This window comes from Seriola aureovittata, chromosome 16 (genome assembly GCF_021018895.1).
Source record: "Seriola aureovittata isolate HTS-2021-v1 ecotype China chromosome 16, ASM2101889v1, whole genome shotgun sequence".
NCBI lineage: Eukaryota > Metazoa > Chordata > Actinopteri > Carangiformes > Carangidae > Seriola > Seriola aureovittata.
Genome location: NC_079379.1, coordinates 14,674,276 through 14,789,736, shown reverse-complemented (window position 1 = coordinate 14,789,736; position 115,461 = coordinate 14,674,276). Strand labels below are relative to the sequence as shown.

At 42.2% G+C, this 115,461-nt stretch overlaps 1 protein-coding gene and 1 long non-coding RNA gene across 5 annotated transcripts in view; both read right to left on the bottom strand.

Annotated features, from left to right (window-relative positions):
* Positions 1-2,441: 2,441 nt before the first annotated feature.
* Positions 2,442-61,455, bottom strand: runx1t1 (RUNX1 partner transcriptional co-repressor 1). 4 transcript variants are annotated; one of them, XM_056399139.1, is made up of 12 exons: positions 61,326-61,455; positions 60,848-61,127; positions 26,041-26,178; positions 24,080-24,321; positions 21,303-21,392; positions 17,389-17,570; positions 13,355-13,617; positions 12,416-12,513; positions 11,398-11,593; positions 10,536-10,604; positions 7,798-8,030; positions 2,442-6,859 (listed from the first exon to the last, which is right to left on the bottom strand). In XM_056399139.1, exons 2-12 carry the CDS (start codon positions 60,873-60,875, stop codon positions 6,539-6,541), a joined length of 1,860 nt encoding a protein of 619 aa, XP_056255114.1. In that variant the 5' UTR covers positions 60,876-61,127; positions 61,326-61,455; the 3' UTR covers positions 2,442-6,538. The 4 variants fall into 4 exon arrangements, with proteins under 4 accessions (XP_056255114.1, XP_056255117.1, XP_056255115.1 ...); XM_056399142.1 differs by having other exon boundaries at positions 7,798-7,988; positions 60,848-61,330; XM_056399140.1 differs by having other exon boundaries at positions 12,425-12,513; positions 60,848-61,330.
* A 38,352-nt stretch (positions 61,456-99,807) lies between these two features.
* Positions 99,808-115,461, bottom strand: part of LOC130184042 (uncharacterized) — a 25,290-nt gene continuing 9,636 nt past the window's right edge. Inside the window, exon 3 of the long non-coding RNA XR_008829916.1 lies at positions 99,808-100,374. This is a non-coding gene — a long non-coding RNA (uncharacterized LOC130184042). The remainder of the gene's footprint in view (positions 100,375-115,461) is intronic.

The window sequence follows — 115,461 nt, the reverse complement described above, 5'->3', positions numbered from 1 at the left end:
AAAACATCATAGTATATTAAGGCATAAAACGTCATAAATAAGTCATAGTATGGTAAGGAATAAAACAATATAGTATAGTAAGACAAAAAAATACCAAAAAACGTCAAAATATATCACGGCATAAAAATATCAACAAACTTCATAGTATAGTATGGCATAAAACATCAAAAAAACATCATTGTATATTAAGGCGTAAAATATGATAAAAACGTCACCTTATGGTAAGGAATAAAGCGATATAGTATAGTAAGGCATAAAATTGCCAAAAAAAGTCATAGTATAATATGGCATAAAAATCTCAAAAAACATCATAGTATATTAAGGCATAAAACGTCATTAATATGTCATAGTATGGTAAGGAATAACTCAATATAGTATAGTATGAGATAAAGATACCAAAAAAGTCAAAATATATCATGGCACAAAAATTTCAAAAAAAGATCATAGTATAGTATGGCCTAAAACATCAAAAAAACATCATTGTATATTAAGGCGTAAAAGATGATAAAAACGTCACCATATGGTAAGGAATAAAATGATAGAGTATAGTAAGGCATGAAATTGCCAAAAAACGTCATAGTATAATTTGGCATAAAAATCTCAAAAAACGTCAAAGTATAGTATGGCATAAAATGTCAAAAAAACATCATAGTATATTAAGGCATAAAACGTCATAAATATGTCATACTTTGGTATGGAATAAATTGACATAGTATAGTAAGGCTTAAAAATGTCAAAAATGTCCTAATATAGCATGGCACAAAAATGTCAAAAAAACGTCATAGTAAAGTAAGGTATAGAACGTCATAAATATGTCATAGTATGGTAAGGAATAAAACGATATAGCATAGGATGACATAAAAATACCAAAAAACATCAAAATATATCATGGCATAAAAATGTCAACAAAAGTCATAGTATAGTATGGCATAAAACATAAAAAAAACATCATTGTACATTAAGGTATAAAAAAGATGATAAAAACGTCACCACATGATAAGGAATAAAATGATATAGTATAGTAAGGCTTAAAAATGTATTGTAGGCATAAAAGTTCATAAAAACGTCATAGTATGGTGAGGAAAAAACAATATAGTAAAGCAAGGCATAAAATTGCCATAAAACGTCAAACTATATCATGGCGTAAAACGTCAAAAAAACAACACAGTATTTTAAGGCATAAAACATCATAAATATGTCCTACTTTGGTAAGGAATAACTCGACATAGTATAGTAAGGCTTAAAAATGTCAAAAATGTCCTAATATAGTATGGCACAAAAATGTCAAAAAAACATCATAATGTATTAAGGTATAAAAGGTCATAAAAACGTCATAGTACGGTGAGGAATAAAACGACATGGTAAAGTAAGACATAAAAATGCCAAAAAATGTCAAAATATATTATGAAATAAAAATGTCAAAAAAACGTCATAGTATAGTATGGCACAAATGTGTCAAAAAAACATCATAGTATATTAAGGTATAAAAGGTGATAAAAACGTCATAGTGTATTAAGGCATAAACGTTCATAAAAACGTCATAGTATGGTAAGGAATAAAACGATATAGTATAGTAAGACATAAAATTGCCAAAAAACGTTGCAGTATAGTATGGCATAAAAATGTCAAAAAGCATCAGCGTATAGTAAGGCACAAAATTTGTGACAAGTGACTTGCTTTAAGCAGGCATCAGTCCAATACAGGACTGCCCTGTAATGTCACACTTTTGGATCTGTTTTTTGTCTGAAATTTATACTCGTATAATATATAGTAAGCAAGACATTTGGCTTGTGTGTGTGTAAAGCAATTCTATATTTGGGTGAACTGAATTTGGGACGTTCTGAACAACAGACAGTATTGGCAGATATTTTCTTCCTATTTCACATTTCCATCACGGTCACACAGCTGGTATTCAACACACATTGGAAAACGTAGGTAACTGTGTGTGATCTATAATTGTAATGTTTTTTATTTGTAATCTGTGCTGCTTTGTTTTTGTCTGGAGGAACAACTTCATCATCTTTATAATCCTGCCCTTTACCACTTCAAATTAGCTTTTTGGTCCGACTTTGAAGGTGCTGGCTTTAAAAATCAAGTAGCCTATGGCAAAGCAGCAGATGCCAAGATATCCTGACAAGATATCCTTAATTTCTGGTTTGGGCTCCTACATTGCCCATAATGCAACTCAACAGCATTGCCCAGCTCACCCAAATATCTATTTCTTTGTCTAACCCCACAGCTCCAGTTTGTAATGCAGGATTTCTGCCAAAAATGTAAGACAACCTGGATGACATCAACAGGATGAACAGTAGCTCTAGTGACATGTGAACTGTCACTAGAATTCCCCTTTAATTTTGGATATGGTTATGTTTATCTGGATAATGTTGCTAATCTTGGATACTGCTGCTGTAACGAAAGAACAGGAGTCTCAAGTCTCTGAGGCAGGTATTAACATATTTATTACACCGTAAAGAGAACAACAATACCAGAATTATACTGCAAAGTTTCACAGACTGACAGACCATAGTTTACAGCCCAAAAAAGAATTAAAAAAAAGAAACTAAAAGAAATAAAATCAACAAGAAACCACAGTTCTGACATAGTAGACTGGAAAGCTCTCTAGAGGACACTGACCCTAAGCGATGGAGAGACCGCTCAGTGTCAGCCTACCACTAACCTGTGGTTTTCATGTCTCAATTAAGTATTGCACAACAACTTCAAATCATTTGAGCTCTTTTTTTCACAATAAATTTTCTCAAGAGAACGCAAAATAAACACCCTCCCACCCCTGAAGTTCAACTCACTCCCCAAGATTAATGCTACGGCCTTTGCTGTTCAGTGTTGGCCCCACACATTTCCCCCCATGTTTTTTGTTAAGTAAGAAATTTAAATATTTCCCCCTACTGTGAAAAACAGGCATGCCTAAATTCATAGCCTTAGTCTTTTTATTTATGTATTTATTTTTTTTACAAGCTTTTTCTTTTGTATATCCCCCCTTTTGAATTTACCCAGCTGAACAAGTCGACAAGCACTTTAGCATGTCTTCACAACGGAGAAGAGAAAAGGAGAAAAAGGTGGAGGGGAAACAGGGGAGAAAAAAGAGCGAGCGAGAAACAACATTTCTTATCTGTGACCTTAGCCTGTGTCATCGAAATAGGAATCGACAACACTTTTCATTAAAATTAGCACAATTTTTTTCTAAAATCTGTTCAAACAATTCAAACTCTTGATGTACTCTAGAAACGCCACAGGCATAAAGGAACATAACAAAAGTTTTTTTTTCACTTTTTTTTCTCATTTCTATTCATTTATGTTTCATTTATTTATGAGGTCTGCATTGTTACCAAGTAGTGATATGGTTTTGCAGCTGTATGAGCTTCGACTTTGGGTTTTTTATTTTCCTGTTCTCTTGTGCCCATTTGGTTTCGACTAGACCAGTATCAGCGCCGCGACTGATGCTCTTATCGTGCTGTAAGAGGTAGAGTGAGACTTGTTTGCCACCGAGGAATTTGTAGCAAAACACACATAGAGGAGGGAAGAAAGAAAAAAATAGAGCTTCTCAAAGAATCATTGAGCGATAATGTTTGTCTTCCTTTTTTTTCCCTTTTTTTTTAACCCAGGTTTTGCCCTGATTATGATGAACACACACATTGTTTGTTGTATACTTTCAAATACACTAGTGTTAAAACAGCTAGGCTATTTCTTCACAGCTTCTGAGGAGTCGTGAGTGGGGTGTCAGACACCTTTTTGGATTGTTTAACCCTTTAGAGTCAAGAATGCAGGTGTGTATTTTATTTAGACAAGAAGGGAGAGATGAGGAAGTACAGAGGGAGAAAACAGCCCAGAACCTTTGAGGGCCTCCACTTGATCCTTGAGGTCAGAATTTGTAACGCGCTTCTGTGTAGCACCAAGGTGTTTGGGGTGAAGAGCCTTTGTGTGCGTCAGGGTAAGTGCTCTCTTACTGCGAATGAGAGGTTTGTTTGATTTACATTGAAGGTTTACAACAAAGCTGTGACTGATTATCTATCCCCAAAAAATGACATACTCTGATATAAATAAATATAAAACCGCTGTAAATGGCGTTGGTGTGAAAGCCCAGTCTCACATTCACCTCTTTAAGAATAAAGAACGTAACTGCTTAAAGCTGAAATGGGCACTTAATCTGACATTTGTGTAATGAGAAAATGCACAAACAAGATCAAAAAATATCCCAAGAATTTCTTCAAAAATGGTCAAAGAAGCTATTACTGTTCATGTCACATTAGTTATTATTGCTCCAGTTACAATGTAACACTGCTGTGAAATGTTCATTATGTTTAATTCACACCTTCTCATTTCACAATGCAAGATGAGTGCTATCGGTTTCCAGAGGAAATTAAAATAAATAATTTTATGACACTGTAGTTGATTTTGTTCCATGAATATGTGAACAAAACCTGCAGAAATAAATAACCAAACGTTTGTGTGAACAAACCTCTTTTGAAAAGTTGTTTAAATCAGGATTTTGGTCCTTGGTGTCAGTCTTTGGCTGTTTTTGGTGTTTTTTTTTTTTTGTTTATCTCTTGTGTTAATACTGTGTGTTACCTGGCGCTTTGCAGTGTTAAAGCTGTCAATCGGACTCTACACCTCTGCATTTGGAAAGTTAGTTTGTTAGAATATTTTTTGTATTTTTTTTTTACTTTTTTTTGGTTGTTTTTCAGTTTTTCTAAAAAATAACAAATATTTAACAAACGTTCAGTAATGTGCATGCACTGTCTGTAACTATTCAAAAAAAAACAAAAAACATTATGGCTGCTTTTGATAGCATGTTAAGAAGAAAAAAAGAGTGGGTTTGGTGATTTTACATTTTTCCAACCCCCCTCCCCCCATCCCCAGAAATGTAAAAACAGATTATGCTATCACTACATACAAAATGGTTGATGAATTATGGCTCTATACCGACAACACAAGTATGCTGAAAAGAAGCATGCCGAAATAACCTCTGTGACAGTGCAAATACATGTATGTATGTCCCTTGTACAAAACATTTAGGTTAGCATTCCACGCAACATGCTAGTTCTCAGAAAAGATCTGGGTCGGACTCAAGTAGCAGCTCTGAGATATAGCTTGTGTCTTTTCTTGAGGACAAAGGGAAGTAAAACTTATAGTAACTACGAGGGATCTACCACTTACACACAGAATAGAAAAGCAGCCTGGAAAAAAGATAACACTTCTTTTTTTTATCTCTTTTTGCACCAGCTGGAGAGAGAGAGAGAGAGAGAGAGAGAGAGAGAGAGAGAGAGAGAGAGAGAGAGAGAGCGCGCGCGTTATGAAGGACTTAGAGTTGTGACTGGTTGAAGTACTATGCATTGTCACAAATGTCCAACACATATACAATAAATAACCATTGATGACACCACAGGACAGAAGTCTTAAACACCATGACATCTATAGAAAAAGAACATGAAGAAAGATGAAAATGTTTTTCAGAGTTGAGACAGGAGGGGAGCGTCTGGGGTGAGTTTCCACACTGTAGGTTTTCAGCTCTGCATGGCCCAGCGGCTGCTGTCCAGGTGATTTGACAGTCTCACCAGTGGGATGACAACTTCACTTCCTGTTTGAGAGCTTCTGTGACCCCCCCCCCCCCCCCCAAGCATGCACGTGTGAATTGTAGTCAGTACATCCTCCACATGTGCAGTGGGCAAAGTTTTGTATCTTGTCCAAGAATTCTTCCCTTTACATCCTTCAGGGAGACGGATTTGTATTTCCCAGCCCACTGACCTGGATATTATTACAAGTGAGAGGGAAATAACATTGGTTGAACAGCTGGCTCTGCTTGCAATCTGCTGCACATCTGCCCATTTCATAGCAGTCTGTGGACCAGAGATTCAGTCCATCCCTCTCCCCTCTCCAGGCAGCAAATTTGTTTATGTATCCATCCGTCAGTTTGTCTTTCAGAGTATTTAAATCTAATTTCTTTCCTTACAGAGAATGCTTCTGACATTCTGCTAAATAGTTATGTTCCCTTGGTATGCTGTTTGTTAAAATGTCTTCTTGAGGTTGATTAGTCTCATGTCCCAGGTACAGGAAGGAAATAAGCGTTAATTCAAGGATGGAAAATAAAGACATAAAAAAAGGGGGAGGTCAGATATACATGTCTTGAGTTCATGGCAATCTCTGCTCAGTCTCAGTCTTGTATTTACAGGAGAAAATAAGATAAGCTACAATGACAGCAACATTAACAACAACAGGCACAACGACAAACGGACAACAAGAATAGCAAGTGTAACGATAAAAGGATGTCAATATTTAAATTCATTCATTCAAAACAAAGAATATCTTTGTGTTTCTTTAAAGTCATGGCAAGTCAATATGACCTGATTATGGACCTCCTCCTCCTTCTATGACTACGCTGCAAGATAGACAGAAGCATTGCCATCTCTTTCTGTTAGCCATGTTGGCTTAGCATCTTTGCAAGGCAATGTAGACAGTCATGCTGTTTGTGGGGTTGAGGGCTGGCTGTTAGGCCCGGGAGGCCTTTTGCCTCCATCCGAGTCTCTTAGCGTTGTGTGCCGTCTAGGGCAGAGGAGGATGGGGTGCTGGGGGTGGATGAGCGAGGGGTAGCAGCAGGCGGGGTAGCAGCCGGACTCCCAGTCCCACTGCTTGGGGTGCAGGCCGATGAGCTGATGGGAGCAGGGGTCTCTGACCCAGGGACGGCTCCCTGCTGTTGGCTGGCCTGCTGCTGCTGGGCCTGGAGGGTCTGACCGCAGACGTGGTGGTGCTTCTCCCAGTCTTTATGCTGGCAGAAGGAGCCGCAGTAGCGCGCCGTGTTGCAGCCACTGCATGTCTCACTAGCCTTGCGGCCACAGTTCCAGCAGCTCTGACAGACAGATAGAGACAAAGTTAACTAAGACAAAAAAATTATTCAGCAGCAGGATTCACAGTCACACAGACTGTTGGCTCATTCAGCTGATAAACTTCTCTGATAACTGATAAAACTGTAATCAGGAACTGTTGTTTGTTTTATTTTGTGCCTCTATTCACGCAAAAAGATAATCAGGGTTGGTGAATGACGGCAGACAGCCACATCAAACAGAGAAGTAGCGAACATGACACCAAGATTAGCACCAGATATCAGTGCACCAGTCTGCACATTAACAGAGCAAACCTCTGCTTTTACAACAAGCTTAAAACAAACCACAGACAGATGAAAAACCCATCTCTTATTGCACTTAGGGCCTCTTATATATCTTAGAAACCGCAGAGAGAGCATGTCTGGGCCGCTACATATACACAGGAAACAGGAGAACAAGGTTACAAACAGCTTCTGAAAGTTCTCCTCTGGGGCACCTCTCACACAAACATCACTCCTGCAATTAACATCAGATGTGAGACATATATCCCTCTCACTTAACTGATTAAACGTCAAGGTCTCCAATGGTGATTAGCAAATGAAAGCTCCTTCTCTCCTTTCCTCTCAGCTGAATTGGTAGCACCTTTCTAAACATGTTAGCTACTCTGTCGGAAAAAATTAAGAGGAAGCAGGAAAGCGAGGGTAATCGATGCTTGATTAACCTTGTTTTGAATCATTTTGCTCCATCTCTTGAATATAAAATAACATCTATTTGCAGGAATGTTTTTATAGCCGCAAATACTCAGAAACATTTTTAATATTTGAAAGATATCGTACAATGATTTGTTATGAGCTGATATCAAAAGTATACTCAAAATTACACCTTTTGAAGTTTTAAAGTGCGTATGTGTGTGTGTGTGTGTGTGTGTGTGTGTGTGTGTGTGTGTGTGTGTGTATGTCCCAACCTCGCTTGAGTCTTCCTGCTGGTTGATTATGGAGAGCGCATCCTCGGCCGCCTGCCGCTTGGCCTCGGCTACCGTGCGCTCCATCTTGGCCCGCTCGCTGCTAATCATCTCGTGAGCCTTGCGCTCGGCCTCTGACACGGCCTTCTGCAGCTCTGACATGGCCTGCCGCTTTACCTCATTCACTGCCTCTTCTGGAAAGAGTGTGGAGACAGAGGAAGTCAAGCCTCCCGAACCTGCAATGTAGTTCGCATTATATCACCCTGTCGTTGGGACTTCATTTTCAATTAGTAGACTGCAAAATGTAAATAGTCACTCATGTACACTTTACATGGGAATAAGCATGTTAGAGAAAGTTAGATCTTTCTGAAAAGCATTCAAAATTAATGTGTCACTTTAAAAATGTGTGTCCACTATTTTAAACACAGTAACACTTTTCTGAAAGTTTAATTGGAAAGCAGTGGTATCTAAGATTGTGCCTTCAAGGGCTGGTTCATCTGCTAAATATGTAACACATCTGGAGGACAGAAATTGTAGCCATAAAACTGATGCTTTCACTCATTTTTATCTGAGGACAAAATCTGCGCAAAAACATATTTTGTAGATCTGGAGATGATGAAAATTATTTCACATGGCAAACAAAACTACTGTGGCTGTTGTCGTTTGTAGCTTTCAGCTTTCAGCGTAGAGCAGCTTCTGACTGAACATCGAATCTGAATGTTGCACATATATAATACAGAGCACATTATCACAAGACCCATGAGTTTCTTTACTTTCATTAAATTACTTCAGGAAATCATATTTGTCAACCACCATCTAATTAGTAAATTCTTATGTGACTGTGGCATATTTAATCAGTAGCTCGTCAAATGGGTCAATGTGTGATGTTTTAATTCTTAATAAAAGTTGGAATGATCTCATTTGAAGATGAGCAAACTAAATGTATACATTTTTTCTTTTAATTTGAAAAATATCCTCGGGACAACAGTGTGAGCCAATTAATCCCAGGTAATCACTCAGAAAATGTGCTTATGAGCTGGAGCAATATGTTATTTTATACTTGTTTTGTGGAATGAATAACCTTGCTGTGCGGGTGTTAAGCGGTGGAATTCCAACTGAACGTCAACGCAAAAGGAGGGCTTTTTGTTTGCTCCCATCAAGCCTGTAACTTGACTAATTGTGTATGCAAATCAGGCAATTTATATTTAAATTATGCATTTCCATTGTGATCCCAGAGGCCCATGCGGTTAGGGGAAGTGGGAAACCAGTAGGACACCGTGCAAGGTGCTTGAATATTTATCACCAACTGTAAACATTTTGCCCATTTCAAACAGATGTATTCACCGCCACACTCCATTGTGTTAAAAATCCTATTTTGCAATCCTCCCTGGGTTACATTTAAATCAGCCAGAATATGTGCGACTGAAGTGAAAGGGATAGCAGAAATACGAAGAATGCAGAGAGAATGAAAAATAGCAGTCACCATTTATCTTACAAACAAAAGATAAATACAGCTTTATGTCTGACAAATATGCTTCACTTTACTTCATTTCCTTTGTACAAATTACACATGTATTACAAATGTAAAATCTGTTTCAATAACACACAAGAATGTGTGCTTTTCTAAAGACAGAGACATTTTCTCTTCATTGTGACTGAGCTAAATTTTTAAACCAGGGTGGTTTTGTATTTAACCTACTGTGCTGCCTGAAGTCATGGAAATTGCCCTGGTGCCGTGTGATATATGCCTTGTGCATGGAATTGTGATTACACACCAAATGCCTTAGATGGAAGATCGATCAAAGCTGGTGAGGGGAGGCGAGTACTGGAGAGCAGGCAGAGTCCCGATGGTGATACTCAATTCAATTTAAATGCATATTACTTGTTCTGAGTATCTCACACATCATGCTTGGTCAAGCAAGGGGACAATTTCTTTTCTCCAAGGGGTTTAAAAAGCAGATATACTGTATCACTGATGGTGGAAACAAAGTGGATTCCTCAAGCATTGAACCCTCAGCGGAAAATTCTTTCAGTTTTTCAGGACAGCGATAATGATGATTGCAGCTGCACTCACGAGTTTAAAGAATGCTGTTTGTGTACACTACAAATTTAATGGCAGCTAATGAAAGCTGTTAAAGCAACAAATTAGTTTCGATACTTGATCTTAACTGGCTCAACAAATTTGCCTCCACAATTTTACATCACTTTCTTAAATAGAATAGCTGCAATGTCTATCGCTGAGGGGATTATAGAATGCCAAAAGCAAAAGGATACCTAATCTTGCTACTGTACTTTTAACAGCAGAACCACTGGACCAGCTGTAATAGCTACTTATGTCCCTTATTTGACTGGTGCAATAAAAACATTTTACTACCTGACATCATATTTGGAGTGTGCCGAGTGTGGTGGTGAAACTCTTATTTTTTTACTTCCTACTGTATCAAATATAAATGGTTTTCTAAGAGCAGCCTGACACTTAAATTCAGCTCTGTGAGGGGAGGAGGTTGCGGACAGCAGACTATACTGGGATGAGACGAGAGAATGGGGTTTAAAGGAGCGTCTCTTAACCACTTCCAGCCCTCAGTCATCCGGGTGAAAAAGATGGCCTTGATTTCAACAAGGCAAAATGTCAAAAAAAACTGCAGAGTGAAACAGAGAGAAAAGTGTGTGTGTGTGTGTGTGTGTGTGTGTGTGTGTGTGTGTGTGTGTGTGGGGGGGGGTGGCATAAAAGTTCAGCTTACCAGCTTTCTTCCAGATCTCTTCAGGGACGTAGCCAGACACAGGCCGATGAAGCAGCTCCCTGTGAATTTCTGGGAAGACACAAACACATGCGTGACATAATGCAAAAGACTGTAAAACAAATCAGCTTGTTATAAAACCTCTTGGTTACTCTGATATTCCTGTCAAAGGATTTCAGGAATAAAGCTAAATGTCCATTTTTTGTTACTGATGCAATAAACTAGTGAGCTGTAAAATTGCTCAGGACTCATGTAAAAATATATGTGATACGTAAAACTGACTGACATTGGGATAATCAGACTTAATGGTAGAGGACCTAGAATTGAACCCTGGGGGACTCCACGTTCAGTATCAGCTTCTTTAGACATAAAACTGCTGGAGAAAGTTTTTCATGTAGAATGCAAGCCAGCTAAGTGAGAATGGAAAATTTTTGATCAGTTTGTATTAAATAATTATGGGGCTGTTAAGTATGTGGTTTGACAGCTGTATATTTAAGAAACTAGGAAAAATTAGATTTCAAGGAAGTGTTTACAGTACTTGTACATTCAAAAGAGTGGAGGGAATGAATAGAGGTGGAACGAATATTTCAAACAATTAAATGCTACTGATGGTTTATTTAAAATATAAACTCATAGAGAAAAAGTAAGTGGAGATACCAGAGAAGAGCATATGTTGAATTGTCTCAAAAATATGAAAACAGGAATAATTCACTACATTTGACAAACTGGTTATTTGGTATTTGTTGGAATCACTTTAAGTTTGCCAGTGAAACTTAATGGAGCAGTCTTGTAAACTTACGTATACTTTTTAAAAATTTTTTTATGATCTTTAATAACTCTAATACATGTATGTGTGATCCCCTACCTGATGTTGCATTTTCCTGTGCTGTGGGGCTCTGCTGCCTTGACTGCCCACTAGTGGTGCCCTTCTTAAGCTCTTCAGCGTCGCTGTATCGTCGGATCCAGTAGTTGAGCTCTTCACGGTCGGCCTCCTGGCACCGCCGCAATACTGTTAGCGAACGCCTTGTTTTCTCCACCATGTCCATGATACAGTTCAGCAGCTGGGGGGTGACAGGGAGCAGACATGGCGCTGAGTTTACACATAGATATGAGTGGATTCATTGAAACTCAGTTAGGATGTGGTGGGGTCGTAAATTAAAGCTGTATCTGTCATGTGTTATGATATTTTAGTTAGTGGTGACGTTTGTCTATTCATATTCATTGTCTATTCATTTCAACAGTGAGTGTATAAATACACTCACTGTTGAAATCTTGATCAGGTTTTTCAGATCACACTTTATTCTGACTTCACCATGTCAATCACTAATATATTCATGTTCATATTATGTGATTGGTTGATTCAATTTTCACTGCAGTAAGGTGAAACAGCATCACACATGTGACGCTAGGTGTTCTGTCATATTTCATGTATGTCTGTTTGCACATGCAGAAAGTTACAGATTGAATCTTAAAAGGGACTGGAATTAAAAAATTAAACGCAGACAACAATTTATCAGTATTTTCATTGTAGGCAAACATATTTACATGCAGGCATGCACACATATCTCTACTTTATATACATAAAAAATTGTGACTATTCTTGATGTTCATATAATGTCAAACCTTTCTTTTGGCTAATCTATTTGAACAGTTTTTTAAAACAGTCCACAAAACATGTAAAGGTCTTTTTTATTTTGTATATAGCAGTTAACGCACATTTTCACACAAAACAAATTTTCACAAAGTGTAACAGAGACTTATAGTAGAATGTCATACAGTGTGTTACAATTTAATAATTTCAAAATAACAGAAACGAGGGCTTATTAATCTCTGCTACTTACAGAGAGACAACTGTAAGGTATAGTAATAAAAAATGTTATTACTTTTCTTACATGGTCAAGGTGCTTCCACTCCTCAGCCCACTCTCTGTCTGTCAGCCTGTGGTCGATCACTTCCTCCTGCCTGGTCCCTGCATGCATTCCTGTAAGAAAGAAAAAAAAAGACAGATAGACAGACAGACAGATAGAAGGATAAATAAAGGGCAAGTCAGCATGACACAGAGGATCAATTTAACATTACTCTAGCACTTGCTTGCGCACCCTTTCATCCATCCTTCATTTGGTCGCTGGTTGGCACATTCTCTCCATCCATTTCTTTCTCTTCCTCCCTCCCCATTTTCTTTGCTGTGTCTCCATAGCTCTCTCCCACCCTGAGGGCAGGACTCAAATAACGGAGCTTCTAGCCCAATAAACATTCATCACAAGGCAAGACATGGTAAATGTCCCCTATTTTTGGCACAGAGCCAAAGTCGTCATTATAGCTTCATCAAGGCTTGGTCTACTCTACACAGAAAAATGTCTCTAATACAACGACACTGCCTAAATAAAACTACGCCTCTGTCGTGTGATCATACACGTCGCAGTGCATCACTTCAGTTTGCCATCAGGTTTCAGTGGCCTAAGTTTTGGTGTATTGCTCTTTGAAGCCTCAGACTGTCCACATGCTACACCAACAAACATCCACCAGACTGTATTGGACATTGACTGATTATCATTATTTTTTAAAATTACTGATCTTGGTATATAAAGAAGTAAAGAAGAAGCCTGAGAAATGATGTAAAAGTGATGTAACTGCTGTAACTGCGTACTTTTGTATATGAAATCCTCTTTATGTTTCTCTTTGACGCTTTTCCATGTACTGGGATTAGTTTTTGTCTCACAATCCAAATGTACTTACACACACACACACACACACACACACACACACACACACACACACACACACACACACACACACACTTATACCCTCCCACATGTTCTCACCAATGGACCTGGCTCTCTCCCGGATCTCCCGATGATTGGAGGCAGGGTGTCTGTAGGTGTCTCGATAGTGATGGGCAATGGCCATGTCGTCCAGCCTGTAGTGCTGCGGAGGGAGTGGGCCTGGGTGGGGCAGGCCATTGGGTTGGTAGGAGAGCCCGTTGGATGGGCTGAAGCGCTGGGCAGGACTTATGGTGCACGGCCTTTTGCTGGGATGAACATCTGGGTGAAGGGCACCATCTCGCTCAAAGCCGTTCTCTTTGGTTCTGGGAGGAGACAGAGAAAGATGATTTTTGAGGTGCATCTAACGCTGTATAGTGACCGACTTTTTCTCCCAGTGAGGTGCCATAATTCTATTTGATTCTAGTAGAAATTATCTTTTTTTTTGCAAGAACCCTGAAACAACAGACAGGCGATTAAGAATAAGTAGAATTATTACATCCTACCAGCAAAATGTTTCACTTGTTGCATGTAAAATAAGATTTGAATATGAGACCAAATATGGCTGGATTGTTTGCTGTTGTTACTAGATTTGAACACATTCTTGTTACAGTGACAGCCTGGCAAATAACAAAAGACCTCTTGTGGCGCAATGGATCAGGAGAAAAGAAAAAGGAAATAAAAGGAGGGGAGTAGAGAGGACACAGGCACAGTGTGATTTTTATATCACACCTATTTTGTAAAAATGACTGATTCAAAATTTGTTTGTCAGTTATTACATAGAAGAGCCCAACATGAAACATATCATCACAACAACTGTTCCGGCCCTTTGTGCTGCAGTGAAGCTTTGAATCCAACCTCTTACCAGACAAAGGAACTTCCATAAAAAAAATGTTTTTCCTGGAATCATCCTGGAATTCTTTCATTGAAAACATGATCACACACACATACACACACACACACACACACACGTACACACATACCAAACACACACACACACACACACACACACACACACAAGTAGTTTCCAGGGGATCAGGTGGATTTTTGTCAGCCTGCTTCCGAAGATTAATGTGGCCAGGTGTGTGCGTGTGTGTGTGTGCTTGCACATGTGTGTCTAGATGTCTGTGTGTGTGTGTTCTTAGCTTTGTCAGTTCACAGTTAAATCTTGCCAACATCCCCCGACTATCTGCAGTCCCCCCCCCTTCTCTTCCTTCCCATCTCTCTCTCCGATGAACAGATTGAACTTCTTAATGAGCTGTTTTTATGGGCTCCTAATGCTCATCCACAGCTCTCCATATGCTCTTTCCTTCCATCCGTCCGTCTCTCCCTGCCTCCCTTGACTCATCCATCCATTCTTCTCCCCCCACCAACCACACTCTTATCTCCCCAGCCTTCCTGCTGCAACAATGTTTATATCTACAGGCACTGGAGTACACACATGCACGCACGTTCACAGTCACCTATACAGTGCAATCATGTGTGCACATATAATTCAGCTACTGTAGATAAATACATGTCCAATTTACATGCACATGCCATTTTAATACTGTTTTATATTTATTTATGAAAGACACAAACTTGTTGACCCCTGCTCTATCATGACTAATGCACTCTCACACACACACATGCATGCACGCTGCATGCACGCACACACACACACACACACACACACACACACACACACACACACACACACACACACACACACACACGCACGCACGCACGCATGCACACACACACACACACACAAAAGTACGTGTCAAGATTTCAAAAACTGAGTTCACATTGTCTCTATGGTGATGTGATTATACAGCTTCCCATAATAAGCAACATATATTATTAGTATTTTTTTTCTCAGCTGAAGAAAGACTCATGCTTAATTTGAGACTGGCTGTTACAAGAGACAGGGCTTTTATTTTTTATATCCCTTGTTTAATTAGTAGATTTTTATCATATTTTTGTAAAATCTTTTTTTTTGATCTGCTCCCCTTTTATTGTTATACAAATTCAACATTTCTCCTATTTCACATTTCAAACCTTTCAGTTTTTCAGGGGGCATGATGCCTTCACTTGCCTGGAAGACTTTTACTGTGAAACAGCTGCAATACGTGTTGCTTGCATTAACAAAAGCAAGCGAAACGGATCAGAATTAATCAATTAGTGAGTGAGAAGAGTATTTCTGCTAAAAAGAGACACTCAGAGCAGTGGAGTGTTGAGTATTGGGTAATTATATTGTATGCCATTGAAGAAATTAATGCTGTGAAAATATGCTGAATTATACTGAATTCACCATGCGAGCCATTACAGTACATGTACCAGTAATTATGCACTCCCAGCTATTTAAATATCGCCTTTTGTTCGAGGATTTACAGACCTAGCTATATCTATATTTTTTTTTCTTATATGCATATTGTACTGTGATATTCCTGGTCTGTTTTTTCTGCAAAGAACAGTATTAATCAGGGTGAATTGCTAGCGCATTGTTGTCTGTAATTACGGATTCCCATTCAAATTCCAATATTCCAACACAGGGCTCCAATAAGCAGAAATGCAGAGCAGAGGTAAGCAGAAAGCAGAGGTGCTTAGCCAGCCATATTGGTGCTGGAGCCTCATCTGTATGTGTTATCAGCCCATCTCCCTAGGTACACACAGACACACATACACACACACACAGACACACACAAACACATACGGAGGTGCACATACATGAACCATCCTTATACTTTCACACTGGAAAGAGAATCATGTACACACACATTCACACAAACACACCACATTTCCCCTCTCTCCATATATTCTCTCTCTCTCTCTCACATTTACACGCACATCTTTTCCCCTAAGCTCACTCCCCTATGCACCAGACGGCTTGCAAATATGCAGGTATTACAGAAAAAGTCTGCCTATCCGACTGTTGGGGGAAAAGAGAGGTGAGAATTATTAATATCGCGTTTGGCATTTTTGTCCCTCAGCAGATATAAAAAGTACATTTTCCTCTCCCCCTGCCTGCATTAAAAATTTGACACCCCCGGGAATTACTCTTTTATTTCCAAAGACCATGTACACATTGTGCTCGTAGCACAATGTCACAACAAAGCACAAACACATAAATGCTCACAAATTTCTTTCCAAGAAGTTAAAAATGCTTAATAATGTTTCAAGAAAGAGTGTTTATATGGGTCTGTGCTTATCTAGTAGCGTTTATTAATGGTTTCTCAGTGTCAGTTATTTTTATTCTGTAAAATGCCTCTGTAAAGCAATTCATACAAATATGGATATAGATTGGATAAAGTTATTTTTTAGTCGTACTGCCCATTTCTGCCACATAATTATTTACTTTATTGGGCTGCGAATGAGCCACAGTCTTAAACATGCACAAATGTTCAACACTGCTCATCTGTGTGTTCCTGGATGGCACGTCTCACTGCTCGTCCATTAGAGCAGGGAACATTGAGTCATCGCCGAAAGTCCATGACAACAAATGATTGTAATGATGTGGCTGGGAGAGACACACAGGCACACACGCTGTACTAACTCAACCTATCAAGCATGGAAGTAAATGATATTCACACACATCCACACTTGAGGGTCTTTCTTCCGTCCTTAGGATGTGTGTGTGTCTGTGTGTGTGTGTGTGTGTGTGTGTGTGTGTGTGTGTGAGAGAAAGAGAGAGAGAGCATGTGTGTGTGTCCAGGTCTACTTTTCCTATCTCCTCCACTCCTCAGTTCTGGCCCATTAAGAGTCGGAGCTGGGAGCCGAGATGTCCAACGGAGCACGTCATGAGGCCCGGTAGCGCACTGACAGACACTTCCCATACATACATTAACACATCACACGATTGCGTTGTATTGGCTCAGCTTGTGTCTGTGGCGCAATGTATGGGCTCATGGGGATGAAGGCAGACTCAAAGGGATTAATGCATGAGATCAAATAATAGAAGAGTAAGAAGCCTCAGCTGCTTTTATGTTCAGAGCTGGTAAATTTATAAACTCTACACTCTGATCCCTGTCATTGTGTAACCACTCAAACCCAAATTAGGATGCATTCAATACTAAAATCCTATTTCCAAAGTGGTTCTGACTTTCTGCTTCACCCACCTGTCTGGTGTCCTTCTCTTGCCGTTTTCGTTGACGTCCAGCAGGAGTTCAGAGGAGTCGACTGGGGAGGTGGTGCTGGTGTCCAGGAGCAGCTGCTCATGCTGGGCCAGGTACTGAGCTGGGTTCTGCTTGGCCAGCCTGGCACAGTGCAGCAGCTCCCTCTGAAGAAGCGGCAGGTTGGCCTACGGAGACAAACAGCACTGAATTATTGGAGGAAGCTGCTTTTTGTACACTGGGAAGAAGAAGAAGCAAGAATATAATCATCACATCAGCCCTTTTTGCCTTTCAACAAATATAACAAAGTACACACTCTTAGGTTCTCTGTTTCCTTTTTCAGCTGTGAGCTGTGTATACTTAAATATCTTTTTAACAGCCCCATCTTGTAGTGAAAACATAATGACAAAACTTTGGAACAGCAAAAAAATCATATAATGAAAATGTATTGTGTCTGTGTTGCTACAGCGGTAATTAAAGTCGACTTAGGCTTTTAAAAGAGGAAATATGCACTTGAAATATTCAAGTTGTACTTATGCTCTTGGGTAAAATATGACAGGTTATTGATGTTTTATGTCCTAAGAGAGATAAATTCAATAAAACTGATGCATGTCAAAATGTAAATCTCTACAAAACTGAATCAACGCTGAGCTTGTTTTCAGAAAATACATCAGATAAAGCATAAAACCTCACAAAACACAGCAAACTCACATAAAAATATGCTGTCATAATAAGATGAAAAGTTTCTCTACGGTCTTTCCATTCCAAAAACACCAATTTGAGGTCACAAGAGCTCCATTTCTTCCATGTCATCTAACCCCTGTTTGCTCATTACCACTGAACCACGACCACTTCCTGTGATCCAAAGGTGCATTAACACTCTCTCTATGGTGCACACACTTTCTCTTTTTAAAGAAAAAGCAGCTATTTTCAATCTCTTTGACATAACAAGGAGGTCTGCTTTCTTGTGCGGAGTTACAGGGTCATGCAGGTATGTGAGCATCGACTTCAAAGACATCTGATGGGGTGCATTTTGAAGCAAGAAGATGAAAGTGTTGCGTCAGGCAGGTTCAGAATGAGAGTGGGGGCTATTTTGGCGAGGTACATCACAAGAGCCTTTGGAGGGGCCATCGTTGTAAGTTTTAGGTCTGTTAATCTTTGTTTTGTCCTCAATAAAATAATCTCTCTCTCAGGCTCTCGCTTGGTTTGTTCTTTTCTTTATTTTTCTTCCAGTTTTATAATCTTCTCCTTGCTTTAGTCTTTTATTCACTCCATCCTTTTTATTTTCCTTTTGTCCTACATTAGCTGATGAATTTGCTTCCATGTCTTTGACCATTCGAGCTTGTGTTTGCCAACTGCATACAAAAATAATACTAACACAACCGTGATTTTTTTACTGGTATTTATGTTTCATAATCATACAAAAATCCCTCGCCAGTAATTGGTTGTAAAAGAAATGCCAAGCACTGGCCTTCACTTTACCTGCCTGAGTTAATGGTCCGTTAATAGTTTATGATCGTAATTACCCTCTGAAAAAAAGAGCATAAAATAGATTGCTTTGACCCTGGTGAACTCATCTTTCATTAATTAGAGGTCATCCTAATTGCCAGAGATGTGGGATGCATTAACAAAAAGTCTGAGTCAAGAAATGCAGACCACTGAGGAGACCGGATCATTTTGTCATATGATAAACTATATACGGAGATTTGCTTCTGTGTAGTTACGGTAACCAACATCTGTACATAAAAAGGAAAATTTCAAGTAGTGTTCGTTCAGCGGCCGCAGCTAAACCCTGCTCAGGATGATTTATTGTGAAAATGTCGGATCTGTCACTTTTGTCAAATGGTGCCAAAAAACAATTCAGAATATGCCACGTTCAGGATATGCTGCACTTCATCTGCTTTCTGTTTCTGTGTAATTTGCTGCTGGATGAGAATCGAGGTGACTTTGTTTTTGTCCTATTTCAATTATTTCCTATCACCACTCTCTTTCTCCTTAGCTAAATGTGTTTATTCCTTTGTGTCGCGGCACTCCTCTCACTTCTGCATGACACAAGAAAAACAAAACACTTGACAGCTAGGATGAAGGCAAACTTAAAATAAGCACAACTTTAACTTGAAAACAGAAACACTGTTACTTTGTAAGCCTGTTGTCTCGTGTGGCAGGCGTCCTGCCAACACATCGCGTCACTGGAGCTGTGTGGTTTCTGATTGCCTCCTTCCAGTAAAGAGTCCCAACCAATTTGTGGTTTAGTATTAAGAGAAGGGGAAAGGAGTTGAGTGGGTTTGGGTGGGAGGGGATGGGGATGGGGATGGGGGCAGACCGGAGGGGTCGGCTTGGTCTAACATTAGCGTAATGAAAAACTCTGAGCCCTGATGCGCATTGTTGCAGCTGTGCTTCAACGCACCTATAAAAGCTCCCCCACACCTCCAACCACTCTCTGCTACCATATGGTAGCTGGCATTAAAGGCCTCGCAGTGGGAAGACACTAAAATTAGACTGGGGAGAGAGAGAGGCAGAGAAGGAGCGAAGGAGGGAAAAAAAACAAGTTGCATCTTTGATTCTGCAGCTATCCCAGTGATACACTAACCATCTGGCGAGGCGAGGAGAAGGGAAGGAGGGACTGGAGGATGGATGGATGGATAGAAAACAGTAGATAAACAGAGACAGGGAAGGGATAAAGATATGGAGAAAGAACAAATGAGAAGGTGAATGAAAAGGGAAAGAGACGAGGAAATCTTAAGGACAAGGGAAGGATGTAAGGAAGGACACACAGTCCCTGTTTGTGTTGTTAACAGCCAGTAATGGCGGCCCTAGTGGGACCAGTTTCTGCAGCCCACGTCCACACAGGACCTCAGTGGATAATATAAACTTGTGAATGTCAGGTCACACGTGCACACATCTGCAGATTCATTCATGCACGCGCACACAAGCAGCAGAAGATGAGACAATATTACAGTCAGGGGGAACTAACTGCCGTGTTTTCATAAATAACATTTGCCTCATGCCTGTCACTCAGACACAAACAGATAGAGCAGGGAAGGGAGGGATAGACGAGGGACAGAGAAGAAGAGGATTGAGGGGAAACCTACTTGGCACAATATGCACATAAATGGCAACTAATTCACCTGTAGGTACAAACAGAAAAAAAACGCCATCCTTCTATATTTTTATCTCACAAGGTGACCGGTGACAAATGGGCTGAAGCAAGGGCACGGCTGGATGCTGGAGAGAGTGCTCCTTCCTCTGCTAATATACCATGCTAATGGCTGAAAATGGGAAATACTTGCTGAAAATGTGGCTTTAGTGGGATGAAGAATCGATGACAAAACAAACCTGATAGAAAAAGGAGAAGGAGGCCGGAGAGGAGCGCATGAAATAGGATGATATCCTCGTGCCAAAACCACATTCATTGTGCTCTGTTCCAGCACAAGTTTCTTTAAAATATATATAAAAAAAACCCAACTTCTTTCCAGTTCAAATAGTGTGCAGAAAATTATAGTCCGAACAAAGTTGCAAACTCTAGGTTAAAAAGAGAGAACCAAACAGAGGCAGCGCTGAAACGACTTGTGCACCATTTAACTTGGAGGAGGGAGAAACAGACAGACTGAGCAAGAGAGAGAAAAAAGCAGATGACATGAGAGAGAGAGAGAGCAACAGTAGCTCGTGAGGTTGCAGAGAAACTGAGTGACAAGCAAAGAGAAACCAGGTTAGGGATAGATATAAGAGAGAGATAAGTATTCAAAGAGAAGAGAGACTCCAAAAATAGGGAGAAAATAGGGATAAATATCATGAACATAAGTATGCATCTGGATCTGGTCTGGCTAAATGTTTTCCAGATTTGCTCCATCAGGCAGGCGGGCGGGGAGGGAGGCAGGCGGGCAAACCCTTGTGTTGTAATTGTATATTTGAATATCTACCTTCAGAAAGGGTATGACAAAAGGTCGCAGAGGGAAGTTGGTGGCTTCTTGGAGCTTGGAGTGAAATTCTTCGATGGTTAGCGTGGAATTCTGGAGGGGAGAGAGAGACAGAGAGAAAACACATGAATCCATGTGGAAGGCATTAAGCGATAATATTACTTATTGGAACCTAAGCTATATCCTGGCCTGGAGTGAATGTTTCAGGTTTTTGTAATAGGAAGCATATGGGCAGGCCACAGTGAAAAGAGGCACTGAAAACAAAGACACACATCTCCTTCGATTAACAAAACAAATACACATGCCGGAGTCACAGAAGGCAAATATGTTGCATGTTAAAAAAACAGAAACGTAATGTTTTTTTAGTTTTTTTTTTTTTTTTTTACAAAGTGAACATGGGCTTGAATGTGAACGTTGGTGGGATTTATCATTCATTTACATACTTTGCTAAAAATATCATTGCATTTGAATGGCTCTGGTCTATTTTCACATGTCTGCTTATTTGTGACGTGAATGAAGATGGGCTCATTTTTTGCTGTGAAATTCTGTCCAATAAAATAATGCATCTCTAAGCTCACACAGAAGCTTCCTGTTGTATATGTGTGCACGCATGGCATCCTTGTCCTTATCAACACAGTATATGAGCCTTCATGCTCGGTGCCTGTGTTACCTCTCTCCATCAGTGCCAACCGAATAACTGTCTGCCTCTTTTCACAGACCAGATAAGACCAAGGTGACCAAAATACATTCCAGCTGCATGTGCATGGGGTGGACCAGGCAAATGTGCAGGAAACAGGGGAGGGGGGAGGGTATATTTAGTGGTTATTTTAGTGTCTTTTTTGAGTGTGTATGCGTGTGTGTTTTCAAAAGTGGGTTATGTATTTCAGTTTCACACCTAAACAAAGTCTAGTCTCAACATCTTTTCTTCTGTGGTTGCCTGTAACTCACATTAATGGCTGACAAGACAGCAGTGACACTATTTTTAATTTTCCCAAGATGCAGGGAAAGAGTGAAAAGGAGGGAGAGAGAGGTGAGCATGCACATGGGAGAGGAATCTGCTATATAACAAGCAAAAATACAAACAAAGAAAAGAAAAAAAAAGTCAAGCGAGTCGGAGAACATAAAAAGAAAAAAGAAAAAGAAGAAAAAAAAAAGCTGCAGATATTATTTTTCCTCCCCACACTCTCAGCCTTATTTCCCAGACCTGAATTTTGTTACATTCAGCCTTACATCTGTTCGCCCAGATTGCGTAGGGGCTGTTCTTGACAGCTAGTGAAACCTCCTGAGTCTCCCTCTCTCCCTCTCTCCAGCACACAACTAGCTAATTAACAGTGTCACTCTTTTCAATAAGGCAGGGGGAGGGACACAGAGCGAGAGAGAGAGAGAGAGCGAGCGAGACAGTGAGCAACAGAGGGAGAGTTGGAGAGAGAGAGATATTGTGAGGGGGGGTGGGGGGGGGTGTATGCAAGCCAAAAGGACACAGGAGAGTCATGCGCATATGCAGACGGTGAGAAAAATAAACATAGTGAAGCCAAAAGGAGGCTATGCTCTGTGTGGCTAATTAAAAAATTCCTCCCTCCATCTCCTCCGCCTCCTCCTTCTCCTCCTTTCTGCACAACATTCAATCACTATTTCTGTATTCCCCTGTTCGTTATGCTCAAATTTTCTCTCAGATCACACGGGCGCGTGGTAAATCTTGTAGATTTGTATTTTATACCACATGCTCTTGGTGATATAGCCTTGATAACACCACGTCAGCTGAAATCTCTGCACATGCTCTAACTGAACATTTTCATAGGGCCAGTTGTTATTGTTGTTTTTGCATTGCATTATTGGTGAAGTCAGACAAATTTTAATTGCGATTTTAAATGTCACACTCTGTTTTTATTTACTTTATTCACAGGATCTTAATTTGGTGTAGATGTGATCATCAGCAGTGCTTTAATTTGTGTATCCTCTTAATGACACAATCATCATTTTATTGCATTTCCAACTATTTATATGCTAAATAAATAAACAAGCTCTTAATATTGCAACTGGCTAGGTCACGTTAGGTTATCATGCACCTGCACAACCTGAGTGATACCATTAGTTGGATGTTAAAATAAGAAGCCTAATCCTCATTGCTCTGTGCCTCCGGTTTTCCAAGCCGTTGCGTGTTGTATTTCAATTTAAATGAATGTAATGCGGATAAATCCTGGGGGGATCAGGTGAATAAAAATGGTAGTTTGATGGTTTGATGTCATTCTTTGTTCTAGTCCTTGCAGTGTTTTGCCAGGCATTGTGTTACACTGAAGAAAGCACTGATGGATGTCAATCCAGAAGGCAAAGATTTACAAATCTCTCCAAGTGTTTATTTTACACTTATGCCTGAAGGACCAGATGGCGAGGTTTCTGACATAAGAAAATAAAAAAAAAAGCCTTTCAAAAATACCCCTGGCGGTTTTCCTAATCAGCAATAAGTATTTCAAAATTATTTAAGTCTTCATCTCTGTGACTGACAACTAACCTGCCACTATTTAAACTTTAATGGCTCAGTAAACTCCTTCCATCTGGTACTTCAGGCACGCTGAACAAAAGCAAAGAATTTTTCTCAACTAGCTGCTAATTGATTCACTTAATCCTGCAAACGTAAGACCTGGTGTCAGCTTTCACTCTGTGAGCCCTTTAAACTTCAGCTCACACACACACACACACACACACACACACACACACACACACACACACACACACACACACACACACACACACACACACACACACACACAGTAGCCACTCACCACTAGTCCCAGCACTAATGTGCGGACCCGCTCGCCGATTTCAGGTGAGATGTCGTTGCCAAACTGCTGTAGAGTTGTGAGGAAGCGCTTCAGCTTGCTGAGCTGCCGGGCGCCACAGGCCGGCGGCAGCTGCTGGTTGGCCAGTGACGATGAGGAGGAGGAGCTAGGACCGTTGCTGTAGCCGTTTGGAGGAGATGGAGCGCCGTTAAGCGCCGTAGGAGAGTGGCTACTGCCATTGGTTACTGCGTGAGACAAAGACATAAATAACAGTATTAAAAGAAAGGAGGGTAAAATGAGAATGATTATATTTTTGGTAAAATCATTTCCATGGAAACACACTGTGGTCCCAAGTAACACTGTGTTCTTGTTTCACTGAAAAATAACCTGAAACCCTGTCTGCGCTGACTCTTTAACAAACACCAACAAAGGGAATAACATAGGTCAGCTTCATGGCGACCTAACCACTGATTTGAAATGATTTACATTCCCCTGAAAACATTCACAATCCTCAACATTTGTTTCCAATCAGTGCGGCTTGTTTGATCCTTTTGCGGCATCCACTCATAAAAAACATATTTCAGCATTTGGAGACATGTTGCCTCTCTCCACCTCCTCCTCCCTTTCTCTCCTTCCCTGCAGTCTAAACAAGCCGGGACAGTATGACCCCCCGTCCTGCCAGAGCACGCGAGCTGTATGTACGTGTGTGTGTGCGTGTGTGTGTGTGTGTGTGTGTGTGTGTGTGTGTGTGTGTGTGTGCCTATTGGGGAGTTGGTGTACAAAGAGATACAAGGCGGCATAAAGCTTTCTCTCTAATGAGATTAGGTTTTGACTAGCGATCCACTCACTCCCCCTCTGGCTGCCGTCCAAAGCCGCCACTGTAAAGAGAGGAGAGAGACGAGATACTCAAACTGCATCTGGTAACAATTACGTCGGGTGGAAATCAAAGCACACTGCTTTGTTAAAACCTTCGGCATGCGTAATGAGAGAGCTGGGCTTTTCCTCCCTCATCGCACGGAAGCCCTGACGTTAATTGTGGAGTGTGAGCGTTTGGGAGAGACAGACAGATACAAAGAGAGAGAGAGGGAGAAAGTAGATACTAGAGACTAAGAAAGGGTGATTGAAAGAGAACAAAATAATGCCTCTGTTGCAGAGAAGCAGCACTGCTAATGCAGACTTGAGTGCTCTGAGCATTTTGAACCACAGGGGCCTTTGATTCTAGTGCTCTAAATGCAAGTGGTTAAGTATGTACTTCTAAGTGAATACTAGGGTGTAATTTGCTCGTCACAGGCTATGTGCACGTCATGGCAAAGATCCAACGGTTTGTAAGCGTGGGCGTTAATGAAATTGTTGGGAATGACTGTTAAGACGGTCTTGTGATGTTGATGTTTTTTTGTTTTTTTTTGTTTTTTTTCCTTTGCGAATCACCACACATCTTTGCATGTCTGACCTCACAGCCCTGTCTTCTACAGTTTATGTTTCTGTCCAACTAAACAGCACACACCTTCTGTGGGAAACATAAGCGCTGGCTGGATTACATTCAGAGGCCACGTATTTAAAAAAAAAAAAAAAAAGAATGAATCTGCACATTTATTAAGGGTGGCGGAGTTACCAGCAGGTGGTCGGGGTGGACGGCAGGTGGATAAAAGTGCTTGACTGTCTCACCAGAACTTTTTCTGTATTGAACCAGACCACAACCTGTGAGTGCCATTTTCCTTGTGTGTGTTAATTATACTTCTGTAGACAAGTGTACAGTGGTCCCGCGGTTTCCCACTTGAGCATCATCACTGTATTTCATGTAGGGAAAATTCAGAAAATGGTTTTGTTAGATGTGTGATTCACACAAGGATAACATTACTGTAGAAACTTGGAGACCAACACAACTGTTGACATGTCAAAAGTCTAACAACACAACTGAGGATCCGAGGTGACGCGCACAGTTTTATTAATCTAGCTTTACTCACAAGTTGTGGGGGTGTAGGAGCTGTTGCGTGGTGCTCCCTGTGTGCTGGGTGGGGGCGGCATGGTAGGGGGGGTCAACCTGGACTGTGTCTTGACGTCCGCAGGTGAGTCGGGCATGGTGGAGCGCTTCCCAGTGCGATCTGAAGGAAGACAGAGAAGACGAGGAAAAGATTACAATAACATATCAAACACAATAAGCTGATATCTTAACACAGGAAATAAACAACAGTTCGTAGGGCAATACATTCCACATCTGTGTGCCTAGAAAGAACCGTATCATCGCCTGCACATAAACAGTGGCAGGATTTCATTTGATAACAAATCTCCTGTGAGGTGCACCAGAGAGACTAGATCTGGAAATAGATGGCTCACCACCTCATGCGTTTGCGTGTCTTGCCACAATGACACTGGCGCATATGCTCTGACTGTCAGATGAGAAATGGGAGCGCGAGAGAGAAAGGAGAGAGACAGACACACAGACACACAGACAGACGCTGGGGAGAGGAACGTAAATCTGCAGTGAGAACGGGTCTCATTCCACCACCATCTGTGCCATCCTGCATGCCCGTCGTACAGAACGGCGACACAACACCCCTCCCCTCCCCTGCTAACGACCGCAGTGCTCATTACTCACACACATGCGCGCACACACACGCACACACACACTGCCCAAATGCTCGTATCTCTGGATGCTATACTCACATCTGTTCAGGACGGGGACACGGGAGACAACCAACTCGTCAATGAACTGATTTCAGTTCAAAACCAGACACAAACTGACTTGTAGTTCACCTTTGATATTCTATGATACTTGTGACAGAAATGACCACACACTTGAAAATTAGCAGAAGAACCAGCCACATCATTCTCACACTACTTATAACACTCATCAAAAACAAAACATTTTCTTTGATTACATGCCCATTTTCACCTAATTCAGTTGCTTTGTGCTCAGCAGATAAACTGACCTTATCGATTGTATGAGAACAGCAGCAAGACATTATCAGTGTCCTGCACTGGCGCGAGGGGCTGAGCCCGTATTGTGCAGGATAAGATACGCAACTTCTCTCACCAACTGCAGTAACAAGCCTGCCACAGAGTCAACAGACTGTTATCAACTGTCTCTGTGGCACATTGTGGAGGGGAAATTATAAAAAAAAAAAAAAAGAAGAAAAAGAAGAGGAAGAGAGAGGAAGGAGGGTGGAGGGCGAAAAGATAAAGAAGAGAGGGAGAAGGAGGGAAGGGAGGAGCTGCAAGAGAAACAAAAGTACTATGTGTGACAATGGAAACGTATAGCTATAATCATTGAGGGATTGCATGTACCTTGAGTCAAAGACATACACAAGCACAGTAAAGGCACACACTCATGCACACACACACACACACACACACACACACACACACACACACACACACACACACACACACGCTGTAATCAGGGTGGTCAGGGTGCGTGTTCCATAAACAGGGTGGTCCCTGTCACACATTCTTCTCATTGCAGGGTCACCAAAGACCCTTGCGTGTGTTTTAGCGTGTGTGCGATTTTTGCATGATGAATACGCATGCGGTTACATAATCCTATATTTTACATGTAACTATGTTTGTTTGCATTGTTACACTCAATGTTTGTGTTGTCAAGCGTGTAAAGTATACACACTACAGACTACTTAAATGTTAGTGCTCCTCTGTGCCTACAGTTTGGATCCATAGTGTTGAGTTTAGGCAAAATGAAAGAGAAATACTGATGTGAGAGGGACAGGGTAGCCTAAGCCTGTTAGCTAGGCCTGAGCCTCAGTAGCACTCTGCCTGGCTGCTGCCGAGGTGCACTGTGACTAAGTACTTTAGTCACGCTAGCTCGGCTTTAGCATCCAGGCGAGTGAAAGATGGAGATGTCACTGAAATTCTAAACAGAGCGCGCTCCATAGCTCCATTTCCAGACTGAACGTTTAGGTCAGTTTGGTCTCTGTCACTTGTTGACCTTTTGAGAAATAAGCAGGAGGAATATGATGGAAGTGAATGAAATGATCGGGGTTGGCACAAGACACATACAAGATGTAAATACACACCAACAACATCATGTCACCAGTAACATGTTCAGGAGGAATAATGATTAGTTTCTCTAAGCTTTAAAGGTTTAACATGAAGCACTGTGATATAAGAAAATAAGGATTCATTTCTTTGAAGAGTTTTTCAAGAAACAAGAGTCTGAATCACCTACAGTTGCTTAGAGATGCTGCACTGTTCCTTATGTCCAGCCAAACTAAAATGATTTGAACTCACTGACACTGCGGTTCTTAGAGCTCCTCGCTGGGACACTGACCTATACATGCAGCAATATGCTGCTATCGGGATATTCACTTATTAAATGTTTAAAAATTGTGAATTTTATGAGCCCCCAGGGGTTTCCAAAGATCCTCAAGGCAAACAGATCCCTAGCAATATAGTCAAAAACTGTCAGAGGAGAGAAAACAATCACATCCCCTCCCCAGACAGAGGTCACACTCCTCCCTCTTAGGACTGCCCCTCTCAAACATTGCACTCTCTGGTGCCGGCCTAGGAGGGGTCGACTGATAAAGTCAATGGGAAGATGGGAAATATCCGGCTCCCAGCACACTTGCATTGAGTCTGGGACTTTTAAGATGAACTGGGAGATTTAGTCCAGCCCTGAGAACCAGAACACAGCAGACCCCAAAGCTTTTGGTTAGATGGACTGATCCAGTTTGGGCTGAATCTCTTAAATTTGAAGGTTCGGTTCGGGTTGGGTTATTCAAAGGTTATTGGATTCTACTGTTAAAATGAATTTATTAAAGTAAGTGTATCACTGACTCACACTAAGCTTTAGCTTAGAAATGGAGGCTTGGAATGACGTGAAGGGAAAAGGGATAAATTGCAGGGGAGCAGCATGAATGGATACAGAGTAGAGATTAGTGGAAAAAAGCCGAGTGATTAGGAAAGCAGAGAATACAGGAATGGAGGTGAAAGACGAGTCAATATGAAGGAAGGACAGGGAGAACAGAGTGACTGCCCAAACCTTTAACTGTCTATCCACTCTGCTGCACATTTGGTAACTGTCTGCGTCTTTCTCTCTCGTCTACCTCTTTCCACACACACACACACACACACACACACACACACACACACACACACACACACACACACACACACACACACACACACACACACACACACACACACACACACACACAGACACACTCACTCACTCACTCACTCTCCATCCTCCCAACCTGGCCGGACTGAGAAAGGTTTACTACTCTAATTTCACCACAGAAAAAAGTCTGACTATTTATTTTATTAAATCGGGATACAGCAGAATAGTTAGTGGAAACATATAGTCTTACCTCTGGCTGCCAGCTATCATATCCTGTATGCCTGCCTAAAATATGATCTTTGAAAATACAAGGTCATTAAAAAAGACGGCCGGGTGACAGGACCCAAGGTAATTCATCATTCTCCAGTCAAACACAAAGACTTTACATGTATATACTTAACGAGCCCAAGTTAAATACAGAGAAGTCACCATATCACACATGGTTGTACTTATCCTCTTTCAATGGATCTTTGAGCTCATGCTTTCCATAGGTCTGTATATTGCCTTTTCTAATTGTGTGGTAATTTTTGGCCCAGTTCACATGATCTATTGTTAGATAGTAGGATATTATATTAGGATCCAAATCATCTTATAATTACATTAATCTTTGAGACTAGACAGGGAAACAGATAAAGTAAATGACTCACATCACCAAGATACAATTTGGAATCCCTAGGGTACAAATAATACAATATTCTTTTTTTTCTTTTTTTTTCCAATTTACAACAAAGTGGGGTGTTTAAAGAGACGGATGGAACATTATTCCTTGGAGTTTTATTCATTTAAAAGGAACATTAAAAAAAAAAAACAATTGATAAAAAAAAAAGAAAAAAAAGTCAATTTGAAGCACAAAGTGAAACACATAAAGGGAGAAAAAAAAAACCCTCAAAAAGTCTGGACTGAAGATCCACCTGAACTCCTGCACGGCACCAAGGGCCCTGTGGCAGCATGGAAAGATGAGTTTGGTTACAGGCTTGTAATTGGGGATTAACACCTGGGTCAGTGGTATCATTGGATGGCAGTCGTCGGGTAGAGATGAGAGAAACATAAACCCTGAAAGCATTTGAAACTCATCTGCAGTCCCTCAGGTGAAGAAGATGAAGGATAAAGAATGAATTAGTGTGAAATCCATGCACACGGCAAACCCTTACACATGCATCCCGGCAATAACATACTCTCCCTCTCACTCTCTCTCATATACACACAAACCCACGCACACTTTTGTGATTTATAAACAGCATCTTCTCTGTCTCTGGTTTGATTGAGAGCACTGCAAAGCATATAAGCGGAATAAAATCAATGGCTTCATACTAACCAACAAGGCCTGCACCCAACCATTCACTCAGCAATTACTATGCCACTTGAATCAATAGCAATACTCCCTCCACAAGGTAATTTACCCAGTCTTTGGGAAAAATAAAAATACATCTTACAAGTGAAGCACATTACTGAAAACACTCATGACTGTGTACTCTCCATTTTCATAAGCAAACAACATGTACATGTTAAAATAAAAAAATATATGTACAGACAACAGTCAGACAAGCCTCCACTTGATTACAGCAATAGAGCAGGGCTGAACAATTGCAAGCGACTTCATGCATAATGCAATTCAAAAAGAACAAGCATTCTTAAACAACCTTGAAAACAAAGCCGGGCGTCTCCTCCAGTCTAATACGTCTGTTAAAACCTGATGGCTGAACTTAATGCACATCTATTGTCCATTTATTAGCCCTGTTACTGCCCCATCAGTTGCATATTGTAGTCAAAGCAGATCTGTGGCCAGCCGATGGATGGTATTCCAGGACTGGACAGGTATTGATGTGCAGAGCTTTAATGGAAAAAGGGTGATGAGTGCTTTGACTTTGTCTAACTCACTTTGCGACTTCTCAGAAGTGCAGTTGTCCAGGAACTAATGGATTGAAGAGGATGAGGATGGTTGTTGAAGAGGCGGCTATTAGCTATAAAGGAGGAGAAGAGCCTCCCAAATGTGTGCTGATTCACTTGTGCGCTCCGTGCAGGCAGAGGTGCCAAACCTATTGAAGATCATGTGTATGGATGACAGCTATTAATGTCTCACAACAGCCACTTGGTGCATGTTTTTATATCAAGCATCATGAAGGAGCTCTTAGCACAAATATTTGTAACACAGGAGTCCCGAACGAGACTCAAACCCATGAGAATACCAGGGCTGTAGTGGTACTTCATTAAGTGTATCTGCCACATTGTTATCCAGCTATCACATTGTATGTGTCAATGATAATTACACTGATATCTGACTGAATTATGAGCTCCCATGAGGGATAAGGTTGAATTTGCTTTGTCTATATAAAGTCAGGATTACACTAATAGCAAAGTACTGTTATCATCCTGTGTGGTGAGAAATCTTTTGGTATAAATCAGTGGTTCCGACCATTTTTGGCAAACAGTGCCTGCTCCCAACTCTCTATCACACTTAATTAATCAAAAATGTATCATTCGATCCACTGAGTCACTCCAGGTTGGAAACAGTTGGTGTAAACCACCATATTTTAGGCATAAGAATTTGAACATCTCTACAAACAGAGTTCTCCGAGGCTCTCTGTTAAAATAACAAAGTTGAATTTCTCTTGTTTGTAACTTCAGTAATCGTATTATAATCTATAACTCTGACTCATAGAGCAATCCTAGAAATGAGGCAAAACCCTGGACAACTACCTGCCACTCACACGGATGTCTTCACACTTACATCACCCGTTTGCATCGTCCGTGATACTCAATGTTTGCAAAATCTCCCTTTTATTTCCTTCTTGCCTTTCTCTCCCTTTCGCTTGTACCCTATTTCAGCCAAGCTCAAAGAAAGGAGATTTTATCCCCCCGCTGACTTGTGATACACGCCTTTTCTAAGGTTACGTGCAAGTTACATCACTCGCCTAGAACAAGGTTGTTGCAATGAACGATATCTAGAAGGAGCGCGGTCCCTGAGAAGCAGTTCAATATGTTACAGAAAGGACTTTGCTAACCCACAACTCAAGGCAAAAATACAATCTTATATCAAAACCTTGTACATTTCATCATCACGCACAAAGCTGGGAGGTCATTTCGCATTCAAATCACCTTGCGAAATGAGGACAACATTGCCCAACCTTGCTATTGTAGATTATTCATAGCTACAATGACTTTAAAGTCCGTCATCAGGAGATAGAGTCAAACAATCTCCATTACACACTTCATAAGCCAGAATTGCCTCCGTGTGTATGTATGTGTTTGCTCGACTGTGTGTGTGCGCTGTGATCGTACAGTTGGAGACCCAGAAAATGATGTGATAACAGTGGCAGTAATATGCCACTCGAGAGTACTTCACACAGGCAAATCCCATTCTTCAAAACGACAATGGATTTCAATCACGCTGGGTGAATTTTCGAGAGTTGGCGGCTGTGACATAAACAATTTGCGTTGCGCTGGCGCCTGTGTGAGCACAAGATTGTATTAGTCAGACATAAGATATCATCATTATGGAGTTAAATGGAAAAATGCATATAGGGTGAACCACTAGTGCCCTGCACACACACACACACACACAGGCAAATACATAATCTAGACATGCATAATACCTTCAGCGCACACACTGATTTGTAGGTGTTGAGGTGAAAACCGTGAGGCACTGAAGCTGCAGGAAGCCTGTGAATTGAGCAGTAATGTCCACAACATACCAATGTCTGCGCAAAATGGTGCCTCCGGGTGTGTTATACCCACACACACACACACACACACACACACACACACACACACACACACATATGTACACATATAGACACAATAATGTGTGAAGAGAGGGAGCGGGACAGATAGGTAATGGAATAGATGAAGCGATACAGAGATGGTGTGATAGTGGCTTGTGGTTGATTGCTCTGTGTGTTGGGTACAGATGTGGAGAGAGGGAGCAGGGGACGGACACAGGAGAGAGCTAAAAATGGAGGGAATGAGAGGACGGATGTGTTAAAGAACACAGCTGAGGGACAGGTGAGGACGATTGAGATTCAGACGGCGTACACAGTGAGACAAGAGGAATCTATCGGTATGCAAGTATAGTAAGCCCTCTTCTCTTTCCATCTTCCCCTCCTCTAGACCAGGCACAGCACGCGCACAGACACACACACACACACACACACACACACACACACACACACAGATTCATCGGCAGCCAGATGGAACAATATGCAGAGCATGTCCCATCAAACTCCACCCACTTGTCAAGAAGATGTATGGATGCAACGCCCTACCGCAAACCCACAAACACAAAAGGACATACACACAGCTGCAAGGATGCATGTGTACGCTACAAGCAAACAACACAACACAACTCTCTCTTTTTTTCCCTCTCTCTCTCATACGCACACATAGATCTGATTTCCATCATCTAATTTATTTCCCTCCCCAGCAGAAGCAGGATGCAGAGGAGAGCAGTACCACCACCATCAGTGTGTCCCCTTGGACTTCTCTGTTTTCTGTCTTTCCATTTCTCTTCCTCTTTCTCACTCTTCCTCTTTTTTTTCCTTCTCTCTCTCTATCTCTCTCATTTTCTCAATGTCGGTCCCACCCTTCTTTCCCATTCCCTCTCTCCTCTCTTTCTCCTCTGTGAAGACTCACTGGCGAACACACATGCCTCCTGAAGGCTCCTTTTCACTGGTGGCTGCTGCTTCACCTCCTTTTCCAGCCAAATTACAGTAAATGAGGCAAAGACTTTGGCCACAGTGTAACTGGCTCCTCGCCAGTAATGAGGACGGTGTTCACCAATTATTCTTTATGCATTTAATGCAGAAATCATTACTTTACATGTTACTGATGGGTTATACATGGGTTCTGCTCAACTAGTTAAATCTCAACTGACTGTTTTTCCTCCTGTGTATTTTGATGTTTGATGCTCCTGGCATACTAACAGTGTATTAAATCAACATGGATGGAAAAACAAGGAAGTCTTTAATAACAGACAATTTTTTTGTGATTAATAATTGATAGTGTGGATTAGTGGACTGGTACCACCTAATGTTTTCCTGACTGACCATCTGGTGAAGCACTTTAAAGGTTTAATGTGGTCAAATAATATGAATATCATTACAGTTTTTCTTCTCCAGTTATATTGTAGACATGTGGGAATTTGGTTATCTGAAAAATGGCTCGATAGATAGGTGGGAGTGTCTCCCTGAGACCGGTTAATACTGGAGGAATGTTGGGGTTAAAGGTCGCCGTGTTAGCTTGTGATGGAATATTTGTATCATGAGAAAAAAAGGACATGAAGTCCTTCATATCTGTCCTATTTCAGATGAAACTCTGCTTCATCATAATGGATAGTATATTAAAACAGCACAAAAGAGTATGTGAGAAACTGCCGAGTCCAGAATAAGAGTTTTCTCTTCATCATGATACTAAACGTTGTGAGTTTTAAGTCTAACTTTACCTTAGATGATGGTGCTATCTCACCCTAATGACTGAGTATAATAGTAAAAGTGATGGTACAACCACAGCACAGGAGCAAACAGATCTACCTCTAATCAGTGTTGACAGTCCTTTGCATCTCTCACCATATCTGTATTTTTCTCTCAGTGTAACATCGTGTGTTTACACTTTGTCAAGCCAGCAAAGACATAAGGAGATTTCTCAGTCGCACACAAAGGTCTGAACACCATCTGTTCCACTGCACAAACATTAACATGCACACGCCCGCACATATGCACACAAACACAAAAATACATAAACTAATCCTGCAGAACACCTTAGACTACACACACACACACACACACACACACACACACACACACACACACACACACACACACACACACACACACACACACACACACACACACACATACTGGACAATAAAACATATGTGATGTATAACATTAGAAGTCTTTCACTCTTTTTCAAAAAATAGATTTATAGTAATGTCTGTTTTACCCATCTGTTGAAATAAGGTCTCTGTTGCAGAGAGAGGGAGAGGAAGCAAGTGTTAAGGAACAATAAAAATGATTCACAGTGCCCGTTACACGTCCTCTCAAATCGAACCGATTCCTGCCACATCTTGTTGCCAGGCAAAATTAACCTACAGGGTCTTGTAAAAGAAAAGACAGGCAATGGGAGTGGGTGGTGGAAAAGAAATACAGAAAACGAGTGAAGCGGGGTAAAGAAGAAGGTCAGGGAGAGGTAAAGGTAAAGAAAACATGAGGATATGTACAGTGCGATGGAGCGAGATAACACGAGGAAGAGTTTGCCGTCATTGTAGGAATATCTGAAACTGAAACTTATTACGATTTTTCCACAGCAGGGTCGTGCGGGGCTGAACATATTTATAAAACTCTATTGAAAGTGTTGTTTATTTATACAAAGCTGGTTTATCATTACCATTAACAACATGACGGCACAATTATGATATAAATGTTGCTTTCTGGGGGGGAAATAGAGCGATATAAATCAGATGTAAGCCTTGGTGAGCTCTGTTTGCCCATTTGATGGAAGCCAGCCTATTGAAAATTGCTTTCTGTTTACAGTTTGGTTCACTTCTGATGCCATGCTGACACAGGGCCAAGTGAACCCAAATGGATCTGGGTGTTTTCCCAGGCAAGACTCGATGCCAGCAGAGGACGAATCACACAAAACACTCTACACACACCCTAATGCCGACGACACATGGCTTTATCTTGCTAAGCTCCACGCACAGCCAGTAGGTTACCTTTCTTCCCTCTGTTATAATGTACATATATGGAATAATATTGTTGCAGCATATGCAAGATAACACTCTGCGTAGTACACAACAACAACGACAACAACTACAACAACAATGACCTCACCGTGGGAATCTCATTGTATTTTAGGTCTATAAACGCAGGGAAAAGAACACACACATACACAAAATCCTCTGTGAGCTGCTTGACCCTTGTTGCACAAGCGCAATTTAAAATCACCGATGCATCCACTCAATCTCTAAACACAAACTCACTGACGCGCGCACGCACGCACACACACACACACACATACACACACACACACACACACACACACACACACACACACACACACACACACACACACACACGTGTGCCCAAGTGGCAATTTGTATCTTTTTGCTTGTTGTGCTCCCTTAAGCTAGATGGAAGCATCTCTGCAGCCAATTTCTAGATCTGTGTGTATCTGTGCATCCAGGCTAAAAGGAATCATATTCCTGTCTTCGGGAGCAAAATCAATTTTCAACAGACAGTAAAGGCCTTTGTGTTTTACATGTCAGTTATCTTTTACTATGTGGAGAGAGGCACAGGGGGAGTGGAAGGATGGAGGACTGGTGGAAAGATGGAGTGATGAGTGAGGGTGCAGTTATCGGGTGCGATGGGTAGAAAAACAGACAGCCGGGGATGAAAGGATGAAAGGCATGTGTTGAGTTCAAGAAAAACGGGAGAGGTAAGGAGAAGGGAGGCGAGGACGCTGAAGAGAAGGACTGAAAACGAGAGATAACAAACGCCTGCGAGAGACAGATGGGGAAATCAAACACGAGAGGCAGAGGACGAGCATAAAAAAAAAAGAGGGCAGAGGCTAACAGTAAGGGAGGGAGGGTTCCTGGGGGGGACGGTGGGGGAGGGAACAACTCGTCTGCCTGGTGTTTTCAAAATATCACATGACGGCTGCCATGTGTTGGAAATTACTGCCGGTTAACTATCTTCCCCAAAACCGCTCCGAAAAAATATGTCTGCAATTTATGAAATGTGTTCCACGGCTCTGCTAAGTAGAACCAGATTTGCAACACTGAAAAAAAAAAAAAAAAACCTTTACCCCTCTCTGCCCCTCCTCTGAAAACCGCTACTCTCTTTTCTTTTTACGTTCCCTCTCCCTCTCCCCCACCCCTCCTTCCTTTCCCCTACAGGAGAAGATGTTTAAAAACAGGGTCTTAGTCACATCTGGTGAGCAGGGAGCCGGAGAGTGGTGGCTGGTGTGACCTCGCATCAGGGCATTTCCAGGCTTACATAGTGTGTGTGTGTGTGTATGTGTGTGTGTGTGTGTGTGTGTGTGTGTGTGTGTGTGTGTGTGTGTGTGTGTACCTGTGTGTTTGTGTGTGATATGGTGACCATGGTTTGCTAATGGCTCTGAGTGGCTGAAAGTAGAGTATGGCTAGAGACACAGACGGCAGAGGGATGGCCTCTGCTCTCTCTCTCTCTCTCTCACACACACACACACACACACACACACACACACACACACATGTACACACAAACACACACACAAAAAGCAGTACGACCATGACCATTCAGGGTCAGCAATGTGTCTTTGTCTCCTTTCATGTAAGCATTACACACTTTCTCCTGGCCTCTTTGCTCTCATTGTTTCACCTTTCACTGGCTCACCTCCCTGTCAGCTCACAGCCATCTGAGTCCACTGACACACACGTGAAGTGAAGAGAGCATCATTCTCAACACGCGCCAGAATACCAGTTCACAACAAAGCTTTGACACACACTGACCTCTGAAACATCAGTGACAGAGACGAGGCCACCATGGACTTGCTGTCTGGATTCTATGCATTGCATTCAATAGGCTATAAGAGGTTTATAAATACATTATTTTAGGGATTTTATTTCCTAAAAACGCAGGAATATTTCTGTATTGGTCTTAAATATTACAAAACTTGCGACCCCTCTGATGAAAACACAAATAATATAAAGCTGAAGGTGTCCAGTACTTTCAGTCAAAAACTATAAGTGGCAATGAGCAGCGTCTTTTTCCAGCTAGAAACAAAACAAATTATAATTAAAAAAATTTCTGGTGTCTTTCAGGGGAAACTAGAAAAAGCAGAGATTGATGAGCCTTGAATTTACAATATAATACATGCTGTATATTTAATATTTAATAAATACACATAATTAAGTAAAATTAATTTAATTCAAAATGTATTAATAAATGTGGCTACAAAATATCAGTAACAGTGCCGTCATTTCTGTCAACTGTGTGGGCAGCATCACTTTGTTTTGAGCCCTGAGTGGCTGCAACAATAAAAAAACTTTGCTCAGACTTGATGAAAGTTAACTCTGCACTGTGGGACACATGTTGCCGTCTTTGTTTCTGCAGGAAGTGCTTCAGATCACTGACCTTCCCACGTCCACTTCCCACTCTCCATCAAACAACTGCAGCTTTTTAACCAGCACAACTCTGAACTCTGTCCCCACACCCACCACCGATACTACATATAGCATCATCGCGACAATCCCATTGTTTTGTTTTTTTGCGGCATAAACACAAGCACACCCACGCACGCACACACGGACTCAGACACACAGCCTAACCGCTCTCCAGTGCTACAGATGGATGCCACCACTCTCTCTGGAGCGTTGCCAGCGCCAGCTAGTGAACAGCTTGCCTGGCACAGCGCTCTGAGTGTGTGTGTGTGTGTGTATGTGTGTGACTGTGTGTGCCTGCAGAAACAGTAGCGAAATAGCCTAGTGCAGATGGGTGGCCAAAATAACCCCCCCCCCCTTCCTGCATACACACAAACATGCAAGAACGCAGAGACACACACATACACACACACATATGCTCCAGAATAGAGACACACACACGCACAAACAGTGTCTTGGTTCTGCTTAAGTGTTCCCGACCTGCCACACGCTGCCGCTTGCGCAGCTGCTTCCTCAGAGGGCACACACGCACACGCACGCACGCACACACACAGTATACCCACAGCGGAGGATTGCAGTTACACACGCGCGCACGCGCACACACACACACACACACACACACACACACACACACACACACACACACACACACACACACACACACACACACACACACACACACACATCTGTGCTTAGTTTACACTTCCTGTTTAAGACATGGGAAGTATAAAGTCCACACTCCCCACACACACACACGCATACACGCATACATCGTCACCACCACTCCCACAACACCAAAGCCCACACACAGACAGACATATGCATTCCTGTGCATCTGCCACACACAAATACACACACAAACACTTACTAATATGGTCCTTTATCCTGGGTAGCTATTCAACCTTGTGCGTATCCACTTGTTTTCTCAGCACACAGAGAGAAAACATCAAGGCGTTCAGCTGGAAAGCCTCCAGTGCTGGCAACCAGCCAGTGGAGGCCTATAGATCAGCATGATCATAGCAGTGTGTTAAGACACATCACTGTTTAATGATTTGACAATTAAATTAAGACATGAAAGCTCTTGCTGGAACAATAGAATCAACAGAACGTAATTACAATGCAGCTGTGACTGTACAGTTGCGACCGTTTAAAACACTCAAGGTGTGATGTGAATTCTTGTGAAGGCAATATGATGCTGCTTCATGCCTTGACTCCATGTCTTTTCATTAGCTGCAGCTTATGAAGTGCTGATTCTGAACAATCAGGAGGCTTGATGCTCATTCAGGGTGAAAGGACGCGCTCTCCGGATCAAACAAGAGACAGAGAAACTTTACCAACTGAATAAGTCAGTTGGTAGACAGCCTGCTACTCAGTCAATGAGCTTAGGCGGCTGGCAGCAGGTACCCTCGCCCCAGTACATAGGGGAGAGCATGGTGGCTGGCAGTGCCAACTGTGCACTGCGTAGCCGTGCCAACTCTGCCAGCCTTGCAGTGTCTGTTTGCCAGTGCCATCTGGGAAGAACAGCTCTGCGCACGTACTGTACCTCTCCTCAGCTCAGAGGGCACACACACACACACACACACACACACACACACACACGGATAAACACAAGAAAGCGAGGGCAGACATGCACTCCACATACATGCGGCATGCACAAATATGCATGGTATGAACACTGCACACACACACACACACACACACACACACACGCGTAATAGCACACACACACATGCACAGCCGGCCACTGACAGCTCACCATCTGTGAGCTGCCTCTGACTTCTCCCTCTGCTTCGTTCTCTGCCCTTGTTTTTGCTTTCATAAACTCTCAGTCCCTCTCCTCGCTTCCTCGCATTCTCTCCTCATGTCTCATCTTATTGGATGAATTTCCAAGTCACAGATCGCTGCGTTATATCATGATCACCTGTGTATCAACACTTTACCTGAATGTTTTTTTTTATAATGGCATATAAGATTAAGATGTGCCATGACTTGACGGATCTTTTTCACATTACCTGGAATTGAAACAGACAAGCGGAATCCCACAGAGGCTTTCTTTAAAGCCTCCTCCCCTCTTTTTGCCACTCCCCATCAGATGTACAGATGAGATGAGGGACCACAAGAAGTGTCCTTAAGTGGGTTACTCATACTGAAACACGTGTATGCAATGAATATAGGCTTGGGAATGCACATGTATAAAAACCAAGGTCAGATTACCCTGAATACATCACATAAGACCAAGAGAAAGATGAAAAATGGGGAAACAGAAGGAACGGATATAAGTTAGTGAGAAGTCATATTACACAGTGTTCTTCTTTAGAGCAGAGTGAGTGAAAATGAGAACAAAAGAGAGGAGAGGAGAGGAGAGGAGAGGAGAAAATAAAAAAGGAGGAGGAGAAGAGAAGTGGGGAGGTAATATGAGTTCAGAACCGTGGAATTCACATCAAAGAAAAGCTAAAACAGGTCACTGTCTTCACCAGACTTTCGCCTTGGGTGAAGCTCTCTCTCATATGTTTCTCATTCAAACCCTCTGAACCACTGTTTGGAAATGATGGCCAAGGAAAGACACAAGTAGTCTACACGAATCAAATCTCCTTCTTTTTTCTTCTTTTTTCTTTTTTTTGCTGCTCTTGTTGCCTGTGCTCTGTAGGAGTATGTTCACATATGATTTAGGCAATTAGCTCATTTGCTGAACACAGTATCAATAAAAATCAATATACTTTTCCAGATGGTGTTCCATTTATCTTAATATTTTTATTCCTATGTCACAGTTTAACAGCTCCGGTCTTGGAATAGCACCAAGCTATTACTTTCCTCTACAATGCAACAGCTGTAATATTTTCAATCACAAATCTCCCCCTCTCCTCCTGTTCCTCGCTCCATTTATTTCTTTCCCCCTCAGTGGCCACCACTACCTGCAATAACTGATTGTTTCTGCCACCATCTATCCTTCCCCGGTCCCTTCTTCCCGCCAGCGACCGCATAACACGGTCAGAGAGATGCATGTTTGAACACTATTCCACTCCACTATTGTTCTTATTCTCCTCAGCTTCTTTCTGTTTCAGTCGCCCATACGTCCTCCCGGCGCTCCCTCCGCCCTGCCCTCTCTGCTCTCCTTTTTTTATGACTTCCACCCGTCTTCACCGCTCATCCTCCTCCATCTCTGCTCGCCTCTCTGTCCTTCCCTCCATCCAACCTCTCCCCCAAAACACCACATGCTCTGGCAGCAGCAGAAGAAGTAGCCTCATTACAAACAAGGAAAATCCATTTGGAGCAGCCGTCTGCTGTTCCTCTGGCCCCCTCTGAACTCTCTTGAGTAGAAATGCCCCACATCTCTCCTCTCCTCTCCTCTCCTCTCCCTCTTAGTGTCCCCCTCTTTCTAATCATTTCTCACTATTTCTCTTTCTTTTCGTCTTATCTGTTTCTTGAGCCACAAATTTACAAACCTTTGTACTAGCTTCATATGCTACATGCTACAGGCTACGGCTCTATATCGAGATGCTGAAAAGAATTCCAATTTTTCCAATCAGTTTGTGTTCCAGTACGGAAAATATATGCAAAATAATGTAAAGTAATTAGAAGAAATAACAATGTAAATTTTCAATTAGCTCCACAGTAGGTTCATTTATATGATACTTCAGGCAGATATCAGATGTTACTACCAGGGTAAAACAGTGCAGCAAGGTTGTACTAAAATCTGAAAAAAAAAAGAAATTAAAAACTCACACATTACAGCTAATGTGTCCAGTACCAACAGGAAACATTTATCTTTCCTGTTCAGTGGCCTCAAACTTATAGTGTAGATCCGTTCAGGTAAACTAATGGATTGGATCGATTCTCAGCAGTGGTTTTTTTGCAGTTAGAAAATGAATCACTGCACCATTTCCTGTCATTTTCTCTGTTCTCTTCCTCATTTCTTCTCTCCACATACCTCTCCTCTTCCTCCAGCACAGCTCCCTTTTTCTCTCTCCACTCTCACTCTGTCTTTTAAAAGCTCTGCGCTTCTTTTCACCCCTCATTCCTCCCTCCAGTGCTCTCTCTCTCTCACTCTCCATCTCTCTCTCGCTTTCTCCTTCTGCTCTGCCATCATCACAACATCTGATTAACATATGTCTGGGCTTTCACTCCCTGTCAGCTTGCAGGCATCTGCACACACACACACACACACGCACACCCACCCACCCACCCACACACACACACACACACACACACACACACACACACACACACACACACACACACACACGCGCATGCACATGCACACGCACGCACACACACACACACACAGACACAGACACAGACACACACACACACACACACACACACACACACACACACACAGGCAACACACATTCATACAATCTCATGCACCACGTCTCCGGTTCAGAAGGGTAGAAGAAAAAAATAAAAAAATGCCACCGAAATTCCCCAGATCCTCCTTTTAACTGCATTTACCTCCCTTTTCTGTGTCAGTGTGTGTGTGTGTGTGTGTGTGTGTGTCCACAACAGTGAAGATGAAAGACAAAGCATCTTAACATTATTGCGAGCCAACAAGCGTCATGTTCCCTAGTGAGCTGCTTAAAATGCCAGTAATGGAGGAGAGAGAGAAAGGGATAAAGACATATAATAAGACAGCAAGCGAGATGAGATGGAGACAGATGAGAGGGAGAATGTGTGTGTGTATGTGTGTGTGTGTGTGTGTGATAAATAACAGCAATGGCTCTACAAGCTCCCCTGAGACTTGCGGCCCCTAAAATGACTCACATTCACATCCACGTAGTCTCTCTCTTTAAGCTCGTATTTCCTGTCATAATAAGACATTGATACAACGGATTTAGTTCTTCATAAACTTCATATCCCACCTTCCAGTTATTGTAATCAAAGATCTGCTATTGATTATTTTCAACCTTAGTGCCAGGAACTTCCCGCCATGCTCACCGCTGCCAGCCCATGCCAGACAGGCTACGTGATCAGTCAGTATAGTGTTTAGTATGTTGTTTTTTGGGTTTTTTTTTGCCTGATAAGGATTTATTGGCTCATAGCACCAATGAAATCATCTCACATGTGTGGAAGCGCAGTGCTGCAGCATGCTGAAGCCTCTTTTCAAGTCATTTGTTCTCGCTCCTCTCTCCTCCCAGATTGCCTGGAATCAGTCCCACTTTCACCATCTCATCCGCAACAAAAACATGTAATAACAGCAACAGACGTAGGCAAGCAAACAAATACTTTAGTGAGAGGCTTGCCAAAACACATAATCCAACTGACAGCAACAAAAGCTTTGCAAAACTCCAGAGCCAAATAGTGATGATTGTTTGCATTGGTCTACGTTTTGTAATACCTATAATTTCACCTGTTTGTTATAATGGCATTCCCTGCCATTTGGACACTTTTGTTAAAAAGGGACAAATACATTTGAGGCTCTCGCATTGCAAATACCACATTTACAATTGTAGGGGATATGAGTCGTGCTGTGTTAAATTACGCTCTCTGTGTGTGAGTGTGTCTGTGAATGGGCATCATGGGCTTACTTTATGCAAGTATTAAACAACTCAACTTGTCAAGAACCTACAACACTGTGGCTTTAAGTAAGCTTGCCGAATCCCAAGCATAGTCCTCCCTCCCCTCGTCTCCTTTCCTGCCTCCTTACCCCCCCCCCCCCCCCCCCCCCACACACACACACCCTCTATTCAGACTATTAAAGAGTCATTCTCAGTATATGGGTTAATATATGTGCTTAAATTCAAAACAGGCAAATAAAAGGCTGTCTTCATAGAGGCGCATTAACAAACTGAATAGTCACACAATGCTGATGAGGAGAAAACGTTTTGCTAAGGAGATTTCATTGGAGCGTCAATGCTGTTTTGTGTGGGACGGAGCCACCCTATGAGTGTTAGTGTGAGTGAGTGTGTGTGTGTGTGTGTGTGTGTGTGTGTAAGGGGGGGGGGTAGTTGGCTTCAACAAGAAAGAATGGGAGTGACTTTTTTGTGGAAGACTTGATAAACTCAATAGAGCTTTGGAGGGCCCACTCAATGATGAGTCAATGAGGTGAACTTGAATAGTGGGGGTGATGGAGTGAGACACACACACAAAATGCTCTCTTTCTCTCCCTCTCTCTCACGCACACACACGCACTGAAGCTCCATGAGACAAGCCTCTGGCCACTCGTTATGTGTAGGTTTAATAGCACAGGGCGATGTGAGCGGGGGGGGCAGGAACTAGAACTAGCAATATGCAAAAAGAGCGTAGAAGCAAAAGGATGTAAATACAGGGTTGTGTTTGGACTGACACAGCAGTACACCACATCACCACACACCCAGACAGATCTTCTACTCCCTTTCCTTTCTTCCTTGCCCACTAACCCCTGCTTTTGTGTGCTGTCTAAAATTGATGTGTTGGTCTATGTGTGTGTGTGTGTGTGTGTGTGTGTGTGTGTGTGTGTGTGTGTGTCTGTGCCAAGCCTACAGAATGCACAGAACCTCACACAGTTTACACCCCAGTGGAGACCATTACTGATTCTCCACCAGACACACAGGGAAGACATAGTCTGAGAGAGACACGGGAAAGGAGGCAAAAGTGTAGAGGAGAGGGAGGTGGGGAGAGGGAATCAGAGAAAAGGGATGAGAGAAAGAGAGAGTTAGTGACAGACTGGCAGACTGATACACAGACACACACAGATGGGAAGATAAATGAACAGATATTCTGGCAGCCCTACACAATACAAAGAGAAAAGGAAAGGGAACATCAGGGCAAACGTCAGTACTCTTCCTCCCTGCGACTTTCTCTCCCTCGCTCCTCTTTCACTGTCAAAGGATCGACCAAAGATGGCCTCAGCTTTAGTGCAATCTGATGTAACTCGCCAGAAACAGAGTCTCAATACTGCATATCAAACACACTCATACCCCAGTCATCAAACCGAAGAAAGAGCCTCTGTGAAATCTGTCCAAAATGTGTCAGACTTTAAGCTGGACAGTTAGTGTATCGAACAAACTCCAGTCCGTGTAAGCCTTTAATTAAGGGTATACTGACGGCCATGTATTCATCAGTGAATGTATAAGAGAAGAGAAGAGAAGAGAAGAAAAGAAAAGCAAGACACCTATAGAGATAGGATGCTCACAAGACAAGGTGGAGGGAGGAAGGATGGATGAAGAGAAAGGAGGAGGTGGCTGAAAGAGATATAAAGGAGAAGAGGAGGAAAGAAGTGGACCAGCTTGTGTGGAAGTGCAATGGGCCACAATAGGCGCTCCACTGGGCTGCACTCTACTGCACTCTGCCTCCTGGTCACACACTGCCTCTGAGAGAGTGTGTGCGTGTGTATGTGTGTGTGCACACAACGGCTGCATGTGAGCAACAACTCTGGAGGAAGGGAGGTTACATATGGGCTTGGCCTTTGTGTGTGTGTGTTGATGGAAGTGAGAAAAAGAAGGGGCTGCAGAAAGACAGCAAGTGAAAGCGAGCGCAGTCGAAACGGTGCAATCAGCGGAGAGAAAAAAAGGAAAGCGAGCGAGAGACTCCCTGTGTGTGCGGCAGGTCCCCAGCCATCTGGACACTCTCTTCCCCCCCCCCCCCCCCCCTCGCTCTCCTCCCCCCTCCTTTTCCTCTCCTCTCCTCTGCCGACTGGTGTGCTATTCATGGCGGACCCATTTCACCTTTCAGTGTGTTACGCCTGCTCGCCACAATACATGCTAATGAGGTAGAACAAATGACTTTTTTGCTGTGGGTGCGTGCATGTGTGCGGGCCTGTGTGTTTGTGTGTGTGTGTGTGTGTGTGTGTGTGCGTGTGTGTGTGTGCGTGTGCGTGCGTGTGTGTGCGCGCATGCGAGTGGGTGGATGGGTTGCTGAATTCTTCCAATCTCAGCTGCTTGCTACCAAACCAGTCGGTTAACTGCCGTAAGAGTTGTTAATGGTTATGCAGAAACCATTTTTTCCTCACCTGAAGGCACAAAATAGCAGCAGATTACTCACACGTGATCGGATGTGTCTGCACACAGATGCTGGAAACAGTAAACTCTCAATATAGCCAACAACCCTTTTTACACAGAGTCTTGGGAACTTTATTTTAATTCCCCCCCCGCCCCCCACTGCGCCTCGAGGATCAACAGCAAATAAACCATATGATCATGATAGGCCTCTACGCCATTTCATTCCAGCTTGGGCAACCTCAACCAGTCCTATAAATCCTCACTCACGGCCACCTAGCATTTATCCGGCACTGAGTGACTTGGCCCAGTTCCAATCTGATCTGCTCACCGATGATAAAGTGGAGAGGTGGCTGTCAGTGGAGACAGAGGAGAGGAGAGAGTGCACATTTCCAGTTCTCTGTAACACGGATGACGCGAGATGAATGGAGCGCTTGATTTGTTGCAACAGTACACGAGACAGCACAACTGACATCGGCAAGAGAAGTGGCGACAGGGAGAAGAAAAAAAAGAAGAAGAAGAAGAAAAAGGAAAAAAAATCAAAAAACGTAGCAAGGAAGAAAACGGGAGTGCTGGGGTGTTGAAAGACTGAGGCGCAAGATAGAAGCCGGAGAGAAGAGAAGGAAGCAGAAGGAGACATTTGAGAAGAAGAGATGCGAAACAAGAAAACAAGGGGAAAGAAAAATGTGTGGCAATACGGACAGAATGACATACAGTTTGTCAAAATCAACTCCCCTTCAAGTCTGTCTTGAGAAAGGGGCTGCTCCTCTCTTCTCTCTGCATCACTAGGTGGCGCTAACGATACATCCGTACACCTGCCAACTCCCCCCCCCCCCTCCCCCCTCTTTCTCTCTCTCTCTCTCTCTTCCCATAGTGAATCGCTGTGACAGCCAGGCTTGGCAGTCGTAATTAACCGAGTGCACTAGCTAGTGTAGCGCTCCACAGTGAGCCTGGAGTCTCAAAGGGGAGAAACTCAAAGAGAGGTGCAGAGTGGACTGAAGTCACACTTGGAGCTGCCACAGGGAACTGGGGTTGTGGCTGTGAGTGTGTGATGAATTAAACGTGTGTGTGTGTGTGTGTGTGTGTGTGTGTGTGTGTGTGTGTGTGTGTACCTTCAAAACCAGAGGACACCCTGTGCAGACACCGGAGATACACAAACAGGCACTGAATTGTGTTTTCATCACATTTGACAACTCAGTGACAAAGACACTAAGTGTGCCAACTGCGAGTTGTTCTTAAGGGTGGGGAAAAGAAAGGGACTTTTCAAGGCCACTCATCTCAGTATCGTCGTCCTCACTATGTCTAATTATTGCTGCTTGGCTGCTGATGAAGTCAGTATTGGGCCATAAGGTACCAAATGATCCTAAAAATACTGCTGTCCACACTTGTTAGTGTGAAATGAAAAGTCATTTTAAAAACTCTAAAAAGTTGTTAAAAAGCCTGATGGATGACTCCCTGCACACCTTCACATTATCCATTTCATATCATGAAAAATGTCTGCCATGGCTCTGTATGTAAATGTACCTGCTTCTGAGTCTCTCCTCAGAACCCTGACTCAAAGGACCATTTGTTTTAGGACATTTACTACATGTAAAACACACATTTGTCCTGCAACAGCTGTGGAACAAATTGTGTTATTAAGTTATTTTAACACCCATGGCATCCAATAAACTGCTCTATTCTCCTTATCAAAGTCACAGTTGTCTTAAAATGCAGGAAGCAACTTACATGGATATAACTGTTTCCACACAAATAGCGCTAAAATCAGTTTCACAGCAGTTATGATGGACAAATGGAAACGGTGCCACAGTTCCTTTAACTAGTACAGCAACAGGAACCAGGCCATTCCTGGCTCCCCTCCCGGCCCCCGGGGCCCAGGGCCCAGCCCAACTCGCCACACAATGGGCCGGCAGAATGAGAGGAACCACCGGCCATCCAGAGATAGCCCTGCTGGTCAGGAACCAGAAGGAACCTGGGAGGGAGGGGGGGATGGGAGCTGAGAGGATGGGAACCCAGGGAGCAAGGGAGAGCAGAAGGGTGGGGATGGTTGGCTGGTCGGGGTCAGGATGTGTGTGAAGGGGACAGTGTTTGTGTGTGTTTGTGTGGAAGACAGTATTGCCCTGTTGAGATAAATGTCTTGTTCCCATGCAAAACACGCCATGACTTGCACACAATGCACACACAGAGAGCACGCACACACATTATAGACTCAGTCACTAGTTCTCTCTCTCTCCAGGTCCAGGATGTTTTTACTTGTTTTCAAGTAATTAAAGCTGGAACAGCAATTGTGGGATGGAAGGCGGATGGGGGACAGTTGATGGAGCAGGGAAGGGGGGGTTGGAGGGAGCCGGTGGGACCGGTGGCCCTGGACCTGACCCCATCGTCCTGGCTCCTGCCCTTGGTAAGCGGACTGTCCTATCTGTCTTCCTCAGACAGCGCCTGGGGCAGTCAAACCAGAGCAGCAGTGGTGTATTTACTGATGGGAGTCAAACCATGGAGACCAACACTGAAAAGTGGAAGAAGTGGATTAAGTCAGAGAGAGAGAGAGGTCTGAATGTGGCCCCGGTCTTCCTCGCCAGACCTTCTGCTCTGTTTTGGGGGGTCTCCAGCAAAAGAAACATACATACACACACGCAGTGCCCACTGTTTCCATGACAACAAGAGCAGCAGATATGCTCTCCCAGCTGTCAAAGGACACACGCACACACGCATGTGCACATATATGCACATGCAAATATACACACGCCGTGCAGAGATAGGTGAGTGCTAAAGTGCAATTTTTTTTTTAGCACTTCCTCAGCTACTGGTGTGACGGAGAGAGAAAAGGAAGCTGAAAGATAAAGAGACGATGGCAGACAGCAGAAAGGAAAGAGAGAAAAAGGAGAGAAAGCAGGATTGGCCAACTCAGACTGCTGAATTTAAAAATTATTTTTTTACACAGACTATGGATTTTATTGCCAGCCATAATTGCAGTGACTAATACCTCTTTCAATATACCTATGTGACTATCATACGACTACATCGACTAGAAAAAATATGAACCCTTTTCTCTATAACCCGTGTTCTTCACCTTTCTCGCCATGGGTCTGGCTGGTAAAATAAAACACTGTGTCTTTGCGTCTTCCTCTGGCTCTGGGGCACCGTTACTGCTGCTCTCAGACATTACAGAGAAAGACGGACAGGGACCGTCTGACCTTTCCTAAATCAAAACCACTCAGCAACATCGGAACTGATGGAGGGATGTCAGAGTGTGTATGTGGATATGTGTATTTTGTGCGGGAATTATTTGTGTACTTTGTATGTCTATTCTTTCACTGAAGAACCGCATGATTCAGTTCTGTATTAGAAGATACATTCATGGAAATTTCAGGTTTCTGTAAATTAACTATTTAAAGATCTGGAAATTCATGAATGTAATTTTCTTACACTGTCACATTCATACTACAAACCAGATTCCAATTTGCAGGGTGTGAATAAAAACGCTGGCACATTTTAAATGAAAAGAAGCAATAAATTCAAAATTGATGCACCCAAAAAAACTGCACGCCTCTCTATCCGTCTTCATGAAACAAGGCAGCCTCACACTGACACTCAAATGAAACACAAGAAGTTCTATTGGCTGCAGGCTATTTATTTCACATTTTATTATAATTTTACAAGCTTTCTTCCAAATACCATGAATACAGCATTTTTCCCGACCTCTTAATTCCCACTTGCACTATAATTTTCTATTACAGTAGAGCAGCTATATATAGTGTATAGTGTGGCTCCCATGTAGCTGTGGTTAAGGGTTGTTGAGTGAACTCCTTGACATGGACTAGTTAAATATAGGTTGACTGATTTCATATGTTATTTTTCACCCAAATGCTGAAAAGCTTCCAGCGTAGAAGCCGTTTAGCTGCCTGAAAGAGAGACAGAGACTCTCAAAAACACATTAGAGGTCTGAAAGCTGAAGCTTGCATCCGAGCTCAGCAATTTGGAAACTCATAAATGTTGTTTAACATCTTGTACTGGGTTATTTCTTTCTTTCCCTCTCTCCCTGTTGTCTGTCACTACCTCCATCTCCCTCTCCCTCCCTCTGTGGCTCCTGTCGTCTATCTCCAGCGGTTTAGAGCCGCTCACAAATGTGTCCCACTTGCTTTTCCTCTCCGTTTCCCACTTACTCTATTTTCAGGGTCTTGTTCTCCAACTGGCGCAGGCAAATAGGCTTACATCAGAGCCACAACCTCACTCACCCTGCCTAATAACCTGGCTTTCATTCTAAAACACAAGAATCCCATTTTTGGATTGTTCCCACTGGTCTGACTAAACCCTGGTACCTACAGTCTGACAGCCTGTGCTCTCAACACATACAAGTGTTTAGTCCACAAGAATTACGTCGAATCACTAGCTGACTAGCTAATTCAAAACTAATGTCCTGATTATTACAAGGAAATCTTTATTCAGTATATCAAACATACAGATGTTTCTGAGCCAAAAAAGTAGATGAGTTTAGTTTTTGTTCCAGCAATGACTTTGACAAAGTCTGCACCTGATTTCCTCGCATGATGGATATCTTGTTTTGGTACGAAATCTTCATCTCTTTCCTATCTCGTCTCCCCATTTCACCTTGCTGCACCTCTCTCCTTGTCACCTTTTCTCTCTCTCTCTCTCCCCAATCTCCACTTTTGTCTCCCCACCCCCTTTTTGTAATCACAATCTAATCCTTTGCAATCAATTCCCCATGAAGATACCACCCGCCCCTAACACACACACACACACACACACACACACACACACACACACGCACACACACACACACACACACACGCTCAAACACACATTCAACACAGTGAGCAAACAGAGGTCTGCTCAACACAAAAGCAGCCATCACCAGGCTCAATCCTCATCTCAACACACTACTACCTGCACAGAGATTTTTGGCAACCTTGTAGCCGCATCAGTGCTTGTACACACAAACTTAAAATAGCGGCATATTCAGACAATTAAATGTGTGTGTTTTGGAGTTGCACTGAATTATTAAAACCGAGTATATTTAGCTACAAGTGTAATCCATTTTATATGGTAATGGTTAATAAACATGGGCTCAGTCTAAACACACACATGTGCTTGAACCAGTGTATTTGTGCGTCCTCCACCTCTCATCAGCTGGTGACTCGGTCTTGTTATTGTCCTACCAGGCAAAAGCCCGGGGCAGTGCACGACTAATGCATTAGTGTCTTTGGCAGTAAGGGGCATCTGTCATGTGTGGGCACATGTTTTTGTGTGATTGTGTCTTGTAGCCTTGGGCAAAGTGGGAAAACCAAAGACCCTTGTTTTATGCAAATGCAGCGACCGTGCGGGGGGTGCGGTCCATGCTGGGGTCTTCAAATGTTTTTGACGTTGTACTTTAGTGTTAATTTTCATTTCTTAAAATTCTATGAGACTACGTCTCTAAGAATTGTGCAACAGTAACAACACTTATTTAATAGAACACAATTGGCAGTAACAATGAGCTCAGCGTGCTTTTGTTAAGCAGCTAAATGATAGAAAGTAGGACAAGGGTATGTGGTTGAGTTTGTGCATACAAGAAGATTTCTGTGAATTTATGTTACTGTAATATGTTGCGCCACATAATCCTCAAATGCTGCTTCCCCCATCAAATACACACCACTGACATACACCACCTTACACGACACCCTCACAGCTCCCTCTATATTCCTTCATTTTAGATTGACAAGTCTGCCATATGGCGCCATGCTGCGTGTCTTTGTCTGAATATTCAACTTCTTACTGTCTGTGAGCATGCGAGAGAGCGATTCGGTGAGCGCACACCTGTGTATCCGTTTGTAGATGACGTGTGTGTGTGTGTGTGTGTGTGTGTGTGTGTGTGTGTGTGTGTGTGTGTGTGTGTACACAGGCCTGTAGCACAGGCCTGTGTGTGAGATGGTTAAATTCGCAAACTTGAAGTTGCAGCTGCGCCACAATACGCGATCCCTGCGCAGCTGTGAATTATACGTGGACGATTTAATACAGCCAAAGAGGAAATAGCAAATTATGGTCTTGGTTTTGCTGCGCTGTTCAAGTGTGCAGCAAGAAATGTTTGTGTGCATTTATTCCCAAATAAACCCGTCTTCCTCCTGCAAGTGAATTGATGCGACACGTCTCTGATTCTACCACCCTGAGCAGCAGCTTTATGCTCTTCAATCCTAAATGGGTAGTCGAGGTGCAGACAGAGACCCAAGGGTCCTACTCAAATGCTTAAGGGGAAGAGGCTTTCCTCTCACTAAAGCATCCTCAAACTAACATCTAGGCAGTAATTTGTCCTCTCACAGGGGAGGCATAAAAACCAGAACCCCAAATTCTTTGCAGTTATGGAAAAAATGAAGAGAGAACGAAAAAAGCCAAAATACTTTATCTCCCCCTCTAACTGAAAGTTATTACATTTTCTGAATGGTATGACTTTCTAATGGTTAGCATATGTGAATATGTGTGCACAGAGAGAGAGCAGTAGTTGAGGATAAGTTAATAGCACAAGCAGAGGGGGAACTGCGAACCCTTGGCTTATAAAGGATACTTGTTTCCCTGCTGCACCGAAAACCAGATGTTGATAAAGAGACATAAGGGGGAGGAGAGAAGACAGATGGGTAAGAAATTACCGTCACTTGGGCCAAACATCTTGAAACATCTGCAAAAAAATTTCGGACCTTACAAGGGGAGATGGATTTATGCTCTCTCCTGGATTTTTATTGCTCCGTGAGAGCCCTTCTCCCTCCTCTGCTCTGCGCCTACTCTCAGTGTAACCAGGACTAAAGAGTTTTTACTGCAATCTGGAGCTGTTTAAATCTTGGAAAAAAAAGCTTGGATTCTTCCACAAATGGCTTTATCATGTAGAGAAGACAAACACGTCCGTACACTGTAGGAGCCATAAAACTTCAGAGTGTGCCGCTATATCAAGTCCGCACAAGTTCACCACCACGCCGACTAACCCGATATGAAACACTATAAATGTCAAGGTACATTGCAATACAGACACCAATGTGTGTAGACATCATGCACATGTGGGACCGAAAACATCCTTTATATCATATTTCTAAAAGTGGAGTTTGGTTACTATGGAGACACATCATCTATGCTACTATGAAACGCACAGCTGAGGATGACATGTCCATATGGTGAGAGTACGACAGAGGGAAAGAACAGATGCTTTGATGAAAGGACTGTCAATCGCAAATCCATAAGAGCAGCTGGGGTCATGAATGTATATCAGATGACACAACATACAGAGAGGGACATATAGATCTTTGATAGATAGATAGACGGACAGATAGACAGATAGGTAGATAGATGTAGAATTTGATGAATCATACTGCACTCCATCTCTCGCACTTTCAAGGTTTTCACTCTGTAACACACACACACACACACACATACACAAGCGCGTACACACACACACATCTGAGGAGAGGCAGCTCTTGAGATCTCTATCTATTCATCGATACACAGCTCCAGCCTCACACCTAATCCCCGTGTCCAACTGAATTACAGCAGCTTTCTTTACTTAACCACAATTTTCAGCCAGAAAACCAGGACTTTTTTTTTTTTTTTATCCCCTTCAAGAAAAAACCCAGTGAGTGTGATTATTCTGAGCATAATCTTCTTTTTTTTTTGGAGGTGGTCATGCCATGAAATATCATTTTTGTTGAGATAAAATGGTCTGTAATTTTGTTCCTGGAGAAAACTGTATTGACTATGAGCATACAAACACTTAGCGGGGTGGCTAGCAACAATTCAGGCTATTGCAGGTTGGATGTGGATAAAGGGGGGGGGGGGGGTGTGTGCTGGGGACAGGATGGACAACAAGTTAAACAAAATGGGGCTTTTACTTGGCCCCATTTTGGGAAAATGGACCAGCTCCTTCCATTTCTTTATGTAACCCCCACTGTCTCCGCTGCCACTCTCCTCTTTCTCTTTGAACCAATTTCTAAAATGGCCCTTCCTTGAAATAACTGACACTCTGCGTTTATCACTTGAGGCACCTGCTGTCGGTTTGACAACAAGACAATCGGACGGAGCATGCGACCGTCGTTCCATTGTCCTATCTCCCTGTTTGTCTGTGACACTAACCGACAACAGCTGGAAGCCCTCTCCTCCTACAATACCCATCATGCAAGTCAAATTCAACCACAAAAGAGAAGGGCCTCATTTATTTGGCTGCAGCGGTGTGGTTTAAACCAGCAAAGAGAGGAAACAATGATTTGGTTGTGTCTGCTGATGTTAGATAAAAGGCTTGGAGCAACTAGTGCAACAGTGGAAATGTCTGCTCTGCAGTTGTTGACTGTATTCTATTATGAATATTAGAGAGACACATCTTAAACGCAGATGTGTGTTGGCTGTTTGCACTTACTCACACATACACACGCACGGGTATAGACATTCACAATATGTACGCATCTCCACACACACACACACACACACACACACACACACACACACACACACACACACACACACAGACTCCTACATCCCCATCTCTTCTCCTCTCTCTGGCTGTAATTGACTGAACACGTCAATACTCGGAGGGAAAAAAACAGAGGGTCCACTGTCTGCATCTATTGATCCGCGCTTCTCTCTTTCTCTCTCTCCCTGTCTGCTGATCTTAATTACACTTCTTTTTACCAGGCTAGCCGAGGCTCCACTCCAGTGGCTGCCCTTTTCATAAAGTGTACCGTCCAAATCCATACATCAAAATTAATGTGAGAGAACGGAGCTGTAAATCAAATATCGGGGGTATCCAAGCTGATAAGCCGGGATGGTGATCGTAAATTATGCCATTGAAAAAAAAAAAAAAAAGAGAAAGAGAAGAAAAAAAAGACAGAAATAGAAGGGAAGGAAGAGAATTATTTTCACATGCTCCTGCAGGTCAACGTTAACAATGTAGGATTTTTATGCAGTAAGCAACCTGGGCTTCGGTGATTAAAACCGCTAAAGCGTGACGGGGCTGAGGTGAGTTTCTCCCCACCCTCGCTCTCCCTCTTTCTCATCTACTTCCTCTTTCTTTGTGTCTCTCTTTGTCAATTTGTCTGATTTTCTGCCTGCCTGTTTGTTTGTTTTAAGAGCTGTCGGTCTGAGCCCACCCCTCCACCTCTCTCCCTCACACAGACACACACACACACACACACACACACACACACACAGACACACACACACACACACACACAAGGACAAAAACGACTTTTATGGGCAGGTTTTATGGACTGGTAGCAAAGCAAGCTGGTCTATTCTTCAACAATTGTCCTCTCGTGAACTGGGGAGAAAAAAAAAAGGCTCCTAATCGCACAGTTTCACAGCTCATACTCCCCATCAATCAAACCTGTCTGTGTGTCCTCAGCATTTGTGTGTGTGTGTGTGTGTGACTGTGTGTGCTCCCACCTTCCATCATCCCAAACCTCTGCTGAATCACAAAACAAAAGCTATTAGAGATGGCAAGTGCAGTAATCTCTTTCCACACACGCCAGCACATGTACACACTTTTCATACCAACCTTAACAAAAGACATGTAAAAACACACATAAACATACACAACCACATTCCCTCTACCACCCCTGAATTCCTGTCCCTTCCACTGTCTAGTCCTTAAATGTAAATTGCGTGACAGGTGAGTATCGAGGAGGTGAGCGATAACGGGTAACATCTTCACTCGGCCACATTATCGCCGGTCCACATCACCGAGAAGCTCCCATTCAATATTGTTACCTTTGGCGGAGAGCGGGGAGAAATACACTTTTGTGTGTGTGTCTCCTTTTGTATTCTTTAGACATACTGTATAGACACCTGCATGTGCGCTTACACTCGCACACAAACACACACAGTCAGAGAATCACATCCAGTGGCTTATCTTTTGGAATAAGAAAAGGGGGCTTGTCAGGATGGCACATTGTATGTATGTGTGTTTGTGCGTGTGTCTGTGTGCGCCTGTGTGTGTGTGTGCATGTGGGTGTGTGTGTGTGTGTGTGTGAGAGGGGAAGGCAATGTGCATTAGGGCGATTACAATATCAGCCGACTCCAGATGGAGGCAGGAAAATAAACAGTGGGAAAGAGAGAGAGAGAAAGAGAGAGCGAGGGGACAGACATCATGAGAAGGAGCCTAAGAGAGAGATTCTGTGTGTGTGTGTGTGTGTGTGTGTGTGTGTGTGTGTGTGTGTGGCAGTCTGCCTGTGTGCGATACAGTTAGAGAAAGTGAAGTTAATTAGCAACTCAATCCCAGTCTATATACAGAGGACTGAGAGGACAGTGTGTGTGTTTATGTTGCCCCGCAAATGTCTATCTGAGTGTGTGTTTTAGCCTGAGAACCAGGAACAGTGGTACACACTGTTAGCCGTACACCTGGACAGCTGAAGGTCTACACCACCCAGCTGTCTGTCTTTAATGACACAGCTGAAGAAGAAGGAAGAAGAAAAAGTTGGACTGCGGCCACAATCAGGAACTGAAGTTCCATCTATATGATTTTCCATTTGTTTCCTAAATGACTTGAAGTGTAAAAACCTGTGAAGAATTTACTGCATCCATGAAACATGATGAATTGTCAGCTTCTGCCCTATTGGCCTCTTCTTCAGTTGCCCTATAAGTCTCATGTTATCTGGAGTAAAAACACGAACAAGGCCAATAAAATCAGTTTGTAGTGCTCACTGTTGACTTTGACATTAAATAAGGCCCCTGTAAAGGCCAAGTCACAGCTACAATAAAGCAAAACCCTCTTGCTTTTGTGAGCAGGGGAGAGCGTGCACTAATGTGCATACACAACACACTCGCACACAAAAATGCATAGCCTACACTGATACACGCGCGCACACACTCACTCACACACACACACACACACACACACACACACACAAACACACACACACGCACGCACACACACACACACACACACACACACACACCTGCAAGTCCTTTTATACCACTGCTGCTCTTTCATGGGTGATGAAATTCAATAAGCAGTGAAGAGAACTGCCCTCTCGCTGATAACCATCAATGGGTCTATCGATCTACAAGGGCACGTGTGTATATGATTGTGCACGCGCGCGCGCACGCACACACACACACACACACACACACACAGACACTCCAATTCCATCTATAATTCACTCTGGGACTTGGTAACAGACGGCTCTGAATAATCAGAACAGATCTATACATCTTGAAGGAGTGCATGGAACAGTGGGTTTAGTATCTAATTCTACAGCTGACATTTGGCCTCTGACTCTGAAATGAAACCTTTACCTATTTCAAAACACCCCGCAATCTTTATCTTCATATATATTACAGTTCAGTTACTGACACTGATGTGTTTTGAATGATTCATATTGGAAGTTTTACAAAGGCAACAGCAACAAAACCTCCAGACTGGACTCAACTACAGGACACTGTAGTTATGTTTCCATAAGCCGACTCACTCAGAAAGCATTTATACTATACAGCAAAGCCAGTGAGGGCTGCAACGGATTTTTTCATTCTCAAATAATCTGCTGACTATATTCTGAACTATTTGTGTTTAGTAAATGTTAAAAAAAATAAGGAAAATTAAAGATTGTGCTAGTATCTAAAATGATATGACCAACCTGCCAGACAAAAGATATAGCGAGCATACTCAAACAATACAGGTGATGCAGGGAATTCTTTCTGGGCAACATGGTACATGATCCAATACCAAGCCATCTGAATAAAAAGGCTTCTGGTGGGAGAGTAGTTTATATAAATGCAGCTGATACCGGGGGCTTCAAGGTGTAGCTGGCATATTAACTCTGTTGAGTCATCATCACTTATTCACCATAAAGCAAACCTGGACCACATCCAAACGTCTGTGTGTCATACTTAAAAGAAACGCTTTGTAATTACATCACAGCTCCGGAGCCTCACTGTGTCTCTGTGCTGACGGGGAAATCAGCTGAAATAATAGTAATTTATTGTTTGAGGCTGTGATCTAAATTCTGTGTTTGGATGCAATATAAACCACTAGAAAGCTATTAGCTGTGGTTAGCATCAAAAAGCACTAAAGGGAAAAATGCACATAATCAAAGCAAAGTGACTGTGTGTGTGTGTGTGTGTGTGTGTGTGGTGTGTGTGTGTGTGTGTGATCCATACACCACATTAGTGTCTGCTGATGAGACACAGTGTTTTCAACCTGCTAACTAGGGATATGTAGTGTCTCTGTGTGTTTCTGTGCCTGTGTGTGTGTGCGTGTGCGTGCATGCGTGTGCGTGCGTGTGTGTGCGTGCGTGTATGAAGGCGAGAATAAAATGGCTGCCATCATTTTTGCAAGGCCACGTCCGTGTCTGCGAGCAGCAGTCTGATGCATTTGACCCTATAGCCTGATAGATGGAGGGAGGGAGGGAGGGAGGGAGGGGGGGGGGTGGACAGGTGTGAGGCAGGCTGGTGGCTGGGCAGATGGCCCCTGGAAGTGCTACTAGCTGATGCTGCAGAGCCTGAACCACAGTTAGCAGCTAACGTTAATACAAGCCTGTTTATTTATACAGTGTGCACAGTCGTGCACGTGTATGCAGCAACACACATACACACATGGTGGTAACCTGCAAACAGCACTTATCATTTACTCTCCCCTCATCACCAGCTTTGTTTACCTTTCATTTACTCTCTCTCTCTCTCTCTCTCTCTTTCTCTCTCTCACTTTATCTCTGTAAACACACACTCCAGGTAATGGTCTTTTCAGTCAAGTCACTACTTTAATGGAAGTCCCAGTGGTTAAAGAATGGAAGAAAACAACAGACGACACACTAAATGATGGCCACGGCAACCAATTTGAATAGTATGACCACTGCAGTAAATAATAATTAATAATGACAATTAATACTGACAATAAAAAAGCTTGACTCTCCATATGGATAACTTAAATTAATCATGTATATGGACTACATATGCATCATGACAGCTCAATAAAAATTGAATTGAATCATACAAAACAAGATTTTCTCATTCTGAAATACTGATATACTCTGTGTTCTTGTTAATATACAACACAGACTGTTCAAAAACAGCTCTATTCCTTTTCATGTACATTTAACTCAGCAAAGACTACATCAGCAGTGGGTCAAGCTTTTGAAGGGAGTTAACAATCACCCTCTTGGATGCCTTCAAAGCTTTGCATGGGACTACTTGGCATGCGTAAAAAAAAAAAAAAAAAGTCCAAAGCCCAGTGGGTTTCCAGGAGATATTTCCCTCCTTCTCTAATCCGAGCCGTGAGAACAGCCGGGCATCAACAGCAGGTTGTGTCCCAGCAGCCTCCCTCCCTAACCCGCATGTCTGCTCTTTTCCCTGTCGGGGGAAAAGATTCCCACTTCAGCCCGAACCCTTTAATTTCAAACCTACGCCACTCCATTAAAAAAGAATCTTGGTTCTTTTTTTTGCGCTTTCGGGTTATGTGATGATGACAAAGTCGCAGCGGGTGGAGATGGAAACTTCACATGGATTTGAGAAGATGCGTTTGACAGTTGCAACAGAGCTCTTAGAGGATGTTTTCAGATGCAAACTCTGAAATGCAAAGTCTCTCTAAATGCTTTCCAGGACGCCCGAGAGGAGAGGAGAGAAAACACAGAGGGAAGACAGAGTCGCTGCATCCAGAAATCTTTCCACCAAAACTGCGAACATCAACAACCACTATTTCTCGGAAAAGAACGATTAATGACTAAATATTTGGTCGTTTCTTTTAGAAAACTGACAAAAATCTGTCACCAGATGTGGGATTATTCTAGATTATTCTAGCAGTGAAATTCACCTCGTGTTGTTTTAGTTTTAGATTTAAAAACCGTGCAGACTCTCAGCTCCCTGTGCCACATGATTGTCTATCCCGGGCTGAGGAGGGGCGACACACGCCTCGCTCTCAAACTCAGAAGCTACAGTCTTGGGTGTCCACGCTTTCTGGGGATTGTCAGCTAATGTGGAAAAAGGTTCTCGACAGATCTTAAAAAAAAAAAAAAGTGTCACCAAACTTGATCCATTAACTTGAGCTGCCTGTTGCCAGAGAACAACTCTCCATCCTGGGATCAAGCTCGTGAATTGATGTCTGCTTTTTTTTTTTATGGAGACAGGGACGGCTGCAAGTTCATGTCCCTATTTCAACAAACTGACCCACTCATTGTTCTTTTGATATCACAGAAATGAATGGATTATTGGTGTTAAATGCTTTTCTCAGGGGTCGTTTTGAACAAAATGCGTGTTAATTCAGCAAAGTTACGATATCTACAACTTCAAATTCTTCAATGGTAGTAAATCCATTTAAAAATCTAATCTCGCTGCTCATTTCCCATTAGAATAAAACGTGTTTGTAACCCTGGCACTGTTACACAGCACAGACGCGCATCGCTTCTGCAATAGGTTTGTCATTTCATAAAATAAAACATACTTCTCTAGGCTCCATATTCCAAGAAATCCTGTGATAGTTGGCACCACATATTCTGCCTACTTTATGTCCAAATGTACGAAACAAAGCACAAATCAAAAATGTCAAATTCTGTTATGGGTCAACATGTTTTTTTTTTGTTTTTTTTTCTTAATTTGGCGCACACATGTTTGTATGAGGGCACAAGACACTACAGCCAAGGCGTAACTGGGGAAAATACAAGCAATGGGCTATTGAAAGACAGAGCTCTACTTACACTGAAAAGAGGCAGAAATTCCCACCATGCGGTACGTTGGTTTGAGAGGGCTAAATAATTTCCAGTCCCTTTTGACTCCGCGCAAGGTCCCTTCGATGATCCGCTTGAATCGGCAAGACGAAAGCTACAGAGTCCGGCCAGCTCTCAGGGGCTCTGGCGGTATCGGTACTTCCAGCAGCTCAGAAATGTGGTTCAAACTCCGACAAAAGAATAAGGGCAGCTCACGGCTTGCAGTGAACGATCAGTCACTGAGGATATGCAGGATGGGAGAGCCGGGAGTCTTGTAAAAAAGCACAGAGGCAGAGAAGGAGGAGAGATGAGAAATAGATGGAGAGGAAGGATGCAGTAGTGCGCTGGGCACCCGTCTGAGATATATATATATATATATATATATATATATATATATATATATATATATGTATGTATATATATATATGTATATATATATGTTTTTTTTTTCTTTTACTCGTCTTCTCACTTTCCTCCAGAATCCTTTAAACGTCGAGTCGCTCGAGATTGTAGAGATTGTTTGGAGAAAAATTCATGCACACACCCTCGGTCTCGGGGCTCCCTGTTTTCTGCTTCTCCGTCGGCGTGGGGAAGAGGAGTAGCTGCACTCTGCCTCCAGTCGGCGGTGCGCAGCAGAGCCAGGTGGCGGTGGGCGGGACTGAAGCGCTGCTGAGGAGGAGGAGGAGGAGGTGGAGGTGGTGGTGGTGGTGGTGGTGGAGGAGGAGGAGGCGACTGGGCAGCAGCCAGCATCTGTGTGTTTTAAAACAGGTTGGAAAAAGCAGGGTCAGGTCAAGTCGAAGTGTTTTCTACTGTGCCAGTGGCTCCCGAAGGTTTTTCACGTCAAGGGCTCCCTGGGAGATTATACCCCCTAAGGTCTTTTATCCAAGGACACAAGAAAATGTGTGTATACTATTTTGGTCATGAATTAAAGCACAGGTTCACATTTTTCAAGTCTTTCTTTTAACAATATTTACATGCTCATATCTACATTTCAGTCACTATCTATCGCAGAATGAAACACAATGGCGATTGAGCCTATGACCCACGGATGAATTTATGTAGAAGTCCTTGCGTTTTACAGTTTTATAAAGTGGGTGTCTGGTATGACTCACCAGCAAAGTCACAAGTAGCCTAACACAAGGCTTTATAAATAAAGTACATTTACATTTACAAGTCACAAACACAAAGTTAGTTATGTGTGTCCATCAGCACCTAACGCACAAGTGTTGCAATATCCAAGTATCGCCAAAGGTGTGGCCAAAGATAACAAAATGGAGATCTTCGAAAAATCTTTTGCAGGTTTCGCTATTGCTACATAGCTAGCGTTAGCATTAACAGCTGTTTACTCACCAGTCTTGGCAAGGAGCTTCAGCCATCACTGCATTTACAATACAAGAGGTTTTAATACGCACCTTTAGACACCTGTGACAATACAGTCTGACCAGGCTGGGGCTAGCTGGTTAGCATGCTGACTTCCCTACAAGAAAAGAAGTGATAGAAATAGAAGCAAAAGAAGAGGGTTGCTTTCCACCACTAGAGACAGCACTTGGCGAGGAAAGCAATAAAGTTTGATGCTGAACTCCCCATCGTTTCTTCTAGACTGGAAAGTAAACACCTGTTAATGCTAATGCTGGCTATGTAGCAATAGCAAAACTTACAACTAGCTCCATTAAACGCATCATTGCTGTAACTGTTTCTCCTGTGCACATGGTGATGAAATGTCTTTTCTAGCGTAGATGATGGAGGACAAACTCTACAGTCCTCTTTCTGTCCAAAAACGCAAATGCAGATTCTAAAGTTCAGCCAAAGCTTAAATGAGGCTTCAGCAGCCTGAGTCAGACAAATTTTTACTTTCTTTCTTCAACAAATCCTCCAACCTGAACAGCCATTTAGACTGTTGGGTTCCTGAAATAGCAACCTGAAGGTGGCAGCATACCAGACATTTGTTGTCATGGTTACAATAATAAACACTGGACAAGCTTATGGAAAGGTTATGGTTTGGCAAGGTTTAGGCACAAAAAGGGCTGGTTAGGTTTGGGAAAAGATTGTGGTTTGGGTTAAGATGAGTACTTCCTTAAGGTTAGAGGACCTTGGCGTTTTTTAGCCATACTTGTCCCCTATTACTTACATTAAAACTGCTTTGTTCTTGAGTTTCTTTGTGGCCAGTTTGGACAGGAAAAAATGTGAACCTATCCTTTAAATCTCTTTTTGCTTTTTGTGGGGAGTCATTAGTCATTTTATTTATTGGTCTATTTATTTTTCTTGTTTTTTCTGAGTTGAGACCCCCTGGCGTGTCCTTGTGGTCCTTGGACCCTGCTTTGAGAACCACTTGCACAGACAGCCGTGGAGTGTCATGGACAGGAACCAGCCAGCTGAGTGCTTGAGGAGCTGCTGTGTGTGTGGGTGTGTGTGCAAAATGAAAAAAAATGTTGGACTGCTTGATGCATGCTTACACTTACACACATATATACACAGACACACACACACACACACAGACACACACACACACACACACACACACACACACACACACACTGTATCTCTATCTTTCCCCTCAGCTGAAAAAGGCACAGGCAGGCTGGCCTGCAGTAACCTAAGGCAAACACTTTCCCCGGACCATCTGGAAGTCATCTCGCCTGCAGAGCCAGTGAAAGCACAGAGCAGAAGCTACGTTTACAACTCGGTGATAACAACTGGTCCACTTGAACTGCATGGTTGAACAAGTCATGCACCAGAGCCTGTTCATAACATCTCATAAAACATTCATTTCTAATCTGCTCTTTCCTATTATATTCTATTTTGCAATGCCCATATACTTGTCGCCTTGCCTTTTGGCTGAAACAAATTAACATTATTGTTTTGCAAGGATGACTCATAACTTCATAAAGAAATCTTTTGCAAGTCAGTGAACATTCAACATTCTGATTTGGTGACACAGTTTCATAAAGATAACCAACTACAGTTCATTTCCAGGTTATAGAAAGGTTCCACCTGAAGAACATCATCTCATTCAGTGTGTTTTTACTGGCAAAAATGAATCCGTTTTTTAATGCACCTTATTCAGCTAATGGAGCCTCATCGCAACTAAAGTAACACTGACTACTTTTGTCTGTCATGCACTGTATGTAAAACTCTCAGTGAATTGTTAGTGAGCCAACGAGGAGCTCATTGTTCCCTCAATGCAATCTCTGTGGGGAAAAGATGATGCCATTAATGGCAATTGTTTCCACCAGTGCCATTGTACATTTTCTCTCTTTCATTTCATCTCTCTCTCTCCCTCTCTTCCTCTCATCTCTCCCTTGTCATCTGGAGTGCTTCAGCGGTGGGTTGCATTGTGTTCTCAAAGGGAATATGGATAGATACAGTCCCTGGCACTCTCACAAGCACAGAGCAAGGACTGTGTGCTCCACTTCCATTTTCCAGTCTGGGTCCTTTTGTCAATGTCACACACAGGCAGTGGGCTTTTGCAGGATGTGTCAATAGATATAGGGAGAGAAGGTAAGGGATGGAAAGGGAGCGATGTCTATTGATAATGAAAATGAGGCCTGACTCACGATGAAATGAAGGAAGAAGGAACGTTTTTGGTGAGTACATGTCTGGAGAAAAAAAGCAGCTTCTTAATCAGACATGAGAAAGGTCAGGAGAGGTGCAGAGGTACTGCTGTGCCCACTCAAACTGAGCAACCAAACGTGGTCAGAAAAACCAGCAGGGTCGTGAGGATGCCGTCACTCCTCGCTTATTTGTGTCCTCTGGTTTGTTCCCGGAGAGCTACTTCTTTCATGACAATCACAGTGAAACATCTTGACGGCCGGAGGCACAAGGATAGGCGTTGAGGAAACCTGCAAGGGAAAAGAGAATAGGGTAATGATCCGTGTGTGTGTGTGTGTGTGTGTGTATGGTTATGAGTGTGTGTGTGTGTGTCCTGTGATAACGGTGTGCGAGAGCAGGAAACACACAGTGCCTGTTTTTGCTGCAGGGGTTCCTGGAAGTCAGCCGCCCAGTGTGATCGGCGACATACATACATACACACACACACACACACACACACACACACACACACGAGGACACATGCACACACATGCACACGCACACACACACACACACACACACACACACACACACACACACACACACACACACACACAGGATACCTCGCCTCTGAAAGGGAAAAACATGCTGTGTCTGATACATGTGCACACAGACAAGCAGACTTCCTGCATTTTCCCACCTACTGGGCGGCCACCTGTAACACAGTCACACACAGTCACACACACACACACACACACACACACACACACACACACACACACACACACACACATATTATATTCATGGGGACAAATACAGAATGAGGCAAATATAAGTTGGGAGTTGACAGTAAACAAGTCCCAGTAAGAACCCATATAATTATCTGCCACTGGATCAACATCGCCTGAGGCCACGCAGCCTATCACCAACATCACCGGTGACAAAAGACAAAAGCTACAGGATGAGAAGAGAGACAACTAAAGTGAAACAACTCACTCAGTGCTGTATTTTCTGATCTATATGGATCAATAAGCTAAACAGGTCAATAGTGAGGGAGGGGATATTATGCCAAAAAGTTTACTTCAGTCAAAAACACTTACATGCACGTCAAGGAATTGTCCATTTAAGGGTTATACAGTTAGAAACAGCAGAGACGGGTCCACTGAGAGAGCTGATCTGGCTGATCTTGTTTAATAAACACACATTAACATGAGTCTGAGTTAAATCAACAATATGAAGAGTATCACATTATAAAAAGGGGGGGTTGGGGCTGGTAATAGTGTCAGGTAATAACGTCCATGGTATGCACATTCATGAATACGATTGGCCGTTACTTGCCACACAGCTGTGAATGTGGAGCATATTGGAAACATTTGATGCCAACCACCCGCTACAAGCCTGACTTTAGTATCCATCACAGACATGTAATTAGCTTTTGATCAACCACTACCACGATCTTTCCTTAAAAATGTTTTTGTTATATGCCATGACCACGGGTTTCCCCTAATCTTAACCAGACGATAGTTGCAATGTGTAGATGTTGCTGAAAAGTGAGAATTTCAAAAACGCAAATTCAAATGTAATCCAGGGTTTTTCTGAACTGACCACTATCAGCCCTCGTGTCTGGGTTTCAGCAAAACAAGCCATCTTACAACGAATGGACCACAGTGCAGTTTTTCATGTGACTGAATGAATATATATATATATATATATTTACATACCACCCCAATTAGTGTGTATTGTGTAAATGTCATGTTTTTTGAGTAAAGAACCTTCATTTGTGTTCAGTTCTGAACGTCAAAATTCCTCTACAGATTGAATTTTTATGGAGAACTCATTAACAAAAGAAAATTGGGTTGCACCAGCAAGTAAATCCTTTTTTTCCTTTTTCTTTTTTTAGAGAATAATTTCCAAGGTAACAATAACTTTTGGAATTGTCCTCCAGTGAGTCAGCAGATATTGAATACTTGATGAATCTGTAAAAGAAAAAAAAAAAAAAGTAGCACGGATGGAGACATGGGAGTGCCAGTCTGTCAAGGCAAAAACCTGGCTTTTATTGAATGCCCTCGCAAGGTTAATTGGTTAAAATGTGCACATTGAAAGAGGCAGGGATTTTGTTAACTACCTCAGATTTAATATTTGAAATATTTGTGCGTATTTTAATCTTAGATACTGCTGCCACAAGCCACAACTCCTTGATTTCCACTATCACAATGCCACTGAAACACACACACACACACACACACACACACACACACACACAATACTGAACTGAATCAAATACCATTATTTATCTTGTCTCAAATGGAATATTTAAATATGACATGTCACCCACATGGATAAAATCTGAAAAGCAATAAATTAAATTCAACAAATTAAACAAAATCCCTAACCTTACTCAGATAGAGATGGAAAGGGGATTGTGGGAGGGAGGAATAGAGACAGAGCTGCATGATGGGATAGCAGCTGCAGTGCAGCATCTTATGCAGGTACAGTGTCTGGAGAGGGATCTCTGTCACTCACTGGGGTATTATGGAATTCAACCCACCGTCTGGCTCATAGCAAAGGAGAAGAACTAAGTGGGCGAAAACTGACATCCTCGCCTTCCTCCATGAGAATGTAAATGAGTCTCTCCAACTTCTAGAGAAGGCCGGCTAAATATCCTGACAGCATGCAAATATGGAAGACAATAACTTTCAAATCACACTGCAGATAATGATGTCTTATTATGTCACGGTATATTACAGGACAAAACCCATGTCTAACGAGCAAACAGATCGGTTGTCATCTTAACGAACACACTATAATGAAATATGATAGAGGATGTTTCCTTTGTGAAAGTAGAGAAATATCCCCACTGTATTGTCTTTGTGTACATCAAATCCCAAAATGGCAGACATATATATATATATATATATATATATTCATATATATACGTCAGTCATTGCTTCTCTGCTGGGGCCTGGAGGGTATCCCACAATCCTTTGAGGTGCTGTAGTTTTCCATATGCATTTGATGTGAACACGTGAAAAACACATCTCCCCTTGCCACCGCACCGCCTCTCTGCTCCCCTCCCCTCCTCTCCTCTTCACTCCTGTGCTCCCTCTGGTCGTGGAAAGACAAAAGAAAAGTTGACAGACAAGAGGAAGACAGACAAGATGCAAGAAATGTTCTGTTGCTTTCCTCGTCAGTGGGTCTGACAGAAAGTCTGTTTTTTTGGAAGTGAGCAGAACCTCTGAAAGTTGAGTCTTGGTTGTACACCGGGGATGATGGAGTGAATTCATTTGCCAAGACTATGTTTTAACAACTGGAAGTGTACTCAGTCGACGAGACCTTTACAACACATCTCAGGAGGGTTTTCCAATTGCGTGGGTAAATTAAGAAGCCAGATATACTTTACGTATTCTTGGGATTTTATACACACTACAACTCACAAAGGCATATAACAATAACAGCTCACAGACGTACATGGACAGGAATTGTACAGAAGATCCCACCATTCCCACAGTTTTCATCCAGTAGATGGAACTCAATTATAAAAATGCAATATGGGCATTTCCTTTTCTTCGAAGGTTTCGCCCTTTGTAATTCTTACCCTCGTAGCTTCCTTTTGACAGCTGTGCTAATCCCTTTGCTATAATGTCACTCGGCTGATGAATCATCTTCTGAGCCTCTTGATGTTGGCAAAACAAATGTACAGTGGAATTCCAATAATAAAACTACTCATCAGCTCAGAAAGTAATTAACCACCTAACATTACTCCTTTGTCTTGGGAAACAGGAGTGTTTTCGAGACGAACACACTTTCACTGTTTATTCACATCACAAAAGGACATGTAATGCCTTTGGATGTACGAGCGCTCTGAAGGAAAACATTCCCATTCATTAACATTTCACAAGATCGCCATAACAATAGTGACAAAATGTATTTTTCTTCCATGATGGATTCATTTCCCCTATTTTTTTTTTGGAGATACTGTGATAACTGCATTATATACTGTATAATTCTGCTGACTGAGACGCTAACACAGTACATCTCGGTTCAAAGTGAAATGACAATGATGTACATTGCAAAGCAGTGTTGGGCAAGTTAAAAAAAAGGGAATCATTTACTCATTACATATTACTCATTGTAAAAGCAACTAGTTACTCGTTATATTACTCTTGTTGCTCAGCCCAACACCATCGCAGGCTCTCTTATACATCTCCAAACCCTCCACGTGCACACGTCACAGTGCCACCTCTGTACCTGACAGAAATGGAAAACAAGACATTACGGTCTGAAAAAAAAAAAAAGCAGCTAGTGCACAGTTCAGAGGTATTTACTGACCATCAAGAGCTAGTTTAATGTTAGCCAGGGTGACTGCACAGAGCATTACAGAAGTCCCGTCTTCATCGTGAAGGTGCGAGGTCGGTACACCCTCAAACTGAGCTAAACCAGGTCATTCCTGAATGACGGTTTACTGGTGGCTAGTGTTAACAAGCCAGCGAACAAGAAACAACGTGCAAACAGGACAACTATTGTTTCAGATCGATGCATTTCTCCTCTTTAGGTTTGATTATGTGGCTCCACACCCCTCCAGTTAGTAAGAATGTGTGCACACTTGGAATAAATAGATATACCAAACAGCTATTGTCTAACTACGCCTGCATACGTATGTGGTTATGAAACACTTTGCTTATGAATGTATGTATAATCGCTACAAAGGTTGTCATGATTGGCAGCAATGCTCCTGGCCCCATCCATCATCATCACCCACCTTGCTATACCTCGCTTGCGGACGCGACTCCCCAACTTCCCCCAAATCATCGGCCAGATGGCCCTCTCCAATACTCGCCCGCTTTATACACCTGATATGAAGCTATCCGTCATCTGATAACGACCGAGCTTTGGCGGTCCCCCAGCTGGGGCCTCTGCTGTAGCACTGGGCACTGGCGGGTATCGGGGATGGGTAGTGGCGGGGTGGTTCACAGCCTGACTGCCCCTCTGATGGATTAGTGCCAGGTAGTGTGGTTGGGGAGGGGCTGGGGGTGCTGAGGGGTGTCCCCTAATAGGATTCACAGTGATCCACTGGACCATGGAACAGGTGGAAGCAGAGAGAGGGACAATGGGGAGAAAGCGAGGTGTGTGTGTGTATGTGTGTGTGTGTGTGTGTGTGTGTGTGTGTGTGTGGTAGGAAGCAGTACAAAGAGATGGAGTGTAAATCAGAAAAGTAGAGAGGAGGAAATGGAAGTAGAACCACTGAAACACACCAAAAGCTGAAGAAAGAGGAGAACAAACATGACAAAACAAGACTGTCCGCCCATTTGAGCATTTAGTCGTTTCGATGAACATTAGGATACGTTCAAGTGACAAAGCCCAGCCGGAGGAATTATGACTGTTGCCCATCTGGAGCAAAGGAGGAAATAGTGTGACATTGTTACGCAGCCACAAAGTCAGCAGATGGAGGAGGTTGGGCTGGTTGGACATCGGACTTCAACGGGAGATCGCTGTTTCTTTCCCATTTCCAACCCTCAGTCAATGTTTTTTTTTAAAAGTATGACCTTGATTGTTTCTTAATCTCTAACCAGGTGTTTATTATTGTAACCATTAGGAAGAAGGTCTCATAACCTCAATGAATGAATGCCATTTTAATCTAAACCTTGAGGTTTCCTCAACCATAACAAATTACTGTACTTACATCAATTCAAACCACGATCGTTCCCTAAATGATTTCGTCCCACAGTGTCATTCTAGAGAGCATGGGCAAACAACGTATTTTCTCATATAATCTGGATGATTTGTTGTTGGTGACACAGGGGACTGCTGTTCGCTTCCCATTTCCTACTGGCAGTCAATGCTGGTTTATTCTAACCATGATGATTTCCTAACCATGACCAAGCTGTTCTTGTACCCTAAAATGTAACCAAACCATAACCATTGCGCTGTCAGGACAGAAAATGGTTTTATCTTTGGAAGGCACTTAATAATGTAATGTAGATAATGTTCTGCTGGCAGGGGCACCACATCAGAAAGTCATCAGCTGTGTGACTAGACAGAAAATGTGAATGCAGATACAATGGGAGGGCAGAGAAGAAGGGTGGTTTAGGAGAAGGGGGTATGACAGATTTGTTTTTTTAATCTGATTTTTAATGATGACAAACATGTTAAATCTGACAGTAAAAATATTTTACCTACAGCATCAAAGAGGGCAAAATTACCTTAACTTTACTAAGATAATTGGCATACACGCATTACATTGTACTGAATGTGTTTGACTGTAAATAAGGACTATTTAAGCAGTTAGATAGAATACTTGTTAACCATATCTTGGTGTTAGGGTGATTGACAAGGGAAAAATGCCTTAATGGCTTATGTTGAGCCTAATGTAGCAGTGTTTCCGACTTTACACATGCCAGTGCACAGCGAGGGAGGCTGGCAGCGCGAATGCAGTATACACAAACACACACATACACACTCTCACCCATTCACGGCCGTACATTTACACCGTTGCTCACACACACATATGCGAGCACCAGACACACACACACACACACACACACACACACACACACACACACACACACACACACACACACACACACACACACACACACCGGCGGTTCTCATTAGTGAAGCCAGTGTGCTCTAGGCAGCCAGGGCCCCTGCAGCAGTCTTTCGGAGTCAGAGGAGCCATTTGTCAGTGGAAAACAATTAGCAGGGAATGATCCGTTCCATTGGTTTTAATGAGTACAGCCGGGTCACTCTGCTCACAGCGGCAACACGCAAAGGTCGTCAGAGGCTGAGAGCAACGCACACCACACAGTCGCATTCATACGTCGGCGCAGAGACGCACACGGGCCACACACACACACACACCTTTTATTCAATTTCAAAACCTCTTTTTTGCTGCTTCCAATGTGCACGCATATGCACACACATGTCCACACATGCACAGACAAATGGACACACCCTGCCACCTCACCCCTCACCCGTCTATTGCTCATCCCTTTCAAACAGCCCATCTCCCTCCACATCATTGCAGGCATTGAAAAGCCATCATGGTAAGTGAAAACTTGCATTATTAGTAGATTATTGTGCAAATATTTGACCTTGGACAGTACCTGTGGCATAATGATATATGTAATGCATACGCCATGTTAGTGTGGATGGTTAGCTGCTTTATGGTAGCTATAGTAACACATGGAGGAGCCACGCACCTTTATTTTCCATTTCAAAAGGAGAACAAGAGCATATGGCAAAAGAATTTCAGTAATGGGAATGAATGAATGTTTATTATCCAACGACTAATTTTATAGGATGCACCACACTCAGATCTACGATTAAAGGTCATCTGTCATACAGTATGTCTAAATGCTTTGTTTCCCCAAAAGATCACTACTGCTATCTCACACACACGATAGGCGTAGTGAGGGAAGAAAAACAAGTAGTTGGATCCTTTTCCTTTTTAATGCTGGAAGATGCTGGAGTTTTCAAATGAATTTGATTTAATTGTTAAATGGTAGAAAAAAATATCCCAGCACAGAGATAATTAGGAAGTATTTAATCTGCTTATCTTCAAGTCAAGTGTGAATGACCAAAATACACAAGACTGACTCAATATTTAGGTTAATTGTAGATGACCTGAGGCACATTAACCGAAACAGACAGATAACTGCCTCATTTCACTTCTCTCTGGCACGGATTGAATGTTACAGGCAAATATTGGTCCTGATGCTGCACAGTCCCATACCGTGCAACATTATACTAGCCTGTTTGCATATGTTTCAACAGTCACCTAAACTAATGGCTATTAAAAGTCACATGCAAGGCAAGACTGTTTAGCTGGATCAGTAGCAGAAACTAAGACATTTGCTGGCAGTAATATTTAGCCTACATTAACATTGATTGCTAAAGCACACATTTTAATTATATATATATATAATCTTTAAACACAGAGACACACACAAGTGCCAAACAAAATTCCAATTTGAAACGTTATTTCTAATTTGTGCAAACAAGTAGGCTTTCAATTCTGTGATCAGCTATTGAGTGTTTTAAGTTGAAATAAAAATAAAGAACAGCACTCACATACAACTAGTGCATATGTATAAAAAATAGAATTAACCAAACTACAACCAGCGATTTTAATATTTTTCATTGAGGAGACAGTGCAGAGAGAGGTTTTGTTTAATGCAGCCATGTATTAATTTTACATGAGGGACATTATTTTGCATTTAGCTTACATATTAAATTGAGACTCTAATTGCTCTGAGTGACTGACCTTCTACTCTGCCCACACAACACATGAAAAGACGGTTCTTTCTATTTACTGATTTACTCCTCCTCCTGATTATCCACTCAATACAAACCACTCAAACCCCCATTTAAAATGTTTCCTCCTGCGCTCTTCCTTTAACACACGGATATATACATTTGTGTGCATTTTTGTGTGTAGCTACACCAACTGTATACAGTATACCCTACATTAAATAACTTCCAAAGTGTTTTTTAATTCAATAGATTATCTTAAATGCCTCCATCTCCCTCAATAAGGTAAACCAACCACAGTCTGCGTCGTAATGGCACTTCAGTCAGACTGGGGAAGTGCAAAGTGTAGGAGAGTTATGCACCACATAACACGACTCTCACCGTCAGTGTGTAATAGGTTTGGTTTGAAGAGGGCGAGAGACGGACAGAGAGAGCAGAAGAGTACGAGAAACGGAGACCACCAATGGAAACACACCAGGGTTCATACAGTGTTCACACAGGGTTGTCCAACAATATCACCACTTCACTGCCTTTAATGGGCACATTGAGCGACCTACAGCCATTTAGCAAAGAGCCCACCTGGTGGAACTGCAGCCCCCGAAGCCTCCCTCCATCCCACCAGTGGAAAAGACCTCATAATGGTTTGTGAACACTGCGACAAATGAAATGGGGTGGCGGCGGGAGTCCTAGCTCAAAACTGATTTCAGTTATTTCTATAGTACACATAAAGCTCAGTTTCATGTGGGAAGTTGAAACATCTCACCTCAAGCTAAACAGCAGATCGAGTGCGGTGATGTCATCACGTGGGAAATCCTGGAGCTTCTCTGTTGACACTGAAAAATAAGAATTTATATACAACCCATCAAAATTTAATCAAGCACTTTTTGGAGGAAACATAAGGCCAACTATTTTTTTTTTTTTTTTTTTTTTTTTTTTTTTTTTTTAAATCAGTGCAACAAAACATTTATATTATAAACAAAACTGATCATTGTCACTACATTTAATTTGTTTTTCTACAATTTACATTCCTGGTAATTAAAGCATGATGTTTATGGTTAAGCAACTTAAAACACAAATTAAGGGAAACACCTTGCACATGGTGAATACAGCTAAAATGATTCCCCTAGGGGGTACTTCTGCAGTTGTCAGGCGGTATGTGGAAAGATTGTGAAATAGTTTTGCTAATTTGATTTTTTTTTTTTTTGGTACAAAAATACACATATTTGTTTTTAGGAGGAAAGTACACACAATTAGTGTGAGGCCGATCTTTAGTATATCTATTGTCACAATAACTAATAATTTACCAGCTACAATCACCCGAGGAAATGTAAATGTCTTCCACCAACATGAATAAGTTAAAACGCCTTAATGCCACATGCTGTAACTGAGACTGAAAAGTATTTACCAAGTGGACAGAGAAGTCACCGTTGATAAACATCTAACAGCTGTTATTCCAAGAGATAGTAGCACAAATGTACAGTTGACTAAATTTACTGAACTGTCTTGTGTATAAAATACATCCAGTTTATCAGGAACACATAACTAAAACTAATACTGACTAGTCCTGTGATAAACCCTGCCTTCATGAAGGTTATGAGTTGTATTGTTATTCTGACACGTGGGTCTGTTATTTATATTTATTTGGTGGTTTCAATTAAGCTCTTCTGATTGAGATTTTGGGGATGTCATACAAAAAAGGTTGGGGCAACTATTAAGGTTAAGCAGCATTACAGCAGCATATCAAGCCTGTAGTCTGTTTCCTGTTGATTTCTGCAGCATTTTACTGATGAATGAAGACAAACCTCGTAAGAGAAATTACTAACATGATAATTTGATTTATCTCAGAGGAAGGACTGATTGCCACTGCTAATAAGAATCAACTCAGAAAACACGGCTATGTAGATTTCCATCTTTATGTCTCATCATAAGTTCAGGGGAAACATTCCTGTTTTCTTTACTCAAGGTGATTTCCAGTGCAGATGGTTCAGATATATATTGTCTTTATTCTGTCAAGTTTGGACGGGATCTACAGAATTTCTTTGATGATGACATGTTGCTTGCGTTACAGAGAGGGGTTTAGCGGTGCTCTCTCCCATTTGCAGTTCCCTCTTTCTTTCTTGCTCACGCACTCATGCACTTGCAAAGTGCATCAGCCAATGAAAGGATGTGTCACGGCAATCAGAACAATGTAATTAGAAGTGCGAGAGAGGTGGAAAGTGCTTTGTGGTGATAATGTGGCACAGTAATTAAGGGGAAATATCATGACCCTAGTGCCCACGGCATTTTTAAAAAGAGTCATTTAAGCCCGAGATTACACAGTGATTGTCAAATCAGCGGAGGAGAAGGAGGGGGAATTAACGTGGAAAATGAACCTGTCTTGATGGGGTGCGTCGGTGATGAAAGGGACAGGTTCACTTTGCACATACATGTCTGCATGTGTGTGTGTAGGTGACTTGAAAATGGCCCTGTGTGTGTGTGCGTGCGTGCGTGAATGTGTGATACATGGATTTATGTCCTTGCTTGTAAATTTTCCTACATTTTATGGCAAAATCCAGTTATCACAGACCATCAGATTTCCTGCACAGCTGCTGATTTTTTGTTTTACCAGAAGAGGAAATGTTGGAATTCATTAAACTTCCTAATATTCAAACACTACTGCAGTATACTGTATGTGTACTGTGTTATTGCACTCACTAATATTTTGACACTGTCAAGCTCCAGTTGCAGAACAACCACAACTAGAGGAGTTAGACAAAGGGGAGAGGGGAAGAGAGTTAGACAAAGGGAACAAGGGAAAATAGAAGGGGAGAGATCTTGGTAATGACAAGCACTTCACAGTCAGATCCAACCTCCTTCCACCCACGCACCCCAGTGAGATAATTCCTCTCCAAATTGCAATCAAAGCTCAGAAAAACACTTGAGGAGCAGGAGCCCTTGCAGCCATTAACTCGCCAGGTCCTGGGGTGCTGCTTTTTAAATATTACATTTCTTTGAATGTGTTTTCTGCATATTGTTTTTTTCCACTCTCATAATTATTATTCCTATTTCTCTTTGTCTTCATCTCACCATTAGCACTGTTTGGGAATTATTAATATTCACGCTAAGTAACTGCACTGACAAAAGTGTATTAAGAAGTTTATTCACTTAATCACCATGTTTTCAATCCTTTTGTCGAAACTATGATGTGGTGCAACTGTATTAGACAAAGGACTACAGTCAGGAGATGTATGCTTATTACACTATAAGAAATACTAATTATTATTATGATGTAAATGTTGATTGCACAATGGCTATAGAATAATGACACCATCTGCGCTTAGTTTGGTTCCCTATAAGCCTCAGTTGCACTATGCAAATCTGTCTTTCACTGGGCACGAAAAAGACTTACGATTTATGGCACAAAGGAAATTCACCTGCCACCGGACAACCAAAACAGGAAGAGAACAGTGTTTTGGTTTTCCATGGTAGCTATCGGTAGCTCTACCCTGGTAGCAAAGATGGCGATCGGTAGAGCAACTGGAATAACTGTGGGAACTCTGCAGGCAAAAGAAAAAGAGTCCCGCTGTTGAAGGTGGCAAAGTAGGTGAGGACGTGAGGACGTGAGGACGAAGAGTGGTAAAACAAGAACGAATCTCTATGGCCAGTCCGACATTGGAGCGCTCCGGGACTTAAGGGTTCAAAATCGACATTCAGTTGCCATTATTTCTACTAGACGGTCGAGGTCAAATTGGGATTCCAGTTGTTGTTTCTTGCCTTAGACTGTAGACATGCTCATAGCAGTAGCCATGTTGCTAACACTACCACTAGCAGACAAACAAAAAACTCTGTCTATTGGCACTTTAAGGACACACCTTAAAGGAGTTATCACTGTTATAAGCAACTGCAGGAAATCATATCCAATTATAGAAACAGTTTAGTTTTTGATAATGATCCATCATCTATATTATTTTATATATCCGGGGTCCAATTTAGGAGGTACGCAAGACTCAACAGAACCGTTGGGGTCACCCATTTCTCCAGAGCATGTGGGTGTGCTGATGAGGAAGATCACGAAATGGAACAAGCTCAACCTGTCCAGACGATTGAGACTGGGACGGGGGTATTTGTCTGAAAGTGCTACGTGTGGGTGGAGGAGATGGGTGATGTGAACGACAGGTTTATTCGGGATAATGTGGCAAACCATTTTGGCGTTCTTGTGATCTGCCTGTAGATCCCCACAGGACGAGAAAGACCCTGAAACGCAGAGAGAAGAAAGCTCTGTCCTCTGCTGTAGATTTGGTGTCAAATGGCTCTATTTGTCATAATTATGTGGTTGTAAAGGGAAAGTCTAGAAAAGGTCTAATCAATCTGATTTAATTAAGTGCAGTCAGTCATTTGAAATGAGCAGAATAGAATTAATAAGCACACTGTAAATTTGCATTTAAACCCATGTAATTATGCCAATTCAGTGGCCTCACGCATTTTATCAAAAGAGCAGAAAAGAGACAGAAACAATTTCTCTTTTTTCTTTATTTGATTCTGAATCAATATGCAGTGAGAGGAAGTGGCTTAAATAATAAAGATGCTATCTGATGGGTAGGATAGGTGTTAAAAGATTCCTTTCCACTTGAATAAAGATGCTTTGATGCTTAAGTAATAAGAATTATGCATCTAAACTTTGACATGTCTGTCAATATGCCAATGTCAGCCCTGGAATAAATAATGTTCCCAAAGGGCAGAGCTGTTGAATCATTAAATTTGGCAAAAAATCATTATTTTATGAGCAATTTGATTATTTCCAAGTTCACATTAGGCTAAATCAGCGCTTCAAATATTCAACACAATATAAATATTTTTCAAACGTTTTAACATTTTCAGTTTCCTCTTGCAATGTTTCATAGAAAGCACCTTATATTGATACTTAATAGCATTGCAATTATTAACATTTTTTTTTAGAATTAGATAAACCGAGACACAACTGCAACACCCCCATCTTCCCCACAGAGAGAAAAAATAAGAGTGCCACTTCATCATCATGCAAACTGGTTTCACAAAGAGAAAAGATACAGAAATCATTTTGACCAATCAATGAGTAGCACCATGTCTGGAGGTATAGCGGGAGGGAAGAGGTCCTGACCTGCAGCTCCACCAAGCATTAGTAAGTGGAGGAGACACTGGATCGTTACAGGTCTATGAAGCTCAGTTGGTGTTGGGGAGTTTGGAGAATGAAGGGGGTAGCGGATGAGAAGGAAAAAGGGAGAATCAGTGACTGGCTCGCTGGATGGTGAACTGGCTTACTGACTTACTGACTGACTGGCTGACTGATTGACAAGGTGACTGCCAAGGTGACTGTTTATGTGTTGGGTCTTGCATGCATGGATTCTTTGAGATGCACTGAAGCATTTCCTCTGGAGAGAGCGCAGCACGTGGAAAACTTCCTCCACTTTCCTTCTGACCTGTTTTCACTGGAATATGCTTTGCAGAAAAAAAAAAAAAAATCGAGACACTCCCTTATAAAAGACAAACAGCCTCTTCAGAGATCAGTGGATGCTGTAACATTTAAATCACAAACAGCTCTGCATTTCATACCAGCTCTTCACATGTTTAAACAGACGTGCTATTGAAATCTAGCACTGTTACCGTAATTTTCTCACATTGCAACTTTGCCTTGATTGCAGATTTTTTAAAACCCCTTTTTTTTTTCCTGTGCACATATTTCAACTGTGAAAAGCATGTCAAACATAATTTTATATGCTGTGTAGAGAAATAATGGCACACAAATACACATCGCTGCCTTGCCGACGCAGCTTACCTGCCATGGAAACAGCTGAAATTAACCACCTTCCACAATCCTTTGTTCTATTTACATTTCAAATTCCGCCTGAGCAACTCTCCACCTCTCCCACTGAAAACCATATGGGCATGATGCAGGCGCAAGCTCTACACAGATATTGCACTTTCTGTCACAAGCGGCGCCACACATCTGTCTTTTAACTAGGAACAGCTGAAACGGGTGGATTTTTCAACAGAAAGTGTGTGTTTGTACATATGTGAGTGTGTGTGTATGTGTGTGTGCACGTGAGAAAGATAGAGATTTGTTATTGAAAGAGAGAGAAGTGACTCTGTCGTTGACAAGATGCCTACAAGGATTTACTGTATCTTACACATCTATGCCCCCCCCCCCATGATATCAGAACACCGCCTCGCACTCCCAAGATTTCCCAAGCGGCGTCGAGTCATTTCCAAACAGCTTCCTCCATCTTGCTGCTAATCAACAAAGTTAATTTGTTTCCCCATTTATTTTTATGAATCCTCAAGCTACCACACTTGGGTTTCTGCTGTTCCACAATATATTTCTCCAGCTAACTGGCAAAAGCTCTCTTCATTTATCAGATCCACACAGCCGGCTTATTACAAGAGTCCTCTTATCTGTCATATTTCCTTCCAGTAGCGCTGCAGTGGTTACAAATGGGACTTAGTCTATCTGGCTTGGAGCTGATGAGGGGGGAAATGAAATTATTGCGATTAGATCTGACCCATATGCTGGAGTGCTTGGAGTGTGTGTGTGTGCAGTGTTGGCAGAGGTAGTGCTACTTTATTGTGTTTGTGTGTCTCACACTGTGGTGGGTGGCAGTGGCTAGCAGCTAGATTAAGGCATTAGGCAGTGCTTGCACCAGTGAAGGTGGGTGATAATAAGCAACGGATCTTTCTCAGTCAGAAATATGAGGTAATGTTCAGCGCTTGAATTGCTCTCTTTCCCTCCATTCATCTACCTTCATTTCTCTTTTCCTGCCTCTTTCATTCACTTTGTATTTGCTTTTCTCTCTGTCTTTCGGCGTCACCCAACACAAACACACACACAAACTTTCTTGCTCTCTCTGTGAATAATTGAAGAGTTAGCCCCGGCCAAGGTTCAGCACTATCATCCAGCGTGCCGTGTGACTGCCAATCAGTTTACTCATCTACTCTTGTGGAGAAAACAAACAGGAGGGCACTGATGCAAGCCAATAGGCAGCACTCCAGATCCTGAAGCAACAGAATCAATAGTGGGCTGTTATCTGTAGCAATCCTAACACAATAAGAGAAATTAGATGGATAGTATATAGATGTAATAAATAGAAGCAGCTTTTTCTTACACACAAATAATTAAATGGACATCTAACACAAAGGTTCTCAAACAGCAATGATTAAGTATTAAAGAGAAAAAAAGAAATTGCTTTAAATTTAAGTTAAGACTCAAGGGATACTAATAGTTGTATTACATGTGCTTTTAGACTGAGCATCTGGTCTCACATTCATCCATATGTCAAAGCATCTTTGAACGTATGATGCTTTGCAATCTGCAGTTTTTCAGATGCAGTATACCTGTGTGACATTCTCACTCCCTGCACAATTAGCCAAGATAAATAAGAAGCTATAGGTTCCTTTTGATAAGTCAAACAAAGCCCACTTTGGCACTGTTTTAGTTATTAGTGATAAGTAATTGCATGACCATGATTTAAATCAGACAATGTGTTATTGGTCTCCGGAGGTTGGGTGGTTTCAAAGAGTCCTGTTTTAGTAAGCCAGGAAACAAGGAAAGACTTTTAACTGGTGAACATGTAACAACAACAACGCTATTGAGAATAATAAAAAAACCAAGGACAAAAGGAGATAAGATGTGTCATTATATAAGTGAAGTTGTATGCTATGTTGTACCTATATGGGGCGAACAATAAATGAAAAAACATGTATAAGAAAAAACAAAACAAAACAAAAAACAAGCATGAAAACTGAGAAGTAAAAAAGGAACACTTTACCCAAAAAGTGCTGCAAATCATCCACTTGCTCCTTTAGCCCACAATTAAAAGACACAGTCTTAGTCTCATTTGCAGTAACTGTTCATTGTCAGAGCAGCCACTGACCGAGACACTAATCACAACTACAGGTCAATGAACAAGCAAAAGACCTGTTGTCAGTTCCAGTCACTGACTTACATAAAGGTCCTTCATAAGGCAAGTTTAAGGAATGTATTACTCTGGTGATAATTTAGGAGAAAGAAACACAATAACTATGCAAGTCACCAACTTTCATTGCATCAGAAACAACTTTTGAACACTCCATCAACAATGTCCACAACAACTTGCATTAGTCATCCCAGGCTAAGAAGGCTGAGTGACTGAAGCAACAAATGAAATATCAAATGAAGAACTGCTTCCTCACCATCAGCTGATCAGCACCAGCTGACACGTCACCTGTCACATTACATGAAAATGGAGAGGCAGTCTTTCTAACATTAAAAATCCTTCGTAATGCAGTTGCTGCTGGTTGTACTTCATTTATCCCTGCTGCTACCGCTCTATACGCCCTGTCAGTTGATTACTCTCTCTGAGACCCCGGCTCGGTCTGTGTGTGATTCTGCTCCTTATATCAGGTTATATATAGTTTACATATTATATTTTATCATTTATTTGAGAGCACCCTCAGGATTGTCTTTGATTCAAGACAGGTACAATGTATGCAGAAGTAGCTATGTATCCTTTGATCTGGCTCTGCAGGAGAAATGCAAGAAAAACACACACATACACACCCACAGCAGTACACGTCTAGTTATGAGAGCCTGTATGTAACACATGCTGCTTAAGTTCTCCCAGACTAACCGCCCCATCCAGAAACACGTCTCTGCACTTCTAACCCCCAAACATCTTTTTCCACATTCACACGCGGCTTCACACCATAACGCCTCCCTCCCCTGCCTCCCCTCAGAAAGATCAAGGCACTGCAGCACCAGTCAAGCTGTCACCATAAGGTGCCCTCTCCATACTTAGCAGAGCCCAATCAATAATTATTGGCTGGGAGGACACAAGGACGAATAATGAGCAACAGGCCCAGGGGACACAAACAAACACACACACACACACACACACACACACACACACACACACACACACACACACACACACCCTTGTTTAACTATATTCATGGGGAGTCGTCATTGACATAATGCATTCCTGAGCCCTTCAACCATCCCAACTGAATGCCTAACCCTAACCCTGACCTAAACCTGATGCTAACCTTAAAACCAAGTCTCCACTTTCAAACAGCCATTTAAACTTGTAGAGTCCCCACAAAGTTGTCGGACCCCACAAGTATAGTGGTCCCCACGAGTTTAGTAAAATAAGGCCATACACACACACACATAAATGATAATCAGTTTTTTTCTCCTTGAAGTTGATGTGTTGTTCTCCACTGAATATTTCAAAGGCGCTTTATAGCTCCACCCTCTCACCCCTACATGCACACTGATGTGTCGGCGTATATCTATGACCCCTCCAATGCGCACTCACACACGCACACACACACGCACACACACACGCACGCACACACGCACAGAGAGAGAAAAAAAACAGAGAGAGAGAGCAATGTCTTTGGCTTCTGAACTGCACATTGAATATACACTGAAACAGAACCAAGTCTTGAGTCATCAGTCCAGTTTTACTGCATAAAATAGGTAATAACCAACAATCAGGCAACTCAAAATATTTTATAGTGATAATCATATAAGTCTTTCAAAAAGCCTGCAGGATGAAGTAACAGGCTGTTAGCTTCAAAAATGTTGTTTAAAGCAATTACTAATTGTCAAATACTCTCTGGCTTCAGTTTCTCCAATGTGTCAATTTGCCGCTTTTTCTGTTTTATTTTCTGTTTTATTTTATTTAATTTATTTCATTATAAACTGTAAAGTCATTTGATGGGTTGTGTGTTGGGTTGTGAGAGCTTGTGAAGGACATTTGTCACAAGTTTCTGATATTTTTAGATGAAAAAAAAAAAGATTAATCATGAAAATGAAAGACAATAATTGATACTGGAAATAATTGCTGCAGGCCTAATTCGATTCTATTCTATTCACCTTTAAAAGCAACATGAGGTACCAGTAGAGAAAAAGTATAATATTTGAAATACATGTATGTACTGCAATTGAATAAAGCCTGTTTCTAAAGCGTTTTTAGCTGCAGCATTTATTCCTGTCTTTATTCAAAATGTCATGTACACCAGAACAAGTCCACTGCTTGTTCAACGACTCACAGAACATAAGTGGGAATTGGATTCCTGTGCCTGGTTGTTCCCATATTTCATTTCAATGTAATGGCCCTAATGCAAGTAGCTCAATGCTGCCCTTCCTGCTCATTTCATTAGCATCAAGTCCTTGGACAAGGCTAGCCAGGGTCTTTCAAACGCAGCTTGTTTCTACAATAATGGGCTGCGAGGCATGTATGCAGTGAACAAAGAAAAACATTAATATTTGAAACCATTTTGAAAACCATTAGGCTTCCTACGTGCATGTGTGTTCCATTCTGACCAGTAAGTAGTAAGAGGTTAGTCAAGTGTTTGTACCAAAAATCCTTGATGCAGAGGGAAGGTCACGTCCGTAGGTCTTTGTGTCTGTGTGTCCGTGTGAATCTTTAAGTTTCAGTTGGTCCAATGCATCTTTAGTCTTAATTTGATACACAGGCTGCCTGTTTCGATTTGTGTGTGTGACTTTCTTTCTGAAAATTTGGGTTTATGTAAATGTGTGTGCCCACTGTCATGCTTCTCTGTGTGTGTGCGCGTGTGTGTGTGTGTGTGTGTGTATGCGCTCAGCGAAGCAGATTAGTGTTTCTTGGCCTCTAAGTGAGCACATCTGCAGTGAAGGCTTGACATCTGGATCTCACATTTTCTCCCACCACCACTGCTCCCACTGAAAATGAGCGCTGGAGAGAAAAGAAGAGAGGAGGCAAAAGAGAGAGAGAGAGAGAGAGAGGAGTTACTCCACCAGAGGTTTGCTTTCTAAGACCACTTTTACACCTTTAAGCTCGTCTTTTCACTTCCTCCATTCTTAAATCACTGCCTTTCATACACACTTTATTGTTCATATTCAAATCTTTGTGCTATCATATAACCATGCAAGTTTCTTTTATCATAACTTCAAAATTTGTAAAATTCAGTTGACCGACCATCCCATAAAATTTTATAAGATACAACTAATATTGTTGACAACAACAATCAATTTCTTAGCTGTTATTGAGCTTTTGATCATACCACATGGCCTTCATCTGCAAATTGAGTTGTCACAAAAGTGCAGATGTTAAAATGTTTCTGAGCACGTTAAGTTGATTTCTGAGTGACCTTGGAAACAGTGGTTGACAGAAACAATCTCACTTCAAGGTCCATTGAGTAGCTATTATGGAACGTTCAGTTATATCACATGGTCTGCTAAAGGAGACTGATATTTTTCTCAGTAATGTTTTGGTTGTGCTTGAAAATATGGAAAGTTAGTTTTAGTGATTATTATTGATTTATTGATCTGTGTAAACACTATGTGAGACTAACAATCTACACCCAAACCACTGCATCTCCACCACAAACCCTAAACTGAATTGTTTATTAAGGGTCTGGTTATTATGGGGGGCAAATTTTATTCCATAGATGAGAGGTGAGTCACTGATTAATGTTGATGTGAGGAAATTCTTGTCCCCACAACATAATAAATACATATAATACACACACACTCATGCACACAGTCCAGCTTAGATGGCAGCCTTTCAGCTGGGCTGATTTAGCGGTCACAGAGTCAAGCTCTCTGTGCTCTGGGACAGACAGTTGGTCATAGAGCCCATCCAAGACCCATTTAGCCCTCTCACCCAAAACAGATGTCAGAACTCAGCGCACACACACAAACACACACACAAACACACACACACCCACACACACAGTTTGACCTCGCAGCAACATGATATGCCTACTTTATTTTATATACAGAAAACCAGTATTTCACACACATTACCACGTCAGTTTTAGAACAAAGTTTAAAGATTCTTTTGGAATACCATAGCTCAGTTACTTGCATTAAAAAAAACTTTTTTTTAACATTTTGTATTAATAGCATTGTATGAGCAATGTTCTCTATTACTCAACTTTTTATTTCAGAATTTGTGGTGTAAAAATATCTCTGCTCTGCTGATATTTGTTGTTACTGCCTCGAGTCTGGAAAAAGAGTAATGAAAAAAACTTGACATTTGGAGAAAGTCAGAAGTGTTAAGTAAAGTTTAACTTAACTTTGACTCTGGCTGAAAAAATTCTGAAGGGCATAAGATTCTCTGTCTTCCTCCTTTCTCTCTCTTCACTTTCCTTTGATCATGATACAAGTATATTCACTTCAAAAACTCCCCAGGCCTTCTCTCCCTCCCGTTCACCCGCCCCCCTTCCCCTCCTCTATTTCTGTCTTGCCACCATCTATTAGATGACAAGGGACCAGTTCAGAGGCCGTATCAAAGCCCATCTGGGTTTGAAGTCTGTCTTTCTCTGCCTTCCAGCCACCCTCTGGAGTCAGTGTACAGCCGTCCATGACCAGCTCAGCGCGTGTTGCTCCCAGTCCCCTTGACTTAGGAGGATTTCTGGGACTGCGAAAGCCTCGAGGTGGGTGGTTAGGTAGAGCATGACCCGACTCCATGCTGGTCAACTTCATTATAAGGCTGCTAATGGCAAAACAAGACTAGGTCAAAACCTAGTATATGGCTGGACCACGTCATATTTGAATTCTGCCTGATGTCAGCCGGTTTCAGCTCTTTATGTGTTTGCTTCTCTCATATATTCAGTATTTTAACACAGCCGAACAAATCTGTTATCATTTACGTGTGTTTCTGTTTCTGTCATCAGACAATGGAACAGTAATAGTAATGTATCAACATAATGTACAACACATAGTGAACTGTCACCATCGCCTTTGTAATCCATGGGATTTTCATATAAAAACAGACAGTACATGTCTTATCTGAGACCCAACCACTGTGATACATAATGGCTTTCCAGCAGAGGATTTAACTTATACAGGTGAGTCTCATTGCTTTCATGTGTGAGCATAGGTGTGTGCTTATATGCACATCTGTAATGTCAACCCTTCACTTATTCATAGAGCTTTCTGAGCCATGATTTAACATCAAAATGGATTGGATTGTGGATCGGTTTTGACAAATCTCCTCAAATGGGGGGAAAGCAGCTGTGAGTCTATGAGGCAGAAAAAGCCCAGAATGGCAATGTTTTCCATGTGGGAAGCAGACATTCAGGAGAGTGCGTGCACGCACACACACACACACACACACACACACACACACACACACACTCAGGCACGCTAACTATATACATATATCTCACAGCCTTTACACTATATTCATTCCTGTCATCCTCCTCGTATCCAATCACCAATCATTATCTGCAACCTTTAGAGAATCACAAAAAATATAGTAGAAAATGTCAAGATTTTTTCAACATCATAATCATATAGTTGGAAGTTGTCGTCAATTAGACAGTATCACCGTAATGTCTGGTTGTTGTCTCTGTAACATAAAAGAAAAAAAAGTCACTCCCATTTTTGTTTTTAATGTTTGTCACAATTCCTTAGGCACACAAACTTCCCTTTTACTTGAAAATCAACGTCAAATCTTTCCTTGCAATCCCTGCATGAATTCTTTTTACAGCAGCATTATAGGAATTATGGGATGGAGTCACAGTATGTCTTCCTCCATGCACACACTGACACTTTCTCCCATAACTGCCGACCACACTTTACAGTCTAATGTGACACCATCACAATACCCCTCGTCTTCTCCCCCTGAGCTAACGCACACATCATACACTTAATAAAATATTAACTAGATGCGTCTATTAGCGCTGCCAGCCCCTCTGAAATATAGGTGATGGATTTACAGTTTCACATAACTGCTCCAGTGAGAGGTCCCGCAAAACACCCCCCACCTTTCTTTGGTGGGTTTTTTCCGCAGCAGCCGCTCTGTGACCCTCCTCCAGCTTTTTAAAGTACAGCTGCATCTGAGGGAGACGGGAGGCATGGAGCCCACACTGACCCCCCCTCCCTCACTCTTTCGCATAAAGCCCCTCTGCTGTGCCCAAAGTCCTCACCTAAGGTGGCACTCAGGCTGGATCGCAATAATAGTGAAATATGCCCAAGTAGTAGAAGTAGTAGTATTCAACCTTTTTTTTTTTTTTTTTTTTTTTTTTAAAAACACACCTCAAGTCGTCTTTAAGCATTCTTATATGGAGTTCTTATATGGAGTGTGGTGTCTTTATTCCTTATGTGCTCTTTGCCTTTCTTGTCACATTCATATCATTCCACTGAGTTTGACAGAATGATTGTTAGCCTCGTATTTACACACAAACTCATGACCTCTGTCAGCGTGGGGAGAAATGCCAAAAGAAGACAGATGTCTGCTTTTGTGGAAATGACACAGAACAGCTACTTTCTCCTCATACCTATTCCCTTTTAAGGCCCTGGTGGCTGCGAGTAGCTCGGCTCCATATAAATTCAGTCGACCCCACCTCCATTCTTGGTCCTGTTCTCAACCCGGGGTTCCTGGCAACATCCTTAGTGATGACAAGACCATTCCTAGTTGGCTGGCAAGTGGTGGATGGTGTGAGTGTAACTGATCATAGGCATCTGTGACAAGAATAGTGCGGCGTGCCAGAGAAGCTGTAAAAGCAGCAGAAAACTGCAAACGGAGGCTCACCTTTAAACAAATCCAAATCCTCATTCGTCTCCGAGCTTCACCACTGAATCAATGCGCTATTTAAAAGAGAGGCTTTTTTTTTTTTTTTTGATGGATAGTTTTAACAACCTTAACATGAACTCCTGGTAGAAATGAACTGCACAGTAAGGGCATACAGTGAAGTGAAAAAAGTTCAGCTACTTCAAGTTGAGAATCCACAGAGGAGCAATGCATGAACTTAACCACACATTACCTCATTCAAAAGACTTAACTGCAAATGATCATAGATAAGCATGCAGCCAGTTCTGCAACACAACGTCTGTGAGACCTTTGAGTTGCCCGAGTGATCACAGTGGCTCTAAGATGTGGGAGTTACTTGTCAAATCAGACAGGTAGATAGGATGCTGACAGGCAGCAAGGTAAAGACGCAGGGGAGCACAGACCAGCAATTAACGCAGATTGATTTAGGTTGAGGAGCCACCCACGTCCATCTTGGCAGAAGCAAAGTCGGGGCCAGCAGCTGTGAGAAGCACCAGGTTAATTAGCGGTGTGTAGATCTGTTCGACTGTGTGTGCTGTGTGCTAATATAACTCTCCTCTCCCTTGTGGAGTGTATATGACCAGATGTGTGCTTAATCACACACATTACTAATGCCATCCCCCTGCAGACCCAACCCCCTCCCCCAAGGGCTCACATACATGAAAACACACACACACACACACACACACACATACATACATACACCTACACACACACACACACACACAGAGAAAAAAGTATCATCATTGGCAAACAGCTGGCTCCATAATACTGCTCCACCATTGGTTGATTAGATGTCAGAAATGGCCTGGATGTGCAGAGAGAGGGAGAGAGAGATGAGACACAAACACACACCAAGCCTATAATCACAGATGTGTGCAGAAGTGCGTGTGTGCATGTGTGTTCATCATTCTGACTCTCTTTCTCTCTGCAATGCCTGACTTCTTATCCTTGGCAATTAAAAGGTACCAATTGTGGTTGTCATTAATCAGCATGTCTGCGTGGCAGTCTCCAATTCATATCTGTCAAATGCAATGGGCAGAAAGTAATAGGTCACCAATTATACACAGGGAGCCTTGTAAGGCTTTGGAGACAGTGGGTTTAAACAGAGCACACACTGAGTCCCATGGAAACACGGCCGAACAGACAAGAACATACACACGCGCAAGAAACACACGCAAAAAGACACACGTCACCAAGGAGCCACACACCTTCTATTTCTCCCCAGCGAGAGGTTTGACAGGACCTGAGGTGAGGAGAAGAGGGGAGAGGGAGGAGGCAGGGGGAGGGGGAGCGAGCGAGGAGAGGGGAGAGAGAGAGAGAGAGAGGGAGAGCGAATATTCCAAGTCCTTTGACAACAGAGCGGCAAAAATGAAACAAGATGTTTTCCCTCAACAGCCAAGCTCTGAGTGAAGTTTCAGCAGCTGTTGAACTGGAGCCCCATAAGAAAAGAAGCCACAAGGGAAAGCATCACCGTTCTTCTGAAACCCCACTCCTCATTCAGTTCAGTGATAACCGCTTACGGAAAAATTCTTCACCCAGACGAGAACAGAAATTGACATCCTCAGTCAAATGATTGTCAAGGGCATCTCAGGGACAAATACAGGCAAAAAAAAATAAAAAATTTGGTTCGATTATTTGAGATCTCGTGAATGAATAAGTCAAAAACGTGACTTCTTTAAACTGATGACATGTTTTGTTTTTGGATCACAAGTAAAACCATGTAAGTAAGGCATGTAGAACACACACTCACACACACGCACACATACAGTACAACACACTCTGATGTGATGCAACTCCCACATATGCGTTGAATTCAGCATGTGGGACGGAGAGCCGAATGATATAATTGCCACCAGATGTAACGGCCTGTCGAGCAGCAAGTTCTGGTTTCTAAATAAACAGGCTTTTATGACTCATAGTCTCATAGTGGTGACGGAGCTCCGGTTTCCCCTGTTGAAACACAAATAAATAATCAAGCGCACCCCCTCAACGTTCCACCATTACCATTTTGTTCTTGGCGAGCCGTCTACGGGAGTGTATGGTTCATATTAGCCTGGGAGGGAAGAGTGAAATGTTCAGCCTTTTTCAATATGGATCTGTGTATTGTTTTCTTTTTTCTTTTTTTTTGGCATAATCTTGCAAACATACAAACACAAAGAACACACACACACAATCAACACATCAACCTCAACAATATAAGGTTTTTGCTGTATTCAGTTTCTTTCTACACTTTGTCTTTTAACACACACCTACAAAACAAACTATTTATTGTTTTATAAAATCAATTTTGCTACATAAGTTAAGGAATACATTTTGCCGTTTAGTTGAAAATGCAATAAAAATAAAAAATGCACACACTCACACAAAAATACAAATGATAAAGAGATTCAAACATGTACTCAAAAGCGCAGACACTTGAAAAGCCAATTCAACATTTTGAAATATAAGGTTATCGGCTCCCTCACTGAGAGTTGGATTAGACGATTGATACGACTCTCGACATGTGTCCGGTAAATATGAACATATAGCCAGCAGCTGCTTAGCTTAGCTTAGCATAAAGACTGGAATCTGGGGGAAACAGCTAGCCTAGCCCTGCCTAACCAAAGGCAACCACCTCAAAAACCAAAGTGTAGAAACGACACCGTAATTTTATGGCAAATTATGGGCTGGACTATTTTGTGGATGGGTCCAATACCTGGAATCATCTCTGTGATGTTGCAAAACAACCAGTAGAGACTCCAGGAAGTCACACCTCCATGTTGAACGGGTTCCATTACTATGAGATGTATGTAGCACATGAAATCACTGTCTGTCCTCATTTACAGTAACACAACTGGCTGTCAATTTATTATAACATTCATACTGTTAAGCAAACGCCAGTCCTTCCTTTTCACCCTCCCCTCTCATCGCATATACAATTATCCACTCAGTGTGCTGGGACCGGTGTCAAACCTGCAGTACCCAGGACGTTGCGCACACATTAGCCCGTGTGTTAGCAGTCAGTCCTTTTGAGGTCCAGAATGAATGCTGGGGTCCTTTTCCGTCTCCACGTGCCAGCGGGTAGAATTTTAATAATTGACGGCCAAATTACAGAGATTCTGCAGAAATCAGACAGGTTAATAGCCTGCGTAGAAGACAGGAGAAAATGTGTGTGTGCGTGTTGGAAAAAGTATAAGTGCACAATATGTGTGTGAAAGAGTGAAGAAACAAACGATACATCTACTGTGTATATGCTTTATTTTTTATGCCATAACCTCTACTCCTTCTCTCCATTTAAAGAGAAAGAGCCGCGTCCCTTGATCTTGCTAATTGTGAGAGGTTAGTCATGCATTAAACTGATGAGCTGTGTGGGGGAGCCATTTACCATTAATGCCTCGATGCATCTTAATGGGGAGATAAATTCTAATAAAGCAGTGGCACAAACATACAGAACGGAGATGTGAAGATGTATTTTACATCAGGGGAGAAACTAGGTCCAGTAAGAAATGAACCGTAGGGTCTGTGAGGGCGGCTTGAGTGCACATTTTCTTTTTCAACAATACACACCAGTAACACACACTGTCATCCAACTTCTGCTCAGTACAAACATCCTCCAGTTGGCCACTCAACTCCACAGCACCAATATCCATCTATTTGCCTCTCTTGTGTATCTTGACATACAATTCACGCGCATGTGCACGCGCACACACACACACACACACACACACACACACACACACACACACACACACAAATATCTCCTTTATCCTTGCGGTTTTCATCATCATTCTCTTCAAATGTGAGAGAGAACATAAACTACACAAAAAGAGGACGAATATTAGTCTGCCCCAGACTGGGAGGAAATCCAAACAAAATGATTTCTATGTTTTCCTCAAAAAGACACACAAAACACCTTTTCTCTGACCACAAAAGACTGTCATCATTATCAGTATTGACAGATTCCAAAACATGGCCGCAAAAAAAAAGAAAAAGAAAAAAAAAAAGAAACGATAGTCATATCTACTTTCTATGCATTGGGTGAAATCCACAACACTGAGGCAGCATTTTCTATGCATGAGTAACAGCCAGGAAGCAATCTTTACTGGTATTGTCGATGCGCAGTGCTCAAAGGAGAGGAAATCGTTCAGAGTGAGTTGAGACTGAAAAACAAGGTGTTGAAAATAAGTCCAAGCAACTTCAAGAGTTGGAAACAACAACAGTTAGACTGGAGCAACAGGCATTACACTGTTTGTATTAATTGATATGTTGGTGTGACCTAATAAAAAAAAGTTGTGGGAGATACATTCTTACATCATATACTTTATTTCTTTTTGTGCTTATAGAGAAGACGTGTCCTTTGCAACTGGCTACCCTGTTTTTTTTTTCCTTGCTTGTAAATTGCTTGTAAATTGCTTCATTTTAGCCTTTTGACTGTAAAATGAAACATCTCAAATGATTTGCCTCTTCATGAAAAAAGCTTGGTTTTGATTCTGACACATGCAATCACATTAGGAGTGCACTACTTTCCACCTGTTCAGTCCCTATTCAAGCCTGTCAATTTGGCAAATTTCAAAAGCCTGTTGATTTCAGCATCAGCAACATTTTCCCACTAAAACTGCCACTTATCCATCAAGCAGAGCTACAAAGTGGTAAAAAAAAAAAAAAAAACATACAGAAAAATTCACATTCGCACTCACAAACTGCAGATCATTGCTTGTATAAAAGAACCAACCACAACTGACAGAGTGTTAAAGAAACGAACAAGGACATGATGTAAAAAGAGTGCCAGTGATGGAACTCAGTTTTTCCCTCAACTGTATCGAGCCACTTATTCATCAATATCTTCTTTTCTTAAAGTCAAGGCAATCTTTTCAATTTAAGTTGTCCTGTGCGCTTTGTGGAACAAAAAACATGTTATTCAGAGCTCAAATGATGAAAGAATGTGAATCACTATTGGCGTTTTGAAATGAAATGGACTGTCCATTTCGTTTCAGAAAAATAACAAAACAGAAAATAAGAAATGGTTTGTAAACATCGATTTGTTCGTCACCGCACAAAAACTGTAAATCTGTTGGCGCTACTAGACAGGGACACACAGTCCTCCAACATTTTTTATTGTCATTAACTCAAGTTCATGCATAAACTACTGTGCAAAAAACACACAATTGATATCACACGTATTTGGTTTCTGTTGACCTCTTTAATTATGGTTAATGTGTAACACGGTGGGTGGATTGATTAGCAACGACACCTCACAGCGAGACACTCCTGAGTTTAAATCAACTGTTTGGCCACAGCTTTTCTATGTGGACTCTGTATGTACCCAACCTATTGCTAAATGCTCGCTGTGATTGACTACTACCCTTTCCAACCAGGGGTAAAGATAATGGATGGAAAATTAAAGGTGAAGAAATTTCCTCAAGGTGTTACTGAGGTATCGTGTTCACCAGAATGGGACAAACAGACGAACAACCCGAAAATGTAACGCCTCCGGCTCTGGCTGTCGCCGGCGTGGAGGCATGAATAAAAAGAGTTTGAACCAGTGAGATCAGGTTCAGGACACAAACACGATGGAGCTGGAGTGGGGCGACTGTGTGACTGTGTAAGCGAAAGAGGAAGGAGTGGGTGCGCAGAGAAACATGCTGCAGTTCATCAGACAGTCAGCGGTGGAGTTCCTGTACACACAACTGCAACCTGTGGAACAGCTGTGTCCTCACTACCTCCTGCATGATCGCTTTAACCTTCCCGTCCCTTCATCCCTCTCTTCCCCACCTTCAATATCTTCTTACCTTCCCGTCCTCCCTGCCTCCCCTCCTGTCCTCTCTCTGATTCACAAACAGGACAACAGCTGGAAGCGGATTGCTTCATCCAGGCTTGGCTAGCCACCAACTTTCTCTCTCTGCTATTTTAAGCACCTACCTCCTTTTCTCTGTTTTTCTCTCTCAATTTAGTAGAAAGCATAACAGACACTGACAGATGTTGAATCCCCGCTTTACTCCTTATCCCCTTCTCTCTGTTTGACTCTCTCCTTTCCCCTTGCTCTCAGTTTTATTGGTGAAAATTTGTGCAACAGCCATTGACACAGATGTTGAATGTTGTTCGCAGGACCCAATTCTCTCTCCTCCTTTCACTCTCTCTCTCTCTCTCTCTCTCTCTCTCAGTCTGCACCTGTGCAGACTCGGTGCCAAGCTCCTGTTGAGTCTAAATGGGAGGTCCAAACAGTCCTGGAGCTTAGCTCATGAAAGCAAATCTCCCATTATTATACACTGTATTATGGGCTGTCACTGGGGCGGTCCTGTTTGGAGAGCCACCAGAAACTAAATGATGCGAGAGAGTGAATGTGAATGCGAAACCATGTAAATACCCACATGTGCGTGTGTATACATACATACACAGATGCACAGACACGGTTGACTGTATAACTCCGACCTGCAATTATGTATAATAGACATCTGTTTGAATGAATAAAGCTTCCTATTCTCCATAAATGCTCATTGTCTGAAGTTTAATAAAGGCTCATAGAGTTATTCGGGAGCTGTGGATGTCATCCACCATTATATCTGACCCAATCTCTTTGTGGCTATTTTCTCCTTATTGCTCTATTGTTTTTAATAATCAAAACATAAAATGAATGAATCTACTTATTGAAGTTGAATGCCCCCATGACCTTTCATCTCCTCTACTGAGATATTTTAAGCTTCCTGAAAACACTCGATGTCAGAATCAACTACAAACACCTTCACCGTCACAGGCAAAATGAGTTTCAGGTGTTCAACACAAGGTTTTTTTTAGGACACTGATGCGCAGCTGTGCCTGTTTTAGCTGGAAGGAATCTGTTGTTGCTCCTCTTTTTCCTCTCTGACCAATGAATGCATCATCTTTGCTTTTTGTGATTTTTTTCTTCTCAAGAACTTGGTGGGGTTTTCAAAATAAAGTGTGTGCGATAGGTTTAACATTACTATGTGTTCGTCAAATTTAACTGGACATTTTAGGATAATGACACTCGATACGTCAATGAAAACTCTATGTAAATCCATTTAAAGGTGCTATATGTAAGTTTTTTATCACTAAATAGCAATTGTTAGCATTTACAGCTGTTTATTTTCCAGTCTAGAAGTAGTTCACCATCAAACTTCATTCATTTACTTGCCAACATCTGTCTCCAGCTGTGGAAAGCAACGCCAATGTTGACTCTTGTTTTGCTTCTTTTTCTATCACTTCTTTTCTTCTACTGAAGTTAGCATGCTAACCAGCTAGCCCTGGTTTGACTGGCCCGTGTCATCACCTCCCGATAGCGAGTCACTGTAGCTGGTTGCTTTTATTTATGGTGTACATACAGTACCCTGTTACATAGATTATTACAGATTTGTATTTATAATATTCTGTATATATTGTGTATGTATGGTTGATGGTTGCCATTGCCTCCTAGATGTAGTGGTTGTGTCATATGTCAAACTCTAAAATAAACAATAGCTGAAAGCTGAAAAGAAAATCAGCCATAGAGAATATGAGCGCAGGTGGGAGGGGATGGTACAAGTTGAGGATGAGAATGAGCAGAAATGTAATGTGAGTGAGTGAGTGAGTGAGTGAGTGAGTGAGTGAGTGTGTGTGTGTGTGTGTATGTGTAGACCGAGGGAGAGGAGATGGGGGGGGCAGGATGGAGAGGAGCGAGATAGCTGAAAATGAGTGTGAAACAGATCGGAGGCTGTGTGCAGAAGCAGCAGATGGACTGGGGAGCAGCAGAGCGAGGCGGAGGAACACAGCCTTTGTTCTCCCTGCTGTCTGTCTGCCTCCGTGTTTTTGTCTGTCTACCTACCTTTCTGTCTGCCTGCCTGTCGGTTTGTTTGGAAATGTTTGAACACTCACCAATTCGCTCCTGCTCTCCTCATGTCCTTTCTTCTCTCCTTTCCCTCCTCTCTCACTTACTCAAACTCGCCAACTATCCCATCTCTGGTCTTCGTCTCTCTCCTGGTCGCTGCTTCTTTCTCCTGTCTTCAGGTCTTACCAGTCTATTTTCCTTTTTTCTACTAATTCCATTCATCACCTTTCTTTTTTTAAAAAAAAAAAAAACTATTTTCCTCACTTTACCTCTATCTCACCTTCCCTCCATTCTCTCTTACTTTGACCTCCAAGCTACCTTTTGTTTCGTGTTGCCTCTTTGTACATCAACAATTCCACTATCATCTATCCTTCTACTCCACAGCGTCCCTGGGGACCTTGTCGACCACCTATCCCTCTCTTTCTCTCTCCCTTTCCGTTCCCCTTCCTCTCTCACAGCCCAGATGTTATGGCACATGCCATTACACCTCCATGCCATTACTGCTAATATCTCACTGGGGTGAAAGTAGGTACGTGGCAGAGCTCATCTGTGACATTTCCTCTCACAACACTGACATACACACTCACACTTGCGCACGTGCAGCGTAGATTGAACGGGCAGAGGAATCTTACACACTAAACCGTGCAAACTCACAATGTTTGGGTTTTATTTGAGGTTTTATTTGAGTCTTTTCCTCATCTAGTTTTGTATTGTAAGATAAAGATTTTAAAATTCATGTCAAACAATCTGTCTATCAGCAGACAATATAAATGTTTTGTTTGGGTTGTTTATGTTCATGTTCAATTTACAGTGAAAACGATGGTTATCCGACTCTGAGGCGGCAGATTCAAGTAAAAATGTTTTGATCATTGCTTGCACACTTAAAAAAAAACAGATGTGTGTGTGTGTGTGTGATTTTGTGTGAGGCACCCTCCAAAGATCATCATAGTTCTCCTCACAGCAGAGGAGTGCAGTGCCATGCCGTGAACAAAGGATTAGGAGGAGACTGCGTGTGTGTTTGTGTGTGTGTGTCTGCACACATAACCCTATATCCTCGGGGCTGACTGCTGCCTAGCCTCTATTCTCTCACCATCCATCTCGTGCTGTGTGTGCATGTGAGTGTGTGTACACGCGTGCGCACTGATGCTATCATCATATTAACATAGATGACAATCTGGCGCGAAGGTGCTGATCAAAGATAAATTTCCCTCCCTGGCTCGCCTCCCGTTAATTACGCCATCTGTGTAGGAACGTAGCGTCCCGAGCGTGGGGGAGGCCGATCCGTCAAATGTTCCCACTCTCCGGCGCCGACAGGAATTCACCAGAGACTGATCGCCTCCAACCCTCAGATAGGTTACACACACATGGCCACAAAGGGCACACACATTCAGTTCTTAGTAACATATAGTACACACGCACACACACACACACACACACACACACACACACACACACACACACACACACACACACACACACACACACACACCCCTCACTAAACTGTTATTGTGCTGTAAAACCTCAAACCCATCTCCCTCACGCACACACAAACACTGATGCACGCATACACACAGCACCCTTAGCTCACCTCTCACCACCAATCAAACACATTTCAGCACCTTTCATATAGCATTCGACTCAAGTCTCTTTGACATAATGCCATTTGGCTTGTGTCAAACACAGCTTTCAGAGAGCTTAAATCTTTAAGTTGCACTTGGCTTAGCTGGAAGCCGGCAGCAGAGCTCATGTATATGAACTAAGAAAACTCCAGCTCCGTTATTGGGTCTTACCCGAGCGGCAACCTCCGAGGCTGAAAAATGAAGCCAACATGGAAGTACCAAAAACGGAACTTCTTCAAATGGCCGCTTGAGGCTGGCTCTAAAAAGTGAGTCAATCCCCATAGACTCTCATGTTAAAATGCTTAATTTTACAGCAGAAATGTGTGGGTGACATCACGCTGGCTGCATCCATCTTTATTTACAGTCTATGGTTGTACCACGGCAATTAGCAAAAGTTACACATAGAAATTAGATTCATGTACAACTAATCTGCAATGGCAAAAATATTTAGTAAGAAACAGGATACGCTTTTGATCAACATAAAGAGGAAATATACTGAATGTGTGCAGGAGCTGTGTTCTACCTGAGCAAAATGTTCACTGTGAACAAATGACAATACAAAATCCACACCTGCAACTAAACCCTAGTAAACCTTTTATGACAACACTTAGGCGACTCAAATCACTTTGTTGGGGCCAAGGAATTACATTTTACATTTATTGAACTAAACTGTAATGTTAGCCTCAACATACAGTAACAGCACAACGGACAGGGGATACAAACCCCGGTCTCAAGCTTTTGTAGAGTTATTATTTAGTTATTATTACAATTATGCTTAGAATATAAGCAATGTAAACATCTTTGCATACACTCAGAATGGTATTATGGGTAACCTTGAGTAGCAGAGGCTTGTAGAGGAGCAGAACTTATATCATACAGCCTAACATACCTTAATGAAAAACAACAACATGTTTTTACATGCAAATATACATGTAACATTACCTTCATGCAGCCTTGGAAGAGATTATGGCTTCAAAGCTGGTGTTTCGTTTGTCCAGATATTTACTCTGACTCACTCCCTACAACTCGCAGCATGAGACCACATTAGTAGTACAGGAGCATTTTTGTGGGAGATGAATTTGGAATAATTTCAGTGGACTTGGTTGAAGATCTGGGTGAGGGTCGGTTGAGCCATAAAATACAACTATAGACGTGTGCTTCATTACATTCATTTGTATTCAACATGAGAGTAATCCTATCAGTGACTAACAAGGTAATTATATCACTGTCTACATGAGGGTAACATGGAACACCATTCCCAATAGGTTGGTTACTAAGTGCTTTAATTGACAGATATAATCTAGTGAACACAAAGCAACGTCAAAAAGAGGGTCATCCCCATAATGCGATATCAGACGGTCATCTCAGAGGCACAGATAAAACGCAGAGAACTAATTATTAGTCAGAACAAATCCTCCACCAGCATCAGTAAACACACAGTATAGCTGTGCCAAGATGAACTTCCTTCCTCCAGAGAAAGGGTGAAACAGAGAGGCAGAGAGGGATTGGTGCCCCGTGCCCCACGCTTGTGCCAGATGTGTGAGGTGTGCTTTATGAGGGAGCGCTTGGCACAAAGGGGTACGGAGACGGAGAGCCACACCCCATTAATCTCCTTCTTCTGGGATGCCACGATGCTTTAAGAGTCGTCCACCCCCCCCCGTTCCTTTACCCTTCTATCCTCATCGCCTCCGCTCTCCCATCATTCCATCAATCCTCCCATCTGCTACGCTGTAAACCAAAGACTTTTTTATTCCTCTACACTTTTCTAAATGAAATCAGCTTCCATGCCTTCATTTGACTCACTCCATCACTTACTCATCCATCCATCCATCCATCACTTAATCTAATTTCGTTGTGGTTCCCCTCAGAATCTCTCATCTTTTCCTCATCCCCTCCTCCAGCGCTCCCACCAGTCAAATGAAGCGGTCACAGCTGTGCAGCCATTTGACCAGTGGGGAACCCTCAGGGCCTTCGAGGCCTTCAGACAAGGCCAAACATATCAGCATTTTAAATGTTATATTCAGTCCATCTTATTTATTTTAATAATTATTCTCTTCTTACTGTAATCTTAGCTTCATTTTCTATCAAGACTGCTTCAGAAATGAAAGGGCGATATGTAGTATTTATATCTTTATGCGTGTTGCTACGCTTTAAACTGGTCACCAGTGAGCAAGATGAAAAGAGTGAGCTGCTAGCTGCCGTGCAACTGGTAAAATGGATCCATCCCGTCTCATCCCCGGGCTGGTGCCCCTGTAAGTGATACATCTTTGCTGATCGGAGCAGGAGACGATAAATACTCTATACTATTGCAGAGTCATCTAACCCGGGAGTGAAAGCTCATACTCTTTCAGATTGCTAACAGAAGATGTTAGCAGGCATTAGCAGGTTTTTTGACCAGTGTAAAATGGGTTATGGTTTTAACCTGTTATATTATAAAAAATAAAAAAAAAATAGCAAAACAACAAAAATATTGGCCAAGTTACACAAGAAGGTGAGGAGTCACAGGGAAGTGGGGTGGAGGTCACACTGATCACACCATTACGATTATTGACTAAATCATTGATCAATAGTCTCTTTAGAAGAAAGAAGATGAAAGATTAGGCTTAAGATTTAACCCATCAGTTGTTGTTTTGGTGTCTTAGAGAGAACAAATAAGCACATACACACACCTCATTCTACGAGCACTAAAAGAACAATGCAGGTGTAGGTAAGTAGGTGCTGCCGACACTCTCCGTTTTTGATGTGCGGGAGTGTTTCCTTTGAATTCAGAGGTCAGATGAATCAAATTAACTTTAACTATCAAAGCAAAATAAACGAAACAACCGGTTTGCTTAAAACACAACTTCTTAAAGAATGTTTACATCTCCACTGAGTAATTAATTACCACATCTACCACCTACTGGTGTCCTTGGAGACATTATTGGACAACCAAACTTTAGTCGTTTATGCGCTGGGGCCTTTAAACATGAGCGATGTGCACTCTACCCCCTGCTGAAGCATGTGATTCACACAAGAATCAAGGTCATCATTAAAATTTCAAAGACTTCAAAGCAACACAGTCTTAAGTAGTGCTTAAATTGACCATTAAGAGAAAAAAAATTGAGTTCGCCATCTAAAAAATTCTCTTTCATCCCTTCAATCATTTTCATATGATAAACCTATTGAGGGAAGGTTTTGTGAGGAAAAGCCACGAAGCAAACACAACCAGAGTGCTCTGGGAAGCCAAAGTACATCAGGAGTGTAAGTTTTATTCACTGATGTGTTTTCAAAGTGAATGAGCAGTTCAGTTTCTATCAGTTGCATTTTCCACTTAACCCTAAAATTCCTTATCTGTTAAATGGGATATTTACGGCAAGTTCAATTCAATCCTTGCGGTTACTAAACATGTTAAGCTGAAGCTCTTCATGTGTTTGGGTTTTTAACTTTTGAGAGTCCTGGTGCATTCATGTGTTCGTGCTTACTTCTTCTGGTTGCATTTGTGTTTACGATTATGGTGCACTTTCAGGTCCCAGGCCCCACCGATGAGCGCCAGGCTCTCCCAAGATCCTCCTGGAGCTTTCCCAGATGGCCTGCAGAACTCCTACCCGTCTCTGGACTGGCATCGCTGCCAGGAACCACGCTCACTCGCAGGGCACGCAGACTGGGGACTTGGCACATCACTCTCTCCCAGGACAAAAGAGACAACTTTTGGAGGTCATCTGAGTGTTCTTGGACCAGCTGTACTTTTACCAAACGCTGGCTTTACATTTGTCAGTTTGAGAGATCTGGCAGGAGATGTTGCAAAATCTGGAAATGTACAGTTATATTTTCAGCATTTATTAAGTTACATTGTGCAACAGTAGAATAAGCTTACTGTCCCATATCATTAAACCAAGCCATGCCTGTAATGAAACCACTGGCCAGGACAGGAATGCAGACTATGGAGTTCCTCCAGGCTTGTACTGTTCTTACTATGGCATTTCAGGTCAGGGGAATCTAAACATTGTGTGGAGATTTAAACAGTAGCAATACGCTGAAATGCACCAGTAGAGTAGATATTTGATACGGTATGCATTATATTATTTTAGAGCAGACAAAATCTAATTTTTCTGTTGAGGTTAAGTCTTTTAAACAAATACATTTAAGCATGACTACTAACCAGCTGCCATATGACTGAATGCACACTATTCTAAGTTTGAGGCAGCAAATCTGCAGCAAAGCAAGGTGACTTTCAATAATCACCTGTCTTGACTCCTGAATTTGCATGAACCCATTGTGCCTCCACAAACCATGCGATGTCTGTCTTTGGCAACTTTTTCAGTTGAGTTCTTTTTTTTTTTTATCACAACTCCAAATGTGGTGTCAGGAGAAAATGGGCAGAGATGAAGATAGGGAGCAGAATTAAATGATACGGAAATTAGAGTAGGCATAAATGACTCGGTGAGGGTGAAGGACGGAATAAATTGGATTGGACTGATTCTGGAGCCAGCAGATAAAATCCAGCAGGGATAAAAGAGGACCATCTATGGTGTCACATGGAGCAAGATGTGTGTATGTGTGTGTGTGTGTGTGTGTGTGTGTGTACACCAAAATTCATTCATTTGTTCATTATTAATAGATTATGCCTCTTTCTCTCTCTCTGTCCCTCTGTCTGTCTTGACTCTCGCACACACACACACACACACACCACACACACACACACACACACACACACACACACACACACACACACACAGGCATAGGAGAAATGTGTATGTATCTTGGCATGATGGCGAACTTGCTGTCCTGGATACTTTTCCTGTTGTTGTTTTCCTGCTGGGGTGAAGTTTTGAACACTGTGCATGCATTGCTGTGTGTGTTTGTGTGTGTGTGTGTGTGTGCTCCTGGTAGTGGTGGTGGTAGTGGGGTTAAGTGGGGATGTTGCACGATGTGTTGCTGTGATAAAAGGCAACTCCTGCATGATGCCATCTCTGGGAACCTGACTGCCCAACCATCACGTCCTCCAGCTGGAGAGGTTGGAGTCTCAAACCAGGCTTGTTCCCTGTTGCACCTGTTAGCCACTATCCACCATTTTTCTTTGTGTGTGTGTGTGTGTGTGTGTGTGTGTGTGTGTGTGTGTGTGTGTGTGTGTGTGTGTGTGTGTGTCCCCTCCCTGGAAGTTGTGTTTATCTGCACGGCACAACATGCGAAAAGAGTGAGAAGAAAATGGGTGAGAAGGAAAAAAAACTGAACGTTAGGAGGGAATATGATAGGAGGAGCCAAAGGAAGACGAGAAAATATGTTTGTGTGTGTGTGTGTGGGGGGGGGGGACAACAAAAAAAGAGAATGAAAAAGAGTCAGAGAAGGTTCCAGACCAAGAAGGCTACTGGAAGAGCATCCAGGGACACACTCAAAGGCAAGCCCTGAGGGGAGTAGAGAGAGGGAGGAAGACAGAGAGTGCATGAGGGGGTGAATAATCCTTTTCCCCCAGGGGACTTATAGAGCTCCTGACCACAGACAAAGACAATCAGACATTCAACTGTTGATAGAGAGAGAGAGTGTGTCCTCTCGCTGCCCCATGCATGTGCCAGATGTGTGGTCAGAGTCAGAGCAGGAGCAACAGGGAGTATGACAGCAGCTCAGGCCTCACGTGGCTCTGACCTGCTGAAGTATCCTTGAGCTAGACTTCAAATTTCCACCAGGTCCAAGGGAGTGGTCATGCAGCTCAGTTCGCCTTTCACACTCGAGCTAACAGACACAGGTGTTAGGTTCGTGTGTCAATTCGTCTAAAAAAGGCGAGATGGTGTGCGGCGGCGGTGGTATTCTCCTTCTATTGGAGTCTTTTAGAGTCAATTTGCGTTTTGGATCGGACATCACAACCTCAAGTCTGTTCACTCGGGGTCGGTACTCCTTTTAGACTGAGCCAGGCAGGTTTTCGTCTGGTTCGTTTTTGGATTGTGTCCAAAAACAGCAATTTATCCCCCTTATTTTATCTACTCATGAGTCATTACGTTTAAATCATCCTCACATGGTAATGCTGTAGTTTGTACATACCACAGTAATCGATATGATAGAGAATGATGGAAAAATTGCGATGTGATGCACACAGGCGAACCCCAGCGTGAACCCCTGTCAAAAAGCTGGAACAAAGTCAAAGTCAGATGACCTCTGTGCCTTCTGTTAAAAGCTACAAGTTCTTTAACTTACCCCTGGGTACTGAGACCTCCAGAGCGAAGCGTGAACGGTGCCTGGTGAGTTGCTTTAATTACTTCTCTCCCTCCCTTGCCGCTAATACCTTTATTTTATTAGGCCTGATCTGATTCATATGCATAGCGCAGACATAATTTTGATTTGAAATTCTTTCTTATCTGCGGTGGCTGGGACTACCCCTGCATGACTGCATCCAAAATCAATTACCTTGCTTAGTCCCCTGGCGAGCATTTGGCGAAGAACAGAGTGGCACAGTGTGCAGACTCTATCACAAACTTTTAACCTTAAAGACAATGTTGTTTTTCACTTTGAAGGACATCTCTAATACTGGAGTGATGTGGTGTTTTATGGATGAGGAGATTGTTGTATCACTTCAAAACATTCCCTCATTCAAATCCCTCACTGTGACAGCTGGTTAGAAGCAGCGGTTTTGTCATGTCAGTCAGAATGCAACGGAGACGAGAAGTGAATGCAAAACTTGACTTTTAAAGCCCCAAGCTGCCATCCCTCCTCACCGACTCCACCGACAGAAAAGCTGTCTGCTTTCCACACAAAACACCCAACCTCTGTCTGGCAACATACATGCTCATAAGTCATCTTGCCATCATATTTACAGAGGGGTAACACCTGTGTTAAACAAACATCCCCAAAGATGTTTGGCTATTCATTTGCAGTAACTTCTCGTTATGGATCCATTATGGAAAGCGCCCAATGCACCGGGGTGTAATGACACAGGCGATGCTTGCTGTAAAACAGAGGCATATGGCTAAACTACACAACATTAAACATTTTGGAGACTGTGCCTCCCTGGTGCCTAAATAGCACAGCGCTTTGGTAAATAAACCATTATGTAGTGTGAATGACTTATGGACACGCATACCAAGCTGTGCTTCTTAACCACCTATATACTGTATAGCACGTCTATCTGTCCATCTGTTCAACCATCCATTTTGGCAGGTCACCGTGCCAGAGGACTGAACGGAAAAGCTAAAAATCCATTTTCCCCCGCTGCGTCCTCCGACCTCTCTTTAGGGATCCCGAGGTGTTCTCAGCCCAGCAGGAATATCTATAATCCCTCCAGCGGGTCCTGGCCCGCTGGAGGGACTACCAAGTGACCCGCTCACTTGGTAGTTATTGGAGAAACTCCACACAGAGCTGTACAAGAAATGTCAAAACCAGATGCCCAAAATCATCTCAACTGGCTCCTCACAATGTGGCAGTTCTCTACCTTGAAATCTAAGGCACTCGTCAGCTCCAGAGGTTGAGCTCTGACCCCGGCCAAGCAAACCTCTCTGTTTTCGGTACATATGGCTTCATCAACATGCCGTTGACGTTATCTTTATATTTTACCCTGGATGCAATATTTCATTTTCATCCCACTGAGGACAATTTGACTTTGATTTCAGTACAGTGAAAATGGCGTCAGATTTCACGCAGCTTCGTTTAACAATTTGCTGGAAACTCCCCAGTCCAGCTACAGTCCGACAAAGACATAGATACTCGCCTAAAGCCACCAAACTGGAAGCTCATCGATATTTCCAAGTGATTCATAATCGTGTCCAAAACTCCAATCAAGCTTGATCTCAAGTGTTTATTGCATAAAAAGGTCTTATGCACCTTCTAGATAGCTGCAGCAGGAGGTTAAGCACATGAAATTTTCCAACATGTACATACGCATACATGTGTGTGTGATCACACTCATACACACAATCTGCAGGCAATCATCAGCTAGCATCACAACGGCACATTTTGCTGTAAGCTTAAGTGGCCTCACAGCCTGCCTCTGCATCTGCATCTACTTCTCTGTGCCAACCATGTAAACCCCCTCAGTCATGCAGTTCCAGCCATTTCTGTGTGATTGATGTGAGTGCTTAGCTGGGCGACAGAGGTCACAGTGCCTGGGAGATTGTTTTAGCCCTACCTGCTCCTCTTTTCCACTTCCATCTCTTTTCTGTTTCTCTCTGTTTCTCTCTCTCTCTGCCCACCTGGAGTGTCGTGAACCCTCTCTACACTCCACCACCTAATTATATCCTGGACGTGTAAATGTATTCATATTCATGAAGGCACAGATGCTAAATTAACTGTGGCAGGGACACGTCGCACTGTGCCGACTGCACAATCTGCTTCCCTCACTTACAGAAAGGAGGGAGGGAGGAAAGGGGTGTTGTAGCTGGGGGAGAGAACACTGAGAGGGGAAAGAGAGTTAAACAAAGAAGGGAAGAAGAGGAGGAAAAGAGAGAGATAAAAACAAAGCAAGAAGGAGAGGAGGAAGAGAGGGCATAGGAGAGGATGTGCAGAGAATAACAGATGAGTAAGAGGAAGGAGAAAAGGCAGCCATACTTGGTTCAGCGGTGTCACAAGGTGACAAAGTCAAAGTCACTTATTAAATTTCAGCAGTGCCTCGAGTCACCTGAGATGTCACCATCGGCGATGCCGCCGAATGCCCCCACCAGGCCCGTGCCATCCTGGAGTGAGCGCACTCAGCTGGTCACATGGGCCTAGGCCGTGATGAGTGACAAATCAAAAAGCCAGAGTGCATAAAAACTTGGAGCCGGTGGCGGCAGAACGGCGCATGGGGAACTCAGGGGCAGATGGAGGGAGGTGCAGCGGTGCGCAGCGAACAGATGGCCGTTCCGAACTTGATATATGAAATTAATAACGTTTCTCAAATAGAATTCAGAAACAGGAATACATTACCTGAATTTTAATAACTGATTTTCTTTTTTTTGAGGAGGAGGAGGAGGAGGAGGAGGAGTGGGGGTAGAGGGGGAAATTTGCATGTCAATGAGAAATCTGGGGGGTAAACAAATATGCAATGTGTCCAATTCTAATGGTTGTTCTCTCTCTCCTCCTATAGGAAAGCAGACAATAGAAGATAAATGATGGCAGTAGTATTGTTCAGAAAAGTTGGACACAATCATGGTCACATCCTCTCGTGGTCGGTGGAATTACTTTCACATTTGGTAACTTTCTTGCAGCTAAGAGCTTATTATATTTCCAACTTAAGCATTCCTTTACATAGAGTTTATGAAAATGAGTGACTCTTACAACACTAATAAAGGCTGAACTTTTCCTCCACTGCCTGAATGATGAAAGAAAAAAAAAATTGCCTTGAAACTAATGTTGACTGGCTGACTTTCACATTTCTGCTCGAGGTCTTTCATTCACGTAGTTTCAGAAATTTAGTTTTTGTGAGAGGATTGGCTGCCTCAACAAAGAGTGTTATTCACTTCTGCTTGGATTTGCACCCACCAAAAACAGAACCATGCATACTCACAGACCTACAGTACTATGAAGTACACTCTTCTGACACAGTGGTTATTCAGGGGCAGAGTCTATTCACTTACCTAGAATAGGGTTCTTTATTTTTTTTCCATTTCACGCTGAGCTCAGTAGGAATGTGATGAAAGAAAAATTAAAGTGAAATTAAAATCAACCATAATACCATTTTGCAGAACAAGTGAAAGCAAAAAAAATATATATATCAATGCATCAATGGAAAAGCTGTGTTTACAAAACAACCATAGAAAATTTACATTTCATATCTGCCATCTATTTATTTCTTTATATAATGACACCCTGCTTGTTATTTGTCTGAGGTCACAGCAGGAAGTCTTGTGAAAGTGTAGGTATGTGAACCTCATTTGTAGATAAGACAAATTACCATCTGATTAATACATGTCTGACAGAACAGGTGGTTCCCAATGTGTCTTTGCTTTTTTAAAAAGCACCTTCTAAACCAGTTGATAGAGGGACGTAATAATGAAGATAAAACAGCTTTAGGATTTTGTGCATATTCTGCCTTGTAGTACAAATGTGTATCTCTTTACTTGCGTCGGTATCTGTGTAGTGATGTATTATGCATTCATGTCTGTCCAGAGAATACGAAGCTACAGCCAGCAGTCAGTTAGCCGGTCTCCGCCGCTCGGCTGGCAACCTTTGTTACCTTTGGACAAAGCATGGCTACCCGTTTCCCCCTGCTTCCAGTCTTTATGCTATGAGCTTAGCTGCTGACTGGAGCTTCATATTTAATGCACAGATATAACAGTTGTATCAATTTTCTCATTTAATTCTCAGCAGAAAAGAAAAGCAACATGTTTCCCAAAATGTTAGACTTTTCCTTTAACGCATTTGAGGGGAAATGAACTGGAGCGTCCTTTCTCTGGAGTCAGAGTGATCTAATGAGGAATGACTGCTTTATTGCTGAGCGCACACACGCAGACGTTATTTAACTACTGAAGCCTATCGAGTCTATACCAAAATATATCTTTACTAATATGCCTAGTTTAAAAAAAGAATTAACTTTTATAGCCTCTAAATTTAACACAAAGATGTCTTCCTACTAAAGTTGTAAATCAAACTTGTGTGTTTTGTAGTTAAACAAATGATCCTGTCAATAGAAAGCAATGCAGTGGTACTTTTACTTTAATGGTGTCAGGTTTAAGTCTTCAAAACTTAAAGTCTGAGCCAGGAGTCTATATAGCTCGATAATGCAGGGGTAAGATTTTGGGGCACTGCAGATTGCCAGTTTTTCAGCTGTGTGAAATTGGGCCAATAGAGTAGTCAGTGCAAATAATAGGCTGCAAGTAAAGAAAAACTACTTTTAAAATGTTTGTTAGCAGAACTGTATATTTTCTTAGCCTCAAAATGACGCCAGTGTATCCAGGGGATTGTGGAACCCACACGCAGCATTTGTGTGAGACTATATGGGCTTAATGCCACATCTCTCTCTCTCTCTCTCTCTTCTAAATAATCCCAGATTTCGAGCAGGAAACTATGGCTCAAGGGTAAAAAAAATGAACAGCACATGTTTGGAGCTGCATCAGTCTGCCTCATCTCCCCCGTACTGTCGAGATGTAATAATGAACAGAAGTGCTGTCTTCAGACGTGATGACAAAGACGATACAAACAAACACAAATGGTTCTGTAAGGTGGACACATATGAATTCATTTTATTCACCTTCCATTATACCTTATTGTATATTTGAAAACATTCATCTCAGGCATAATGGGTGTTTCAATATTCTTCTGTGCGTCACAGGATTATATTTTGGAGTCATTTGAGAAGAGGTCTAGAGGTCTTTTTTTAAGTCTTTGTTCAGACAGTACTGTGAGAAATAGACAGGAAATTAAGGGAGAAAGAGAGAGAAGGGGGATGATGTGCAGCAAAGGGCCGTGGGTTGAACTTGAACCCATGGCCGCTGCGGTCAGGACTAAGCCTGAATTGTACGCGCTCTACCAGGCGAGCCACCGAGGTGCCCAGAGGTCAACAGTGTTGATGGTAGAACTCTGACAAACTGCTGAAACTGATGAATATGCTGCATAAAGCTGGTGACAGTGATACTGTACCTCTGCAATATGTAGTGGGAGTGGTAGCATGAGAAACTTGGAACTGGTTCAGGCACACAGTCTGTTCACCTTCATGGGTAGAATGACAGATGGCACCGGGTAGCTTTCTGCAGCAGAGCATAGCAGTGCAAAGCTACCATGTCATGAGGAAGAAGTTTGCATGTGTGGGAGTTTTTGACAAGCTGTGCATGCACAGACGTTTACACCTGTGCACGCATTCACACACAGACTTTGAGTAAAACCTCAATAAAAAAGGAGTTTATTTTCCCTCCCAAACCAATTGCAAACGCAAAATCCATTACCACCGCAGCGTCATTATCAGTGGCGGTGGGGCAAGTCAGGAGCTTCAAGGTACGTCTCAATCCACGGGGGTACACATTCCCTCCAAAAACAGAAGGTAGAAGTTGGCGAGGCGTTGTGCACATGGAGAGTGTTACTTACTGGTTATTGTGGTGGTCATACTGTGTCCCGTATGGCAGTGTATAAACGAACAGCATGCAAACACCTTCTGTCCAAACATCTGCGACAGGCACATTTTTAGGCTGCCTTCCAAAAACTAAAAAAAGATGGAGGCAGAAGAAAAAAAAACCTCTCTGGCTGCTTGGCTCAGCTCGCTCGATCTCATTCTGCTGGCTTATTACTTTCTTGCTTTTTTATTTTTTTCTTTGTCACTCAAGCTTCTTTGCCATTGCTGAATGAGACACAATGCAACTTTTCATTTAGTTGGAGTTTTCAAGGATGTTTTGCATACTTGAGATTAAGAAAGAACTGATAAAATACCTATCCAGGCAGTCTTGACATTGCATTGTCTTATCGGACAAGACTTCTGCTGGAAAAACTTCAGAACACAAGCTGCCAAAAACAAGCCCTTGGCTCCCTCCTTGGAAAATAAGACTATAAAATAAATGTAATGTATACTGTAATGTATCAGTCTGCGTCTGTGTGAAAACCTGTGGTTTTAAATTATGGGATGCTCTTGCTTTGGATGTGTGCCAGCATGTGGCTAGCAGTGAGCAGCATTGTAGCTTCCTTGCACAGTAATAGGCACAGAAACAATAGAAGGAAGAAGAAAGAATCAGAAAAAAAAAACTGCGAACATCAGCATTTTTTAAAGAGCGTATGTTTTTTCAGTAGTGGCTTTATAGAAATAGATTACTTCAGGTGCTATTTCAAGCTCATCAAGATGACACAGTGGGGGTGGGAACCTGACCAACCATGGAAGAGGTGCATTAAAGGTCCCTGCTTCAAACAATAAGCTTAAAGAAAGAACCAAGTTAAATATCCTTTAAATACATCTTTAAAAAAAAGTTGCACTGAAATTTAAATTTTGTTTTGCCATGATATCAGTATATAATGTATGTCCTCAGTGTTTATTGACTTGTTGTTTTGACATATTACTTTAATTGCAATATCTTAATATGCAGTTAACCAGCTAAGAGGAACAGCGTCCATTAGCTGTTGTTTAGTCCCGTTTGTCCGTTCATTGCTTTGTCACATCGTAAATTACGCAACGTTATTTGAATCAGATGTAAGGTGGGACGGCTGAGGTTACAGGACTACGCATGAGTTTTGACAGTGTGGTCATTGCCACTATTGCAACTCAATAAATGAAAGAAGGAAAGCTAACGCTAGCTAACCCCCTTACTGTCTTAAAATTAAGTGAGCAAAAAGAAACATCTAGATAGATGCTAAGATACGCTAATGAGACAGCTAGCTGAGAATTGAAGGATTAAGCTGGGGCTTGTAGCCTAGACCTAGCTCTAGATGTTTTAACTAAAAATAAATGCACAACAATAACTGCTGTAACCTTACAATTTAGATTTCCCTACACAAAAAGTGAGGTGATGTTTAATTTCAGTTTGACTTTCAGAAATGTTGCCTGTAATTATTTCAATGAATTATACATAAAATTAAGGAAATAATTTTCTGGTTGGGTGAAGGTTTTTTTTTTCCTCAGTAATTTCCTCTAGCTTTGGCATTTAACGATACATAGCTCCTATTTGGTGTTGTCTCTAGTCACTGAACCCATTTTGGCAAAGATGTTTTTAATCTACAAGTTACATGACCTGGCCAATGCTGTATACACAAGTACTTGGCACGACCATACATAGCTGGCCAAAGAGGCGCCTGTTATAAAAATACACAAGTGGAAGCTCGGCTACAGAGACTCTGCTGCTCCTTCTCAAGGCATCACGTCATGCATTCCTTCTGTTTTCACTCATTTTCCAGCATTTTTTGCTGCCGAAGCTTTGCCCCCTGAACACGACTTATAAAAGACATCCAGTGTCAGCCAATTATTTTGGACTTTGATGGTCATAAATCAAGGCTGACCAATAAAAATGAAGACAGCCAAGTATAATGTTCGTGTGTGACTCCAACTGGATTGTAAATGAAGCCAGATGGGCTGGGAGAGTGCCACTGAACAGTGCTGGATCCCATCACTAAATGGCTGTGTGTGTTTTCCCCTCGTGCACAAATTACGGCATCACCTCATTCAGCGGCATAAATCAAAGCCCAAGCTGTGATATGTGCAGGGCATCACTCCATCTCATTACTAAAATAAATTCTCTGGCAGCCTTGGATGTGTGAGCCCCGTTTGAATGGCTGATATTACCACAATCGGTACTTTTGTAGCTGCTTTTATTTTGAAGCAATTTCGAAGCCATTCATGTGATTTCAAGCAAGCTGAGACATTCTTGGAGATGAAACAGACCCTGGGAGTGTTACCTCATAGGGGACCTCTGGACACTTATTGAGGAGGACTGACATGTTTGGATCTGTGAGAGAGCGGAGAGACGGAGGGAGGAGGGTAGGAAGGCAGAAGAAGAGTCATGCAGACAGCAGTGAAAGGGAGCAGGAAGCAGAGATACATCTCATAAAAAGCACACTAGTTGGACAGTGACAGGGAAAAGCGACAGGAGTGACAGATATGAATAGACATATGCATGTGGGCCGACAGACATGCGGGCAGACAGTGATGGCGTTATTTGGAAGCGTTCTGAGGCAGACTCACTGAGCTCCATATTTTCCAGACACACAATGGTGACCTTCATTCATCTGCTGTGACTTCCATCGTAGAGCGAAGAAACAGACCCCTCTGAGGACCTGGCTTTCTCATTCAGTGATAAGACAGGTTCCCCACTTTTAACAAAGAATGGTTTCTCTGCAACCCGTCTCTTCATCGTTCAGAAATTTACAAGGGTGGGTTATAATATTTTTGCTCGTCTACACTCCAGCTCAAAGAGAATATGACAAAAATAACAGTTCTGGGTGGATTTACATTATATGAAAGAGTTTTACATATGGCATTCATGAATGTCTGAGGTCAAGGAGGCTTGGCCAAGCCAAACAAGATTCCCCACTTCACGGGGCTGGACTACTTCATCAGCCGGTAATGAAACAACACAAGGGTTGAAAGATCGTCCTTTCGGCAGAGAATGATTCATGTGAGTCGTGAACAGCCTGACCTGTCATGCTTTCTGCATTATGCTTTCTGAAGGGGAAATACTCTGAAACTGGCACCTGATAAAAGGAAGCTTTCAGTCGATATTTCGGTCTGGCGTTTGATATTGAAGGTCATTGATATGGGTCTGTGAAAGATGTAAGAGTGGTGAGCTCTTTGCAAGGTTGCTGACAAAGTTGGTCAGCTGCCAGCAAAAACAGATCTATAACATTATGCAGTCAGCGGATGGCGAGCGAGCGGCGGTGCTGCCTCGGGCAACTTTCTCTCCGTCTCCATCTCACTTTGCTGGAGATGTACTTTCATCCCTCTGGGAACTGATTAGCGAATATACAGCTGATTGGCGGTCGGTCCAATTTCCAATCAATGTACTGTATGAGATCACAGTGTGTATTAGTTGAAGCCAATATGTTTACTGCAGTCTTCTGGGGATGTGCAAAAGCCTTCAAATTGTTCTGAAACTTTAACATGCAACTTTGATTGCTCTTATTAAATCAAAGATTGCTAATCCTCTCTGAGTTTAATTTTGGATCTGTCCAATCAGAGAAGAGCGAGTACCAAGCAGCTGCATACAGAATAATGCGGCTATGACCTGCTATGCAGCTTCAGTCTTATCAGTTACTGGTTCAGACTAACCTTTTCTCTCTGTAGCAAGACTGTCTGCCTCGTGTTGTACGGGTAACCCTCTCGCAACCCATATCCATGAGCCGCACCACGCACACTCTCTGCCACAATACACACATCATCCGTTACACACTCCAGGAATTGTCGAGGTACGCAACAGCAAGCGTCAAGCTGCAGACAAGTCATACATCTTCTGTGTTTCGCTTGGAGGAAATTGTGGGGGCAGTGTACAGAATTTGTGTGTGCTTGTGTTGGTATTTGTGTGTGTGTGTGTGTGTGTGTGTGTGTGTGTGTGTGTGTTTGTGTGTCTGCCAACATTCATCCCCATGTCTCAAACAAAAGAGCGCATTGGTTCATGTGGAAAAACGAGGACTTAAAGAGGAGCGGACCTGGATCTTATCATTCAGTGGTTTAACACTAGCCAGACCACCGCTCGCTAACTCCAGGCAGCAAATTAGGAGCTGGGAGCTGCTGACTGCACTTGTGACAGGGACGTGATGGAGAGCAGGCAGGCTGGGCTGCTTCACAGCTCGCATGGACCATGATAGGAGAGGAATGCTCCCTGTGTATAGCCAGAATAAGCAGTAAAGGAATGGAAGCTCATATTGGTGCCGTTTTCACATCAAAAGTCCTTTTGGAAATTCTCCGCATGTACATGTAAACAATTTGAACAATGGGACACGTCATTACTACAGGATACTCACGTGCCAACCATCTGTTGCATTAGCCTAGTTACAGATACCAAGACAAACTACATACACACTGGTGAAACCGCACATAATAGAGCAGGTGAGACCTAGTTCAGTTGGGTGTGTGAGAGGAAGGTTTGAGTGAATTTTTTAGTGAATTTTTTGCCCACAATTATGTTGCATATTTATTTTTTATGTACCTTTTTTTTTTTGATAGGATGGATCAGAAGTGGGTTTTTTTTAACCAAAAGCTGTTCAGAAAGTTTTAAAATTAATTTACGTTTCAATTTATTGTTGTCCTCTAATTCAAAAATTGACACGTCAAATGTCAATGATATGCATAATATAACTGTTAAACACAAGTTATAGATGTATGTGTGTGTGTGTGTGTGTGTGGTGTGTGTGTGTGTGTGTGTGTGTGTGTGTGTGTGGTTTAAACTGCCATGCTGTAGAGTTAAACTTAAATTTACAGCCAAAACAGCCCATCGCGAGGCCAGGCATCACTGAGTCTTTGTTTGCAGTATGTTGAGTTTAAACTTCAGATCTCGATGGTTGGGAATAAAGGCCTCAGACTCTGTGGCCGTTGGGGATAAAGTTCACAGCCGCACACACCCTGTCTGGGGGTCAAGCCAAACAGCTGAACGCATAACAGCACATGAACATACTGTACACCGCATAGACTGTATGTACACACACACACACACACACACGCAATGTACACGCTGCAATGACTCCAGGTTCCGGACATGACGGTCTGACCACTGACTCCCATTTTCACTGCTCGTACATTTTCTCTTAGGTTACTTTCCTCGTCCTCTCTCCCTCTTTGCCCTCTTTCACTTTCTCATGCCCTGTCTGTCTCAGTTTCCCCTTCACACACACACACACACACACACACACACACACACACACACACACACACATTTAGTTTTAGGGACATGGCATATACTGTAAAAAATGGAGAAACATCTGAGTCACTGTGTCCATTCTGGACTTGTGTCAGGTTAAAAGACATCCTTCACTGGTCGTCTGTAAAACACCTTGGCTAGACTGCAGAGTTTGGCAGGTTGCCACCATCTTTTTCCACAGGCTGGCTCAACTTTGAAGAATTATGGTCATGGCAATACTTTCTCTCTCTCACTCACTCAGCCCTCTCTCAGCTCTCCAAATGACTTATGTTTTGATTTTATTTTCCACTCACCGTTAGTAAGTTTATATAATATTTTATTTACCCTCAGTTTGTATATCTGAGGAATCACTTTGCTGTTAATCTTTCGCTATTTGAAACCAGTTGTCTCTGTTAAAATATGACTCCAATTCAGAGCTTCGTCCTTTGAAATGAGAGACCAATGAGCAGCAACAGTCAGCACTCAGGGAAAATCCAGATCACTTAACTTCCTGCGTGCCAAGAAGAGTAAAAATGCTCAAGGGATTTTTTATTTTTTTTACACTCACAAAATGTTTGCATGTCGAACTCGGTGTCCCTGACGTTGTATTTCACACAATAAAATGAGGAAGCTGTTGTAGTTTTCCTTGGGTAACCCAGTTTTACTTTAACAGCTTGTTCTCAAATAAGTCAGATGTGTCTCAAGAGATGTCACACATAAATACACACACTCCCACACTCCTATTCTACTAAAATAACTTTGAAGAAACCCTACTTGTATAAACATCTACGTAAACAAAAGTAAAAAAGATAATCTAAACGTCTTCTACGTAAACTTTACTCATCAAAACACAGACGGATAAATCGCCCCATTAGAGTATAACTGACAAAGCTGTATAGACATCTTAACTGAAACTATTTTTCAAAGAGCTGACATATTTTACGTATCAATTCCAAATACGTCCTTTTTATTTTCTTTTTAGAGACAAAGTCCAACAACGTGGTGATGAAGATGAATCATAATTTTTCGGAGTGCTTCTACAATATAAATAATGTTGCTATATTCAACACATGGCGCAGTTTTTGTGTGGCACTGTGTGTGTGTGTGTGTGTGTGTGTGTGTTCACTCAGTATAAAGCAGGCTTGAGTCCAGCCGTCCCTCATGTGATCCCCTGTCTCCATTCCTTATCAACAGCACTTTGTCGTCCCTGCCTCCCTGTCAGTGCTGTGTGTCTGCACCACCTCTCTGCCTGATAGCCAACAGCCACCCGAATACACCTGCACTCTGTCACGCTGCTGCTGCTGCTGCTGCTCGCAAATCCAACGCATCCTCGTTTCAGGGCCATTTGCATTTTGGTCGTATTTTACACACACACCTGAACATTTCCTAAGGAGATGCATTTGATTAGATATTAGAAATGACATTAGTGGTTTTATTTGACTTCGCTTGTTGACTTTACTTACACATTTTACTGGCATTAATAAACTTTATGGTCCTTCGTTATGCATCCCGCACACACAGACCTGACGACAGGGATGTGTTGAGAATGTGAAACGTGAGACTTTCTACCTTCAAACAAACGAACCAGGATGCAAACATAGCCAGTCATTAACGACGAATGTTTCCACACATGGAAACACATTGCAGCAACAAATTGAACAATTAAGCATAGCTGCATGTCTCCCTGTTTTAGTTG

Coding starts and splice junctions, on each gene's coding strand:
- runx1t1 (XM_056399139.1), bottom strand. CDS start 60,875: ATGGTGGGAATTTCTGCCTCTTTTCAGT. Junction 26,179..60,847: donor AATTTCTGCCTCTTTTCAGT/GTAAGTAGAGCT, acceptor GTCTTCCTTCAG/ATCGCACTGGGAAGCGCTCC. Junction 12,514..13,354: donor GGAGAGAGCCAGGTCCATTG/GTGAGAACATGT, acceptor TCTTTCTTACAG/GAATGCATGCAGGGACCAGG.